We start from the raw sequence: 107,106 nt of genomic DNA, 5'->3' as shown, positions 1-107,106 counted from the left end.
ACACACACACACACACTGAAAATTCATGCCTGCGGGGAATGAGGGACACTTGCTGCCGCAGTACACACAGCATTGCTTTGACACATCTGGCCTACAGACAGTTTTAATCAAGCCAGAGGGTGCCGGGTTCATTCCTGCACCACGCCTCTCATTTCTCCCGCCAAAACCTGAGCACGTCCTGTCTGCACTGCATTTTTAAGCAGTTTTACACACTCTCTTGCAGAAACACTTTTGAGTGTGTCCATATTATGGGAATAGGTGTGTTTTCATAATTGCGAAGCATCTGCAGAAGTGTGTGTTTTGACTGACAGGCTCATTTCCTTATCTGTTCCTCAACTTGCTGAAAGTGATTTAATATACAGTATAAGAGTACATGTGGTGTGTGTGTGTGTGTGTGTGTGTGTGCGCGCGTGTGTGTGTGTGTGCGTGTGTGGTGTCCTACGCAGAACAGACGTAAATGAGTGTATCGAGTGGGGTGCTTATCTCTCTTTGTGGCCGAGGTATGGGCTTTTCTCTGCATATCACAAGGAACTCGTTGACCTGGAAAAGGAGCCGCACCCTGCCCAGACTGCTCTCTCTGGTCCCCTGCTGGTCCTCATGAGAACTGCGGCTCCTGGTGTCATCTCCCCTCCTCCTCCTTGAGGAGCACAGACAGAGGTCCAGTGTGTGTACCGGTCCTCCCTGCTCCCAGAAAAGCAAACAGTGTGCTTTTTCTCCACAGTCTCACTAACACACAAAACAATTCTGATCTGTGAAAGACTCGAATCTATTGCTTGCTTTTTTTTTTCCACCAATAGCCTCTTTCTCGAATGAACACAGCTCAGCCTGTTCTATTCATCCACTGTGCAGAGAATGAAGTCGTTTTGGAACGTAAATGGCCCAGTCGACGTTGGTTAGCATGATGGCATGCATTCCGATCATTCGTAGTGACAATTTGCCTTTAAAATGTGCGATGCTGGCCAGAGAAAGCTCATCATTTCACATTGGCAGCTAATTTGTTACAGTACACAGGGCTGATAGATGTGTCGTCCTCCATAAACGCACATTTTTGCTGGCACAGTTGTTGAGAGGTTATAAGCACTGATCGTGGCTTTTCTATTGCCTTTTTGTTTCTGCATGAGCTATTGTGACATTTATATAAAAGCAGTCACCCCATGGACGTCCTTGGATTAAGAATAAGACAGATGCTCATGAATGAAGCAGTGAGGAGAAGGGAAGAGTACACTACTGCAGTGCATAACTTTACTAAAGTATTACTGCATCATTTTTTGCACTCTAATCCTTTAAAAATGTCTAATTACAGCCTTTGAGGGCAGTTAAATTGAGTGAAGAGACTCAGTGTCATGTCTCTGCTATGTGTCAAATGCCACTACAATGCCTTTGATCCCCAGCCAACCAATGGCCTTTAAGCCTTTTTTTTTATTATGCATTTTGCATTTTTTTTTATGCACCTTATCTGAAATGTACTGTTAGGTTCTATTAAACAAAACTCTTTAAGCAGAGGAAGGCACATGTACTGTAAAGTTGTATATCCTCACAAGCTGTATGTACTGTAATCCACATCTTGGTTAAGGTACAGTAATAGTGGATCTAAAGGCTATCCCTGGAACACTGGCCATGAGATGGGAACAAACCCTGAATAAGATGCAAACCTATCGCATACACGCACTTTTCATACCTAGCGGCATTTTAGCATAGTCAATTCACCTGCATTCATGTTTTGGTTGGTGGAAGGAAGCCAGAGAACACAGTAGAAACCCACACGGATATGGAAATAAAGTGCAAACTACACAAACACTATTCATCCATCACCTATACCGCTTATCCTGTGTAGGGTCATGCAGGGTCTGAAGGAATTCAGGCACAAGGCTGGGTATACCCTGGATAGATGCCAACACATTGCATGGCACAAAGCACGGGGGAAACATGCACACTCCACGCACTGTGCCACCACACAAAGAAAAATGTTATAGGTGGCTTTAAAGAAGGAAAATCCAGAAATGCAGGCACTGTTGTTCTTTTTCTAATATTTATAATTCCATTCTTAATTCTTATTTTCTGTCAATATCGGAATCTTCATATAATCAGCTGCAGATTGCTGGTATATTCCTGGCATGGTTCATTTCTTCCTCTCCCTCAGGCTTCTACTCTTATAACTTCCTGCTATTAATATCACACTTGTAGCAGCTGTCTGCTCATAAAACTCTGGAGATTTCCCACACGAGTGTGATCTTCACTGATCTGCCACAATCAATGTGTACAATATATATGTCTCGCACTACCATGTTATAAGATGAACATAACAAGCTCTAGCACTCCAGATACCAATATACTCATGGGAACATCCTGGAACATCAATTAAAGCGGTTGTTACTCACTTCCGACACATGAAGAAGCAAGGAGTTAGCAAGTTGATTATATATATATATATATATATATATATATATATATATATATATATATATATATATATATATGTATATATAGTGTGTGTGTGTGTGTGCCCAAGTGTGTGGTGTTTAATTGAATGTGTGAGAGTGTGCGTGACCTAAAGATTTATTTTAGCCAACAGCCTCGTATGCTAAGCAGCAGAGCCAATATACACCAGTGATGTTTCATGTGCTCTACTTCAATGAGAATCAAATCGTTTTATAAACCCACTGTGTAACCTTGTTAATGCCAGAGTTTTGGGTCTATGTGAGCTGGCAAGAGTACTGGGATTGGCTTTCACAAAACACACCCTCGCACTATTTCACACACACTATCCAAGAGACAGCATATTCACTGGAATGGGCGTTGCCATGGTTACTGGCTCGCTCCACTGACATGGTGTTCTCACATAATCCCGAACATGGCAGTGTAAAACCGGGAAACACCTGCCTGCGCAACATTTACTCACACATTGCACTGCACAGGATTATGAAAACATCGTCTTTTAAAACATTTTACAATCCATAACCTTTCTCTTTTTTTTTGCTATGCTTATTTTTGTCTTTATTACTCATCAGTAATCTATCCATGTCTGTTGCAAGAGCCTTGATATTATGATGATCCAGGGAAGAGAGTACTAAAGTGAGTGACTCACATTGATAGTAAGATGAGAGCTGTACAGTATTTCTAAGCACCAACCTGCTGAAACTGACAATATAGTCACTATTTACTTGATCAAGCCAATCTAAGAATTAGCACTAACTAAGATAGCCTAATTTTAGAACAATTTGCATAAAGTGTAGGACTTAAATGCAATTATATAACATAGTGTATACATTCTGTTAATTGTTTTATATAAATCCATTATTATGAGGTGAGCAAGTCAGAATGAGACATTTAATAGTCAAGAATAACAGCAAGAAAACATAATTTATTTATACCATATGAACAGGCTGCCTGCTTTATGTCTAAACACTGGCCTCCCAGGAACTCCTTTAATGGACCAAACATGTTGAAATGTCTTGTAGTGAGATCAGGACTCTATTGGGGATGTGGCAATAGCTCCCAGCACTGTAAAGTGCAAGAAAATGTCCATCAATTATTGTGTGTACAGTTCTCACAGAAAGTGGCATCTCTTTTCACAATTCACCAATTCCACAATCCGCTGATTTTCAAAGTCAAGCGTTCTACTTGTTGAAAAGTAACAAGAGCAGTGAGCTCAGAGCTGCCTCGTCCAGGCTCATCATTCACGGACGAGGCAGCCTTATTTAAATAGTTAGCAAAATTCAAATCTTTTACTCATCACCATCCTGCACTTATAGGCTTCTGTTAATGTCAATCAGTTTAATGCCTTCATTCAGGAGGAATTTTATCCTAATTGAGTCCTGATTTAAATTGAACCACTTTAATATAAAATGAAAGTATAATTCATTACAAGTGCCTAAATAAGGCACTGGTGACTCAGTGGTAGGTGTTTCGCGTCCGATTCCCAGCCACTGACCTAAACGCCAGCCACTGGATCCAGTGCCGGCCGGTCCCAAGCCCGAATAAAATGGGAGGGTTGTGTCAGGAAAGGCATCCGGCGTAAAACCTGCCAAGCTTGTATATGTGGACCGGATAGTTCACTGTGGAGACCCCTCGCCGAGAGCAGCTGAAAGACTAACAACAACATTACAAGTGCCTGAATACTGTTGGGTTTTTGCAGGTGAGGCAGAAGAAAGAACCAGGAATAACAACACACAATTAAAACAAAAATAATAAATATAACTATGATTGCATGGCTTTTACACTTAAATAAACTAGGTGTGTGACAAAAGGAAAGTGTTTAGTAACCAAACCATTCTAGCAATTGTGTGACATGTGTACTACAGTGACTGAAAGAAAGAAAGAAAGAAAGAAAGAAAGAAAGAAAGAAAGAAAGAAAGAAAGAAAGAAAAAGAAAGAAAGAATGTATTTTGAACAACAATTATTTAAGGAAACAAAATGTATTTTGAACAACAATTATTTAAGGAAAGAAAATGTATTTTGAACAACAATTATTTAAGGAAAGAAAATGTATTTTATGGCTGTTATACCAGGAGGCCAAACAGCCACATCATTATTAAACAGTATGTCAAAAATATGCTACCTGACAATATTGTCAACGTGGGCTCCACAGCCTTTATTTGATTTGTCCACTCTACGATCCCTTAAATGTTATATGTAAAATAACCAAATGTTGATTCCAAACGGAACAAAAACAATTTCGGAATCAAAACCTGTAATTATACAAAGGACTCTTGAAAATGCTTTTTTTCTCAAGCTTCTACTGCTGACATACTAATTAGTGCAGTAGTATGTGGTTTGGAATGTAGTCACACCACTGTAAATGTGTTTATATAGTCGGCTTGGAATTTAAATGATGAGCAGCAGAGGTTTTAGCCATAAGAACCAAAAAGACATGTCCTTCTTTGACAGTGTGTTGTTTTTTTTAACTCCCTTTTTTTTCTACTACAGTACATCGCTAGAATGAACAGGCAGAGAATTCCTTCTTCTGCTGCATCCAAGAGCAATTCAGTTGCAATGACAGATAATAACAAAGGCCGTTTTGTGGGAGACACCGAGCAAAAACTATTGTACATCCAGTAGAGAACTTCTACCTTTTGATTAAAAAAAAAAGAACATATTAATCCAGAAGAACCCTTAATGTTTTTAACGTAACAAGATGTGTGCAGATTATCAGCACACCAGATGATAAAACTATGACAAATGCCTGAGGTAACAAATTGCTGATGGTAAATCAGGGGGAAACCTTACTGGAAGATGATAAATGTTGTGCAGCCATCAGATGATAAAAGCATTAGAATGGTGACCATTGACATTTTATGGTTTCACCATACCCATAATCTTCCTGTAAGCCTGGCCACTACTCTTCCATCAGACATGTTGTCAGAAGCTTTAGTTCATTTACTGGACTTCCAGGCTTACTTGGGACTTTTGCTGCCAGGTAGTGACTGTGCTTTTAGCTCTAGCGGACCGGTGCTACAAATCTCTTTCCGCTTTCATCTCGGAATCAGCCTCTGATCTCACCGCAAAGTGTGAGTCACTTTCTTTACTCTTTTCCCTGCCTCACCATCACTTACAGACAAGGAGACGGTCACAACAGAGATCTGTGGCGATGAGTCGCTCAGATGGAACAGAGAGAAGAACTTAAGAGATACGAATAACAAAAGCTTTAAGGCACAAAGGGGGAAAAAGAGATTAAGTCTGATATAAAGAGAGATGAGAAGAAAGAAGAGGATGAAAAGGGGGATAAAAACAAAGGAACAGAATGAGACAGTCCAAGAGAGATGGTAAGATTTTGTTGGATCAGAAATGCAGAAAAGATCTAGACAGTGCTGTGCAATAAAGAGGGAGGGGAATCCTAGGAAAGCAGTGGGAGAGGCTTGCTGCTGTGTGTGATACACACCCTCAGTGTGCATGAGAGAATATAAAACATGAAGAGAGATAGAGAGAGAAGGAATATTCAACACACCCAGTATCCCCTGCAGAAATATTCCGTGCATATTAAACAGAAGACACCACCTTTCTGTTCTCTCCCCCCCTCCTTTTGACTATTTTACTTCTGTCTGCTGCAACACAGAAAGATGAAAAGAGCGAGTATGAATAAAAGTGAGGGAATAGAGAAATGCAGTGCATGGTTGGGAAAGGAAGGATGTCTGCAATGCAACAACCTGAATAATTTATGCCCTGTCTAATAGTGCCCTGCTAAATGGGGAGGGTGTTTCGCTCACCTCTTTAGTCACGTTCAGACTTTCTGCAGATTCACACAAGAATCATCAAGCTGTCTAACCCCAAAGATACACCCATTAACATAGAGCTTTAACCTCATGATTTCACCACTCACACAAATTTCTTGCCATGATCCAAATCATCAAAATATCTCTGAAGAAGACCTCAAAAATGCCCCATAAATACAAAGCGTATGTGTTTAAGCATATGCATACTTAAGCTTGCATGTAGATTTTCCTTTTCCCAGAGAAACATGCTCTAAATTTGTCCAGCAGGCATACTGCAAGAACACATTACTAATTCCATTTGTATTAGCACACCAGGGTGACTAGATGAAATATGAAATACCCCAGTAGGTGGGAACGGAATGGTTTAGTAGCTGACTGAAAAGCCTTAGGCAAAGGTTTTCCATCACAGAAAAAGCTACGTCTGACAGGGACTGGGTTTGGATTAGGGTTGTACAATCTACATTATGTGCAATGTAGACATAACAGAAGCCTGCAATATGCAAACCGCAAACCTTAACTGGGTTTTTCTTTCTGATTTTATTTCTAAAACTTGCCTTTGACGCGACCTAAAAATAATGCTTAAACTAATGCAGAATAATATTTAAAGGTCAGGTCAGTGTTGTTTTAAGAACACTATCATAAAACAACATTTATTTTTCTCTAGGGCCTTGTCCCTTTTATCCTGTGGGTTACCAAAAATGTAATTTTTTTTCAAACAAAAAGAAAAATTATTTGCTCCATGAGATCTGGAACAGGTTTTAAACCAGATGCTCTTCCCTAAACCTCTGACCCTCCAATTAGCAACCCAGAGGTGCAACCACCTGAGTCACCTCTGCTCCTCTAACCTGTATTTAACATATGTGCATATACATTTTTTTTCCACATATAACCAGCTGTCAATTGTAGTTTCAGCTGAGAAGTTGAAACCAAAAGTCAACGATGTATCTATAGTTACTGGTCAATCATGTTTTTTCAGGGTATAACTGTTTTTGCCCATGTACCAATTACATCATAAAAATGACTATAAATAGCTCCTATTTGTAAGTAAGAGTGTTTTGGGGTGTGTTGGGTGATTGGTAATGGCCATGTCACTCCTTGCACACAGTAATTATAGATAAGCCCCTCCCATACAACATGCATCATTGGTACTCCTCAGTATTCTGTATGAAAAGAACAGAGGTAGATGTTGTCAGCTGGGAGCAGAGGTAGTAACAGGGGGAGACAGGATCCTTGACAGGGTGTTCATCCTAATGTATCGAAATGTGTGATGTGTGCAAAAACCCATCAGAAGTTTTAAAAAGCAGGAAAGATTAAACAGCTAAACCATAACATCAGACATACCCTGACTAGGAACGGTCCATCAACAAAAGATTAACTAATAGATCAGCTGAGATTGAGATTAATGATCAGTTGTGTTATGTTGGATCTCATTAAAATATTTAAGTATTTCAAAGCACTGAGCTGATTCTAGCATTGAGAGATGCAGTAAAATGTAAAACTAATCTTTTCTCAACAAATTCCAACTTCTATTATGACTGGTTACAAGAATTCAGTTTTGTCTGTGATTGCTTGGAGCATGACAGGCAGTGACATTAGAGCCAATCCCAGAGTGCAAAAGTGGCTTTTAAGGCAGCAGGTTTCCAGCACATGTAAGCACTTCACCAGTGGACATATCAGGGGATTGCAGAGACATTGCCTATGAGCAGAGCATAGCCACACGTTGCCTAGGCCTCTCCAAAAAAAAGTTCCTACCCTGGTGTCAAAGCGACTGTTGGATTTTAGGAGAATAAAGCATAATTACATTTTGGCATGTAAAAAAGAAAAAAGCTGTTTCTGGGGTGTCAAGTGTTACTGTAGAAAATGCTCACAAAACAGGAATGAGGTTCCCTTAGCAGAATTTTACTAAGGGCCCTAAAGGGGCCTAAAGTAGGTCAGGCCTGGCTCTGAAACAGAGCGCTACATTTGGTAAGTCATTTACTGTAAATGTGCAAGACTAGTAAAAGCACTTGCGCACTCAGTTTACCTGCCCTAAATGATTGGAAAGCAATGGGTTGTGCCGGTTTTCTAAAGCACATGTTATACTGTACATCACAATAGTTGCCAACACTGTAGGTCCTGCTCTGGAGTAGAGTGCTACATTTTGTACGTGATGTTATTGTGCAGGACTAGCAAATGCACTATCGCACTCAGATCACCCACCCTAAATGATTGAAAAGCAATGGTTTGTGCAGTTTTTCTGATGCACATGTTATACATCACAAGTGCCAACACTGTTGTAGTTGCCTATTTAACATTACCTCTCATCTAATTTCAGATGCCAGCATGCTCCTTGAAATCATACTTTAAAGTGGGCTAATGTGAACTTCGTGGGATTAGTGTGACTTATAAAATGTGAAAGGAATCTGCACATTAAGAAGGTTTATTTAGCCCATTAATATCATGATTTCTATGTAAATGGGGCTATAGGCTTTGAATTTAAATATATTTGAGATATTTAATTTCATCAGCTTTCTCTCATGATTATATTTCTCTCCTTATTAACAGGGATGTTTTACTAAGATCTTCTCTTATTTCAAGTAGAATTGAATCCAGTTGAGTTACATCACAAGCAAGAAAAAAAAAAATTCCCTTCCCCCGCCTCACTTTCTCTAAGTTTGTACATTCACACATGGATTTACAGGTGGCATTATGCTGTTCCAAATCACCGTTCTACCTCACTATTATTACTATCACCTTTTTGCTTGACCCTCAAAACAACACATAGACTCATCAACAGATTACATTACATACTGCAGCACAATTTGTGAGAAAATAGGTGGTAATAGGGAAAACCCCCTCTACAACACATTCACACTTTAGTAATAGGAGCATCATAATACGATCAACGCATGTGTTACGTTCGTCTCTTTCTCTCTCTGGATTTCTTCCTACTACACCTGTGTGCCTGTATGCGTTTACACAATACAGTGGTATGCAAAAATGCATACACACTTCAACAGTTGTTTTCGTATGTCTGCCTTTTTGTTAAAAACTCAAATTGAATTATGGTAACAATGTGTAGTATTTTGTTTCCTATAAAAATGTTACTAGTCGCACTGTCGTTGATGCCATCATGTGACCATGGTTTTTGTGCATGTACTGTATATTTTTGGGCCACTTCTGTGGATAATTTTATGCATTGTTATGAAAAAATAAACGTATTACTAATGTTGATACAGATCACTTCATAGATCAACATATGCATATACATGTGGTAAGAGCTTTACAAGTTTCTCCTACATTTGTTGTTGGTTTGCCTGGTTGTTGGTTTGTTTCATGTCATTGTTTTGTTTATCACTATGCATTTTTTCCAGGGTCTCATCTTCAAGTCTTATTACTACCTGTACATTCAGTCATTCTGCACCACCACCCTTACCCCATACACACACACACCTGCTAATCAATTCAATTATCCAGGCGGCCAATCAAATTATAGCATAGTAAATGCACAAATCATGTGGATGCAAATCAAGAGCTTCAGTTAATATTCAGATCATGATGATCGACCAAAACCAAATTCACCAAATATTTTCCACTGAAGCTTCAGATTTCTGTTCCTGATGTTGTGTGCTGTTGTTATAATTAATTTACCTTAAGATCTTAAATGTTTTAACATGTGACACTTACAAAAAGTCATTAATTAAGTTTCCAATGCCTTTCTGTCAGTCTAAGCCTACTCAGCTGTATTGGCCGAATCATGCTCCTCTCACATTTAGCGGACATAGAATTGCTGCCTTTCATTCTAATGATCAATTTTTCTGTATATCATCATTCCAGAATAAGAGACCAGCTCAGCTTGTCTTTTGATAACAGAAGCCTAGAAAACATGCAGCTGGAACAAATAAAGAAATACAAATATGGATGATTGCATTGTGCATAAGGCAGGTTGCTATAAGGCTATGGGCAGGTGGTCTGTTAGTAGGAAACATGATAACATATGTGAGACTGACAGCACATAGTATAGCCTTCACATTCCTTTGAAAGCCAACACCAATCTGTCAATCCATTCTAATGTTTATGTCTCACTGTCAGTTTGAGAATCCGTCTGTCATCTTTCTAATTTGCCAGCTGATATTCTTTCCAGGCTGCACGCCTCCTGTATACTTCCATCAATTCAATTGAATCTGGTTACTACCTTCAACCATTTATTTATTATTATCTTTCATTTAGCTATATTTGTATGTTTTTAGCATTTCATAACTGTGTACAATGCAAATGAAAATCCTATTATAATCATGAGAAGACATGTGACTCAATTACACAGTATATAACAACTGACTTTAACCAAAATGTTATAGTTTGCTATAAAGTACAATCAGTGCACGTAAGTGCAAAAAAAACCTTAGAAATCAAAATGTGTATAAATATGCCTTAGTTTTAAAAGTACTTTAAAATCAATAAGTGCTTTAAAACTGTCTCAAATCTAGTAGTGAAATAGCAGCTGATAAAGGGTAGGGTAATATACAGTATATTATATATTGGGTATATTTCTATAAAACAGAGTCTAACTACTGTACAGTATATGTGAACAAAAATGGAAACCCCCACACATCTTAAGGACTGTATTATATGTATGGGGTAAATACATGCTAGACAGAATTTTGTTGATTTTTTTACAAGCCTCACAAAATGGCCATTACTGTTACCTGCTATTTTTAAAAGTCTGCAATTAATGTTTTACAGCACGGAAAGAATCACTGGAAAATTATAAGGTATAAAAATCACAAAACCATCAGGAAAACATTAATCTGTGCTATTTGTCCTGCACCAATTATATACAGTATACCATAACATCAGATCACTCACATTCCTCACATTTTCTTAGGAAAACCTCTATTTTCTTTTTTTTTTTTTTTTATGTGGTCCTGAAAGTTACATTTGTGTGAACCCTACACAAGAGGTTTGAATTATTTATTCAGTCATGCAGCAGAGCACCTCAGCCGTGGACATAAAAGCCACACATTTCAGCTGAACACTCGTTTCCATAGGAGCAAGGGTGTTTGTCTTAAGAAGCACCTTAAATTATCTCAACTGCTGTTCCTAGAGCCACTGCCTTAGATGAAGGGGCCAGCTGATTGCATGCTGCAGTGATATGGGAATAGATGTTTGCACTGCTGTTGTGTGTGGTAATTGTGTCTCAGGAGGCAGAACTCGGGTGATCGTAATAATAAACACTTCAAATCCAGCTGTGAGCTCTGAAGTTTAAAATGATTTAATAAAAATGACTGGCATTGCACTTCACAGTTTGTGGAAGATCTCATGTGACAGGATGATGTGGTTGGGGAACTGATATCAACAAGGCACATCTATATTGCAGAATTTTAGTGCAGGTCAGTTCAGTCTTTATTCGTCACATATACATTACTGCGCAGTGATTCTATTTTATTTTTATTTTTTTTGCATATCCTAGCTTCTTGTTATTAGGCTAGGGTCAGAGCGCAGTGTCAGCCATGACACACTGCGTCTGGAGAAGACAAGGGTAGGACCCTTGTTTAATGACCTAACTACTGCAACCTGTCAGAGTAGGTTCTCGCTGTTGGTCCCTTGAGCAAGGCCCTTAATCCTGCCTGCTCCTGGGGCACCATCTACTACAATATTGCATCTCCAAATGAACTCCTACTGTTCCAGTTCAGCATAAAAGCATTTAACATGATGGTAAAGGCCAAAGTCCAACACAATTATGATGACACCAACACTAATAATAGGATTATAAGATCTGTCTAAACAGCTCAGTAGGTCAAATTCACTGATCTGGTATACTCTAAAGCTTCAGTTCGCTGCTAATTCTACCTACTGAGAGCAGCAACCGAAACAGTGCTGCAGAGAAAGAACAACTCTGAGCCACTGAAAGTGCTGCAGGGAGAGATTTACTTGGCGCACTCAGATCATCCCCAAGAGACGCTTCGCTCTGCAACAAACAAAACCATGCTGGATAGTGGAGAAATGAAATTAACCTCTTGGATATGCTTAATGTTAAACCATAAGAAACAAAAACAAACGATTTGCCGTGACCCTGTACAATCCAAGAAATGTAGTCAAAACAAGAAAATGCTATCTTTTACTTGATTACTTGTCTGACCTGACCTAATGACTGAGAGATGAAACAGCAGCATATGTGTGTCTTTTCACCTCAAATTATCCAATATATATATATATAAAGAGAAAGTAATACGGCAGGAAAAGTAATGTGTCTGGATGGAGGAGAACTAAGCTGACTCCTTGCCTCAGCATGCAGTGTCTGACACCAATCTCTCATCTTTCGTGACCCTTGAAACACGGCTGTTGCCAAGGCAATGCGGCGCAGACATGGTTTATCAATCATGCTCTTTATACACCTCTCTTACCATTTCCTCTCTCCCTCCCTCTCCTTCTGCTTTGCCCTGCCTCAGCACTGAACTCACTGCCCACTTGCTGTCACATTCATTACTTACAGGCCTCTGGGATTGATCACAATATTGATTCTGGCTATGCTGTACCCACCCATCTTCTCCAGAGATGCTAGACTGGCAAGCTCACTGCTTTCTGACGTCCCTGTTTCCCTGTAAAATGGGAAATGTTAGTCTGGTGCAGGAAGTGGTTATTGATCTCATGATGTGATCTGCATCCTGCTTTCAGTGTGTGCCTCTGATGCCAGAACAATGTGTGTTACAATATGTAATAAAGTTAATCTTATCAAGACCTGTTAGCATAATCAATGATGTACTCTTTAATCATTAGAAGAGTATGCACAATTCAGGGAAGATCACAAAGTACTGTTCTAAATTCAGAAAATGTTCAATCTCTAGGCAATATGTATTATAAAATTAAACAAGACATCGTAATATACATAGGTCATCTCAAATTATGAGTTATAAGTGCAACCTAAGTGCAATACATTAGAGGTTAGTTTTACTTTTGTTTCTAGTTAGGCAGTAAACAGCAACCTGTTTATTAAGTATAAATGTTTTTTCCTCTAACTAAGTGTTTTATTTTATTAAGTGCTTTATGTTATTTGTTGTTCTAAACCCTTAAAGGTTTCCTGTAGCTGCATGTATGTTTGGATTGTCATGAAGGAATGAAGGCACGATAAATAAAAATGAAAGTACAAGGAAGTAATAATTAAATTGTTTACTGTACCTTGTTAACAACAGCAGGCTTGCAATACAAATTGTCCAAATTTAATTATACCTCTCGCACAAAGGCCACAATGGTGCTGAAGGGACAGCACCTCTTCAGCACCTTCACTCTTATGGAATTAATATGAAATGCTGTGAATCGAGGAGAAGATGTTTAAAAAGGCCACTGCCACATCATGTGGGAGAGAAATCTCTTAGTCACACCTATTATGCTGCCTTCTTTCTACTCTTAATACAGTGACACAGCTGAGATGCTCCCTCTCTTCAGCTGTGCACCCAGCTACACACCACCACTGGCCATCACCCAGAGCATCTCCACTGAGTACTTCCTCACTGCTCTCTCGTTGTGCACACACATTCACTCTCTCTTCGCCCCTACCATACTCAAGATAAATAAAAAAAGAGCATCCTGTATCTGCGTCCCATTTGTAGTCTACTCTACAATGAAAGGAGTATGTGGCCAAGTGACTAAATCCTAAATCCAGCCGCTCCCTAGACCAGTACCTGTGCCACTTTCAGGAAACAGTCCACAGAGATCCTTCAGGTCCAACACAAAACAGTCGATAACATTTGACTGCTTGAACCATGCCCAATGTCACTCACAAAGTTGTCCACTGATGACAATGTATAGGCATACCTGTAGAACATTAAGCAAACTCAAGGATGAAATCGTAACTCGAAGCAGCCTCTCCACACTAAGATCCACAGATGGGTTATGCTTGCCAATCTCCCCATAACCTGTGTCCACTGGGACATCAAGTGGGTTGTGGCCAACCACATCAACATTGATAATTAGTGTGGTGAATGGTCTCTTAAATGAAGGACCTCCATCGACCCCAGGAACTCTACCCTAAACCCTGGACCTGCCAATGAAGTGGCATGAGATCCTTTAACCAGACAATGTAATTGTTATGAAGCAGATTCAGAGAGCACAAGTGCAGTTAAGATATTTATTGATAAGGGTGTATAAGAGCAAGTCAAACAAACTAGGAAGGATTTTTCAAAATCGAGAGTCGAGAAAACAGGCGAGGGGTAATGTGCGTCAGGCATAAACGGGATCAGGCTAAATTCGGAAACAAAAAACACGTATTCAAGAACGGCTTGACAGGAGCTAATCACAGGGAGCGTATACTTTGCAAAGGTCAATAGTGTGTGAGTCTCTTTTATTAGTTAGGTAATTAGTTTGTCAAGTGTGAAGTGAGGGGTTCATGGCAAACCCAAAAAGGTGCAACCAAATGCACACATTTAAATGGTGCAAACCATTTCAAAAGGCAAAAAGGAAGGTTGTATATGCATGACTGGTGATCCCAGCTGAGGTGACTTGGAACCCACTGCACTCATATTCCCATGAACATTCAGTGATTGGAACTTCTGATCCTTTGGACATTAATGGATAACTTGTCACCCACTTGCGGAAGAAAAGCATCTGTCTGTGGGAACTGAACACACAATCTTCACAAACACCACTTGCACATTACAGGATTTCACATGTTTGTGAAAGGGAGTTCCTGGAAGGGAATGTGTTTCAGACGTAAAGCAGGCAGCCGTCTCTTAACTTTGGTGTGCTGAGAAAACCTTCTAAATTGATGGTTTTTAAGCTTTAATGGAACAAGTGCATTAGTGTAGAAGTGGATTATAGTTTTCACTCTCATAACTGTCCCCTGTTATTTCATACAATCAAAAGTCCTGTGACTTGAAGACCCCTCATATAACAGGGACAGACTTTTCTAATGCTTATCCAATATCATGCATTGACGAAATTCTCAAAATTGGTGCCAGACTTGTTTTTATTCCCCATTTGATCTGACTAAAATATATTGTTATTTTAATAATATGTTCTCTCTTGTTAAAAAAAAAAAAAGTCAAAGTCTTGTGTAATAAAATAATTCTCTTCCCTCTCAGTACATACCGTTCAATACACATCCTAAAATGTATATTTTGTAGTATGACTATCTTTTTAAATTATGTGGCATGTCATATCTTATTGCAAAACTTAGATCCAACTTAGATTGCTTAGAAGATTTTCAGACCTGTAAAAAAACACTTATTATTATACTTAATATTAACAGATTTTTTTAAGTGAAAGAATTGATTCATAAACATGTTTTATAAGGTTTATAAACCGTAAAATGCTGCTGTCAGAGCCACTTAAACCAAAATGATGCATAAACCTCCCTCATATTGGATGGCATGCATTTAGCTCTATTTTAAGGTACAATACAGGATATACAAAAAATTATGCAGTCATATAAAATGCATGTACGATATAGTAATATTTAGTCCACACATCTGGGAACCCCTGTATCTCCAACTAGGGACTATGGAGGCCAATGGTGGCCTTTGTATTTATTCTCACTTTACGACCACTGTAGGACCTCCGGTCAACAGTAATATTTAGTTGAAAGTAGCCAGCGAGCATAAAAATTGAGTATGGAAAAGTGAGCTATGTGAATTGAATGTTTACATTTTGTTCCATATGTAATGACAGGAATGTCAGACAGACAACGTTTACCTTCTAACTTTGGAAAAATCAAAATCAGACATATGCTACATGCCTGCCAAAGCATATCAATATCTTTTGATTTATGTCATTTATTGACATTAATGAATCTCTTGTGAAATATAGTACATCTCTCTCTCTCTCTCTGTGTTTGTGTGTGTGTGTGTGTGTGTGTGTGTGTGTGTGTGTGTGTGTGTGTGTGTGTGTGTGTGTGTGTGTGTGTGTGTTTCTTTCTTTGAATCCCCTGAACTTTCTGTGCTGTGCACACACATGAGAACAGAAGGCCCTCACACTCGCACATAAAGACACACAGTTTACAATGTCATATGGAAAAAAAGCATGTTTCAATTAGCAGCTGAGTGTGTATGAAGCGGCATAAACAGTGGGGCTCTGGTTACAGGCAGGCCAGCCTCACTCAGTGAAAAGGCCCATAGATCGAGCAGGCAGCCCATGGAGACAGGCAGTCTGCCACACTAGGAGCGGCATGTGTTAATAGTGTGTGTCGGTGCTTATGGGTGGGTGCACGAGGGTGGTGTGTAAACACTGCTGTGTGTTTGTGTGAATATACACGCTTGTGTGGGTCTATGAGTAAAAAGTGTGGAGGATCCCCCTTTGCTCCCTGCGTCAGCACCACAGGTTTGGTGGAAAAATAAGTCTAAGAAGAGAAAACTGAAAAAAAAAAAAGAAATCCTGTTTAGAAAAGTCCTTGGTGACCCCGAGATTTCTCTAAACCCCACTCATATTGCCCCCAGACATTACCGAAAATGGAATCAGTGCACAGAAATCTGAGTATTCTGAGAAGTCTGTGTATGTACATTTACATATGAGGAGCTATCCAAGTATGTTGGCTTGTACACGTGCGTGTGTGTGTGAGAGAGAGAGAGAGAGAGAGAGAGAGAGAGAGAGAGAGAGAGAAAATGCAGAAGCTGGGGGAATGACAGTTCACTACCATGTGCTCCTGAGGCTGGCAGATACACATGGAAATATGGATTTAATCAGGCTGATTATCCTAATGATTGACTCTATATGGCACGCAAGCACTGTGGAGTGAGAGAGGGCTGAGACAGAGGAGGAAAGGAAGCACACACACACACACACACACACACACACGCACACAAATACAATGTATAGCGTCTTTAAATTGTCTTTTTTTTTCTTTTGTAAATTATTCATTATATCCAAAACATGAAGTATAAAATACAATGGAATTTTCTGTAATAAGCAAATAATTCACAATCGAATAATGTGATGCCATCCAGAACAGAAAGAAAGAAAAGAGAAAATACTATTAAACCTCTGAATCAATCGGTAGATTTACAGGCAGAATGGTTGTCAGTTGCTGTTGTGAATAATTAATCAACAACCTCTAATTTAAGAATTCAACAGCACTGTCATATAAACCAACATGCATAGTACATGTGGCATTTGAGACCTTTAAATATGTAAATATTATGACAAGTGAAATTCATTATGACTTGGCTAACACGCATTCACTTGTATGTGCATGTGGCGGTTAGAATAATAAATGACAGCATAAAGCACCCACCCCTGTTTTACCCATGCCCTGATTGATATCCTGATATCCCGGTTCCTGCCATCGCCAGGCAGCAAAAAGTTACTGCTTGAGTGTGTTTGGAGAATGAGGGGGTTGGGTTGGAAAAGGGTGCAGTGATCTGCCATCAGAATGACAGGTGATACCCTGCACCTGTCTCTGGTGGGCTAATGGGGGCACGTGGAGTGTGTCGTGTGCTTTTTAGCCCCCCTCATTGTGCTCTAGGGGCAGAATGATGGAAAGGATGATGGAGTGGCCCTCTGTGACTTCCCACTCCCACCTTCCTATCTGCCACTCTAATTGCCCCTGCTCCTTGGGCGCTATCAGAGAGTGGGGGAGGGGTATAGTGCTCCTGCCTGCCATCTGTTCTTCCACCCACCCACAGCTCCAGCCCTCCTTAGGGATTTCTTGCTGCTTTTCCTCCCCCTTGCTAAAGCAGTCTCTGGCCCGGGTATATCGACTGGGCATGACACACACTCACCCTGTCTAGCACTGACACATGCGCATACTTACACATTCACACATGCACAATAGGGCTGGTAACAAGTGTCTGCCTCCATTGTGTACGCTGCCATTGTTCTGCACTCAGAAGTGACAGTCATTAGTGTAGTCAGTAAATGACAGGACAATACAGAAGTTGAGTTTCTCTGAAACATGATGAGTGGCCTAGAGTAACTCTGACTTATGCATAACATAATTTGTCTTTATGTCAAACTGGAAAATTTGTCTTAATGTAATGACAATAGTGTTAACTTGTAGGAAGGAAGTTTGAGTAGTGTTAGTTGTTTTTTATGGAAATCCAATTTCCTCCTCCAGTGAGCACAAGCGTTTATCATATCTGACTCAAGCCTTTTACACTGCAGGGCCGCGGATAGTAACTATTTCAATTATTCTGGCACTGGACCATTCCCCACAGCCATATAGTTTAAAAGGCTGTGCTTAGAGTAGCAGAACTGCTTGGGTGGGATAGCTTAATGACATAGATATTTTACATTTACTCTGTTATGTCCCAGCCCTTATCTTTATACTTCTTTTTTTTTTTTTATAAAAATTGATAATTTAGGACAGAGACAGTGATTAAAACAGCCCAGGGTTACTCAGTGAATAAAATAATAAAAGCACTGTCAGGCCAATTTTTTTGTTTCTAATAAACAAAATAGATTTTGTTGATTATATACAGTAGAAAACTACTTTCTTTTTTTAGAGAAAACTCTTTTTTTTTTACTGGTTCTTTGGATGGTTACCATTTCTATCTTTTTCAAGGGTTTCTTAGAGCTCCTTTTTTAAAGAATTAAGGTTAAAACTGATGAGAACCCCCCCCCCCCCCCCCCCCCAACCCCCAAAGTGACAAAGATTGCTTGGTGGGTGACAAACATGCAGACTGGGCTATTTGGCGTTTCCAAATTACCTGTAGATGGTCCTCTGGAGAAGGAACTGGCCACACACTTCAGCATCCTAGGACAGCATTTAGGAAGGCCTGGCATGCTATGGTCCATGAGGTCATGAAAAGTTGGACATGACTGAAAGACTAAACAAACAAACGAATTTGCAAATAAAGCCTGTATTAAATCTATAATCAATATGATTTCCAAACGGTGTTATATAAACAGCCTAAAAGAAATGATACAGCCAAAAAAAAAAAATTTTCTTACAGCCAAATAATTCTTTTTTTTTTCACATGTACCAGTTAGGGAGCTGGGTCATTACATAGGGTCAGCCAGGATATAGTGTCCCTGGAGCAGATCACAACAGTGGCAGATTTGCAATGCGGAGGCTTGAACCCTCAACCTTTCATTCAGTAACCTAGAGCCTTAACTTTAAGGCACCACTGTATAACTCCAAGGGTTTTCATCCCTGGTCATGCACATTTTTTTTCTTTCTCTAAACACCCACTTCAACTCAGCAACTGTTAATTAGCTGCATAAATGGATCAGGTGTGTTGGGAATAGGTAAATGACTAGTATGAGCACAACAGTGAGTACACATTAGGACTGGGGTTGGGAACATGCTAAACAATGCACAATGTACAATCAGTTAGTCTCAATACAGTTGCAGCACATAAATAAAAAGATATGTACTCATGAAGGACGCACAAAGTGTAATTAAACGAAAACTATATTTTATTGTGTTTATGTGTATTTATTTTATTGGAATATTTTTGAATACATCCAGACACACACATTCATTTTTAAACAAAGCGAGAGCAGGGCTGCCACATTACCTTGCATCACTGTTTATAAAATTATGTAAGCAGCTACTGTACCTAGCACCTTAATATGTGCATATAGCTATCATTTGCATCAGGACAAGAATGATAATGGTAATCTTTTTCCCCACAGTGAAAAGAAGCTATCGATTGCCTTTAATGCTTTGAACATATACAGCTAGTATATTTATGGGCCATGTTTAGTTTGTCAGAATCCTTGTTTTAAAGCAATACAGCTATGTGGAAGCTGAATGCACACAACCATACCACGCACATACACATAACCTCTCTCCACAGCAGGTTACTGTATAAGATTTTCAACAGTGTCCAGTGGAATCCCTAAGGTGAGCAGTGTGCAACCCTGCCCGAAGCCTCTTCAAGGGTGCTCATTAAAAACCAAAGATCAACAAGACAGTCACACAAATTTTCCTATAACAGACAACACAAAAGAGGAAAGGCTTTATAAATGTCTTGATTTACACATGTACAGTATGTGTGGATATACAGTTTACAAATAAACTGAGATCTCCATTTTGGCATTTTTGAGGACAAATTCTTTTCAAAAAAAGCATTACAAGCTGTTAATATTTTGTGCATTTTTGTGTCACCTTGCACCTCCAGGGTCCAGGTTTGATTCCCGCCTCTGTACGCATGGAGTTGTTCCCCTTGTGCTTGGTGGGTTTCCTCTGGGTACTCCAGTTTCTTCCCACAGTTCAAGGACATGCTAAATAGGCTAATTGGCATTCCAAAGTTGCCCAAAGTGTGTGTGTGTGTGTGTGTGTGTGTGTGTGTGTGTGTGTGTGTGTGTGTGTGTGTGTGTGTGTGCGCCCTGCGATAGATTGGCACACTGTCCAGGGCTCAGAATAAAGCTTTATGATGATGAATAAGTGAGTAAGGTGGCTGATTATTTTTGTCATATTTGTCACAAGAGACATAGCAGCAGATTCACACATTCACAGGTATACAAGGTTACGGGCGGCCTGAAGCCTATCCCAGGAAACTTAGGGCATGAGGCGGGGTACACCCTGGACAGGGTGACAATCCTTCACATGGCACACATATACACACACTATGGGCAAACTAGGAATGCCACTTAACCTAGTACACAGGGGAAACCCACCAAGCACAGGAAGAACTCCATGCACTCCCAAGGTAGGAATCGACCATGGACCCTGCAGGGCAACAGTGCTAACCATTAAGCCACCAGGCCTTATCAGGAATTGGAATAGGAAAAAGTGTTTAATGCACACAAAATATTTTTAATTGCAAATATTGTTTAAGATTATAAGAAACCTTGTAAGCCAAAATAAAAACTTAAATTTACAAAGCATCATAAGCTTTCTATTCTACTAGTTTCAGTTTAACTTTGGTTGGTGCTGACTGTGCCTTCTTATACTGGAAGTTCATTCTCATTACAATGTCCTTTTGGGCATCGCCTGCCACCTTATGCATCCATGTTTTAATGAGGTTAAAATAGAGTTCACAAATTCTTAATGGACAGCAATATGTGGTAGAACACATTAAGAAAAACATTAAAGATGAATGCATGTAACTGCAACAGCTTCCTGTTCCATCTCATGTCTCTTAAACAGAAGGTCATCCAATGCTGTAAAACCAGTGGAAGTGAAAGCTTAAAGCTTCTAACAAAAAATTGCATGTAATATTATAGACGAATTTGTGTGTAAAAAAAAATAATGAAACTCCAAGAAAAATTGTTTGCAGAACATAACAGTAAGAAAAAGTACCTTAATTAACAATAACATTAAAAAAACATTAAAAACTATAAATATAAAACAACTGTCTTGTAGACCGCGTGTGCATCTACCTCACATTTTATTAAATCAAAAAAGAAACAAGTCCCTACACTTTAAATGCATCTGAGTGGTACCACTGTAAAATTCCCCACTCTAACATGGCAAGCCCTGTTTGAACCCACTGCCCCCTCAGCACACTGGTAAAGCACAAGCAGGAGATGGACCCTCCCATCTCTCCTTCTCCCCTGCTGCGTCTCCCTCTCTGTGGCCATCTGATGGGCTTGAGGCGCAGGTGAACCTGCTGCGCCATGGAATGCCATTGTGATCAGGAGCTCAGAGGCCTTTGATATCATTCCAAGGGGGCAGGCTTCTATTATAGCCTCGGGTCTTTACTGACTGTGGGAGGCTTGGGTGAAACTAGTCTACTGGCATGCTACTGACGTGAAACCAGTTTCACTGGTTTGTATTTTAGAAATCAGCAGTACCAGGATCTGGTTCTGGCCTTTAGATCAATGTCAGAATCCCACAGAGTAGATTTCTTTTATCTGCATAAAGCTGCTCTCTGTCAGTGAGTGCATGAATGACTGTATATCCCAGTGACCTCATTCAACTCTTTTCTAGTCAATTGTGCTTTTGATGTATTCAGCATCTTGTTGTTTCCATTTTGTCTTTTGTTTGGATTAATTTGACATCTCTACAGCTTTTTGATCATCTGTCATGTAAATGCGTTTTAAAAAAAAGAATTTATTTGACATTTATACATAAAAGACCTTCTTACAGAACCTCACTAAACTCAGATCAACATTTCTTTTTTTTACAGACACCCACTCATCTTTTACAGACTCGTTACAGTGTCCTCTTATCTGTTTTTATAATATAATCACCAATATATCCTAAATATGAATATAAAAATATTTATGTCATTTGAAATGTCTATATAAATGGAACTATCCATTAATGATCTAGCGTCTATCTGCAGCTTTCCCTCAGCCTGTCTCTACACGCGTCCCCGACGCTGGGGTCAGATAGTGCCCTTCAGCAGATGGTTCTCCCCCAGCTGTGGCCCACTGGGAGAAAGTGTGTGTGTGTGTGTCGCCTGTGTTGGTGGTGTGGCTAACATAACAACAAACACAGGCACAAGGTCAGAAGGGGGTCGGTGGGTTCAGAGATCTAGGTGACCACAAACCTAGTCAGTCTGCTGAGCTTAGCAGTTCCAGCCAAAAAGCTATGAGCTGTTGTGAGCTTATTGGTCATAAGGTATAAACATGTGACCTGGTATTTAGAAGCTTATTCCTTTGGGTTTAACAGACAAGCCACTGGATAAACTCTCTTTGATTAATAAAAGCCACCACCACTACCCATCTCACCACATATGTGCACATGCATGCACACACACACGGATAGTGAAGATCCACACACACACACATGGATAGTGAAGATCCAATCTCTGAGAATGCTGTAGGCTTTTATGTGAAAGAGCAACAGAGAGAAAAGGGGGAGTTATAAAAGGGAGACCTCTTATTTCAGGCCAAGAGAATGGCAAGGGAAACACTTGCTTAATTTTCTGTCTGTAAGCAGCCAAGACAACCTCACAGGGAGACTCCAGGACAGCCTATGAGATCATAGATTTTTCCATTTTATTTTGCTCAGCCTAGTTCTTGTTATCTTTTAAATGATTCAAGGGCCTGGTTTGTTGAGCTCAGAGAGTCTGGTTCCTCCATAACCAGCTGCAGAAGGTAATTATGTCTGACTGCAATTTCCCCTCACCTGAGGCCAATATGTGCTACTTTTCTAAGCATCTCCTCTAAGCTTGATTTCTCCCTCCTTGTCTATCTTCCTCTTTTGTCTTTTTTTATCATCTCATCTCATCTCAATCATTCTCATATCTTCTTTGGAATCCTCAACTCCGATGACCCATTCTTTCCTGTTGACATCATCCCTGCATTCTCAGTGGTGAGTTTGTTTAAGGTAAAGCTCTTTCACTGGCGTCATGTCTGTACAGGTGCCAGGCTTGAACAACAGGGTGCTGACATGAGCAAAGTGCAAAAAAACATGGATTAGCCCTTATGCATGTAACATCACTAAACAGGCATTAGACAAGTCTCACACCAGGATTTATATTTATAGTATATGAATACAATGAGGCAGCACAGTGGTGTAGTGGTTAGCACTGTCGCCTTGCACCTTCATGCTTAGCTCCAGGTACTCCGTTTTCCTCCCACAGTCCAAAGACCTGCAGATTAGGCTAATTGGCATTCCCAAATTGCCTGTAGTATGTGTGAGTGTGCCCTGCCATGGATTGGCACCCTGTCCAAGGTGTACCCCGCCTCGTGTCCTAAGTCTCCTGGGATAGGCTCCAGGACCCCCCGCGACCTGAATACAGGATCAAGCGGTAAACTGTAGAAGATGAGTGAGTGTGAATACAAGGGGACCAGGGGAGAACGTACAAACTCCATGCACTTAGACCTCAAGGCAGACCCAGACCCTGGAGGTGCAAGTCGAGAGAGCTAGCCACTATGCCACCCACACATATGTGTATGTGTGTATGTGTGTTTTTCCATGCTTTAAAATTATACTTTTACAAGCACACCTCTTTTCATCAGCATAAATGTACATTGTAGAAAAACTCAGATCCTATCAAACACTGCCCTCATCTGGTTAAACCATCTCAGTGTTAACTATCTGGCAAAATGCTCAATTTCTTCCTGTAAAAAAAGTAGGATGTTTTGAGGTCATAAATGTGAAATTAAAAGCATAAAAGGCATAAAATCACTTTAGAAAATAAGCCAAAATCTTTGACCACCAAAAAGTTAAATTCTAAATTACTATGTTACTGTGTGTGGAGTTGCACTTTCTTCCTGCAACTTTAGTAAATTATTGTTAAAAAAAGAATAAATAAGTATATTACTTTAGAAATAACACCATGTTTAAAAAGGACCTTTTATACGATATTTCCTGTTAAGTCATTTTAGACATTTTGATGGGTCTCCAGTGTGCATGTGCAAAAGAGAGATACTGTAGAGAAAGAGAATTTCTACATATTTTTTTCTTTGCCATTTTTGCCTTGGCTGGAGATCAGTGTTGGGTGTAATAAGTTACAAAGTAACACGTTAGAGTACTTGGATTACTTTTTTGTCCAATGCGTTAGGTCCGCCATTTAAGTACTTTTACATTTAATTTATTTAGTTATATTTTTTTTATGTAATTTATTATTCAAACAATTTATGTAATCTGTGAGCCAGACAGCAGTCATTTCGTTATTGTGTGTGTGTGTGTGTGTGAGTGTGTGTGAAAGTCGTCCTACAAGCCCCACCCATGGTAACCCCCCTCTGTTATTCCTGCTGTTATACCCCTATCTCACCTATGCGAGTGACTTGCAGTGAGAAGTGGTGTTAGGTACTATGAGAACCGACGAGAGTGACTGCCGATGTTCTGGCAGTTTTTATTTTAATTAAACATGTTTATTTTTTTATGCGGAAAGATGGAAACATACTCACAGCGGCAAAACTCGCGGTGAATCACGATGAACCGTACTTATGGCCATCGCACGAAACCATGTAGCTAAGATAGGGGTATTAGTAGTTAATATATTATGGGCCAAACTTCTCTGAGTGATGATGGTAGAATATTTATAAAGGTCTTGACTAAAACAACATGCATGAGGAATCACAAAGAAGTTTTCATTTTCTGGAATGGAACAGTACTCACTAACTAGTTAATTTTATCAGAAAGTCACGCTGTAATGTAACTAATTACTTTTGTAAATGTACTTTTGTACTTATTGTAATGTAATTAGTTACTTTAAAAAGTAATGTGCCCCAACGCTCTTGGAGATTAAACAAGCCAATTTCCTATAATTTTATATAAGAAGCTCTGCTGCTTCATGATAGGGTGTGGCTTGACAGTAGCTCATTTTTACGGGCACTGAAATCATGGAAAAGGGTTGCAGTTTGACGCATGACAAAATGCATCATCTAATAAATATTTTACCCTGAGCAATAGCAGACTCACTTTTTACGTAACAGCTGAGATCTGTGATAAGTTGTAAAACATGAGACATTTAGGTATCTTGGTTCTAAAAATGAATTCCTGAGAACAAGAATAGAGGTACACTGGTACAAATACAGTACTGAAACACTTCCCAACTGAATGTCGCAGTTGCGTCTAACTATTATTATTAGTTTATCACTTGCTGTATACCATGTTACAGTATATCACAGATTTTTTTAGCCGTTATATTCTATAAGATCATTAGGCTTCAGATATATAAAGAATCATCAATGAGTTAATTTTTTATTACTCTTTCATCAGACAATTTGTTCAGAGATACCTTAAACTCTTTAGTCTTCACTAATTTTTGGCTTTTAGTAGTTTACATGCCTGAGGTCTGATAACATATTGGAGCTCACACTGAATAAACAACTCCTTTAGTCAAACAGCATCATTTATATTCTATATAGTAGCAGTTGTTGACTAGTTACAAAATGTTCCATAGGTAAAAATGTCTCAAAGATAAAAATAATAAGTTTATTCTGAACAGCTAGCAATTTTTCCTCATGAAAAGCATTCCAGCTGAATGAATGCTTAGCAGTCTACAACGTGTACCATCATGTTTTGGAAACAGTAGGGCCTACAAAACATTTTAGTAACACGGAAATTACTTTGAACTTGATTTGGTACTGGACTGTGAGAGAAATCAGTTAAGTGTTGCATCAACAACCTCAGGCTTAATACGTCTATTTCATATTACACTTCCTCCACCTGTCTACCTACAGTTTGCTTTCAACCAATAATATTTACTTATGTGCATAGTAACCTTTCTATTTTCTGATACTGGTTAAATCATCAATCATCATTCTCAGGAAGGAGCTGTAACTCATGTGCTGGAAGTCATTTGAAACAGACCACCATACAAAAGGATTTTTAGACATTTAATTGACTACTTTATTTTACATATAAATACACATAAACACACACATTCACTACAACTTGCATATATGCTTCAAGATATATATATCATTGTTCTGAGCCTAAATGTGTCAGTTTACACAAGTGAGTGATAATTTATTCATCCAGTTTGTCTTATGCTTATTTAGTATGTGCCAGTGGGGGTGTTGTCAAGCATCAGTAAGGGATAAAGAGAACCAGGAATTAATACATAATGATTCTCACCTGTGGCTTATTGGCCTATGTTCAACAATTAGTCACCAGATTACAAAGCAAGACATCATGATTAGGTTCCCCTTGTGGCACCAGGGCCATCTGGCCCCTCAGGGCATGTTGCCACAGGACCCCTGGAGTGAGCTGTGGTGTCTGGTACCAGAAGGTTCACCTAAGATACTTCGGGTGCTGTGGGTCACGAGGTGGGCATAAGGATGGATTGGGATCTGGGGAGATAGGACAATTTACTGGTATATTATTGATCAAATGTTTTGGCTGATTGGTGTGTGTAAATGTGTGTATACATATACTGTAGATAATTATAAACCCACACCTCTATACCCTGATTTCCACCCAGAATCAACACTTCCCAATAGGCATAGCTGGAGTATGCCAGCATCAAAAGAGCAATCCAGCATGTCAGCCAGACACCTGGTGAACACCACTGTTTGTTTAGGGTTTATATTTTTAAGATCACAGACTTAAGTTCATAAAGCATTCATTCAGCTGGAATGCATTTTGCGAGGGCTGAATTGCTATCTGTTCAAGATAAACTAATTATTTCTAAGACAGGCCTATGGAACATTTAGTAACTACTCATCAACTGCTATAAAATATAATGATGCTTTTTGTCTAAAGGAGTGGTTAATTCAGTGTGAGCTCCAAAATGTTACCAGACTTAGGCATGTAAACCAATAAAAGCCAAAAGAATGTGTAAAGACTAAGGAGTTGAACGGTATCTCTGAACACATTATGTCTGATGAGAAAAAAAAAAAAAAACCTCATTGACAGTGCTTTATATATCTGAAGTTCTTTGTAAGTTCAGGATCTCCTTACCTTCCACAGATCAGCTGAGAGACTACTGTCTGCATTGGTCAATGGCAGTGAAACATGATGTAGGGAACAGATCATTAAGGAAGAAGGCAAACTTTTCTATTTGTCACTGGCATGCTAGAAAATTCCCTGTCCAAGCCTCAGGTGATTGTTCCTACATAGCAATACTAAGGCATGATGCACATATCGGCTTGTTCACAGGGAGTAGGGTACCTACAGGATAGGGTGTTAGCCTTTGTCAAACAGGTTAGCATTTTCTCAAACAGATTGTGCCAGAAATAACAGAACCCCTGTTGAAAATAATTAATTCTTCACTCAGCATTGGGTATGTTCCAAAATATTTTAAATTGGCAGTTTAAACCGATAATTAAGAAGTCCAACCTCGACCCCTGTCAGCTGTCTAATTACAGGCCAATATCAAACCTTCCCTTTATTTCTATCTTCATAGAAATAGCATACATGAACTGTATCAATCAGGATTTAGGCCTCATCACAGCACAGAGACAGCACTCGTTAAACTAGTAAATTACCTCTTATTGGCCTCTAATCAGGGTTGTGTAACTATGCTTGTATTACTCGACCTCAGTGCAGCTTTTGATACCATTGATTATAGTATTCTTCCTTATAGATTAGAAAATATAGTCAGAATTAAGGGAACAGCCCTCTCCCGGCTTAGATCCTATTTGACTCATCGTTATCAGTATGTTGATTTTAATGGTGATTATTCTGCATGTTTTCTAGTAGAGTTTGGTGTTCCACAGGGTTCAGTTTTAGGCCCACTGCTTTTTTTCCTTTACATGCTTCCTTGGGCAACATAATCCGTAAAAATGGTATTAGTTTTCATTGTTATGCTGATGAGACACAGTTATATGTCTCAGCAAAACCAGAGGAGGAAAACCAGCTTGCTAAAGTTGAGCAATGCGTAAAGGATATAAGAGACTGGATGCTAATTAACTTCCTTCTGCTTATTCCTGATAGGACCGAATTTCTAGTCATGGGATCGCATGCAGCTAGAAGCAAGAGTTTTAGAACACACTGTAAGTGACACTGTATACTGTAAGACCTCAGTGTGATTATAGATTCTAGTCTTTCATTTGAAGCTCTTGTAGAAAATATCACCAGGATAGCATTCTTTCACCTAAGAAATATTGCCAAGTTACGGAATACAGTATATTGTCACTAAACGAAGCAGAAAACTAGTTCATGCTTTTATCACCTCTAGGTTGGACTATTATAAATCTTTACTGTCTGATTGTTCAACTAGGTGCATAAACAAGCTTCAATTAGTCCAGAATGCCACAGCGAGAGTCCTCATTAGAACCAGAAGATACGAGCACATTACACCTATCTTATCTTCACTTCATTGGCTCCTCGTGAAATTTCGTGATTTTAAAATACCATTTTTGACATATAATGCATTAAATGGTATTTCGCCGCAGTATGTGAGTGAACTACTAGTGTATTACGATCCGCCACGTCTACTTCGATCAAAGGATACAGGCTGCTTGTCAGTACCACGTATTATGAAAACTACAGCAGGGGACAGAGCTTTTTTTTTTTTACAAAGCCCCAATGTTATGGAATAGTCTTCCAAATATTGTTCGGGACTCAGACACAGTCTCAGTGTTTAAGTTCAGGCTAAAAACTTATTTATTTAATCAAGCATTTTTGTAAATAGATTTGCCTTAGGTAAAGAAGCAGATCTGGGGGACTCGTGGACATAGAGTATTATGGTGGACTGGTATGTTTAGATGCTGTCTTGATCATTCAGGTTTGTTGAAGGTGAGGTGATTGGTTTCTTTACATCACAGGGAGCCCCCAAGTCTGTGTTTCCTACAGGCCTTTCCTTTTAGTTATGCTGTTATAGTTGCTCCTACCGGAGTCTCTGCTTGCACTCTACACTGAATATACATTCACATTATACAATATGTGAGTGTGACCATACCTAACTGTTATCTCTCCTCTTCTGCTCTTTCCTCTCCTGTACTCTCTCCTCCTCTGTTTCTTCCCCTTCCCCCCTCTCTTTTTCTCTCTCTGTCGAGCTACACATGTCGTTCCTGAGCTGCCATTGATCCAGACTCCCTCTGCCCTCTGGACCTGCCTGACTTATCCTCTGAGGATCTTGATGCCCCGCTTCTGGTTAGAGATCTCGTCCCATGAATGCCCCATGTGTGTCTTTACGATGCGTCCGGTGTCTGGGGATGGTTACATTCTACCATGTAGATGGTTCTGGCCTCTCTGAGGACTTGACTTGGCTGCAGACTTGTCTTGATAGTTCAGCACTATCAAGACAGTCTACTTGATAGTCTACCTGAACCTCAACTACGTGGACTCGATATTAACATTACTTAACATCAACTGTTATATTAAACTGAATGCCACCTAACACACAGTATAAATGTATAAAGGGATACATTTATACACTTACTCACCAGGGACTGTCTGAGCATTTCGATTCATTCACATTCAATACAAACTTAAATAATTCTTTTGATTGTGTAAAGCTGCTTTGCAACAATGACAATTATTAAAAGCGCTATACAAATAAAATTTAATTGAAATGTAATTTAATTTGTGTTTTTTTTTATTTTTTTATTCGGGTTGAGACATATCTTGCACTGGTCACAATTTGGTCCTTGTCAAAGTCACTCAAAAAATCTTTATAGTTGCTCATATTTTTCTGCTTCCAACACATCAACTTCAGGATAAACAATAGGGTCATGGGTCTCTGGTTCACTGAAGCACATGGGGAGTGAGGGTTGGCCTGTGTAGTCTGATCCAATAAAAGAGGTTAATGCTGGTTCCAATAAAGAGGTGCCAGAACACATACTGTAGGTCATTACTATTTTAGTAGAAATATAGCGTCTATGGGAGTCACGTGACAAAAGAACGAACGATTAGGACTAGAAGACCTAAAGGTAACAATACTCAAATTATTCTCTGAGACTACACGTTCTTCTGAGTCACGTTAAAAAGAATGAATCATTCATGAACGACCCATCACTAGGTCAAATGCATAGAAATGAGCCTGAACTCAGCTCACAAAAACGTGAGTTTCAGCTAGCAAAAACGAGTAAGAGAGCACACAGGGCAGAGATTCAGTGTGCAAAAACGCGTTCTAAGGCATACACGCAAAAGATAAATCGACAGAGAGTTGTGCACGAGTACAGTAAAACCTTGGATTGCGAGTAACACGATTCTGGATCAATGGCAGCTCAGGAACGATGTGTAAAAAATTTTTTTGGTGTGTGTCTGTATTCGTGTGTCTACAGCGGGCATATAAAGCAAAATCCCTTTTCTCTCTCTGCTCAAGGCTCAGCCTGCTCTATGTGTCTGTGTGCGTGCACGTCATTGGACACTGTGCCACACACACACACAGACCCCTCCTACTTTTCCCTTTACAGACACACACACTCTTTCTCTTTGCTCTACACAGATGAAGTGCACTGCTCTGTCGTGATTCTTTTAAAAAATAAAGTGCAGGTTAATTTGTTTTATTTTGACTTAATATTTTGTTGTAATTTTATGTATTTAGTTTTTTGGGGCTGTGGAACGAATAATTTGAGTTTCCATTAATTTTTATGGAAATTCTTTGATTTGATTTACAAGTCTTTTGAAATAAGAGCAGGGATGAATTATGCTCGTAATCCAAGATTCCACTGTATATTTAAATTTAACTGAAAATATACTGAGAATACTGTGTGTTTAAATTCTATTTTTTATTCTATTCTATTGTATACTTTTTGTGCATTGTTACAATAATTATTTTAAGCAAATTGTTTAAAAAATATGCCAAAAACAAAGATGCAAACCTGTTGATTACAGTATTTATTGGCCCTAAAGAAACCAATGAGCTGATTACCATAACTTGCTTAAAGCAATAAAATAAACAAATAAGGAAATGACCTACATTATAATTTTAGAGCTAACAGGAAGCATTTCTTTTGGCCAGTCTCATTTATAAACAAAATTACTGTCTCTCTATATCTGCCATGCCAACACCAAGATAAAAAAATAAATAAAAGAATAAAAAACATTTGTCTAGGCTTGAGTTACATGGTAGCAATCAGCATAGCCATAGACACACCCATACCAAATCACCGGGGATAGGATGTCATGACTATGCAATACTTAATGTACTACTGTTGTTTGTACAATGGAATTTCCTTGTGAGTGATGTCAACTGTTACATCAAACTCAAGTGACATACCTGAAAAAATTTTAACTGAGCTGAGTCACACCCATGTGAAAAAAAAAGTATACCAAGTATATTAAATCCTAGCATGCCAAAGCATACTTGCGTGTACCTCCAGCCAGACTAATGACAAGTATACCATGAAGTTTGCTATTTTGAAACAACTAATTTTGTACTAAGTGCATTTAAAGTTGTAATTAAATTGTACTAAGTGTATTAAGTATACCTTTGTGTGCTAAAGTGAAACAACTTTAAGTATTCTTAGTACATTTATAGTATATGGCTGTTTATGTATTAACATACATACCTGACAGTAATTAATGAAATTTAAGTATATCTGTAATGTATTTTAAGTACACAAGTTATATACAATGAATATATTCTTATTGCAAGAGTAGCATGCTGTTACATTTCTGGCCAATTCCAAATACTAAAAAGTAGACTTTGTAGTTAAATATACTTTTATTAGATCATACAGTACACACAATATTCTATAATACTATATTGCAAATGTGTTACCAGTACACTAAAAGAGTTTAGGACCATTTACAAATGCTGAATGCATTTTCTATACTATACCATGTTTTTGAAACACATCAGTAATAACGAGGCAGAGCGGGAGCGGCGACTTAAAGAAGGGCCCTGCGCCTATTGTGGATCGGCGGCGCACCACCAAGCTATTTGCCCACTCTGGCCGGGAAACGCTCAGACCCGGTGAGAACTGAGGCCGACTCACCTGGTCATCTCCAATTTGGCCACAAGCGAGTCAGAAGTATTGTGTTCATCGATTCCGGTGCCGCAGGTAACTTTATTGACTCCTTTTATGACAAAAAACTGGGGGTAAAACTCGAGGTGTTACCGCAGCCTGTTTGGATTACATATGTCGACGGTCGACCCCTTTCCGCCAGTCCCAACACCACCCAAACTCAACCCATCACCCTCCTTATCGACCAACATCAGGAACAGCTTAGATTTTACGTCACCTCCATCTCCTCTCCTTCCATCATTCTTGGGTATCTGTGGCTACTTCAACACGACCTCCTCATCTCCTGGACGCAAAACTGGATTCTACAGTGTGGCACGACCTGCACCGAACTATGCCTGGAGGGCCGAACTATGAACATTATAATTTCCACCTCTCGTACCGCCCGGGGTCAAAAACACCAAAGCAGATGCCCTCTTTCGCCAACATGAGGTATACACCCCCCGGGTGGACCCAGCGCCTGTCCTTCCACCTTCAAAAATCATCGCACCACTACAGTTGGACCTGGAAACTCCGCAGACCACAGAGGCCGGTGGCAGGTGTGCCGCCTGGATGACTCTACCTGCCCAACACCATGAGATCAGTTCTCCAGTGGGGTCACTCCTTCCCCATCTCGGGACATCCGGGCACACGACGCACCCTCCAGTTCCTCCAACGCGACTTCTGGTGGCCATCCATCAGGGAGGACGTCAATGAGTTCGTCCAGGCGTGCCCGGTGTGCGCCAGGACGAAAAACACCAACCAACCAACATCAGGGGAACCTCTTCTGGTTCCTCGTCGGCCCTGGATGCACATTGCTGTTGACTTTGTCACGGGCCTGCCAGCCTCTGAAGGAAAAGCGCCATCATGACCATAGTCGATCGGTTCTCTAAGGCCGTGCACCTGGTGGCCCTCGCCAGACTCCCGTCAGCCAAAAGTACAGCCGAGCTGATATTAGAGCATGTAGTCCATCTGCATGGGTTCCCAAAGGACACCGTCTTGGACAGAGGGCCCCAGTTCACTGCCAGGTTCTGGGAGGCCTTATCCCGTCTATCGACTCCACCTGCAGTCTATCATCTGGATATCACCCCCAGACTAATGGTCAGACGGAGTGGGCCAACCAACAACTGGATCGCTATGTGAGATGTTTCATAGCCGATCGGCAGCACTCCTGGGCTCGCTACCTCATCTGGGTTAACTCCGGTTAGTTCGTTACACTCTCTCAGGGAGAGGGATGGTTTACCGAGCTCACGCAAGGGGAAGAGGTGGACTTCCTTTTCTCCCAAATGAACATTCAGCAAGCAAGCAGTTTGAAAAGATGAGGGTGACTGGAGTTACACGTGTCTTGGTGGAAAAGTCACAAGAAACAAGTCTTAAATAATGAAAAAAATTTAATAATGTAAATGTTAATATTTTTGTTAAATATAAAGCTAAAATGGAAATCTAAAATCTAAAATATATACAGTGTATATATATTTTTTTTTATTAAACATTTTCATTAAAATGCCAACAATCATGCACATCTGTATCCAAGCTTACCTGTTACTACACTCAACAAAAATATAAACGCAACACCTTTGTTTCTGCTCCGATTTTTCATGAGATGGACTTAAAGATCTAAAATTCATTCCAGATACACAATATTACCATTTCTCTCAAACATTGTTCACAAATCAGTCTAAATGTGTCATAGTGAGCACTTCTGCTTTGCTGAGATAATCCTTCCCACCTCACAGGTGTGCCACATCAAGATGCTGATCTGACATCATAAGTAGTGCACAGGTGTACCTTATACTGCCCACAATAAAAGGCCATCCTGGAATGTGCAGTTTTTTGCTTTATTGGGGGTCTGGGGACTCAGAACCGGTCAGTATCTGGTGTGACCACCATTTGCCTCATGCAGTGCAACACATCTTCTTTGCATAGAGTTTATCAGATTGTCAATTGTGGCTTGTGGAATGTTGGTCCACTCCTCTTAAATGGCTGTGCGAAGTTGTTGGATATTAGTGGGGACTGGTACACGCTGTCGTATACGCCAGTCAAGCACATCCCAAACATGCTCAACGGGTGACAAGTCCGGTGAGTATGCTGGCCATGCAAGAACTGGGACATTTTCAGCTTCCAAGAACTGTGTACAGATCCTTGCAACATGGGGCCGTGCATTATCTTGCTGAAACATGAGGTGATGTTCATGAATGTATGGCACAACAATGGGCCTCAGGATCTCATTACGGTATCTCTGTGCATTCAAAATGCCATCAATAAAATGTATCTGTGTTCTTCGTCCATAACAGATGCCTGCCCATACCATAACCCCACCACCACCATGGGCCACTCGATCACAACATTGACATCAGCAAAGCGCTCACCCACACGACGCCACACACGCTGTCTGCCATCTGCCCTGAACAATGTAAACCGAGATTCATCCGTGAAGAGAACACCTCTCCAACATGCCAGACGCCATCGAATGTGAGCATTTGCCCACTTAAGTCTGTTACGGCGACGAGCTGGAGTCAGGTCAAGACACCGATGAGGATGACGAGCATGCAGTTGAGCTTCCCTGAGACGATTTCTGACAGTTTGTGCAGAAATTGTTTGGTTATGCAAACCAATTGTTTCAGCAGCTGTCTGAGTGGCTGGTCTCAGACGATCTTGGAGGTGAACCTGCTGGATGTGGAGGTCCTGGGCTGGTGTGGTTACACGTGGTCTGCGGTTGTGAGGCCTGTGTTGGATGTACTGCCAAATTCTCTGAAACGCCTTTGGAGACGGCTTATGGTGGAGAAATGAACATTCAATGCACGAGCAACAGATCTGGTTGACATTCCTGCTGTCAGCATGCCAATTGCACGCTCCCTTAATGCTTGTGGCATCTGTGGCATTTTGCTGTGAGACAAAACTGCACATTCCAGGGTGGCCTTTTATTGTGGGCAGTATAAGGTACACCTGTGCACTACTCATGATGTCAGATCAGCATCTTGATGTGGCACACCTGTGAGGTGGGATGGATTATCTCAGCAAAGCAGAAGTGCTCACTATGACACATTTAGACTGATTTGTGAACAATGTTTGAGAGAAATGGTAATATTGTGTATCTGGAATGAATTTTAGATCTTTAAGTCCATCTCATGAAAAATCGGAGCAGAAACAAAGGTGTTGTGTTTATATTTTTGTTGAGTGTATATACCTGTCTGACAAACACTCAACTGCCATAGAGTAAAATGCAGTGTATTATTGCTCGACTTATAAAGTCTTTGTCTCTGTTCTAGCTATTCTGGTCTTGACATTATCATATTTCCTGAAGTCACTCCTTCCCTAGTTTAGATTTTTTTTGTTGGTCACCTGAATTTCTGCTTTTTTTATCTAGATCTTACCTCACATATATTTGTGATTTCTGATCTTAATAAACCTCATGTGCAACTGCAACTGTCTCCAGCACCTGTGAGATTACTTCACCCACACATGAATACAGCAAGTCAGCAGCATAAGGGGAATGTTGTCAAGGCACAAGGCCATCTGTTTAAGGACCACAGACAGCATCTGGCCATGTTGGATACCAAACTAAAACAGCTCACCAACATGCTCCCACCCACTTTCTTTTCAAAACAGGCTCCTGCCATTTAAGCTTCTATCCTAATCTCCTGTCCTGAAAAGAATTCAGGCAGCTCAGAGCAAGGGCTTCAGCTTACAGTGCTCCCTCTACTTCGCTCTAATGGCAGAGTACAATTAAGCACTCTGGTATTAGGGAGGGGATGCCATTCTCATTTTACAATCATTTTATAAAGGTATTCTAGCAAGATTTTAATCGTTCTCCAGGAAAAGAAGAAAAATCAGATCAGTTCTTTTCTGTCATTTAGGGACAACGTAGTGCCAAAACCTGTAGTGCTAAAGTTCCGTACCCTTGCTTCAACAATTGAGTAGAATGAGCTGGCTGCCATGATAATTCAGTGTTTATAGTCTCACTGACTGAGCCCTTAATCTCCTGCACAATCGCCAAAGTAAAGTGCAATCCCCCGAGCATGAGGGGGCACAAACGCCATACCAAGGAGCAACTGTGTTATTACTTCCACAGAACCACAACCACCTACTGAATAAGCCTCTACCAAGACTTGCTTCTCAACATTGAGTCCCTCAGCCATTCAGTCAGTGTCCAGAAAGAGCTATCAGGAAATATTTTAATGCTGAAACTCTAGTATCATTCACACAGCTGGTTGAGGGGCAAGATAAGATCTATTTAAAAGGGAGAGCCCCCATCACAGAATGGGGGTCCAACATTTTAAGATGTGTGCGATGTGTGATTACTTATATTGAGTAGATCAGACATACTGTACCAATTGCACTCGAGCAGTGCTAAAGCCATCAACAACAATGACCAGAGGCATTAGCAGAGATAAAGAGAAATCAGCACAGTCAGTGATTTTTATTTTTTTATTGCATTCTAATATCTAAATGCTTCAATGTGCAATTGTTAGAACTAGTCTCATTCTAACATAAATATACTGTATGCAAGTAAGATGGAAAAAATTAACAAAGGTGGGACAGCAGTAATGACCTCATCAGTGGGAACTGCAGTGAATTGCGATCTCCAAGCAGAGTGTTGTATTTGTAAATATTCACAACTAGCAAAAGCTTCTCAGGACTCAGTTTGCTCTCCCTTGTTGTTATTTAAGCAGTGAATAAGTGGTCATCCCAGTGCATGTATTATGTATACACCACACTAAATGTCAAAATTTTATGTCTCCTATTATTGTGGCCAGCTCACACCTCAAAATAAAAAAAAGTCTCCAGTAAGACCAGTGGCCTACCACCTCTTTGTTCCTATGTCTTTGCCATAGTGATCATGACAGGGGCCACATCCTTACAAACACACCTATCCACTCTTTAGGGCTATGGAGAAGCACATCTGTGAGGCAGTTTAAGATCAACGTTAAGATTCAATTATTTGTCATGTACGTAAGATCACAGTAAAAAAAAAAAAAAATTGCATATCACAGTTAGGAAGATGGGGAGTTAAGCCAGAGTCTCACCTGTTTATGGCTGTGAGGGTGATGCTATGGACCATGCTATGGCTGTAGATGTTTGGGTTTTTTTCAAGCAGGTTTATTCAAGGGCCCAGTTCATCATAGCTACCCTCCCCGTTCTGCCCACTGCCTTTAAAACAGCCAACCACATGTGCAAGAATGCTTTATTTCCCATAACGCACTGCAGCCATATGGCTCCCACATGTTAACCTCCCAACACACCTACCCATTGTCCTGTTCACATTCACCAGAGATCTAATCTCACACACCTGTTCCCAATCACATCTATCACCATCTAAAGGATTCACAAACCCTGACACAATAAGAATTACACTCAGTCTATTGTTGCATGACTTATCGCGGCTTTATCTCTGTTCTAGCTTTTCAAGTATTTGTTGATTCTTTTATTTCTAAAAATTCTTGGGGTTTTTTTGTCTAGTTTAATGGTCCTGGTTTATGTTTCCCAGACCTTAGCTAACTGCATCTTAGGCATCCTCTCCCGTCAGTCCCTGACCTCACTAATGATCTCATGGCTGAATGGGTAAATCCCCATAAAACCTAGATGAAACCTTTTCAGAAAAGCAAAGATGGAGTAATTCTGTATTGGCATGCTCAAAATGCAGATATGAGTCTGATGGTCAAGTGTTTAAATTTTTCGTGGGGTGAATTGGAGGTTGTCATTATTAATCAATCATAAATAGTTTCATTATTTGTTTGTTTATTTATTTATTTATAAACTGTAAATTATTATTTTTATAGTGTAAAATTATGTTTCGTTTCTCATTTGTTAAAGACAGGTAATGGACCAATACAAGTTTGTTGACGCACTACTGTGGCGTAAAAGGATTAATTGGGATATAGAAAACAGCCACTTCCCGAAAATCTTGTCATTATATATAATAAATAATAATTGTTCAATAATATGCAGTGGATTCTCCCAAAACTAAATGTGCAAACATTATAAAAAAAATCAAAAAGCAATCTGCCTTTTTATCAATGTTACACCAACACACCCTATTCAGTCCTTTCCCTGGAATGTAGACTCGCAACTCAAACAGAGTAAGAACAGGTTTTTCAGGGAGACTCTTGTAAAAATTATTTTCCTGTGTCCTGTTTAAATTCTGTAACCCAATGACAATTTAGTCCAAAAAAATAGGACTTGATGATTTTCTGCAGTTGTACGATAACTTATTGTGTGAAATTTACACAAATCATCACAATGAAACTCGGGATGTCGTGGATTTAAATTCAGGAAATACTGTGTGATCACATCCTCACCATGTTACATAATGCATAAATAACAAAAATTTTAAAAGTAACTTACAACCAGGTGTCACCATGTTCATAATTACACATCTAAAATAGGCTAAACATAAGTAACTTTGAAATATACAGTACAGTAAAAGTCAAACGTGTGAATGCAAGTTCTCTCTCTCTATTCTAGGACAATACTGAATTTTGGCAATGGTCATATGATATATGGCATTAGGCAATTAAGTAACAACAACAACAGTCAGCTGTTACATGGACAGTATTGTCAAGTGCATTTGCAAAGCCCATCTAGGACCAGGATAAAACTGGTTCTAATGAAGACCGTTTCTGAAAAGGAAGACCAAAATTTACCCCTTCAGCAAAGGAGTTCATTTACTGCAGAGTTACCAGCCTCAAAAATCACCAATTAACAGCTCCTTAGTTTTAAGCCATTATGAAGGCTTCTAATATTGACATCTCAATATTAGATTCTTTTCTCTTCACTTTTTAAAGAGAATTAAATTATTGCATTTTTTGTATGATTCAGCATTTTTTTTTTTTTACAATAAATAAAGAAATAAAAAAATCAGGAAAGACCATGGAATTAGAAGGTGGTGTCCAAATTTTAGGCTGGTACTATATACTGTATACAGTACCACTACCTCTAGTTGCTTATAGCACAAAAGTTAAATGTTAAGATACTTTTTGGCATATATTTTTTGGCATGAGCAGAAATGGTTGCACAGACAAATGCCTTTAAAAAAATTATCAATTAAAGAAACCTGGGTGCATGTAAACTCCACCACAGTAGTCCGGCTCAGACAATGAGACAAACCATACAAACATGGTCCTATAAGCCCAGAGTCATAAACCTGAAAAAGATTCGGGATCAAAAGCTTGAAATCTCTCTCATGTACACAATAGGACAGTAAAACATTCTTTGATTCAATAATCTTTTCCTCATTGGTTATGTAATAACTGAACTTTAAACTAGACCACACCCATGGTCCAAACTCCTCTCTTTAAAGGTTTTGTTTTTCTGCATTGGTTAGTAATACTGGAATTTACTGACAGTTTAAACTCATCTCCTCCCAAACTAGCACTATCTTCTGCATTTATTAGCATAGTTGACAACAACAGTTTTGGGGCCAATAATTTGCTTTGGCTAAATTGATAAAATAAAATATGTATTCCTAAAAGAAAAACTGGTAACTAATTTCCACTGTAGCATATAACAAATTGGGTTAGTTATCCAACATTGTATTCATACATCCAGTGTCAATATTGTTCAGTGTTTAATAAATGCCTATGAACCTGGCTATATTTAGAGCTAATATTTAAACCATATTTCTTTTTTGCTGAGTTTTTAATGCCAAATTGATCACAAATTGGTCATGATTATCAATTTATGTAAGCATATGACCTATGGCAGTTTCCATCAGAATCAAAGTAAGCCATCTATTATCACAGTGATTCATAACGAGTCCACATGAGTTCATGACTCCACATCTTTCCAAACAAGGACAGATATCTGTACTTTACTGTGCTGTATTAGGAATAATAATCACTTGGGTGCTGATAATACTTTACTAAGTATATGTATCTTTTACCAATTTAATGCTTAAGTGAATGCTTTAGGTCTGCATTTTCTATTAATTTATATAGAAGTTAAACAAGTTTAATACTAGATTGTACAACGAGACCTCTTCATGTGGGGATTTATGTAAAAATATTTCTCATTTGAAAAAAAAAAAAGTTTGGAATGCAGGAAGCAGTGCCTCAGGAAAAGATTTTACACCTTTGCTTTTTTTGCACAATTTACTATATTATAAATTTTATTTAAAATAAACAATTTCATCATTTTGACCATTATTCTACACCAGAATAATCCATAATGATAATGCATTTTTTTTTATTTGTGCAGTAAAAAAAATATATATATATTTAATATCATGTTTAGCTAAATATTCACATCCTTGCAGTATTCAAGGTTGTAGCTTGCCTGCTTACATATAAATGTATAAAGAAAAGGCTCCAAGGAGTTATACCCTTGAATTTATGTCTATGGTCTGCTGTACAACGATGGACCATTCATCTTGAGCCGTGGGTGTTGTCAGCGCGTTGAAGTTTGAATTGAGGGTCTATCAGTAATGCCAACAGCTAGGACCATGGTCCGAAATTTGCTGTTAATAACACTGGGAGCATAGTATTTTTTCAAGTAATACAGTGTCATCCATAACTTATTCTGCATTATACATGAACCACACAGGGCAGTGAACTCATATGAACCTTCCCATTCCTACAGTAAGCTTTCTTAAATATAGCACATCATCTGAATGATTATATTTGCACAGTAGCAGTACACACCATCAGGGGTCTTGTGGAGTCCATGCCTTGATGGGTCAGAGCTGGTTTGTGAGCACACAATATTAAGCAGTTAGTATTAAGGTTATGTCTGATCAGTGTACAGTACATTGATTTGAAAACATGCAGTGGACCATGTCCTTGTCACCAATACATGTAAATGCTTTAGAGATATTGTAGTATTCCCAGTTTAAAAATGGGGTTCCTCGTTTCAGTACAGTATCTTAGCCAGATATACAGTAGAATATGCAAACAGCCCATGCTTAAAGATTTGGAAAAGAATGCACTTAACAACTTTAGAACATGGTTTGCATTAAACAACTTAAGAATATGCCACAACTTAAGAACAGACCGCCCAGTTTTTAGGTGAGTAAAATTTGTTCTTTGCTAAAGATTTTTTTTATTTTGGAGGATTTATGTTGGAGTTTGTACAAGTAGTTAAAAGATTAAATCTAAAAATAAGCTGATCAGCTTTAATGTAATTGATGTTTTTATTTCCCACATACATGTCTACCTGCAAAAAAGATGAATGTGACAACATTATATGGTGTTGGGTTCCACTGGAATGGTAGCTAAATATTAGGAAATTGTATAAAATTAACCTAGTCTATGGCAAGATTTTGAATCTACTGTCATTTCATCTTATGAAAATCAATGGGGAAAAGAGGATATAGAAAGGTATATGTTTGACCGCTTGTTTACACTAAGTTGTACTTCGTTTGTTGTCATCCAAACACTTGGAGAGTAATTCACAGATGAGAAATCATAGTAGATTGGATAAAGATTAAGTTTTACCTTAAAATAACTCCTGCATGTTTTTAATTCACTTATACCACTTCAGCGATGGTATTTCAGCGATAAAAATATTAAGTAAAAATATTCTGTTTAGCTTTTCTAATTAATATCTACTGGTGTAGATTATAGTATTAAATCTACCAACTGTCCATAACATCGCTATGAAACATCAACATTTTGATTTTAATTATGCAGGTTAAATCTAGATATCTAAGTAATGCAAAAGTTTCATTAAATTCTGTCAGACAGACAGACAGACAAACGAAAAGTTTTCGGAGACCTCTTAGTGTCCTCTAATGTACAGTATAAAACACATATCATTGAGAGAGTGAGTTCAGACCAATGTACAGAGAAAACCTTTATTTTATTTATATAGATTCTTCCCTACATTGCACAAAAGCTGATGTTCCTCCTTACTTATTATATTACTTATAATAAACAAAATTATTTTGTCTCATTTGCTTTGCATCTATTTAATGTATCCATCTACTGTAGTGTACACAGAACATTTACTATTACAAGAACAGTGCAACAGCCTGGAAATTATTTTCAGAACAAAAAAAATGGATGTTTGTTTTAAAATTTTATCTGCTGACCTAATTGCCATTTGATTTGTTTCGAGTTTTGGGTCACAGCTCTTACAATTATTCTGTCATCAACTGCTGTTGTTTTCCTAGGAAGACCTGTTATAATTACATCATGGGTTTCTAACTTTTTACTGGTATTCCAAATGGTGCTGCTGGCTATGCCCAATGCTTGTGCAGTGGCTAAGATTATCCTTCTTTTCTCATCTTTTCTCCCACAGGCATTTTTCTAGTTTTCATTATATATCAAAAACAATAGCCTCGTTATTCTGTTACTTTCTGATGGGACTATACTGTATATTGGGGAAATATGTTGTTTTGGGAAATATTGCGATATGTTACCTTATTATGGTATAGGCATATTATGGACAACATTTTAAGAAAATTGTTAAATACAGTAAATAATACCCTGTAAACAGTGTGCTCACTAGCTACTAGTGAATTTTTACAGTATTAGGGTCACATGCTCTGGTTCAAAATCACCCCACTGTCAGCCATGTGGTCTTTCACCTGATGCTGGGATCCCTTGGGAGTTTCACTAAATTACACTTCACAAACTTTTGTGTTCTCGGTTGCCATGGTGCACTTATTGTATGTGATTTCCATCCACTGTTGCTACCTTTGAAACCCAACACTGTCAGAGAAATGTGAGTGCACGTGAATGCACGTCACATGTGGTGTTATGATGTCAGACTGAAGCAGATGATTGTTTACCTTTTCCAATTCCAGCGGCAACTCCCACAGTTTTTTATTCTACCGGATTCCAAAAATAGAATTTGAGCCAGCTAAACTTGTCTTCTCATTATCTTTAACAGTCATAATGATTCAACACACCCTGTTGTGACGCATAGTGAGCTCATTGTGTATCTAACTATAGACATTTTTTCTTAAATGCCAGCAATAAATGTGCCACTGTAATCAATCTTCCTCAGGCCTTAAAAAACTAAATATTAACCTTTATATATATATATTTTTTTTTTTTTTTTGCTGGACACAGCATGGTTTTGCACATTGGTTTTGCACAAGTTTCATTAGTCTGTGCCACTAACGAGGTAACTAGTCTCCTTATGAATTGTCTATTGTTCTCACATCTCTCTATCCATGCAGGCAATATAACGCCTCTTTATGTGAATGCTACAAGCAATCACTGCTGAAGTGGGAGTTCAATGAATTAAATTAAATTAAATAAAAATTTTTATAGCGCTTTTAACAATTGGCATTGTCGCGAAGCAGCTTTACACAATCATAATGATTAAGTTTGTATTAAACGTGAATGTGTATGAATCAAAATAATAAGACCCTATGACGGATGAGGCAACAGTGGCATGGAAAAACTTCCTGAGACGGTAATAGGAAGAAACCTTGAGAGGAACCAGACTCATCAGGGAACCCTTCCTCATTTGGGTGAAACGGATAGCAGGGATTGATCTCCATCATACTGTGTGAGACTAGAAGTTCAATATAACAGGAGAAGTGTTTAAGTTAAAATGGAGTCCAGTTCAGTATTGGAGTCTCCAGTAAAGTGTAGGGAATGAATGAGGTCACTAATAACACATCAGGCCAAAGCTATACTCAGCTCCCTTCACTTTGTGTTATTGCTTTGTCACTTACAGCCACTGCATTTGGTCAATAGTCATGTTTCCGCCACTTTAACACTGCAAAAAATATAGTTGTTTTCTCTACTGTCATATCTGCTGTTCACTTCATTCCTCACTGTGGTTACAAAGTGGAAGAGAAAGGTGATGGATGACCAAGCAGTAAGGCAGTGTGATGGAAGGGATGCGCAGGCATTAAATAATTGCAGATGATGACTTTTATTTACAAAAAGATGACATAAAAAAAACAAGAAAAGAATCAAAAACAAAACAACAGGAACAAAAACTACTGGATGATGAACAGAACAGATGCAAAGACAAAGACACTAAACTAGACTGCTTATTGGCACTAATCAAGACAATGCTGAACACCTGTGACCAACTTGTGTCAATATAAACATCCCAAAGATCAAACACAATATCCAAAAATATATAAGTCCTATTGAGTGCAGAGCAATCTCCAGGGGTTATCCCTAACAAGTCCTTAAATCCTGGTGATGGCAGCAGCAGAGTGTCCATTAAGCAAGAGGGAGGTGCCAGCATGACACTCATTAGACTGGTGTGTGCTGCAGATATGAAGTCTTCAAACTCAGACAAGGGAGTGAGTATGCTGTCCTCTTAACCAGGTGGTAGAAGCATTACACCACTCTCGAACCCAACTGGGGTAAAAACAGTATGTCCTCTGTGTGGAGAAAATGCAATTTCAGGATGAGGCAGGTCCAGGCATAGCTCGGGCAGTGCAGGGCGTGACTCTGGCTATCAGGAAACAGATCATGGCTAGCACGATTGCCAGGAAACATCTCTATGATAATAGGGCTGTCAGGAAACATTTCAACGCAAACAGGGTTGTCAGAAAATATTTTATGGCTAATAAGTCCTTCAGAAATCATCTCCTGGTTAACATGGCTTTCAGGAACTATAACTAGACTCTCTGGCACCATAACAGAGCTATGGAGCACAACAGGGCTAGGAAACCTGACATCGGAAAATTGTGATTTAACTCAATTAGAGGACTGGAGGTCTCCTCATCAACCTCCCTCTCAAGATGAGCCAGGCGGGTGGCAAACATTGTCCTTCATCACTGAGCTCTGGCATTCGGTAGATGTCGATCTAAATAGCAAACACTCATGCTTTAAACATCTGTCCCTCCTTTGTGGTTGGTATGGCTGGCCTTTTTACCCTGCCTTTTCACCTCTGGGTTGTGCTCTGAAAGGCTTATGTCTAATGGCAAGCCAGGGGCCTGCCCAGTTCAGCCTTACCACCCTCCTTTTTGGGTACCATGCTCAATCTCACATCTCTTTTTCCATTTTGCTGCCAGCTTGATGCCAGATGGTGGCACAAAATGCTTTGTACACTTGTGTGTGAACGTCACAGTTGTATATATAGATATTTAATCCTGGTAATTTAGCACCAAAAATGGGCAAAGTGGCTGATGTTTGAATAGAACATTGCATTTTTCAATGTAAACACGCACGCCGATGTGAGCAGCTTTATTTCAGTCACAATATACTCAGATCACAATGCGTGGGGACTTTTGCAAAGCAGAAAGTAAAATCAGTACCCCCAAAAAACATAGCACAGTTATTTACTTGCTAAATAAAAGCTGCCTTTTACATAGTGAAAGTGCACATCGATGTGAGCAGCTTTATTTAAGTCATAAATTCACTATCAATCACATTCCAGCTATTGGTGGTCAAATACTTATTCAGTGCTGGACACAACCAGAAGAAAGCAGCATGATTACTATTATTTAGAAAAAAGACTGTTTGTCTGTCTATCTTTTGCTTTTCTTTTCCATCTTTCTTTGTTTCTTGCTTTGTCTTTGGCCCTGATACCTTACCGGTGCTACCTAAATGATCGCACAAAGTGCCGAGTTATCAGGACAAAATCAAATTCTCAGATTAAATCATTCTGCTCAAAAGTCAAAGTCATTTTGGCAGTGAACATGTGAATAACTTTATTGAGAACTTCTGGATACAAAATGGCAGTGTTGAAAAATTTTAACATGACCTATAGCACAACTACTGTATGTCAAGATAACAGTGAAATTTACAAAAAAGATGTAAATAAAAAAGAAGAAAATTCACACATTGCATAAATAAATGTTTTGCACATTGTAACACAAAAGTACAAATATATACAAAAGGCTTTTAACTTTTTACTTTTTTAAGGTGGATAATATTTTATTGCTCTAATTTCTGTTTATTTTATAGGAGATTATTCATATGAACTGTGTAAGTGTTCTGTATCATTGCATAATTTCACTTATTAAATTATATGGCAAAAAAGAAATAAAGTGCAAAATCGTCATTTAGAATAACAGTCTACATTAAAATAAACAAAAAAATAATAACAAGCATACAACTTAACCTCCGTAATAATTTTCTTGAATAACCTTTCTGTTTTTCTCCATTTTTACCCTAATACAGGCTCATGAAATGCAAATCCAAATGAAATCCACACATTCCATCAAAGTTATATTTCTAGGTGATTTGTGAAGTCATTGAGTAGATTGGACCTGTCTGATTCTTGTAACTGAGATCTTTCTAAGCTGTTTCCGTCATCAAGTGCTGCTGTAGATATCAGTTCAGTTTTTGAGTTCATCTCCTTGGGCAATGAAGAGAATAAGGCTGGAATGCAGATAATAGGCTAATTTTAATACAATTTTTTACAAATTTAATCAGCTGTAAATTTTCAGAAAAAATGTCTTAATTGCTTGTAGTAGTTTTTCACCCTGTCTGATTAGTATTAGTCACAGTTCAATACCTCACCTCCCTTTGTGACTGTTCCTCTTTGACAATCCTTATAATACAACCATTGTGTACAGGTGTGCACTAACCAATCATTTATTAGGATCTTCATGTCTAATATATATAATACTGTATATATGTCATATATATCAAAGATATAGTATATGATAATAATAATAATAATAATACAGGCTGCTCTCATATAATATACTTTTTCTTACCTGAATGTGGTCCTGGTAAGCGGACCATGCCCCGAGCCTTTATTGTCCTTTTGATGTGATAACCTGAATTCAATTTAAAATGAGTATAATTATTAATTTATCATTAACAACAGAATATATGTTAAAAATATTTGTTTGGGCCATTTTATGGCCAAAATGTATCAGTGCCAAAACCCGTGCAAAAAGTGCATGTATAGCATATATAAATATGTTAATTATTATATATCTGATTTTGCATGAATTTGGCAGGAGTAGTGACATGATTTTAGTGGAATCTAATGGAAATCGGACAAAAAAGGAAAAAGAAATATTATATATATTGTGAATAGTTCATATACTACTACATGCTAGCTTGCTAACATTTATAGTACAGTCTTTTGAAAATGTTCTTGCCTATAAAAATACTCCTATTTCATTACAGTGATTTTGTTTTGCATTGTTGTATGACACAAATAGACATATCCAACCCACCAATCATCGCAATGGTCATCACAGCACCAGCGACAGCTACAGCAGTAGTTAGTGTCATCGCTGGCACAACGAAGTACATGAGCTGCTGTTGACTGTAACTGTCTGTGGGCTTGGATAACGAATGTGCTGCAGAGTGAAAACAAAAATGCATCTTACAATTCACACAGTCATATCAACAATCTTGAGCATATTTTTATCAAGGAAGTAAATGCAAAAAACCCTCATGTGTTTATTGTGTGAGAATGTGTTGAAGGAGCTGCAACATGTTTGCCTTGGAGTTTCTAGAGGGCCCTTTATTAGACGTTGGACACATGCCAAGGTGATGGCATATGATGTCGAAGGGATGATTGACATGCTAGGTCTTGTTCAGTAATGTCACTCAAAACTTCCAGATAATGGTATCATTGTGCTAGTAGGGCCAAGCCCCCTGGCTTTCCACAAGTAAAAAGACACCTTCATAAGGTGTAATTTTTGCAACAGCATCAGATAATTTACAGTTCACAAATGTCTTAAGAGGCGCCACTATTGCACAAGAGGGTGTGTTGCAGCCTCTCAACTGTAGGGTCTATGTAGAGTTCACATCTCCTAATGGCTGCACGGTTTCTTCCAGGTTTTTCAGTTTCCTCCAACTCCCAAAAGCATGCTGGTAGGTAGACTGGGCATGCTAAACATGTGAATGAGTATGTAAATGTTTTTGCATGATGGCCTTGGACAGACTGTAGTCTTATTCAGGGTGCATTTCTACCCTATGCAGTGTTTTTCTAAAACACTGTAACCCCAACCAGGATTAAGTAATTACTGAACAAGGAACGGGATGAATGAAAGGATATTTTGCACTATTGTTGATTAATGGAATGTATGTGTTTGTAAAATGTGACATTATTCCATTCATTAATTAAATAATTTCTTGTAATTCATGTGAGAAAAGAAAAAGTAAAAAAGAAATCTTAGGCAGAGAACTTACGACAAGAGGGATGGCAGTAGAGACTGGTGATGCCATATTTTACATCAGCACGCTTTGCCTGGAAAAACCGTATATCATTATTATTTTATTATTATTATTATTATTATTAGTGCCAACAGTTAAGATGTTTTGGACACTGAGAAAAGAGACAAAACACTATTAAACTTTCAATTTATTTACCTTGATGCAGAGTCCTGGTTTACAAACATCCATAGCTAGATTTGGCTGTACCTGATCAAATTTATCCTGTAGAAGCAAAAAATTGTTTGGTTGAACATTCCTTATGATTATTTTTTTTTTACATTACAATACAAGAACTGCTCTGGCCCTCTTGGGGTATGACTCTACAAGACCTCACCAGGATTTTAGTGTCGATACTTAGTGATGTTGGTTGTAGGGTGAGGCCTTCCTGTATTGGACCTGCTTGTTCATTGCATCCCATGGATGCTCAATCAGACTGGGATCTGGGGAATTTGGAGGCTACTGTAGATCGACAACCTTGAACTCTCAGTCTGCTAATCCTCATATGCGGCAGTCTGTAGTGCGCTAAGGGTTTTGGTGACTTTCTATCATGACGAGCATTTATGTTTTTTGACGAGTTGTGCTTTTTTGGCTATTTTGTGGGATTGAACCAGATGAGCTGGCCATTGGTCCCCGCAGAGAGCTCTGGGTGCCCATAATCCTTTTACCAGGTAATGTGTTAATGTTTTGTGGTGTTCATTTCATGGCTAATTGGTGTATGTAAATAATAAACCTTATACTTCTACCATTTCATATCTTTGACTAAGGAATTGCACATTCAAGCTTGCTGAATTGCCTTACGTCTTCCTGAACATTGTAGAGGTTACTGCCAAAGTTTAGACATTGTATGGAAAGGTTCAGTATGAGGTCATGTTTTTGACACATACAGTAATAGTTCCCATTTGAAAATTTCACAATGCTGTCATGCACTTCTTGTAGCACTAGTGTTTAGCAGCAACTCACTCTGAAATCTTTTTGCAGTTTTCAAAAAACAACTTTTGCGTATAGGGGCATATGGGGATCCTACAATCATAGATAGATTTAATCCACTTTAATTATACTGGATTATGGTATAACCTCCATGGCCTATTGACCTGCAGTAACACACATTTAATGAGTCCCAGAGGTGGTGCTCTACCTTGGCAACCAATATACAAAATGTCAGTAGTTGACACTGTTGCTGAGGGCTTATTTACAATGAACAGGCCATTATCTTTGACAGAGTTGAACTTACCACATCAACTAAGAGGCTTTGTATGTCCTCACACCCAGAGGCCCCAGTCTTGGAACATACACTGAAAGAGAGGCTTGCTTTGATCCGGGATGTCACAAGCAGCTGTGTTTGGTCCTCTTCGGCAGAAACTTCAAGGCCCCAGGCTAAAAGAGACAGAATAAAAAGGTAAAGTAGTTACACAACATGTGTACAGCCTTTGAAATATAGCAAACCTAAGCAGGCAAAACATTAACGTGACATAGTTTAAAAATAGTTTGGCCAAAAATAGAACCAACAGAATATTTACACACCCAGAATAAGTGAATAAGATACATTAAATTTCTAACTTTTTACATCAAGCGCATTTGCGCACTGTAGATTGCATGTTGGATAGTTGAACAACTAAAAAAAATTATTTTAAACAATATAATCTATGTAGAGTCTATGTAATTATTATTTAACATAACTTTAATATACTGTTCACTGATAAGTTATAGACACTTACTGTACAGCACTAACTGTTATTTATATTGTCAACATATTAGAAGACAAATCAACATACTAGAAGACAAATAGTTTAGAATTGTGCAATCTACTTCTACTTCTCTCTTTTCTTTTAAATCCTAAAAATGAATCTAAGTTTAGATGTAATAGATATTTATCTCATCGAATAGATAATAGACAATGGAAAGATCTAACAGATGAGTACATCATCCCCAGACCCATTTATAAAGAGCATACACTGATCAGCCATAACATTAAAATACAAAATATCAGGGCTCGACTTTACAAAACTTATGAGGTTCTGCTGTATCTGGCACTGGAAAGTTAATCATGCATCCTGTGGGTTCTGTAAGTTTCTAGGTGACACTTCCATGGATCAGACTTGTTAGTCCATCTCATCCCGTGGATGCTCACTCAGACTGAGATCTGTGGAATTTTTTAGGTTGGATTAACAACTCTGAAATCTGAAGTCTCATATGTGGCAGGCTGGGATGCATTAAGTGCTAAGCTTCCCTTCTGTTGTGACCAGCATTGACTTTTTTTGGCAGTTTGTACCACATTGGCTTTTTTGTGAAATCAGAAATGACAGACTGGCCTTTGGTCTCCGAAGCCATGGGTGCACATGATCCTCTCACTTCAAGATATTTAAGAAAGCTGTTGTCTGAAACTTTTCCTCAATTACGTAACATCCATATACTTCCATGTTTCAGTAGAAGATGGAGGCTTAATAATACCGGTGATTGCTTTGCAAAAGTTAATATAGTCATGAATGGAAATGAATTACCTGAGAAATTCCCATCGGAAAACGGGCACTTTATCCATGCTCTGGTCTCTGTGGTGAACTAAAAAGTAAAAAACATCAAAGCACACATTGTCTGAGTGTTGAATAGAGACATCATTTTCACATGCTAAAGGAGTGTCTGAAATAAAACCTGAAGCATGAGGACACACAGAGGCATTAGCATTGTCTGATCAAAGGCACAGAGGTTATGCAATAATATTTACCTTCATGCAGAGCCGGGGATGTGGATCCACTGATGAATATGTCACCTGAGAAAGGTTTTGTGTTTACAAAAATCAGGTATTATTCTTTTGTTTTTGTTGAAGCTTTTATTCATGTACTTCTTTTTATGCTGGAACTTACCATGCCTTTGACATATCTCTGAGAAGAATTGGCAAGGTCTTGGCACATGCCTTGGTCCTGTAGCTCACACAGAGAAATGACAGCATTAACTTGGCATGACGCTTCCCATGACAGAGTCTCTTCCACAGGGTCAAAGTTTATTCCAGACCAGAGTTCTTCAATACCTAACGAGAAACAGCGTTTTTAACATGCTGCTTGTTTTTTTATTGTGCAAATAGTAACTTAATAGTGATGATTATTTAAGACGAGTCCTTACACGTACGTTTTTTAAAAGGACAGACTTGAACTCGAGAAGCATCAGTCATGACAGACCAGCCCTGTAATAAAACAACACAGTGATTTTGTCTCTGCTATTAAAAGAGAAAATGTATAATAAAGAAAATCTACACATCTAATCAGTTGTTACCTCAATGCACAAGCAGGGCAATGGTTTAGAGTACTTCAAAGTGGCATTTTTTACTGGATTCTCCTTTTTTAACTGCAACAGGACACAGGACATAGGACTAATTAAAAAGATATTATGTGTACAAAGTTTTTATCCTAATTTATCTTTCCAGCAAAGACAGTAAATCATAAAAGCTTATTACTTTATTGCCTTAATTACAAAAGAATTAAGTTCACTGTGCCAACACTCAGTGTGACTCCATAAAAATATACTTAGCAAGTCTTATAAATGCTGCCTCCACGTGCAATCAAAATTACAGTACTGTATATATGGTTTGTTGACTAAGAAGTTTCATGTGATTGCCCTTTTAAAAAATATGAATTGATTAAAATTTCCTTTGTATTTATATATGTTTATGTTTTAGGTTTTTAGGTGCCGGGAAACATGAAAACATCTGTTATTGCCATAAGTAAGGAAATGCTCAAAAACAATAGAATTAGAATAATATTTTTCCAGTATATATTACTTTGACAATCATACAGTGGCCCAGATTGGCAAAGCACATCTCTCCTATGTATGAGTACAGTACGTCCCCCTTTGTGTGCAATGCTCTCTCTCTCTCTCTCTCTCTCTCTCCAATCGTAATACCCACACGTTTACAAAATATGTTCTGCATATCTAAACTTCCCCATGTCAGGTAGTGAGTGTATTTAGGTTTTAAACCAAATACACCATATACAGTAAAATTCCTGAGAATGTAATGATTGGATGATTTGGATCAACATTAATTTAAAATGCAACGTCTTAATCATGACAAGCGTACTATTTATCACAATTTATTATAAATAATCAAAAAGATCAAACAACTGGTCTAAGTAATACATATTTTTAAAATAAGTAAGCTGGCATGGTGATTTACCCTATAATATCTGAAATCCTTGTCTTGTTTTGAGACAAGTATTGTGTCTTCATTTATGATTTAACAGTAGGCTTACACCAACATTCTGAATAAATCGAGCTGCGGCTACGACATCAGATAGTATTTCTGTACATAGTATCATGTTGTAGCAGATTGAGTGTTGACAGTTGATCCATTGCCTTATGAATTTGCATTTTTTTTTTGGGTTTTATTGTGTTGTGTTAAAGCCTAATATTTTCTGATTTAGTTTACAAGCTTTTCAAGTGGTCAATGGTAGGTAATTATTATTTAACATACCTTTAATATACTGTTCACTGATAAGTTATAGACACTTACTGTACAGCACTAACTGTTATTTATATTGTTAACATATTTCACTACATTTTTACAATTGGTAGGTCAAGCTAAAAAAAAACTACAATCTCATAAATCTTCATACAACACTACAATATAAAATAACATGCCTAATTTTATGGCCAGTTTACTAGTATATAATTGATAATTAATAATGTTAATGTGTTGTGGTGTTAAAGCTATGGCTGTTTGGTGCATATCTTTGCAAGTTGGACCCTTTAGGACCCCATGAAGGCATCAGAGCTTTGTCGTTAGATGCTTTCAATTGACACAAGTACAAGCCACTTGGCAGTATAAAGAGTGATTCTTATGTCATCAAATTACAAATTTTATATACAGTACAGTACTTTGGATTAAACCAATGAATGTGGTGGTGGCTGTTTCTAATTTGTTTGATTTTACAACTAGAAATGGTGCTGTCACTATCCCCAATACCAAATTCATACTATCATATTAAGTAGTGTGCATATAAATAATGGAAAAGCAAATTTACCAATTTGTGAGCTCCAGTGCCAGTGCAGATGTAATCTTTGTGGCAGAGTCTAACGTTGTAGTCCCTGTCCTCCAGCATGTCTGAGACACTTATATGGATTTCCTTCTTCTCTGCGTCCACCTCATAGTCAATCCTGCCAGCTGCCAAGAATACCAAGATTTTCCATAACACCATATTTACATCTTTACATCATTACTTTTCCTTTTTTTTTATATATTTTTTTTTACCTAGGCTACATTTCTGGAGTTTGTTATGAAATTTTAAATAATAATCTTAACCTTACTTGTGCATTCTGGGATGTTTCCTTGTAGGTCTTTGTTGCTGCAATCTGGTAAAGATATGAAAAAAGAAGTAACCTCTTGTTTTGATAGGTGTCAAGGAAAACATCTAGAGTGTTGCTAAATGTGGCATCATGACATTTTAAAACAAAAAGAAAATACTTTGTCTTTTGTATTACTAATAATGAAATATGAAACTGCACCCCACCCCATACCTGGAACTTGGTATGCTCTGGAATAAGCCACATCACAGAATTTCGGCCAAGTTTGAAGGGTTACGTAAATCTCCTGCCCTATTCCTACCTCCAGAAAATCGTCCTGAATATTCACCTGCCATAGAAAGTTACACAAAACCAATTAGTCATCCATTCCTAGAAGTCTCTAGGAGTGACAAGCATACCTACTAAATCTGGAAGAGATTAACTAACAGACTGGCACAATTATAATTGCACAGAAATTGCACATGAAAAACTGTTGCTATTTTTAAAATGCAGATAATACTACTACTACTACTAATAATAATAATAATAATAATAATAATAATTATAATGATGATGATGATTATACCTGATGGTTCACCACTTTTTCTTTATGCACGCGTGAAAAGGTCACAATCCTGCAGTGTTCCATCATCTCTGCACTGACTGTACACATGTAGATGCCATGAATATGTTCTGGAAGAGAGGAAGTGGCTTACTGTCAATTACTCAAAGCATTTTTTCTTTAAAATAGACACTAATTATGTGGATATAGAAGACAAAGGTAGTACCAGAAAATTTGTAAGGACATCACAGTTATTACAATAAGAGGAATTTGTCCTGATATGAGTCACTTGAGCATAGTAGGATCATGACTAATAATGCAGCCGGAAACATCAGAGCTGTGTCTAACCATCCTGCACTACAATGACTGGTGCTAAATTAACCCTCAGGGTTAATTTAAAACTAACTAATTTAGCTTGCAAATAGATCACAAGGTTATTGATTTAAAGATTAGACCTACTCTTTAGCTGTAGATGAGTGTTGACTCGGAGGTGAAGTGAACACCGCCGAACACCTTCACACCTCATCACTGTGGAGATGCTTGTGTTCCTAAACACGTCTCCAGTCAGGCTGTCTGGACGTTTTTTGCATTGCTCAAATGTTACTGTAATCATATGACACAGATCCAGTCAAGCACATGGCACATATTTCCCAAGCAGCAAGCTTTACAATTTCACACTACAGGATAAAGTGAGGGTTTCAGTAGGCTGAAATGTTGTAGCAACAACATTTCTGTTTTTTTTTTTTTTTTTTTTTTTTTTATAAGATCAAAAGCAATGACTTCAGCGAGTGTTTCACATGCTACTTAAAAGTGACAAGCCAAAACACAACTGAGATGGAAAGTATTAGTCACCCGATGCGATAAGAGATCTTTAAAGTAAGAGGTCTGAGGTTTGTTAAGAGGACCACCTGCATAAGTTTGATTTCTCAGATATTATCTGTCACGGTTTCATGGAAGTGTGTGGGCCAAAAAAAAAGGAAAAAAAAAGATAAAGAAAAGGGGCATTACTTACAATAAGGCTTCGCTTTGCAATGGAGTCCCTGTGAACAAAGAAGCCCAAAATATGGTTCAATGTCAGGCTATCTGATACACAGTATAACCAAATGATACATAGAGCTACAATAAGACTGATTAGATTTGGTCACAATAGTGCTGGCAAGAGGAAGCAGTGAGGTAGTAGGGGTTTGCCCAGAGAGGCCAACATCCTGGTTGTTCACACCTCACATGAAGTTAGAGCTAAATATATGCACCTTCATCAATAAAGTCCTTACTGGACATTTGTAATATTCCTGGAACTAAGCTATATCATTCCTTAAGGAGAATGGCAGTAATTTTTCATACAAAAACTGCTCATAGGCTTTATTTCCATACAGACGTACATGTTATCAGCTTAAGTCATATCTTTTTCTTGTTATAATTGTATAAAGGAAAAAAAAGAATAAATGCTGTTGTTGTGTACATATTTATTGGTGAGAGGCTAAGACTGGAAACGGAAGAGGAAACACTTTCATAATGTGTGTGTGTGTGTGTGTGTGTGTGTGTGTGTGTGTGTGTGTGTGTGTGCACGTGCTGTAGATCTGTCTACCATTACAAGAGAATCTCACCTACACCTGATGACATGACTGACTAAAATCATTCTGGTTTCCTGTAGAGATAATACTTAAGCTGATTTACATCAGTGGTTTATTTAAACCATCATCAAAGAGCTTTTTATTGAAGTTTGGTTACTACGGGGAACCTGTACACACAGCTTACGTTTACATGTACGTCATAATCAAAAGATGACTTGGGGGAAAAAAAGATTGAATACCATATAAGGATGCAAGTAGTTACAGGTGAGTATCATTTACATTAGTAACCATTATAATGCATTCTTATTTTATTGGGAACTTAAATGCTCTTCTTAGTCAATGATCAACGTATTTTAGTTGATCTTCTCTTTTAATTGCATAACCAGGGTTGATTGGACCACTCAAGTGGCAATTATTCAATATAATCCCGATCATTAAAATGAGTCATGTTTTATTTCACTTTCAATGTAAAATATTTTACCACAACAAAAAACATTAAACAATAAAAATATGTGAATTTTTTTTTACAACTATAACTTTTCTAACAACTAGTAAATCACTAGAATTTTGGCATGAAAGACACATCACCCACATCATCATGACTTGTTACGACTTATCCTACACAATCACTAATATATTGCCAGAATATTGTTCAGTTGAATCAAAACACTTCCAGTTACATACCTTTGAGCAATGGGATTCACATTGCTTAATTGTTTCTATTCGTTCTCCCTGCAGTCTTGAAGTGCAGAAAGCCAGCAGTAACAGCAACACACTCTTCATCTTCGGTGAGAAGACTGGAGCTGGATGAGGGGCGAAAAGGCTGGGGGTGCTAATGGTAGAGAACCCAAATGATAGAGTCAGGGCAGATTAAGCCTGCTTGTAAAGAAAGTCTGCTGCTCTGATCTCTGATCTGTGTTTCCTTCTGAGGCTTGACAGCCATTACATTTTAAAGTGAAGGTGATCAGAGCTTATAATATATGGCCATGTGGGCGGGTCTCTCTCTCTCTCTCTCTCTCTCTCTCTCTCTCTCTCTTTCTCTCTCTCTCCTTCCTCTAATTATACATAGTCTACTCTGTTCAAATTTTTTTTCTATCTTTATTTTCTATCTTCTTTCTTTAACACTTCTAAAAATCTATTTTTCTCCATGTCTCTCTCCTTTAACCACTTATAGTATTTCTATCTCTGTCCCTTTTTTTCCTTCTCCCTCCTCTATGCAGACACACTCTCTTTAATCTCCTTGTCACTCTATACTCCTCTTTCCTCTCAAAATATATTTTTTTCACACTTTCACTTGTTGGTTTCACTTTTAAACTTCTACCTTGATTTCAGTTTCTCTACTTCTCATGCTTCGTCTTAATCCCTGTCCTCTACACTATCTCTGTCTATTCCTTTATACTGTAGAGCCAGCTCTAACTAATTAGGTTAGCAACCACTAGGGGGCACCCAAACAAATACTGTCCTATGACCATTTATGGTCTGCCGAGTGTGAAACTACTGAGGAGGAAAATACTATTATTTACTAGGGTGTACCATTACTCACATTAAAAGAGTCATACTACAGTACTAAACCTCAGCACAGTGCTTAGGCATGTACATACTAAAACAAGGCAATGAGGAAAAAATCTGCCCAAACAAGCAGTTTAATGGGAAAAGTTTTTGTTCTATTCATCCTTCAAGCCACAAATAGGGCTATGTTGTGTAAAGGAACATTGGTAAGGGAAAAAGGTAAGCAGATTGGAGGAAGCTCTAACCAGACATAATGTGTTGATCATGATTATCCAATTTTAGTCTGACCCGAGTGGTGTTAAAATAATAATAATAATAATAATAATAATAATAATAATAATAATAATAATAATAATAAACTGAAGGTGAATGTCATAACAGCGTTTGGTTCAAGTGCATAGGGAAGTGGTAACGTTACTGAAACTACATTCGAGTGCTAAAAGAAGAAAAAGGTTTTTTTTTTCCTGTAAATGTTTCAGATTGCCTGAGTTTCATTTTCTACATATTTGTACATACAACGTAAAAATTTACTGTTAAACTGTTAAATTTTCCTTACATGTTACTTTTTTTGTTTTCTTTTGCTCACCCAGATGTCATGAGGGTTGCAAATACTTGCAGTCATTTGTACTGCAGAGGAACTGACGTTTGTAATATGTTAACATTAAAAACAATTTGATGCAACAAAACAATCATCATATTACCGATAGTTCTTTCAGTTCGTCTGCATAAGGTCTAATGCATTGATGCTTGCTGGAAAAAACAAAAAAATTTCCATCTACTACCTAACTGAAGGTGGTTATCAGTTTTGCTGCAAAATGATTCCTAAAAACCGCTTTTATGATTTAACTTAATCGATCATACCTCAAGATAAAAGGGTCAAAACTTTCCCCCAGAATCTGTCCCCCAGATTATATAAAAACAATTATAAGTTCAAATGATAACTGAATCCTTCGTCACGAAGTACTTGCTAAATAATATTTTTTTAAAAAGGGTTATGTCTCTGTCCCAACTTATTGTACTCCTTTCTATCTCTTTATTGTACTCTTTCTATTTTAGCTTTGTTCTACTACAAAGCATTCTTAGGTGCATTTGATAATGGGAAAGATGGCCACTAATTCAAAATAGGTACATGATGTACAGGCTGAATTTGTGTGCAGTGAAAGTTTAAACACATGCCATCAATCAGACTCATCAAAAGGTCACGCAGAACTGTATCCATTTCCCTCCTTTTACAGAGATAGAGTACCATAGAAAAACAAATCAGTTGTTTATTCTGCCAGTTTAACTCTAAGAAAGTGCTAATAGAAACTTATTCATAGGGCAGACATTTGTTTTTGGATCAATGTGGACAGATTTCATATTATTATAATTTTCACATTGTGGATTTTTTTTTTATCTTTAGTGACCTAATTGGCCGAGTTCAAGTTTAAAATAGGAGAGCAGGTGCTATAAGGCAGTGGTTACACTATCCACGGCACCATCATGCCACACTGACTGCGTTTTGTTACATTCTCACCAATAAATTCAGTGTATATTCTAAAAATAAATCACCATTGTTTCTTTGAATTGTTAATATTAAGGTCACGTTTATATACAACTCAGATGACAGTGCACCACAGATACATTACAGAGAATTGAGTCATTCGTGTTGCTGTACAAATTTCTGTTCTGGGCAATATTTCACTAATAAGATAACAATAATTATATAACATACGTTATAGAATTACTAATTGTACATTTGTGTTCACAATGAGAAAATTTGAGTAATTACTACATTATTACTGAAAAAACACAATTTTTATCTACAGTGCTTGAGTAATGCGAGTCTTTGATGATAGACTATTTACACATTTGTATAATTCGATTTAAGACTGGCCTTTTGTTTGATTTTTATCAGATGATAATTATGTAATGCAGTGATGAAAAGAAACTTACTAATCATCTATGGCACAATATATTTATAAAAGCTGAATAATGTTTACTGACAATTCATGTGAATTGCGAAGGTCGCTATTAAATTACGAACATTGGACTGGAAAAAAAAAAAGGAAATGTGTCTCTGTTCCTCAAGTTATGTTTTTGTAGATCCCTTTTTCAAGCCAAAGGTCACAGTGACTCATAATGCAGAACACAATTAAATGATCTGAGTAAATACACATTCAATCACTAAACATTTGTCAAATAAATAGAACAGTTACAAATCACAAATCATGAAAGTTACTATAATAATTTCAGATCTATTTTATGCATTGTACATAGTCAAGACAAGGCTGCTTAAGTGTGTAGCTATTAAAATACTGCATTACAGTACTGTAGAGGACAATAGTTTGGTTTTAAAAGACTATCATGATTTTGAAACTTGAGCATGACATACATGATTAAGCAAAAATATCATTAATTTTATAGTGTTTCAGCAGAAGTGGGTCACTTGGGCCAATTAGAGTTGTTAATGTACACTAGATTATTACCCGTCTTAATGTTCACCTGTCTTATAATGTTCTTTAAAAAAAAAAAGGGGGGGTTAGAACCAGATGACAGATTGCTACACATCTGTGAAAAGCCTGCTGCTTGTAAATTCTCCTAAAAGAAGAAGCACAAAATAAATGCCTTTACTGTAACTAGCTTGTGTAACGATGAGTCAGGTCTAACACTGGTGAAATAAGTGGGAGGATTTATTTTTTCCTGGAGATTTTTTTTATGCTGTGTAGATGAGATGTCCATGAAGCATCCTGAATCCTATTAACTTATTCACTGGGCTGTATTTATTAAAGGACTTCCTTTAAATATTCCAGCAGCTACCAGGAAAAGGGTAGCCAAATTATGTGACTGCTCTATTGTGCTACGTTGAAAATACTGTGAAAGTCATGATGCTGAGTCATGCTGTAGTTTTTTATCATACACTCTGTGCTTTTGTTACCTTTTTTAATTGTTCATTGTCCGTTTCTTGGTGTATTCAGCAGCTTCAGTTATGCCGGTGAAACTTAAATGTTTGCTGATAATTGGTAAAGGACTCCACCTACTGGATGTGATATAAAATATTGCTGAGTTGTTTCAAAATGAGTCAAACAAAAGAAACATAATTTGACTGTATTAGCTTTTTGTTTCTGCTGCTACTGTACTGTACATACTGTATGTAAAGTAAAACTCTTTCTAATATTGCAGTGCATCCCTTCAAACAAGGTGGAGATAATCTTAAATTTCTATTTATTTTATGATCATGATTAATACATGATGTCTAACAGTGTTTTTAAAGTAATTAATTACGTTACAAAGTTACAGTCCTTAAAAAGTAATCAGTTACTTTACTTTCTGATAAAAGTAACAGGTTCTAGAACTTTTCCATTGCAGAAAATGAAAACTCCTTTGTGATTCCTCATATTGTTTTAGTCAAGACCTTTATAATTATTCTACCATCATAACTCAGAGAAGTTTGGCCCATAATCTGTTAACCACTAATACCCCTATCTCACCTACGGGGTTTCGCGCGGTGGCCGCAAGTATGGTATGTGATACACAGCGAGTTTTCAGCTCAGATTAGGTTTCCATCTTTCCACGTGTCGGTCCTTGCATAATCAAACCGCATAGATGAGATAGGGGTAAAACAGCAGGAATAGCAGAGGGGACGGGGGCGGAGCTTGTAGGACGACTTTCACACGCACACACATTAACGGATTGGAAATGACTGCTGTCTGGCTCGCGGATTACATAAATTCTTTGAATAACAGATTACATTTTTTTTTTATAACTAAATAACTAAGTACTTAAATGGCAGACTTAATGTGTTAGATTATTTGTTACATCAAAAAAGTAATCCAAGTACTCTAACGCGTTACTTTGTAACGCATTACACCCTACACTGGTCTTTAAATTATATTTGTGCAAAAAAATTAATAATTTACATCCAAAAGAGAGCATACGCTCCTAAATTAAGTGACTAAAATTGAATAGACTTCAGACATTTAACAAAAAATGCATAAAATTGCTGAGAAGGACACAAAGGTTTAAAACTGCAGATTACAATTTATATGTTATAATTATAGTTTATTAATAATAATTACTTCAAAGGCATTCCTGGAATTGTCCATAGCCAACCGAAGATGCAAATGTGACTGACTAGGTTGTGCTCAAACCATCAACATATTCTTATTTTTTTATTTGTGTGTGTGTGTGTGTGTGTGTGTGTGTGTGTGTAATAAAGAACCTTCAGTAAAATAACTGTTACTGCTTCTGTGTGAGAATTATAATAATTAGGGGGAAAAGTGTTGATTTGTTGACTGCCCCTTACTGAATAACACTTCCTAGGTCTTGTATATTTAATAATTTTTGTTTTGATTCCCGGCCAGGTTCGATTTCCGCCTTTGTCTGCATGGAGTTTGCATGTTCTCCCTGTGCTTGCTGGTTTCCTCCAGATACTCCGGTTTCCTTCCACAGTCTAAAAACATGCATGATTAAGCTATTTGACTTCCCCCAAATTGCCTGTAGTGTGTGTATAAGTGTGTGTGTATATGTGTCCTCATCCAAGGTCTCCTGGGATAGGCTACAGGCCTCTGCGAAACTGTATACAGGATACAGCAGTATAGACGATAAGTGAGTGAGTGAGTGAGTGAGTGAGTGAATAGTCTAGCAATGAGGAAGTTTACATGGTAGAAAAGGTGATCCACCAGTATGACCAGCTTGGCTTGTGTTTGGGCTTTTATCTGATCAGGCCAAACTAGATTGCATTTCAGCAGGCATACTAGGATTCCACAAAGAATTTCTTTCTAAATACATATTGTAGAATAACACTTGACATTGCAACTGTAAAAATACAATAGTCCATTGTTATCTCACCATTATGTAATTTAAAATAATGAAGTCAATGCAAACCAGCTATTAACAAAAAAAAACACATAAAACAATAGTAAAAACAACAATATCCATTTTCATTAGGCATTTTATAACTGTAGCCTATACAGTCAATGTCGATTGCTTATTATATATTATTATGTCTAAAAAAGATGTGCTGTTTCACAAAACACATGATGATGCAATCATGTTCACACCCCATATTTATGTCCTAGGAACAATATTAGTGAAGTCTGGAGAGGCCTTAGAATCATCTCAGGGGTAGCTCAGTGGATAAGGCATTGGACTATGGTTTGGAAGATCTCAGGTTCAAACCCCACAAGTTGCCACTGTTGGGCCCTTGAGCAAGGCCCTTAACCCTCAACTGCTCAGATGTATAATGAGAAAAATGTAAGTCGCTCTGGATAAGAGTGCCTGCTAAATGTAAAATGAACTGAATCACTTCTTTAACAGGTTTGATTCTTCTAGGAGGTCTTTAACATTGGCTGCAGACACTCCCACCGCCACTGCTGCTGTTCCACCTCTGACCCAAGGATCACTTTACACCTCCTCTACACATTCTGCTCAGTTTTCCCCACCCCCAACCACAGCATCCAGTATACATCCAAAACACAGCTCCAGTCTGTCTCTCTCAACCATTCAGGTCAGGAGGGAACTTAGGAGGATCAAAGCCAGGAAGGCTGCAGGTCCAGACGGCATAAGCTCAAGAGTTGTCAGGTCCTGTGCAGATCAACTGTGTGGGGTGATGGAGCTCATTTACTCTAACATCCCATTTGATGAAGACCCTGGACTGGTCCTGGCTCAGCTTCGGCCCCTGGTGAGCTCATCACTGGACCCACTTCAGTTTGCTTACCAGCCTGGCACTGGAGTAGAGGATGCCATCATTCACTTACTGCATCGTTCCCTCTCTCACCTCGAGACTGCTGGGAGCACAAAGGAATCATGACCTTTGATTTCTTCAGTGCTTTCAACACCATCCTTCCAACAATCTTGAGGGACAAGCTGGAGTACACAGGATTGAATCATCACCTCACAATATGGATATTGGACTACCTCACTAACCGACCACAGTACGTGAGATTTCAGGGCTGTGTGTCGGACATGGTGGTCTGCAGTACGGGGGCTCCACAGGGAACGGTTCTGGCCCCATTCCTCTTCACCATATACACTGCAGACTTCACTCACAACTCCACCAACTGCTTCCTGCAGAAGTTCTCCGATGACTCTGCAATAGTCGGCCTCATCACTGAAGGGGATGACAAGGAGTACAGGGAACTTAACAAGGACTTTGTGGACTGGTGCCAAAGGAACTACCTCCAGATCAACACTGGAAAAACCAAAGAGCTGGTGGTAGACTTCCGCAGGCACAAACATCCTCCACTACAACCACTGAACATCCAAGGCATGGTCATTGAGTCTGTGGAGAGTTATAGGTACCTTGGTGTTCATCTGAACAATAAACTGGACTGGACTCACAATTCAAATGCACTCTACAAAAAAGGGCAGAGCAGGCTCTACCTCCTGGCAAGGCTCAGGTCTTTTGGAGCACAGGGCCCACTTCTGAAGTCCTTTTATGACTCTGTGGTGGCATCAGCCATCTTTTACGGTGTGGTCTGCTGGGGCAGCAGCATCTCTGCTGGGGACAGAAAGAGACTGAACAGGCTGACTCGGAGGGCCAGCTCTGTTCTAGGATGCCCTCTGGACCCAGTGAAGGTGGTGAGTGACAGGAGAATGGTGGCTAAGCTGTCATCCCTGTTGGATAACATCTTCCAGTATTTGACAGCACTGAGCAAGCTGCTGCTCCCACGATGTGGAAAGGATAGATTCCGCAAGTCTTTCTTACCAACTGCTGTCAGACTGTACAACTTAGACCCTGACCACATACGCACAAGCAAAAGCACAAACGAACAAACACACACATCAAATACACCATTGTAGTTATGTGCAATATTATGACGGAACATTTTAAACTTTATAGTGATGTGCAATATCTCCAGTCATGTGCAATACTATGGTGGAATGTGCAATTTTTCTTTCTGTCTCGGGGAATCACCATAACTGGGCAAAGTGCAATTTAAAACATTTAGAATATTACTGTAAATGCCTGTCATTCACTCTCTGTATGTATACATATATTCATTGAGTACAACCATATTACTTACTCAACTGTGTTTACTTATAGTCTAAATATATATTGATGCAAATGTTTTTTACTACACAGAATTCCATATTTGTTAGCCAGATTGTATAGTATACATTTATACTGTTAGTATTTGTTATTTTATTTTATTTCCCCTACTTTTATTTTATTTTACCTTATTCTGTTGTTTCTTAATTTTTAACTTTGTACTGTCCACTTGCTGCCGTGGCAAAACAAATTTCCCACTTGTGGGACTAATAAAGGTTTATCTTATCTTATCTTATCTTATCTTATCTTCTTATCTTATCTTATCTTATCTTAAAAGACAATAATCTAGCTCTCAACCCCAAACCAAAGTACTGCGTTGTAGTGCAATAAAGCATACTAAAATGATTAAAATTAGATTAGATTAGATTAGATTAGATTGGATCAGATTGTTATGCAGGTAATATAAACAGGTGTGTAAGTATCTTACTGTATGTACGTGAGGTGCAAAATTGGGGAAAAGATTTAAGGCTCCTAGGCACATGTACTGCCTTAACAAAAACCACTGACTGCAAAGGACAAGAGCCATTATTAAAGATAACTCTCTTCCTCTGCAGTCAGTGTTTTTTGTAAATTTCCTCCATCGTGGGTAGCTGAGCAGAAGTGATCCGTTGGATGGATTTCACCATACTTTGCAGGGTTTATTCTGATCTGTTGTGGTGCAGTTGCCATACCACACCAGGTGCATTCCACAGAGATGTAACCTCCAAGGAACATAAATCTGGCTACAGGCTCAACAACAGCTCCGCTGATATGAATATATCATATAACGTCTTGTTTTGAGTTTCAGCTTGTTGTCCTCACATCATGCTATTACCTAATGGATGCATGGGCATGTGCATTGGTAGAGTACAGTATCTGCAATGATCAAAGAGCAATGTTAAAGAAGCATGTTCAGTGTGCAGTGTTAAGGTGGCATGAAATGTACAATTCAAATCAATTCAATTTTATTTATATAGCGCTTTTAACAATGGTCATTGTCTCATTCAAAAAAAAAATTCAAAAATTCATTAAAAAATAAAAAATAAATAAATAATATATTGTGGCGTGGGCGGGGCGGCGGCTGACGACCAGCATGCCTTGCGGGGATGTCGGTGTGTTCACCATAATGGGGAAAGGTGTTTGGGTTAGTGACTTCGGCCCTGTTGTGTGTGTGTTGAGGTGTGTGACGTGTGAAATCTGCTCCAGATATAGGCTCCTGAGTGAAGGTGCTGCTCATGCCTTACATGCTGTGTGCTTAAATAAAGTACTCCCAGCCATTGCATTGGGCAGCAAATAAGCTCACTCGTCTCTCCAGTATTCTTTCCGGTGTAAAAACGCTACATTGGTGTCAGAAGTGGGATGGAGAGTAACGGGTTCGAGCGCACAACGGAGGACCTTCAGAAAATCCAAGCAGGCCGCCGAGTAGCGAAGCGACTACTCGCGCAGAAGAATCGTTTTCCTGACGGAGCTAGCGCCAGCACACCACGTCAGCCAACGCGGAGCGGGAAGAAGAAAATCCCGGCGCTGGATCTCGGGGCGGAGGCTGGCGCTGCGCAAGCGCCGGAGCAAGATACAGCCCTGTGCGCCGTTAGCCGACAAAGCGACCTGCCGCTGCGCGAGGCCGAGCGCGCTGAGCCCATATCGGCGGTACATCTTACTGCGGGCGCTCGTGGACACCGGCTCCACTGTTTCGCTGCTGCGCTCTGGAGTACTGGGGCAAAGCAAGCGTGTTCGCCGACGGCCTGATCCTGCCTTCAGCATCCGCACCGTTGCTGGGGGCTGCGTCAAGGTACGGGCGTGTCGCACAGCGCGAGTCCAGGTGGGTGGCCGAACTTATACACACGAGTTCTTAGTGGGGAATGTCGAGGAGGACTGCGTTTTGGGGTTGGACATTTTGGAGAGATGGGGTGCGGTGCTGAACTTGTCTGGCGGAACTCTGCGTGGTAACTTCGGGGTAGCCAGGTTGCTCGGACCCAAGCCACAGCCGGACAGGTTAGCAGCACACACTCGGGGGGCGGAACTTCCGGTAGCAGACCGAGCGGGAAACCCTCGGTGCTGCGAGCGAGTGGAGCGCCGTGACGACGTAGAACCCTCGACGCCGAACATTTCCCCCATGCAGTCCTCCAGGCTCTCCAGCGGTGATCAGCCGTCCGAGCCAGCGTGCAGCCGAGTTACTGCGTCACCCGCAGTCGTTTCGCCGGTCTCACAGCTGCACTGTGAACCGCTCATCGCCAGGCAGAAGGGCCCCACCCAGCGCTCGCGGGCACCGCTGCAAGACTTTCGGGTGGGGGCACCTATGGAGCGGATGGGCGTGGACACTCACAGCCAGGGGCGAGATTTTGCTGCTGGCGAGCAGGTGTGGGTGTGTTCCTCCGGAAGGAGAAGGAGGGGGCTCTCGGCCGGGCGTGTGTCTCACTGGGTGGGCCCCTGTGCGGTAATAGCTCGGCTCTCCGATGTCATCTACCGGGTGCGGTTGGCGGGGCGGGTACGAGTTTTGCTCCACCGGGACCGTCTTGCGCCTTACCAGCCGCACGCCGATAAAACATTGAACTCTGTGGAGGCCGGACCGCCTCAGGACTATGTTCGCGTTTATCCCTCACCTGCCAAAGGACGCCGGCGTTCCCACCGCCAGCGCCGACCGCCTCCACGCCTCCGAAACAAAGTTCGTCGTGGTGACCGGGGACGGTCACAGCTCGGGTGGGGGCAGTGTGGCGTGGGCGGGGCGGCGGCTGACGACCAGCATGCCTTGCGGGGATGTCGGTGTGTTCACCATAATGGGGAAAGGTGTTTGGGTTAGTGACTTCGGCCCTGTTGTGTGTGTGTTGAGGTGTGTGACGTGTGAAATGTGCTTCAGTTCAGGCTGACGCTGAATTGGATGTAGGCTCCTGAGTGAAGGTGCTGCTCATGCCATACCTGCTGTGTGCTAATAAAGTACTCCCAGCCATTGCATTGGGCAGCAAAGAAGCTCACTCGTCTCTCCAGCATTCTTTCCGGCGTAAAAACGCAACAATATATATAAAATAAAATAATAATAAATTGTGTATGTGTGAGAAAAATGCGTCTAGATAATAACGAGATGAATGAATAAAATTTCTCTGATGAGCAAGCCAAGGGTGACGGCGACAGTGGCAAAAAATAACTCCCTGAGATGGTAATAGGAAGAAACCTTGAGAGGAACCAGACTCAACAGGGAACCCATCCTTATCTGGGTGATAACAGATAGGGATGATATAACACCATGTGTGTTATGCAGCTGAAAGTAAGTATAATATAACAGAAATTATTTAAATTAACATTAACAGGGCATATGGGGTCTGGGTCACTGGGAGCACAGGAGCAGGATGTGTAGCTCCAACCATAATAAGGCAGAATCCAGCTGGAGCTGGTTCTTCTCTGGATGCCTCGGGATCCTCGCAGGGGTGGCCTTTGTCTTCTGAAGCTGGTACAATCTCCAGATGCCTCGGGATGGGTAGAAAAGTACAGAACAGATGGAGAGAATTAGCGTAGTTGCCATTCAGGATAGGTGTACTGGAGTATGAAGTTATGGGATGAGTTACGTGTTTGCCAGATTAAAGAGATGCGTCTTGAGTCTAGTTTTAAACTGGGAAACTGTGTCTGAGCCCCGAACACTGTCTGGAAGGCTATTCCAAAGCTTTGGAGCTAAATATGAAGAAGCCCTACCCCCTTTTGTAGATTTTGAAATTCTGGGAATTACAAGAAGTCCAGAGTTTTGTGATCTTAAGGAACGTGGTGGATTATAGCGTTTCAGAAGACTGGTTAGGTATGTGGGAGCTAAACCATTTAAAGCTTTGTGTGTAAGTAATACTATTTTGTAATTAATTCTAAACTGAACAGGTAGCCAGTGCAGGGATGGTATTATTGGGGTTATATGATCATATTTTCTGGATCTAGTGAGAACCCTGGCGGCTGCATTTTCTGACTAACTGAAGCTTGTTTATTGAGGATTCAGGACAACCACCTGGAAATGCATTACAATAGTCCAGTCTGGAGGTCATGAATGCATGAACTAGCTTTTCTGCATCAGATACGGATAGGATACTCCTAAGTTTGGCAATATTTCTAAGATGGAAATAGGCTGTTTTTGTGATATTGGAAATATGATTTTCAAAGGACAAGTTACTGTCTAATATTACGCCCAGGTCTTTTACTGTTGAGCTAGTAGTAATAGTACATCCTTCTAAACGCAGGCTGAATTGTGAAAGCTGTTGTGTGCTGTTTTTTGGGCCGATGAGTAATATCTCTGTCTTGTCTGAGTTTAGTAAAAGAAAGTTATTGGTCATCCAATCTTTTATGTCCTGGACACACTCAGTTAATCTAGACAATTTAGGTAGTTCGTCTGGTTTTGTTGAGATATATAATTTGGTATCATCAGCATAACAATGGAAACTAATCCCATGTCTTCTAATGATGTTACCCAAGGGAAGCATGTATATTGAGAACAGCAGATGTCCTAAAACTGACCCTTGTGGGACCCCATATTTCACTGGCATTACACCAGACAGTTCTCCATTTAGATCTACAAAATGGTATCGATCAGACAGGTATGATCTAAACCATTTTAATGCCTGTCCCTGAATACCTATGTGATTTTGTAAGTGATCTATGAAAATATTATGATCTATAGTGTCGAATGCAACACTAAGATCAAGCAAGACTAGAATTGAGGTACACCCTTGGTCCGAAGCTAAAAACAAGTCGTTTGCAATCTTAACTAGTGCAGTTTCTGTACTATGATGAGGCCTGAAACCTGATTGAAATTCTTCAAGGATGTTGTTTTCCTGCAAAAATGTGCATATTTGAGCTGATACTACTTTTTCTAATATTTTTGATATAAAGGGGAGGTTTGCAATCGGTCTATAATTTCATTTGCGTCCAAATGAGATTTTTTAAGAAGCGGCTTAATAAAGCCAGCTTGAAAGGTTTAGGGACGTGACCTAGATATAATTAAGAATTAATAATGTTTAAAAGTGGCTCTCCAACCGTATGCATCACTTCTTTCAAAAATCTGGATGGAATTGGGTCTAACAGGCACGTTGTTGAATTAGCTGAGGTGATAAGTTTATAAAGCTCTTCCTGTTCTACACCTGTAAAGCACTAAAAAACTAAATGTGAAGCTCTAGGCTGAACTAGATCATGAGATGCTATTAGAGGTTGAACTTCCGTTATTTTCTTCCTTATGCTATAGATTTTTTCATTAAAGAAGTCCATAAAATCTTCACTACTAAAATGTTGTGGAGTACTCTCTGCAGGCATCTTAGGTTTTGTTAGACGGGCTACTGTACTAAATAAGAACTTGGGATACTTTTGGTTTCTTGCTATCAGTTGGCTAAGATGCTCGGTCCTAGCAGTTTTTAGAGCCTGTCTATAGCTGCACATACGCAATTCGAAAAACTTCTAATTTACTTTTTCTCCATCTTCGCTCGAGAATGAGAATGCAATGTAATGTGAGCAGTGTGCAAGGTTGAAAAAATGGCATGTGCAATGCATAATGTATAAAGCTGGTATATGAACTGTGCTTTTGGCACAATGTAAAGAAAGTGACATGTGCATTTCCAGGGTCTGGGTTCGATTCCCACCTCAGGATCTGTATGCATGGAGTTTGCATATTCTCCTTGTCTTGTTTTGTTTTCTTTCCGGGTGCTCCCGTTTCCTCAAATGGTCCTAAGCTATGCAGATCAGGCTAATTAGTGTACAAAATTGTATGTAGTGTGTAAATGCGGGTGTGAATGTTGACCGGAGGTCTTTCCACAGGTCTTACAGGTCTGAGTGTGGCATGTCCAAATGTACAATGTAAAGAAGTGTCATGTGCGGTTTATAGTATTAATACGGTGGCATGTATCTATGATAAAATGGCATGTGCAAAGCACAATGTTAAGAAGTGACATTACAGTACAGTCCTAAATATTAAGATCCTGGCATGTTTTTGTTAGAGTGGCATATTTAATGCACAATGTAAAGAAGTGGCATGAGTAAAATTAAGACCTTGGCATGTTTCTGTTAGAGTGGCATGTTCAATGCACAATGTAAAAAAGTGAAATGTCCAATCTGTAATATTAAGACCCTGGGATGTTTCTCTTCAAGTGGCATGTGCAATGCACAATGTAAAGAAGTGATGTGTGAAATTAAGACCTTGGCATGTTTCTCTCAGAGTGGCATGTGCACAATGTAAAGCAGTGGCATCTGGCAAGCAGTGGCTGTTAGAGCGGCATGTGTAATGCACAATGTTAAGAAGTAAAATGTAAAATTAAGACCTTGGCATGTTTCTGTTAGAGCGGCATGTGCACAATGTAATGTGTAAAATTAAGATCTTGGTATGTTTCTGTTAGAGTGGCAGGTGCGATGCACAATGTCATTTTACATTACATTTAGGCATTTGGCAGACGCTCTTATCCAGAGCGACTTACATTTTTATCTCATTACACATCTGAGCAGTTGAGGGTTAAGGGCCTTGCTCAAGGGCCCAACAGTGGCAACTTGGTGGTTGTGGGGTTTGAACCTGGGATCTTCCGAACCGTAGTCCAATGCCTTAACCACTGAGCTACCCCTTCTACAATGTAAAAAAGTGACGTGTAAAATTAAGACCCTGGCATGTTTCGCTCAGAGTGGCATGTGCAATGCACGATGTAAAGAAGTGACATTTGCAGTCTGTTGTATTATTATCATGACATGTGTCCATGTTAGTGTGGCATGTGAAAGTGGACAAAGAAAAGAAATGACGTGTAAAATTAAGACCTTGGCATATTTCTGTTAGAGCGGCATGTGTAATGCACAATGTTAAGAAGTGACACGTGTAAAAATAAGACCTTGACATGTTTCTGGGAGTGTGACATTTGCAATGTGCAGTGTCAGAGTGGAAGGTGCAGTGTGCGATGGTAAGAAAGTGGTGGCTGAACTGTGAAATGTTAGCGTCTTCCGCAATGCTAATAAACTGGCATGTGCCTCGACCAATCAGAGCGAGTGAGAGTATGCCGTGGGCGTGGTTTCGGGCGCACACTGATGCATAGTGGTTGGTGAGCCTTAGTTCAGCTCGCTCTCGGTCACATGACAGATAATCCAAAACGGCAGTTCCGCGTTTATTGTGACAGCCTCAGCGGAGACAGTGACAGCCTGCATGGATACTTGAAGTAGTGTCACTCTGTATGGTTTTGTCTGGTCGTTTCCGCTGTGAACGCCTCGCGGGGTCGTGGTCGCTGTGGGGTGGACCTCGGGAGGAACGCGGAGTGGCGCGGGGAGGTTCAGCAGCATGCTCAGCAGGGTCAGGTCGGCCGTGGCCAGTCTGGTGGGCGGCTTTATGTCCGGCTCAGGCAGCAGCAGCAGCAGCAGCGGAGAGCGAGCGAGCGCCGCGGATTTGCCGCTGAAGTTCCCGTACGTGAGGCCAGAGTTTCTGGGACTGTCACCGGACGAGGTGGAGTGCTCGGCTGATCATGTGGCGCGACCCATCCTCATCATCAAAGAGACGAAGAGGTTACCATGGGCAACGGGATACGCAGAGTAAGTATCCAATGATCAGCTGGAATGAGTCTCCATTAACTTTAAAGGTATTCGTGTTCAGTTTCACTGCAGAAGTTGTGGATGCAGCGGAGTTTCATATGTGCAGTGAGATCACATGAGGAAGACACTGCTGCTAGCATCAGAGCTGGATCAGTCAGATGCCACATGTCCTGTCCCTCTCTTTGTTGTTGCACAGTGCAGCCCAGGTTGTTTTAATATACGTAGTGTATCTGTTTATTATCTGTCACTCAAAACGCCAGGCTGGAAGCATTGTGGCTTAAAGGGTCCGGGTTCGAGTCCCATCCCATGTTTTCACTGTGCTTGGTGGGTTTCCTCCATGTCCTCCATTTTCCTCCAACCCTCTAAAGAAATGTACATTATGCGTTCCCAAATGACTCGTAATGTGTGAATGAGTGTGTGTACAGTATACTGTATGTGTGTGAGCCCTGGGATGGTTCAGCACCCCGTTCAGGGTGGACCCCTCCTCGCGCCCTAAGTCTCCTGTACACATGATAAAGCAGTATCGACAATGAGTGAGTGAGTAAAACGACAGGCATGTTAAATCAATAAAGATGAAACTATAACTCTGTAGCTTGACTGTCTTGTGCTTGCTCAAGTCCCTGCCGAACTGCTTGATTGGAAATCCATGCTACAAATGGATTCAAATTGCAACCCTCAAATCGTTTAATGGGCACTTAAGAATTTGCTGAAGGCATTATGTCATACTAAGATTGTGTGTTCGAGAATTTGTTTTATCTGGCTGTTTATATCATGTTTACTCATCAGCCCCATTAGTATCAGCATGCAGGGGTGTGCACCAGTGTCCAAGTCTCATAACAATCTCGTTTTTGGAACTGCCACTTCTTATGTGCAAACACTTTGAAATGATCCATCCGTCTATTCATCTTCAGCTGCTTATCTGACATCGGGTCAAGGAGGTAGCAGTTCGAGCAGGAAACCCCGTGCTTCCCTTTTCCCAGCCACCTCAGCTTACTCTGATTGGAGGCCCCCGAGGTGTTCCCAGGCCAGTGTGGAGATATAATCTCTCTACCTAGTCCTTGGTCTGCCCTGTGGCCTCCTCCCAGCTGGACATGCCAGGAACACCCCCTTAGGGAGGCGTCCTGGTGACGTCCTTACTATATGCCCTACCCACCTTAACTGGCTCCTTTCCACGCAAAAGGAGTTTTAGTTCCTTTCTATTCTGAGTATCTCATATACTGTATGACTGAACTTCCCAAAAATTTAAAACGCATCTGATATAAATAAGGAATGCACGTTTGGTAGTTTGCATGCATTTTCCACAGTTCTAGTATACCTGTTAAAAACAGTAAAGAATAAAAAGGCCAGCAGCTGGACTGTGTGTTACTTCACCTTATTGACATGAAACTAACACCTCAGTGAGGGGGGAAAAAAAGGGAAAAACCCATTCTGTGATATATTGAAATTATTTTGTGTGGCAATTCATTTATTGCCAGACTGGCAATGTTTTTTTTGTTTTTGTTTTTTTATGCTTGCATTTGATCAAACACTGGTATTCTGTTGCAGTTCCTCTATAGTCCTAAAGTATTCACACTTTGGCAGGCAGCGCCGCATCCTGTGTGGTAGAAGCAAATTATTTGCAGGGTTTGTTTAAAATTGTATTGAAAATGTAAACCATAGAATAAGCATATTTTATAAAATCTGAAACTTATGAAAAACCCACATTACAGGATAAGCTGGTCCCCGGTGATTCCCATCCCTAAGTGACACTAGCGGGAATTTTAGGAGAATTTCAAGTAAAATTTGGAGAAAAGCACAGAAAGTGTGAGTGGTTTCGTACAGAATGTTTGATAGTGATATGGCTACATACCTTGTTTAGCTGTATTTCTGCAGACTCAGAAAGGCTACGAGTTAAAAAAAAAAAAAGGGCATACAAATAGCTACTTTGCATAAAAATCTTCTGACATAATATGTAAATGTCAGGCAGAGATGGACTACAGCGAAATGATAAACTCCTGTTTAATACAAAGTTATCAGAATGAAAACCTTCCACAGTTTATAAGAATAAGAGTGCCTTCTCATAAGGTCATTTGAAGCAGTGACAAAAGTTGGTGTTTCTGGCTGTGGGTTGCACAAGCAATGACACATCATCAGACACTGTAATACACAGGAAATGCACCAGACCTGCAGAGTGAGTACTGTATATGGTATATAATGGTAAATTCATCACTTTACTGTGTGTGTCATAGTGGATTGCCTACGTTAATTGAAATAGATGTGACTAAGGATATGCATGCCTGAGTGTGTGCGTGCTTGTGTGTATGCGCATGGTGCCCTATAAAAATAGACTGGCAACCTATCCATGGTGTATTCCTGTCTCATGCCTGATTTTTCCGGGATAGGGTACAGAGCCGATATTCTAAATAATAAGTTGGTTACCAAAGATGCATACAATGACTGAATAAATAAACAAATAATTGATGTCAGTCACCTAATACATGTCTGGGGAAAGACATTTACTGTGTCATTTGGCTTAATTACACATGTGCCATAATATTATAGGATTATAGATTTTTTTATTTATGTCCATGTAAATCTAGTAGGGATGGGAATCACTGATACGTTACTGATACCTAGATGCCAATTTAATCTGTATTATGATTCTACAAGTATCATGATTTTATAATTATACTAATTCAATATTTATAGTTTTAAACAAACTTAAGATGCAATAAAGGATGCTGTACTGTCTGTCACTGTGTAAATAGTTTAGAGCATACGACCTGTAGGATTATAGAGGAAGGACAACTTTTTACTACCTCAAATGCAAACATACGTATATACGTATTATATATGGATTATAGTTTCCATAACTGTTAAGTAATGTATGCTAAAAAAAAATTGCCATACATATTTACCTACAGTATGTATACAGTATTTATGAATTTTGTGGTAGTCATTCAGATAAAACAAAACCCTCAGTGGTGTGTGCATGTGTATGAGTTTGTGTGTGTGCGTGTGTGTGCATGCACATATGCACATCTACCGGCCCTGTCTAAGACACATCACCCCAAAGGTCAAAGTAAACTGTTTACCAGTGATTACAGTGATGCGGTGCTGCTTTACAGTTTACTGAACTCAGTCGAAAGACACAAATCAGCTTTGTTAGATTAAAAAGCACTTCCTAATTTTTTTCTTCCTGGCCGAGGGAAAGAGAAGCTTTGTGTTAAAAATGTATTCAGGTACACATCGTGATTACTTTGAAGTTTTTTTATATACAGTATACATGTTTGCCTTTGAGGTGGTAAATTGCAATTGCTCTATAATCCATGTTGCATGTTAAGTTTGTTAAGAATTATAACAAATCTAAAAAGGAAAAAAATATATAATTGATATTATGGTATAATAGATATTAAGGAAATCATGATATTTATAGAATCGCAGTATAAATCGAATCAGCATCTAGGTATCGTGATTATACCTTCTTAACATTATTTTAAATAACTAATTATTACAGGTTAATCAAGAAGAACGTAAACTCATTCATAGACACCCACAGACCAATTTCTGAAAATACTGTATATCACTTCAATTTGTAGGTCTGGGAACAAACAAATAACCTCAGGTGACAACAAAAACACAAAAGATATCACAATTTTGTCCTTTTTTTATTTAAAAGAATGCAAGTTTACTGGAAAATATAAATACATCCTTAAGAACTTAAGGACATGTAAAACCAGCTTTAACAGCAATAACCTGAAGTAAATATATCCTGTTTATCAATCATATTTTGGAGAATGTTCTGCCTAGTGTGCATTTCAGCATTGCTTTAGTTCATTGATGTTTAAACCCATTTATTTTTCCACTGAGGTCACATGTTTTCCTGTGTCTGTAACAAGTCAATATGACTCAAAATGACTAAAAATTGGCATCTTTAAGATGAAACCACAGTACCTCAATGGGGTTAAAGTCTGGACTTTGACTTGGTCATAGAAATACCTTGATTTTTTTTCTATCTTTATTGATTTGCTGGTGTTATTGAGATCATTGCCCTTTTGCTTGACCTAGTTTCATCTAGTTTAAGCGGCTAGACAAATACCCAAACACTTAGTCCAAAAAATATTCTTGTCTAAAGTGTACTTTATTATTTCCACAATCACTCCAAGCGTCTGCCTGTGGCTGAAAAACAAGTTAAAATCACCATCCAGGTTTACAGTTGGTCGGAGCTAAACATGGCACTGTGCATGAGGACCAAAATGACCAATAACACCCTCCATCTTGATCTCATCAGTCTCAGTGATATTGTTCCAGAACATTTGTGGTTCATTACAATGCAGTTTTGCAAACCTAAATAATGCTGCTATATTCTTTTTTTAAGAGAAGGGATGTTTCCCTATCCCTTATTCCATAGAAGCCATACTTATTCAGTCTTTTTCTGTTTGAGCTGTTATGAACATGAATATTTAATGTGCTTGGGGAGGTCTGTAGATCACACAAACTAGCTCTTGGGTTTTTCTTTATATCTTAGAGCATTAAATGGTCTAACATTGGACAAAATTTTCTGGGATGCCCACTGTTGCAAAGATTGGTAGCTGTCCGGAAGGCTCTTCATTTGTACACAGTCCTTCTGACTGTAGAATGATAAATTGCTAAACCAGTAAACTTTCAAATCCTCTTTGAAAATCCACTTTGTTGCAGTTTTTGTTTTCCTATGTGATACAGAAGGTTCACGGAGATGCCACCATTGCCAAGAGTTTCAATGTGCACAGATTGATGAAGTTTAAAGAAGGGAAAACCAACATAGAAAACAAATCAACTGCGACAAAGAAGATTCTCAAAGTAGAATCGAGAGTTGGGTTGAACAGTGGTGCTAATTGTATGGCTTGTGATGGAGACTATGTTGAGTACTACCTTTGTATAGAGGAAAAGTTACTTTAACAACAGTTCATAAAAAGGATATGCTTACTTTTGCTTTACATTTAGGACAGTCCTCATACACTATTTTATTCTGTACAATCTGTTCAATACATTGGGCTATACAGACATCAGTCAATCAGTAGCTATTCTGTACTTTTCCAACATTAGTACTCTGGTAAAGTTCTTGTTAATGTTACGAAATTATTTACAGTGGTGTACAAGCCTGAAAGCAGATTTGGGGTAATAGTGACTGAATATTTTTGTCAGAGAGCCACTGTTGGACCACTACTCGGTGATGTGGGAGGGATTTTGCATCTTGTTCTAGTGCCTAGGGTTTTTTAAAACACAGTATTCCGGTACTGCTCTGAGTCACCGTGCCAGACCTTTACTAGCAAGTCACAGTCAGGAGGTTGGGCTTAAATTGGTAGGAGTTTTTAAACCCCATTTCAGATCAGTCCTACTGTACATCATCAGCCTCAAATAAACTACAACCAAAACCTCAGCCCCAAATTTCTGGTGCTGCTTAACACAGTGCTGTAGGTGTCCTTAGAGAGAGAGAGTATACTCTTTACTACTACTGATGTAATGCATTCAATTTGATAAAGAAAAAATGTATGGGTTATAAAGCTTCTCACACTCACCTAGCTTCCTGCATGGCCTTCACAGACAACAGGTTTTATTTGGTAGGTAAAAAAAAAAAAAAAAAAAAAAAACACCTATGTCTCTTGTAATGCATTGATTTCATTCATGTACCAGCCAACATTGTTTTACCAAAGTTATTGAATTTTGAATTGTTAGAAATGTCTCATGCTCATCCAAGAATATGTAGGAAAGTTTTTGTCCTGAAGAGTGCAAATAATTCTGGGATAATAATTCTGTATCCCTCGGATAGATAGCAACGGATAAAGCTGATTTAGTTATATGGAGGGAAATCATTACACCTATTCAGTTTTTATCCAGTGATTAAATATGATGCTCTTTAACCCTCATATTATGTTAAGGGTCAATTTGACCCATTTCAGTTTTTATGTTGACCAAAGTACTGTTTATCCTTCTTTTATCTTCATGAAATTTTGTGACTTTTCCTCATCTGAGGTCATAAAATGGTGTGTAAAATATGGACACGCTGATGTGTCCTGGAATGTCTGTGCAGAGTTTGTATACAAAGATGATGTTGCGGGTCATTTTGACCCGGACACTTTGATGTGGGTAAAAACCTGATCAGATCCAAAATAAACATGTCTCTCTCATGTACTTTGTTTTGAATAGCCTCTAAATAAACATTCAGACCCACAGACCCAGGTGTGTGTATGGGACAAGCTTTCTTCCCTTTGTCCTTGTCACTGTTCTCATGTCATCTCTTTGAGAAGCACACCAAAATGAGCTCCAGAAGGTTTACAGCTGAAGAAGTTTTATCAGGGATTTTTAACTGGGATAGTGATGAAGAAGAACAGATTTCAGAGACAGAGGATTGTTCAGAGCCCGAGGACAATGTTATTGATGATCCTGACTGTCAATTTTTCTACGATGAGGAGGATTCAGAGGAGGAGTCTGCTGCCGTCTCTACATCAGATGAAAAACAAGGACTGCAGCAATCATCATCCACATAGGGCACATGGACATCTAAAGATGATATTATGAAATGGTCAACATCACCACACCTAAGTCGCGGCAGACTGTCATCTTCCAATGTCATCAAAATGACTCCTGGTCCTACAAGATTTGCCATTACATGAGCTGATGATATTCAATTCACGTTTTAGCTCTTCATATCCCCACCAATAGAGAGAATTATATTTGACATGAGTAACTTGGAGGGGAAAATATGGGCAGATTGTGATGCAAAATCTAGCTATCCATGGAATATGCAAGTATACACTGGAATGCTACCTGAAGGAGCATCTGCGAAGAATCAGGGGATCCGTGTGGTGCTGGAGATTAGTGAAGGAAGGCAAGGTCACAACATTACTTGTGACAACTTCTTTACATCCTACCACTAGTGCAAGACAGCCCGTTGGCCCTTGGTTATTTTCTACAACATTGTAGACGTGTCTGCTTACAATGCCTATGTCCTGTGTACTGAAATCCATCATCAATGGAATGCTGGCAAATTCTACCGACGTCGGCTTTTCCTGAAAGAACTGGGCAAAAGACTTGTCACTCCCAAGAACTAAAGGCGAGCCAGCCCAGCTCGATCACCAGCAGCTGCAGCTGTAACAGAAAAAGTCAAGTTCGTGCCATCCATACAATCTGCAATGGATCCAGTGGATACAGGTGTACAGAAACGGAAGAGATGCACGGTCTGTCCCTCCAGGAAGGACAGTAAAACAAGCACATCTTGTGTGAAATGCAAGAATTACATCTGCAGAAAGCACACATTTACATTATGTCCATCATGTGGACAGCATTGAAAAATGTTGAACCCTGAAAATCTAAAACTAAACAAAATAGTTGTTACAAAAATTATTCTGGAATTTCAAATTGTTTTGTATTTCAGTTTTTAAAATGTTTATCCAATAGCAAATAAAGTTGCTGTTGTTTAAACCCAGTTTTTTGACAGTTATGAGTGGATTTACACAGTGCGGGTCAAAATGACCCGTAACATAACCAACGTGATTTTTTTTCAACATAATATAAGGGTTAAAAGCAGCTTGAAACATTACCAAATATGGGTTCCAAACGTTTCATAGTTTTTCTTATTGTGATGAAGCGAGAAAAATAAATAAATACATACAGGTTACTTGTAGTTTACAACCTGGCCTACAATTGTGTAGGACTGTTTTTGAGGACATTTCAGTAAAGTACAATGTATTTTATTTTATGTGTCTGTTAGGGTAATAAATGCTGGGAAAAGTGCTGTGAATGAGGACCAGGCCTGCTGTGAAGTCTTGGTGGTGAAGAAAAGGCTCACTGGATCCTCCACACCCTCCAAAACGTCCAAGAGGAGATCCTCGCTGCCTAATGGAGAGGGCCACAGCCTTGCAGAGAGCTCAGTGAGTGCCGTTTTGCCTTTTATAATTTCTCTATTTGAAGTGTGTGAGTGTTTTCACAGGGTACCATTTCATACTATGTTTGTCTAGTTTTACAGTAACTTCCCATTTTGATCACTTAGCATAACTGTAGCATAACTTTGAGTTTTATGTTTATGCCTGTATAGGTGTAAGTGAATAAGTGAATTGAACATCATTGATTAATTATGGGCTCCATGGAAACCCAAGGCTCATTTATGTCCAGCGGGACCAAATGACAGTGTTTGAGTGAGCGAGTGTGTGTGAGTGTTTGAGTGAGTGAGTGTGTGTATCTTCCTCTGCTGTTGTCAGCAGCTTCATTTTCTTCAGTCAGCTAAATAGAGAGGCGCATGGTGTTTGAGTATTAAGGTTTTAAGAATCAGAAAATGTATTGCACTCCATCAAATATTAAGTATCTGTAAATTAGCATTTGCTGACAGATAGTGTTTTATTAGTGTTTATATATTTCATCATAAATATCATTATATGTGACCTGTACACGAATCCTCCGACATTTGTATACAATTATACCAGTATAGATATTTACACAGAGGGGAATTAAAAACATTATTTATAGGTGCCTTGTAAGTGCTTGCAAGTGCCATAATACTAAAACTAAAACTTTTATCTTAACTAAAATCTTTTAAAGATTTAAAGATGGGTTCCCTGTTGAGTCTTGTTCCTCTTAAGGTTTCTTCTTATTACTATCTCAGAGTTTTTCCTTGCCAATGTCTCTGTCGTCCTCGGCTTGCTCATCAGGGACAGTCTTATCATTTTGTTTTATACACATTTACATTCCATACAAACTTAAATAATTCTTTTGATTGTGTAAAGCTGCTTTGCGACAATGTCAATTGTTAAAAGCGCTATACAAATAAAATTAAATTGAATTGAAGTTTACTGTCACATGGCCATATTTTATAATGCAAACAGTTCAATTAGCAACAAGCATGTGATGTTTATTACGAAGGATCTAATCTTTTCTATTTTAACTTCATGCTGATGTTTGCATATTTTCCCGCCTTACAGATCAACGTAGGCTAGGTAGTTTAACAAGTGTCACTCCAGAAACCATTAAGAGTCAGTCCCCACTGTGGGAAAATGGGTAATGGCCAAATAAACCATCCCAATAGTGAGCTAAACCTGTCTGTTAGAGTTCTGTAAAGAAAGCCGTGACTGCTACTGACAAATATAATGTAATATTAAAAACAATCCCATAACTACAGGTTAAAAGCCGCCCAATCCTGTGGGAAAAAAAGCATTTAGCCTGACAGCTCTTTTTGCTGGAACTGAAATAGCTGATATAGCAAAGTATTTCCACATTTTATATGTGAAACTCAATATCAGCTGCTTGTGTTTCGACATTCTGGTTCTTCGTCGCATACAAAATTTGTACAAATTGCAAAATGATACATGATTCATTTACTGTGAATATGATGTCCAAATGTTTGAATGTTTGAATAGTCATGCCCATCCCAAAAAAACATTACAGGCAAAATAAATTTTGGGCTCTTGGCCATCACTAGTTTATCAAAACAGTCTCTTTAAAATAATTTCTTCCAAATAAGTAACCACATGCACTTCTGAACTGTAAATATACTCTATTTAATATTTATTGTAATCCTTTCTGAATGGGTGGACTAGTAATTGAATACTGACATGCAGTGATTACAGTTAATTTCTGAACTCCTCCACATCGTGGTCTATCATGCATCAGGTCAGTTATCTGTGTCATGGTCCGTCTCAATTACTCTGTACATTATTGTTTTCTTTATTTCATCTACATCTCCAGCCCACACTTGGGCACTTGTTCTTGTCTGTCTGCAGTCCTGCAGTCATATCAAACTGCAGTCACAATTACATTCCTGGACATTTCCAGCTCCCACGCATGTTGTTGGGCCACATGAGTCATGGTGCATTTCTCCTTCATACTTTGATCACATTACTATTACTATTGTAACATTTTCTGGATATGGGAATTTTACACACACATGCACATATACACATACACAATAGGATTTAAATTCTGAAGTTTTACATCCAGTGACTGGAAATGGGTTTTAGTCACTGGCTGTGCCCTCTGTATCCTTAGAATCCTGTCTGAGTGTGACAGGACCAGGATCCAGTATGGTCTTCTGCTGTTGTAGCCCACACACACCTCAAGGTCTGACAGGTTGTTTATTCAAAGATGCTTATCATCGCTGTAATGAGTGATTATTTGAGTTACTATTTTTGTCCTGTCAGTTTAAACCAAATGATTCTACCCTTAGAATTAACTAGCTGAATGTTTTAAGTTTGTTTCCACCAAACCTTAAAGACTGTTGGGCATGACTATCCCAGGAGATCAGAAGTTTCTAAGACATTCTAACCTGCCCCTCTGGCACAGGTAACCATGCCGCAGGCAAATCCACTCATAATCCGTATTTGTGTGGTTTTATGCACTGCATGGCTGTAACATAATGATTACATGGACGAGTAGGATGACTAGGTATACAGGTGTATTATGTGTTCCTAATAAAGTGCCTGGTGAGTGATAAATACAGTAATATCATCCCAGACCTTTTTCCAATTATTTGTGACAATGGAAAACTAAACACTGGATTATTTTTGGACGCAGATAACCACAGGTTTGTTTAAACCAGTTATAACTTAAGAAAGCTCTTTGGACTGGATATAGGATTAATTAGGGTTTGTTAATGGTTCTTTTCGATTGTGGTATTTAAAGATATTGTTTTATATATATATATATATATATATATATATATATATATATATATATATATATATATATAAGGTACAGTTGCTGTCACTGAGTAATGACTGCCTAAATTTTATCATTATCATTAGTGTTCATCATATTAAAAAAAGTGTAAAGTTGGCATGTCTGTTAAATAAAAATATTTGCGAAAAAATAATTTGCGGGGACTTAAGATAAGTAATAGAATACATCAAGATGGCTTTTGGAATTTTTGTCTGTCTGTTTGTCTGTTTGTTTGTGCACACATCACATTAAACCTACCAAACGAATTTTAGTGGGACTTTCATGACTGTACTTGGCCGAGCTTGAGGTACATATAGGCTTTGTTTCATCGCAATTTGCCGATGGAAAGAAAAGATAGGCTATTTTGAAATATTAAAAAATATTATATTTGTCGAAAATTCAACAGATGATGATGTAAAATTTTTAATACCCGCTTATGAGTGTGCAATTTTGTTTAAGAAATGTGATCTCACACCTCTATTCCGCGCATTTCACGGTAACACAAAAATTTTAGTTCGTTCCAAATGTGCAATTAAATTCCATGTGAATAAAATTGTGGGCACATTTAGTAATTATCTAATTATTATAATAATTATAGTTATCACAGCTTTAACCTATGCAAAACAGACAGTGAAATATTATTTATTTATTTATTTTTAACCCCTCTGAGATTGCAGGTTTCTGTGGGTGATCTTAGAAATTGTATCACTGACCTGATTCAAAACTACTGTACAAGAAACAGTTTCATTAATTCAATGTAAATACTTTACTGTGACGTATCACCTGTTCGCAGCTACTATGTTGCACATACTGTACAATCACAGTGTGCTCTTTCTGTCCATGTTTGTCATCGATGTCTGGCATGTTAATAATAAACTCTTTTTAAAGCTTCACTCATCCTTGACTCACATAGCCTTCCGTTTCGCTCACACCTCCCCTGCTGTCTGTGGTTCCCCAGCTGTTGTAAGTGCCTGGTAATGTGTTTAAAGTGGATGAATAAAGCCCATAAAAGCAGCATTATATCTTTACACAGTGCTCAAGTATTGCATCCACCATATGACGCACATTCTGTGGTATGGTAGGATGACACTCTTATTTATAGAAGCACTCATGTGAATGGCTCATTTTCTATTGCTTGTGTGTACAGACTAATTCTCTTATGTCTCGAGTCTAGCTTTAAGTATTGTCACAATCTAAAGAAATGCAGTTTACAACAACAAGATATTTAGACACTTAGGAAGGTCAAGGTACAAGGTGATAAGTTATACAGTACATGCAAAATGTTTAAATGTTTCTGTGTGTGATTTACAAAGATATACGCATGCATACACACCCAAAGAGAAGCTAAACTTTGTTCATTTCTCATAATTGTGCATCAAGGACACAGTAATTCCAAAAGTTACTTGTTTGAGTATTATGGTAAAATATATAATATTATATTTGTTCCATTTATATCATGTAATAATATTCAGAAACGTTGTAATCATTTAGGTTATTATTAAAAGTAACAATCTGGTGATTGCTATTGAGATTTCCTCAACTGATAGAAAGCTCCTACAAATATAAAACCTTAATACAAATATAAAAAAACAACTGGTTGTGCTAATTTGCTAATGCAATCATTATGCCTGAAGGAAGTTAAGAATTTATTAATTTATCATTTTATTTTTTTGGTTTAAGCGTGGGTATAGACACCACCCTGTATTGTGAACTTTTATGTAGACATGCCCCAAGTTTCATATTTATGAAATTGGACCGCATTTTTTTAAAAATAAATAAATTAATTGGTAAAACATAAACTGTACTGTATGGATGTTATCAAGTTTGCATGTAAATGGTGGCCAAAAGTATTGAGACAACAGTATTTTTTTTATATTATTTTAATAAAAAATATGTTATGAAATGAAATTGTTATATAACAGTATTTAGTATGAAGTCCTTCATTCTCCAGAACCTGTTGGATCTGGCTGGGCATAGAGTCAAAAGGATGTCTGCAATACTCTGGTGTCACTTGCTCAATCCGTGCCTGCTTCCTTAAGATCGTGTGCAGAAATTTGCCACAGAAATTCGCAATTCACTTGAAAATTCCCCAGTTTTAGTCACTTTTGTGCAGAGGTGGACACCTCAGTTTCAGAAAGTAAAAGTCCTGGCACATAATTATTCCACTTACTAAACCAACTAATTAACACAACTCTCCATCCAGAAAGGAGAGAACTAAGTGACGTCACCTGTTTTGTGCACAGAGAGAACTACAGTATAATATATGGCATATGTTGTCTCAGTTCTTTTGCCCCCTACTGTATATGTTTTTCACAAGTAAATCAGGTTCTTGGTATAAATTACGCATTAAAAACATTAATTCATTAATACACTTAACAAATTTTGTCAAATGGTATGTTAAAATATATAAATAGTAAAAGAAAATATTTTTTTCTATATGAGTGTGATATTAATTAGCTCTAAAAATTATTTATTACAGCTTTCATAACTACCTCTAACCTATTTTGTTCCTGTTGTCCATTTTGATTTATTCATTTACAATTAATATGATTATTATAATAAGTCATTTAAATGAGATAAACAGGATACAATGTATTCTGTTTGCTTTTTTAACTATCTTGCTGTCTTTGCTGTGTATTTGTGCATTGTCAGATAGATAAAGAGGAGCTGGTCTTCCACTACTGGGCTCTGTTTGATGGCCACGCTGGCTCAGGTGCAGCAGTAATGGCCTCCAGGCTGCTCCATCTGAACATCGCGGAGCAGCTCCAGGACGTTTTGGATGTCTTGCGCAACATGGCATCACCGCCTCCCACTATAATGGGAGATGACCTGGATCATACCAGCACCCCTTGCATGCCTCGAGCCCTAACACGAGCATCCTCGCTCCGCAACTCACCCAACACTACTACACCCCGCTTTTTCACAGAGAAGAAGATCCAGCACGAAAGCCTGGTGATGGGTGCCCTCGAGAATGCCTTCAAATACATGGTGAGTGGTGACAGCAGCGCTAGGGAACTGCACACTCATAAAAACTTTTTAATCTCCATATCTTTAGGTGAAAGGTACAGTTATAGCATTTAAAGAATTTTGCAGTTATTCAAGTCAAACCCACTACAGTATGTCAAGTATTCAGTAGCTCTTATATCTAAAAGTGCTATTATATCTAAAAAAAAAAAAAAAAAAAAGGATCTTTATCCTTTATTTGCTAAAACAGAATTTCATACTATTAGCACATTTTGACAAGATTCTGTTCATTGACTGCTATTGGAATAACCGACTAGCTCTTTTGTAACGGCGCGAGGAGCTGAACCGCACATAAACAGGCAAAGGCGCGGCCATTTATACACGCGGTTGCCAGGCAACGCCGCCGTCAGTCAATCAGCCTGAACAAGCCACACCTGGCGGCGTGTCTATATAAGGGTCTTGAGATCTCCGCACTTCGTGCGATCATTTAGGTAGCACCGGTAAGGTATCAGGGCCAAAAGCCAAGAAAGAAAGGCAGGCAGGCAGGCCTTTAAGCGCGCGGTCCCAGATTAAGTATAATGTGTACGCTAAAAACACACGACCCCTCTCTCTCTCTCTCTCTCTCTCTCTCTCTTCAATAAATCCTCGGTAAGGGCGTAACCCCGAGAGTATATAGTTTTCTATTTTTAGTTTAAAGAGCCCCGTCCGTTCTCGCTGTGACGCGGAGCTCTGTTAATTTTGTGTTTTTCAGTTTTCTTTTGTTTCCTTTTAAAGTTCCTCAATTAATGATCCCACTCTATCTCCAAACGGGTGGGTCTTCCCGTGCCCGTCATAAGCACTCTCACAAACACTGGTTTCATTCCCCCGTCTACAAGCCTGCGTCAGGGCTCTTCAATCATTCCAGCATGTCGTGGTGCGGCTCTACATAACGCACCACATAACACACTTATGTTATAAAACTCAGTTTTTATTTTTTATTTAAAAAATTATACGTATTTTACATATTAATCAATTTATAATTTAAAATTAAAAACATTAATTAATTAATGAAACAAAGTCAGTATTTGGCATGAGTACGCTTTAAGTACACTTCAGTTTTCTAAGGAAGTTATATATCCTATAGAATCCTATAGAATATCCCACAGTTTTTGTTTGTTTGTTTTGTGGTATGTAACTGCTGCACCTACTTCTTCTTTGCATGCAAAACCCAGCTTCCATTTATTTTTTTGGTCTGAAAAGTGGTCGCTTATTTAATGTGCTGCTTTATTTTCAAATATTTTTCTGTAGCATTAAATTTTATTCTAAAGTCCTAAAATTTAAAGATCTAATCTAGTTTAAACTTAAAAACAAAGGATGTTTAAGACTTTTGCACACACACACACACACACACACATGCACGCGCACACAATGTATGTCTGTTTGTCAAACTTTTATATTTGTGTTACTTATAAACTGTGATAAAAGCATCCCACTGCCCAGAGAGGTCTTCTCTGAAATGCTCTAAACTTGGCATGCAGGTTCCTGATGAGGATCTAAAAACTGATTGAATTTCAAGTTGCATTTTGGTGTGTCATTGGTTGGAGTATTCTTTTACGAGATTGCCGTGACATTTAGTTTATTTAACATCAAAATCAGGTTATTTAGTGTTACTGCGGTGTTATAGTAGGATGCTATTACAATTGCAGAATTGGAGTTTGTGTAGTTTAGTAAGCTGCTTACTAGAAGTGGACACCTGAAAAAGGTGACTTTAAAAACACCTGTATGATTGTGTTATTGTGCTCTTCATTCAAATGGAAAAAAAAGATTGATTTTGTTTTTTTAAGTAAACATCACTGTTTGTTGTATTCCCTTTTTAGTTTTGATGTTTTTTTAAATAAAATTAGTGAGTATCTGTTCTGCCCTTGGGTTGAGTGAGGTGCATTTTGAATGCATTTTTGGGGTGTCCTCCGAATGTGTGATTTATTATTTTTTTTTTAGTAGTTAATGTTTTAGAATTTAATCAGAGCTGAAGAACTATTTACGTACGTCCTAGAGCAACATATAATACAGGCATGTGTGCATGTGCACATTTACTTCTGGATTCATAGCACCTATTGATGAATTTTAATTTCTTTGGAATTAATTCACTGGTTGTAAACTCATTGAAGGAATCTGAAAGGTATCGTTTTTTTTGTTTTTTTTTACCTTGCCAGAATTTCCTACCATTAGTAAAATTTTATAGGTACAGTATGCAAGTTTGTGATAGATTTTCAATATATCCAACCTATAGTTTTGAATGGTAGCATCATTAAAAATAATATAATACAGTTTTATTGGAGGTACAGTCAATCTTTGGATTGTGAACATAGTTCGTTCCGGAAGTGTGCTTGTATATTAACACACTTGTAAATCAAAGCAAATTTCCCCCATAAGCAATAATAAATGACTTGTTCCACAACCCAAAAATATTTATATAAAAAGAATTAATACAAAATATAAAGTGAAAATAAAACAAATTAACCTGCACTTTACATTTGAAAAGAATCCCAACAGAGCAGTGTTTCTGTCCGTGTGGTTGTGTATGTTTGTACGTGCACATGTGCGTGTGTGTGTGTGTGTATCGGGGTGTGTAACTTCTTTAAAAAGGAACCACTCTAATGACACTTGCGCAAATACACACTCACGCACACATGTGGTCACAATGTTATAGTAAACAGTACACACGCACTTGGATGTTGACTATACGAGTGATGCGCGCACTGAAACTAAATATGGGAGACATTTCACCCAAAATCCCATGGGTGATTGGCAAACAAATGTGCATGCATACTACTCGTACTGTATATATCAAGACCTTGCTTGTTTAAGTTAAAATGTATTTAAAAAATTTTGCTCGTCTTGCAAAAACGCTCGTTACAGGTTCCACTGTAACTTTGCCTGACAAATTGGTAAACATGTTTTTAACATTATCAGAATATAATCACTATTGCTTTATCAGTAGTAGCACTTTCTGACAAGCGGATTTACCATTGTTCATCAATCTGCTAGTCAACTTTTAAATTAACCATGCAAAGAAAATGTACAATAAAACAAAACAATGAAACACACTCTCAACACTAAACATGAACACAAGCTGCTGAGAGTAGTAGCATGGGCTGCTAAAGCAGTGAAGCATGATGTATTTTTTGGTATGTGCAAGCATGGTACGCTTGGGTAGGAGCGAATAATGAGTAGATGAATTTATAGAACAGTGGTACTCCCCTAATGAATTTGAGACATTATGTTATATTTTTGTAGTAAAAGTAACACTAGTGCATATAAACTAGAGTTCATGCAATACTGAAATCTGGTGTTTCACCACTAGATGGTAGCACGTGTTAGTTATCTGATGTACAATTTGCCATATGACTCTGATTCCATGAGTATAGTGGCAGTTATTATTTAAAAATATATAATATTATTTATAAATTATTGTTATAAATTAAAGATTTCTTAACATTGAATTTAAAAAAGGTAGTTTACGTGAGAAAAATAATAATAATAAGGTTTCTAAGTAATGAGTAACAGGGTTATGATTTTCAACATAGAATTAACAAATATGGAAATATATAAATATGTTGAGGATTCTAAAGACATTTTGTTGTTGTACTTATTTGTTTAATAATAATTTTAATGTGTTTTATTTTGCTTAACAGGTGTGCATGTTTAGAGTGACTTCATAAGCCAATGTACAATTATCATTGATATATTCCATTATCATTGATATTAAACCTTTATAATCAGTGACACAGTATAATCAATGGCATTTTATAATCAGTGACACGAGTAAGGCAAAAACAATATTTTTGAGGTAATGACTATATTTGAAGTTACAATATATTTGTAGTGTGCTGAGCCAGGCTAATATGCGGCACAGGTTTTAATATACTGTAGGTCTGTAAATATATTTTTGTAAATGTAATATAAGTGGGATACAAGTAGCAATCAAAAAGGGCTCCACACATAATGGATGTTTAGCACTCTGTGTTTGAGAGAGAGAGTGATCATTATAGTCTGAATTAGACACTTTAAGATAAAGTAGCTTTTGTTTTAATAACAGGCTACCATGACACACACACACACACACACACACACACGCACACACACACACGCAGACCCAGTATTAATACACTAATCAGATGGTTCATTTGAAAGCTCAAGGGGGAGCTGGACAGAGCTGCACTGCACTTCCTCCCCCCGCCCCGAGACCTTCTGCTCAGTCCACCTCCTCCTCCTCGTGCCGCTTTCTCTTCGATCTGCCTCCTACACATCACTATATACTCTGACTCAGCTCTCTGATCCACCCCTGTGTTGGCCCAGACTGCCCCACTGACCCTCTCTCTTGCTAGGAATGGGTAATAATTTCAGTTAAGTATGCCACCAGTATGAGTGTTTGTGTATCTGTATAAACCTGTATCAGGATGTATTTATTTATGCTTTAAAGCACTTTCGAAGGCTGCTCTGGATAAGAGTGTCTGAAAATTGCTATAGCTGTAAATGGAAATCTACTATTATCATCACAGTGGGCTCTTATTAGAAGAAAGAAAGTAAATCTGATGACAAATAAGCACAATCCTGCAAGCTGAATAAATTGACTATTATATGTTACAGCTACAACAGCCATAGAGTTGTCTATCCATCCATCCCTCCATCTAGGAACCATTGTAGTCCAACCAGAGACTGTGAAGGCCATTGTATTTATTTCTATTTTACGATTGTGGTAGGACCTCCGGTCAACATTCACAAGCATTTCCAAACTACAGGCAATTTGGGAACGCAAATTAGCCTAATCGACATGTCTTTGGACTGTTGGAGAAAAACAGGGTACTCCACCAAGCATGGGGAGCACATGAACACTCCATTCACACTGACCCCAAGGTGGGAAATGAACCCGGAGCCTGGAGGTGCAAGGCGACAGTGCTAACCACAAAGCCACCATGCCGCCCGTGTATAAATACTGTATATATCCCATAATGTCATGATTGTATTTATCTATAGGTTCATTCATGATCCAGTCATTACCACTGCATCTATTTACATTGGCATGAAAAGGTGATCAAACCTACTGGTCGTGCATTATTTTATGTTTTTTTATTTTTTATTTTAGGTATTTTTTTTCTCATGCAGGAAATATGCACCTTTGTGTCTGAAATGATAAGAACTACCATGGAGACTTACATAAAAGCCACTGGTATTCCAAGGATCAGTAATTTAAATAACTATAAAACCATAACAGAAAATATTGGAAAACGTAACAGTAAATAATAAAGTGCATAGTGGATCATAGTGCTCTCTATTCTTAGTAGCTAGCACGAAGAATTAGAAAAAAATGTAAAGAACAATAGTGTGTATGTTGATCATTAAAATACTAGTTACAATTTTTTTTCCGAGAATTGAGACAATCAGGCCTGTTGTCCTGCTGAGACATTTATTAAAGACCGAGTTGCTTCGATAGCAGCCTTCACCTCGGCTGTCTTGTTCGGTTGTGTGTTTGTCATCTTCCTCTCCTCACAGTGCTAGTAGTGTCTCAACGCATACTGGAATTTAAAAAAATAACCACTGACCATGCCAAAAGAGTTCAAAAGAGGAGGTTCAAGTGAGAAACGAAATATTTAATTTTATCTTTTCTGCCACAGGGATACAGTAAGTGTCAGGTTGCTTCCAAAAACCAGGTCAAGCAGCAGCCACTGGGAAAAACAAAGCTACAGACTGGCAGAGGAGGAAAACCAACCTCTACTGACAGAGATAACCATAAACTCATTCCAGTGTCACTTAACAACCATAGGATGGCATCAAGTGACCTTGACGTACAGTGGAAAACTAAAGCAGGGAAGACATGCATGGTGAGGACAGTTTGAAGCAGGCTTCTAGAGGCGGAGCTGAAGTCATGCAAAGCCAAAAAAAGGCCTTCATCAATGAGAAGCAAAGAATAGCCAGTGTGAGGTTTTTCAAAAGACCATGTGAATTGGACCGTAGAGAACTGGGGTACGATCATTTTCTCTAATGAGTCCAAAGGGTGGCAGAAAGTTACCAACAGCAATGTGAAAGACCGTGGAGAGCATGTCAAGCTGCTTGAAGTCAGGGTCCTTCCACCAAATATGGATTTCTGAGCGTTTCTTTGAACATATTGTTTAAAAATTAATAAACGTTGTGTTATTCAAGGCCTGCAAACCGTGCACCTTTGCATCTTTGGTATTTCTTTATATAGTATGTATAAAAACAATATTTTTATTTGGAATTTGGATACACATACAATAATCAATAATTAATGTGTGTACTAGCAATAAACTGTAGTGCATTTGTAATCCGATATGTGTGTGTCTGTATGTGCATCAGGATGCTCAGATCGAGAGGGAAAAAGCTGTGTATAATATCACGGGTGGATGCACTGCACTCGTGGTGGTGTTCATTCTGGGCAGGCTGTTTGTGGCCAATGCAGGGGACAGCAGGTGAGTCACACTGACTGCAGCTCATTATCCCACACACAGTACATCCAGCTCTCTTCTCATTAGTGCTCAGTAAGGCTTGTAGTGCTGGTGCCACTAGTGATCCACTCTCTGTTCTGTTCTAACAGCATGTGTAGTTATCTAATAATTAGAGCTGTAGAGTCACACTGGAGCACTGCTCCTAATATGCATGATGCCGCTTTACATTTAAATATACATGTTTACATTAAATACTAGTAATAGGGGAGAAAATTGGCAGAGAATCGTGCTTTAATTAATAAGGGGAACTCTTTTTTTTTTCTTAAGTACTGTCATAGTGCCGATGTAGAAATGTGGGTGTGGCTTTTGAGCATTTGAGTACCAATAATGAAGGCATGGACTTTAGCTGTAGCTGTCAATCCTATAAAGGGAGGTGTAGCCTCTGTGGCTATCAGTTCCAATAAAGGGGCCATATCCTCTGAGTCTGTCAGCCCCCAATATACTGTATGAAGCGCGTTGTCTGATTGTGTCAGTAGCAGCAAAGGTGTGTGTTCCCTTAGAATCAAAAATCCTCGTGTGTCCTTTTGTCCTTGCAATTCCCATCAAGGGAGGTGTGGAGTGTGAGCGTCTCAGTAACAGTAAAGAACAGGGATGTGCACCAACATTTTGATGGTCTGTTGCTCCAACCTGGAAAAAGGATAACAAGGGCACTGGCTGTTATCTGCAATGTAGAACATGTTATTTATGACATGGAAATGGAAATGGGGCCTCTGACTTTTATTTCTGTCACTCACAATAACAATCCAGGCCCTGGAGTGTTTGGTATTTTTATTTTTAATGAAATTTTTCTACATAATATTGACTCGCATTGTGGCATATCGGAACAACAGTGTTAAATAAATTGACATTAAACATACAGTACACACAAATAATGTAATATTTGGCAAATTCTAACATCAGTGTTAGGTTAGATGATTTGATAACAATGCACCTGATCTATTATTTAGTTTTCACGGTATACACAGGCCCGCGCAGTTCGCCTGCCGGTTTTGTTGGTGTTAAGGAGTAGTTATTTAAAGCAGGTTGTTAGTGTTGTAAAAATAATTCAGTCTTACTGACTTTTTTTTTGGAAGCCCCCTGGAGAGAGGGAGAGCTCCACCAAACAGTCACTATGTTGGCATCAAAGAGTACGTGTCTGCCTATTAATACACATTCTAAACAAGCTATTTTCCCGACGTCTTTAATTTATGCGCCGAGAAACTTGGTTTGGTGTAGCTGTTTCCTTTTTTGTGCAAGCAGTAGGCTGTATTTAGCGGTTCTACCCGGACTGCTGTTAGAATCTTAGGGCTTAATTAACCTACTTTTCAATGTCGATCAGTTTAAAAAGAACTCTGGTTGGTCTTTATCTAATGTGTATTTTCAGAGCCATCATAATCAGGAATGGTGAGATCATCCCCATGTCTGCAGAGTTTACTCCTGAATCCGAGAGACAGAGACTGCAGTTCCTGGTTAGTATTACATCGACAGACGTCTGGTATTAAACAATAAATAATCAATTAAAAGGAATGCACACATTTTATCGATGCAATTATCTGCTGACAAAGTGTTTTAATGACAACTTGATTATTTTCCTATTACAGTGTTTCCTAAAGCGGTTTATTTATTTAACTACTTATAGGGAAGTCATCAGATATCCTACCTAAAAAATATCCTGAGTTTTAGGATATGTCCCGTAGAACCAATGGTATCATTACTTTAAAAACGCATAAATTTTTCCCGCTATCAGAATACGGAAATTACATCGCAAAAATGTCAAACTCACATTTTGCTCATATTATTTTTTTTGGAAGAACTAGAAAAACAAACAGGTAACCATATTTGTATGTGAAAAGAATTTTCAGATTCAATTTTTCGATGTTGTGTTACATAGTACATAGTTGGTTGAATCATCAGACTGCCTAAACTGTACTGATAATCACTCCATATTGCACAATCTTGACCCCTACATATTTATTAAAACAGTTATGCAAAAAAAGGGTAAAAATGTCCTGGGTTGTAAGGTTTATTGGAAAACAATCATTTTAAACCACTTAGACTCATTTATAACTTATTTAACTCTAAAAAACGTACTTTAAGCAGCTTTAAATAGATTAAAAGAGATTTAAAGTTACAGTTTATTTAGTACAAATTGAACTTTTCTCTTAATCTTGTTCTAAATACACCATAACTTTGGAGTTCCCGGGTGACATATACAGTATAACGGTTGGTGTGAAGACCAATTGTAATATAATTATTTGCACCTTAATTTTGATTTAAGACAGAATTGACAACACCTGAAATATCCCTTTAAAAAAAAACAAAATGCAAGCTGTCTTTTTAATGAGAAAGAAGAAATCTCCTGTGTTAAAGATTCTGTTATGCCAGAATGGTTACTGTTACAAAGCACGGACAGTCCAGATTTCTTTTAAACATCTCTGTAATTTACAACATAAATGATTATACAGTATAGACATATTATATAGATACAGTGGGGCAAAAAAGTCTTTAGTCAGCCACCAATTGTGAAAGTTCTCCCACTTAAAAAGATGAGAGAGCCCTGTAATTTTCATCATAGGTATACCTCAACTATGAGAGACAAAATAAGAGGAAAAAAAACCCCAGAAAATCACATTGTAGGATTTTTAATGAATTAATTTGTAAATTCCTCTCTAAAATAAGTAGTTGGTCACCTGCAGTCCTCCACTCGTTATTAAGGGCATCTGTTATCAGTATAAAAGACACCTGTCCACAACCTCAAACACTCACACTCCAAACTCCACTATGACCAAGACCAAAGAGCTGTCAAAGGACACCAGAAACAAAATTGTAGACCTGCACCAGGCTGGGGAGACTGAATCGGCAATAAGTAAGGAGCTTGGTGTGAAGAAATCAACTGTGGGAGCAATTATTAGAAAATGAAAGACATACAAGACCACTGATAATCTCCTTGATCTGGGGCTCCATGCAGGATCTCACCCTGTGGGGTCAAAACAAGAACTGTGAGCAAAAATCCCAGAACCACACGGGGGGACCTAGTGAATGACCTGCAGAGAGCTGGGACCAAAGTAACAAAGGCTACCATCAGTAACACACTGTGCCACCAGGGACTCTAATCCTGCAGTGCCAGACGTGTCCCCCTGCTTAAGGCATTACATGTCCAGGCCAGTCTGAAGTTTGCTAGAGAGCATTTTGATGATCCAGAAGATAATTGGGAGAATATCATATCTTTGGACTATGGGAGAAAACCGGAGTACCTGGAGGAAACCCACAGGGAGAAGATGCAAACTCCACGCGCACAGGACTTGACCCTGGAGGTGCTAGGCGACAGTGCTAACCACTACACCACTGTGCCACCTGAGAAAGATTATTTAAGTGGAAAACATTCAAGACAATTGCCAATCTAACCAGGAGTAGACGTCCCAGCACATTCACCCCAGAGTCAGACAGTGCAATACCCAGAGAAATACAAAAAAAAACCAAGGCCCTATAGGCCTCACAGAGCATGTTAAAGTCCATATTCTTCCTCTTCTTCTTTGTCTTTCGGCTGTTCCCTTTCAGTTGTCGCAACAGCGAATCATCCGCCTCCATCTAACCCTATCCTTTGAAATCCTCTTCTCTCACCCCAACTAACTTCATGTCCTCTCTCACTGCATCCATAAATCTCCTCTTTGGTCTTCCTCTAGACCTCCTGCCTGGCAGTTCCAACCTCAGCATACTTCTACCGATATATTTACCATCTCTCCTCTGAACATGTCCAAACCACCTCAATCTGGTCTCTCTGACTTTATCTCCAAAACATCTAACATGGTTTGTCCCTCTAATGAATGTTAGTCCATAACAGCACAATTAGAAGAAGACTGAAACAGGAAGTGTTGCCAGGAGAAAAATATTCTCTCTAAAAAGAACTCAAAGGCACGACTGAGGTTTACCAAATTGCATCTGAACAACCCACATAAATTCTGAAACAATGTCCTATAGACAGATGAGACATAAGTGGAGTTTTTGGCCTTAACACCCAGCTCCATTTTTAGTGAAAACCAAACAGCCTCATAGTCAGGTCAAGCATGGTGGTGGAAGGATGATGATTTAACCTAGTCAGAGTTCAGACCTTAACCCGATTAAAATGCTGGACCATAACAGAGCTGTGCATAAGCGAATGCCCACGAACCTCGGTGAACTGAAGCAATGTCGTAAAGAAGAATGGGCCAAAATTCCTCCACACTGATCTATGATGATAAAGTCATACAGGAAACGATTATGTCAAGTTACTGCTGCTGAAGGTGGCTCTACAAGCTATTATATCATGAGAGTACTTATTGTGGTGTTGACCATATGATTTTCTATTTTTGGCTTCATGTTTGTGAAAAAAAGTTATATGTTGGTTATCTGAGGTAGTACAGTATTTGCCTAATACTAAGACTTGCTATAAACAGATGATTTTAATTGTTTTTACACAAAAAAATTTAATTACACATGACTGTACATACTTTAATTTTTTATTAAGTTTACATTAAGTAAATCTTTCACCATAGAATTCTCTTAAATGCATTGTTACTATAAAAACAATTAGACATAAGAATGAACAAATGACTATAAACAGCTGAAAATATAACACTGTTATAGAAAATGATTAAGGACCTGTCGGAAAATGACATTCAGTATCAATCTGAATTAAAGTAACCATGCTGTGGTATAATCATGATTAATACTTGATGTAGAGGTTATTATATTTAGTAAAAAATCATTTACTGTATATTATTATAAAATATTACAGTAGTTGTGTGTTTTTTGTGCCCAGGGTTACATGCATCCTCAGCTGTTGGGGGGAGAGTTCACACACCTGGAGTTCCCTAGACGGGTCCAGAGGAAGGAAGTGGGCAAAAAGGTGCTTTACCGTGACTTCACCATGACTGGCTGGTGAGGATACTGAACCTCTTGGATATTTTTGTGTCTGTCCATGTAATTGTATGATGTATACGTGATGTGTTAATATGCCAGATCTTTAAGTGATTGAAAATAATCCGTTCCTTGGTGTGCTGGTGTTACAAAAATGCCATTAGATGACAAAAAAGGCACACAAGCGTCTACGCATACATGCACATTAAGAAATTTAGAATCTGTAAATATGAGAATTGGAAATGTCCCCAAGCTACACACACCCACTCCCATGATCTTCATTTGCACATTTGATAACACATACTTGTCTCAACGCCCAAACTCAGCTGTCTCTGTTATTTAAAAGAATGCTTTAGTCTGTTCTTATCATGAATTCCAATTAAGAATTGAATAACTTTTTTAAATAAAATTCTTTAAATAAAATTAACATTTGAGCTATAATGCCCTGTTCATGTTCAAACAAGCCGTCAACAACATCAGCTTTCAGATTACAGTCGACTGTCTCATATGCTGTGTGCCTCCTTTTTTTTTATTTTACATTTCATCATATGTTGTATGTTATGTCTAGCTGTGTTGTGGTTTTTTTGTGGGTTGTGAATCTTTTTCTCAGACAGATAATACTCTCTACTCACACTTAATCACCGAGCTTTAGACCATTTCTGTACTCGTCTGCTTTGCCCCTGCAGGATGACCTTCATTTCCAACTCTCTTGTGTTTGTCTGTAATTAGAACAGCCTTAGTAGTTGTGAGAAAAACAAATGTTGATTGTTTCGAGAGCATGGTTTTAAAACCCAGTAATTTAAGAGCTGAAACCATTTGAGCTCCATCTGTTCTTTACGTTTATCATATTCTCGTTAATTGCATTAGTTATTAAAGAAATATGTTTATTCTGTTACACAAGACCCTTTAATGCATTTATCGCACTGTAAAAAAAATTAAAAATTAATTAAAATGTATGACTTTTAGAGTTACCTCTAATTATTAGCACCTTTTAAATTAACGAGCAGATATTTGGAAAAAAAAATGTGCACATTTTAAACTCTGCTAATTGGTAGCCAGGTGGTTCTCACTTATGTAACAAAGGAAAAAACAACGGCAGGTCACATGTGCAAATCTAAGAATATAAAGCTAGTTGAATATATTTCTGACCTTTATATATTGTACAGGCAGAGCCTCGGTGCTCTTATTATTATTATTATTCTCTAAATGTCAGGAATGCTTATAATTTAAAAGTATTGTTTAGTAAAAAGGTGTGTGTTCTAGTGCTGTGATGAACAATTAACATAGTTGGCTAAAACGGATGACCGAATTAGTTGCAAACAAATAGTTAGTGACATCATTGTGTGTGTTTTTACTGGTTTCTGAGCTCTGCGAGTGTGTCTCGCTAAGTCTCCATCCTTCTCTTTTGTTTCCTGGCTCACACAAACACTAATTGGCCACGTTTTCCTTTTAGTCCCCACCACTACACAACTAATCTCTAGGTTTCTATATTAATATTTTAACAAAGAAAAATATTTCTCGATTAATATCAAGCTTAATATATCTACTGAGAGATAAATAAATGCCACTGAGAAATCCAAGTAAAGGATTATTAATTTCAGAAATGGGCAACTAGCTAAATAACTGTTAGTTGCAGCCCTAGTGTGTGCACACCTTTAAGAGACACAAAACTACAAGTGTTCAGTAAAACCAGTGTAAAAGAGCACACTATAACACACCCTCCATCTTTTTTTATTTTCAGGGCATACAAAACCATTGAGGACGAGGACCTGAGATTTCCTTTAATATATGGAGAAGGAAAGAAGGTAAGAAGAGAAGTTAATGGAGGGGTCCGTGGGAAAAAAAACGGGGTGAAAAATGAGAGGGTGCATCTGGTTCAGCAGTGTTCTTTAGAATATAATCCATAACAGGAATGTGTGAGGAAAACACAGATAAAGAGAAAGCCATGAAGATGAACAGTGGAAGCTGATGAGTGGGAGAGAGAGAGAAAGAGGGCAAAGGTAAAAGTGTGAGAAAAAGTGAGCTTAAGTGTGCTATTGAGAGCGATGAACAGAGCGCTTTTCCGTGTCTCCCTGAGGCTGTTGGCGCTCTGCTCCAGTGTCACTGGAAAGCTACAGTACTCTCTTCTGCAGACTGACATCAGATACCACTGTCGCTCAAATCACCAGGCTGCTGCTCCAAAACCCAGAGGAGCTGTCTGACTGCCTGTGCACACACACACACACACACACACACACACACACACAGAACCTGTTTTTCAGGCTTCTTCTCTGGAGGGTTGCACTTTGATAGATAGTAACTGAATCTCTGGCATGCTGGTGACAATGGCTTTAGAAATTGATACAAATGAAATAAAAAAAAATAATGAATCACTGGGAATCCTTAGCACTGATGAACAGGATATGTAATTAAAATACCCTGACCTAAGGGCATAATTTTACCAACTTTAATAAATTTGGGCAGACATAAGACACCACCTTATCAGTTTTGGTATCTGTATTATTATTAGTTTTGTTATCATTATGCAATTATATTATAGTATATTATATTATAGTATATTATAGTATAGTATAGTATAGTATAGTATACTGTAGTTTAGTAAGTACATTACATGTCCATGGATCTAGACTTTTTTGTCGCTGTGTATATATAGAAGGCATTTGCCCAAATGACAGCATTTTTGGGCAGCATTCCATGACCAAAAGCATTTTCATAAAAAAAATTCGCATTTGAATTTTTACACATTTTTTTAACTTTTAGAGAATATGATGCTATATTCAAATTTGTTTAAAGTCAGGAACTTTAAAAAGTTAGCTGTGTTTATGCTGGTATGCAAGCGGGGCACAAGCTTCAGTAGACAAATGAGGCATCCAGAGAAGGACCAGCTCCAGCTGGATTCTGCTTTATAATGGTTGGAGCTACACATCCTGCTCCTGTGCTTCCAGTGATCCAGACCCCCTCATCTGCCCTCTGTACCTACTGACTCTTCCCTGTGCTGAACTGGACTTCATGTTAATTTAAAGAATTTCTGTTATATTAAACTTTCACCTGCACAACACACATGATGTTATTTCTATCTGATATCACCCAAATGAGGATGGGTTCCCTGTTGAGTCTGGTTCCTCGCAAGGTTTCTTCCTATTGCCATCTCAGGGAGTTTTTCCTTGCCACTGTCGCCGTCACCCTTGGCTTGCTCATCAGAGACATTTCATTTATAATTTATTTATTCATCTCATTAATATCTAGACACATTTTTCTCACACATACACACTTCCAAAAATGTTTTTTTTTTTTTTTTTTTGTGAAGCTGCTTTGAGACAATGACCATTGTTAAAAGCGCTATATAAATAAAATTGAATTGAATTGAACATTGCCTTAGAAGTGTAAATACTGCCGTACACATAACTTGAACTCAACATAGGTAGAAGCGTACAGTATGTACTGTATTTTGGACGGCATTAAATGAGGGAGGACTCGAGTGTAAGTGACGTGATAGAGGTTTACACCTACAGTATATCACAATATGCAAATAGCTCAAATATCGTGATTATATTGCCAGATATTGGCTTATTTCATTTGACAACAAAGTCTTGATTCACAGTGTATTATGATAACATTTTCAGAGATTTAATTTGTTTCAGTGTCCCCAAATTAGTATTTGGGATTATTCACAAATTATTATTACTCACGGGGGGTCGCCTTGAACCTCCAGGGTCCGGGTTCGATTCCTGGCCAAGTTCGAATTCTGCCTCTGTGTGCATCCATGTTCTCCCCATGCTTGGTGGATTTCCTCCGGGTACTCTGGTTTCCTCCCACAGTCCAAAGACCTGCAGATTGGGCTAAGTGGTGTTGTCAAATTGTGTGTGCCATAGTGTGTGAATGAGTGTGTATTTGTGTATGTGTCTGTACCTGTCCAAGATGTACCCCACCTTGTCCCCGAAGCCTCCTGCGGAATGAAGTGGCATAGATGGGAGGGATGGGAGATGGGATTTGAACTCTATGTGGTGTTCCATATAACTTATATTATATATATATATATATTATTTTTTTCATCTTCAGGCTCGAGTGATGGCAACAATTGGTGTGACTCGAGGGCTCGGAGATCATGACCTCAAAGTGCATGACTCCAATATCTACATTAAACCATTCTTATCCTGCTGTCCTGAGGTAAACTGCTTGACACATCTGGATTTTCGCTTTATCTCACTTTGTCCAGCAAGAATCATCAGAAACATTTCTTAAAACTAGAACCTTTTTCCTATTTTGTAGCATCACCAGGAGCTAAAACATATTATGGATTATGTGTCACACAAAAACGAGCAATTTTTTTTTCATGAAGAGTAGACAAGAGGGCGATTGTGATCCAGATGTGCAAAATCGACACATCTAAGAAGATCTAACAGTACCAGACAATTTCTTGCTTTTTAAAAAAAAATTAGGAACGCTTGTTAATGTCCAAAAAATAAACATTTGATGATAGTGAATACTCTATCATGCTATAATGCATCTGACATCATTTTAAAGAAAGCAGTATCCCGTGAATGTTGGTAAAGTTAAGGAGTCAACAGACAAAGGCTAGTATCAAGCTCTTCTACTTCTAGTTGAGTTTTTTTTTTTTTTTTCTTTCACTGAAGTGAGAGTCAGTCCTCAAGGACAGCTGTTCACATTTATTGTTCATACAAGTAGCCCCACTGTAATAAAGCTACCTTTGTTGTGTATCGTATAGTATTGCAGACACTTTTTTTATCATTTTTAACCCAGCTGTTCCTGCAGTGTTAGGCTTGGTGTTATAGTTGCCTTTAAGAAAGTTCAGGTTTACCTTTTTTTTTTTCATCAGATCCCATCTCGTGCTAATCTCGATCTGATTGTAATGTGCCCTAAAACTGCTTTGGATGTCTGTCTCATTTCCTCTCATCAAAATTAAAAGCAGTGTTTTGTGTCTTTCCCTGCCTGTTCGGATCTTCTGCAGTGCTTTCAAAGCCTCCCTTTCTCTCGTTCACCGCAGACTCTCTGATCTTTCTTTCTGCTTCTTCCAGGCAAACTCCTTTGATTTTTAATTCATCACACTTGGAGTTCAGTTAGAGTTCAGTTCGCAAGCTGCTATCTGTGCCTTAGCAATCCTTGCCCTGATTTTGTCATTTCGTCATGTTTTTTTTTTTTTTTTTTCGCCAGCCTTTTTTCTGAAACAGCCTTCGGTTCTTGACTCCTGTCTGCTAATGAGCTTAAAGCTCCAGACTTGTGCTTTTACAATCCGTAACCATACTTTAGTTGCAAATGCAACATAAGGAGCTGCTAGGACATACTGCACATGCTTACATTGGCTTTTGCTGTTCAGATTTTTCTATACGGGTGAATATAAGTTATATAAGCCACTGCAGTAATGTAAAATAAACACTCTGCTTGTTTGTACAGGTGAGAGTATATAATCTGCTGCAGTACGAGCACGACGCTGATGATGTGCTGGTTATGGCCACTGATGGCCTCTGGGACGTTCTCTCTAACGAGGAAGTGGCCGAGTACGTCACTTCTTTTCTCGCCAACTGTGACCCAGACGACCTGCACAGGTACACAAGATTTGCGTTTGCGCACATTATTGCGAGAACGAACTAATATAATCATTACTCATTCAAGTCTGTTTAGATGGTTCATTTTCTTGCAAAGTTTATATTAATGTAGCAACATAACCTAGTGGTGGCTGTCAGTGTATTGGTATTTCACCTACATACAGAACTGTAGCTACCTTGCTAAAAGACCTGCAAGCTTTAACTAAGCTACATTTTACTCATTTCCATCATGTTTAAAAGGGTGTACATTTAAAAGGAAAAATACAATAAGCCCTGTTAAAAAAGATACCCATGTAATGTAAAGTAATGCTGGATGAAACTCTTGCACTAATGCAAATGACTTTACAAAAATGTTTCTCACGCTTTTGGTTTTTAACAGACAGCAAGCTGTCTTTCGAATTCATAAAATTTCTATTATCTCAAGAATCCTTCAAATCTACAAGCAGCTCCTTAAACAGCTGTCGAGACATTTATATAGACAATGATCATCCCCCTTTGCAATATTCACAAATTTATTGCTTTTCCACTTGAAATAAAGACAGTTTTTGTTTGATCCAGCTTTTTATTTAAGCAGTGCAACTTTTAGCATTCACATGAATCACTGTTTTGGAAAAGAATCACCCCCACCTAAAAATGACTTGTACACTCAATCAGGTTAGGCTAATCAGCTTCTCATTGGCATACCAAGCTTTGCACTTCTGCTGTAGACTTTGCAATATTTGCCCATTCTTCTTTGCAGAACTGCTCAAGTTAAGTTAAATTTGATTGAGACTGTTTGTGGACTACAGTCTTCAGGTCATTCCACAGATTTTCAATGAGGTTTACATCTGGGCCATGTAAAGACATTCACATTCTCTCCTTTAACCACTATGTGGTCCGTTTTGCTTTGGGTCATTGTCATGTTGTTCCATTCACCCTCTATCCTGACACATGCTCCAGTCCCTGCTGCAGAGAAACACCCCTATAACAGGATATTACCACCTGCCTGCTTGATTGTTTGCCTTCAGTTGCACTACCAGGGATTGAAATGGTCCAGCTTTACTTGATGAGCTAATCGAAATGATCACAGACGAACACAGATGAAAGTCAAATAGCTTTGTGTGCTATTAGAGGGTGATTAACTTCACCTGAATGGGTTTACAAGTCATTTTTAGGAGGGAGTGATCTTTTGTTATTTGCATAGGGTTTACGATGGGTGCCCTTTCAGCTGCAACCCACCTATTTCTCCAGGCTTAGGACTGGCACTGATGATGCCCTGCATCTCAGTTGCTTGATATTATCTACACCAATCATTCATAACATTACAACACACATTACATCCATTATTATGTATTAAATTCCCCTTGTGTTGTGAACCCTCGACCATCCCATCAGCAACCCAGAGTCTCAAACACCTGAACCAGTGCCTCACCAGGATATCAGTAATTATGTTAAATAATCTCATAAATCTTTAAGATCTGTCAAGGATGTGTATCTTTAGATTTGCATTATATATATATACTTATTTTTTTAGACCAATCTGGCTAAGAAGAATCTGGAGATTTGTCACTAGTCCACTAGTTATAAAAAAAAAAAAAATGTTTTCTATGAACTCTCCTTGCTATATTACCTAGAAAAGTTATATAGCGACGGTATTCTTTGTCCGTGACCCAGTAAACCAGTGTCATAATATATTTATTCATAGAGACTTCAAAGCACTCCTGTGAGTCGCTCTGAATAAGGACATCTGCCTAATGACATAAATGTAAATGCAGGGCAGCGTGCACATAAATTTATACCTCGCAGCAGGTTAGTATAGCCAATCCACTAACTTTCATGTTTTGTGGACAACCTATAGAAACCCCATATGGTTTGGGTATCAAATCAACCAAATTTAGAGCGCCATTTGGATCCGAGTCCAACTTAACAAGGCAGATATGTTTTGATTTCTCTGATGTAATGAGGGTAAAGGAAAATGGTTCAAATTATATTTTTGGCCAAATTGTTTTTAAGGTACTGAAGGAATTCTGAAAGTTGTCAGATGTACAGTAGTAGTTGTATTGTCTCTGCAGGTACACTATGGCAGCACAAGATGTGGTGATGCGTGCTCGGGGCGTGCTCAAGGACCGTGGATGGCGCATAACAGATGACCGCCTCGGCTCCGGAGATGACATTTCCGTTTACATCATCCCACTTATGTATGGTAACCGACAGCCGTAGAGCAATGGCTTCCCTACTGAACACTTCTCTCATGAACACATACACAATTTAGCAACATTTCACACCCTGTGATAAACAGTATACAGTGCTCCCCTTTAGACTGGGGGGAAAAAAACATTTCTACGTTTCTCATGACCCATCACTTAGCACAACTTCTGGTTATGTGGCTTTGCGACTAATCCACAGATACAGCTTGGTAATGAGTTTTCTGTTATAGCTATGACTGAAGGCTGGTTTTTATTAATGTAGGTCTTATTTTGTTGGAAATGTGTGATAAAGTGCAAAGATTTCCAAATTAGTCATTCATTAATGTTTGTTATTTCATTAACATTTCAAAGTGCTGACTACATTTGGTGAATTTACAAATTAAGCAATATGCTAGGTATATTTTAACAATTTTTTGTTAAACGAGATATTCGGAGCAGGTCGAAACCTTGAAGACTATGTTTATTTTCAGCGTCAGAGCCGTCCTTCTTATGCACATGCACTTATTTTATGATATTCTTTGAGTTTATTTTGCATCGTGCCTGGATCATTAAATCATTAGGAAGGTCAGTTTATCTTTGAGAGATTCATTATTTACTTCTTCAACCATGACCAAAATGCATTAAATCTCAGGATGACATTGGTGCATACACTCTTGTACATATATTGTCTAGGTGTATTCAATACCATCCACGAACAATGCTTTTTGTGCGTATTGTAGCTCTCAAGACACACTTTTAGTTATTCCAATATGAGTCATTTTACAATTATAAGTACACTAACTTGCCACTTTTCAAAGATAAACCTAGGTTGCATGTCCACATGGTGGCCATTTTATCAGGTTAACCTCCCATGAGTAAGTGTAGGTGTATCGTTACTGACTATAGTCCATCTGTTGCTGTGGCCAGTTTGCCAGGTCCTGTTTACTCCACCCATTAGTGCAAAGGGACCACCAGAGGAACACTGCAACATGACACTCACAAAATCAACTGTACAATACAGTAAATACACTTAATAATATAGCCATTAAGTGTAGCTATACAATATGTCTTGATAAACAACTACTCTACTCTAGTATGTTTAAATTTTAAATGTATTACTCGTGTTTAAAAAAAATAATAAAAAAAAGCAGAGCATTGCCACATATTTCTAGTCAGTTACATTAGAGATTAAATTTAAAGTGAATGCTAACTAGCTTTATCAGAGGAGCTAGTTTAGCTAAATCAACTAATATTTGTGTGTGTGTGTGTGTGTGTGTGTGTGTGTGTGAGGGAACTTAAACCTTAACCTGTGCCCGTAATACATTCCACTTTAAATAAGGCCCTTGCATGGAATATTATTTTGCAGTATTGTAAATAGTTTAACATGAAGAATATGCTTTAATATATGTGTCAGCAGTTTCAGTTGCAATTTTAATTTACTGAAAAAACATATTTAAAAAATTGCTATTTTATGTAAAGTGCTATGAGTGTTACATTTGCTCACCATGGGCTGAATTAACTTGCATGTATGAATAAAAATTGAAGGATGTTAATCGTTTAGAAAACTATGCCACACCATGCCAACCCTCCAAATAGAAGAAAACTCAGGGGTTTAATGGGGTTAATGGTATGGAACGTATGAATGCAAAAACACTTAGTTAATGCTGCTTTTAAATTAGGAGCATTAAAATGTTCTACCCTGTGTAAGTGGTTCCTTGTCTACAGCACAATCTTTTTCCAAGAAAAATTTCCAGAAAAGGCAGATGTCTCCGATACAATGTGTATGCAATTGAAATGTGGGTATTTATACGACACAAAATGTTCCAAAGAATTGGTTTGAGTGATGTGCCAAATTGAACCATAACAGTTTAAGTTTCTGAGTGAGTTTAAGAGCCCGCTATGTATGAAGTAACTTTTTTTTTTTTTTTTTTGGAAAAGATTCTCAAGTGAGGTCTGTCCGTGTATATTCGCCTCTTCCAGACTTCTTGCTTCCTGATTTATCACTTGTTTTTTTTTTTCTTTAACCTCAAAGCTATAAAATACAGTTTTGTAGACTATGTGGGGTGGGTATTTATTTCTATGTACTGTATCAGATCAGTATAGATATAATGAGTGTGATCTTTGGTAATTGTTGCACTTGATTCTCCCATGTGAATGTGAAATGTGCATTTTGTAATGTTCATAAGGTGTAAAAGATATTTTTAATGTTAATATGTATTTTATGTGAAGTAAACATTTTCACCTTCATGTTTGTTTCATTTAACAAAGAAATAAAAATAATAAATATGTTATGATTATGAAGACATGCCTTCACTATTTGCATTGAACTACAGCTTAGATTTTGTAACTCTATAACCACCTTTATCTTTACCTGGACTTTTGTACTGTTTTGAAAAAGAATTAACCTGGAGGATGTTTCTGATTGGTTGCACTGAAGGTACTCATTCTGAACTTTAGATTAATATCACAACACAAGAAATAATGTGTGGTGCTTTATGTTTTTCATAGTCTTCCCTACGTCGTCACATTCTGTGCTGTTGATTCTTTGACACCTTGCCCACTGCCCGTGGAGGGAACAGTTTGAGTGTGC

General features: G+C 38.5%; 2 protein-coding genes across 2 annotated transcripts; one reads left to right on the top strand and one right to left on the bottom strand.

The window, feature by feature from the left end:
* Window positions 1–45,844: 45,844 nt before the first annotated feature.
* Window positions 45,845–56,713, bottom strand: il17rel (interleukin 17 receptor E-like). Its single transcript, XM_053508734.1, has 18 exons — window positions 56,432–56,713; window positions 55,189–55,216; window positions 54,636–54,779; window positions 54,201–54,307; window positions 53,849–53,963; window positions 53,639–53,683; window positions 53,356–53,495; window positions 51,611–51,682; window positions 51,467–51,521; window positions 51,205–51,368; window positions 51,066–51,110; window positions 50,845–50,902; window positions 49,578–49,720; window positions 48,503–48,568; window positions 48,323–48,380; window positions 47,359–47,484; window positions 46,888–46,950; window positions 45,845–46,546 (listed from the first exon to the last, which is right to left on the bottom strand). The coding sequence occupies exons 1-18, from the start codon at window positions 56,528–56,530 to the stop codon at window positions 46,392–46,394; spliced, it is 1,683 nt and encodes a 560-aa protein (XP_053364709.1). The 5' UTR covers window positions 56,531–56,713; the 3' UTR covers window positions 45,845–46,391.
* A 14,628-nt stretch (window positions 56,714–71,341) lies between these two features.
* Window positions 71,342–106,811, top strand: LOC128534262 (protein phosphatase 1H-like). Its single transcript, XM_053508614.1, has 10 exons — window positions 71,342–71,780; window positions 79,510–79,669; window positions 85,098–85,433; window positions 91,764–91,876; window positions 93,276–93,360; window positions 96,690–96,808; window positions 98,529–98,592; window positions 100,847–100,954; window positions 102,200–102,351; window positions 104,403–106,811. Exons 1-10 carry the CDS (start codon window positions 71,533–71,535, stop codon window positions 104,548–104,550), a joined length of 1,533 nt encoding a protein of 510 aa, XP_053364589.1. The 5' UTR covers window positions 71,342–71,532; the 3' UTR covers window positions 104,551–106,811.
* Window positions 106,812–107,106: the final 295 nt, after the last annotated feature.

Source organism: Clarias gariepinus, chromosome 12, assembly GCF_024256425.1.
Source record: "Clarias gariepinus isolate MV-2021 ecotype Netherlands chromosome 12, CGAR_prim_01v2, whole genome shotgun sequence".
Lineage (NCBI taxonomy): Eukaryota > Metazoa > Chordata > Actinopteri > Siluriformes > Clariidae > Clarias > Clarias gariepinus.
Note: the sequence above shows the minus strand (reverse complement) of the source record. Positions and strands in the feature narration are given on the sequence as shown.

Excerpts from the sequence above, each read along its gene's own strand:
- il17rel (XM_053508734.1), bottom strand. The coding sequence starts at position 56,530 with ATGAAGAGTGTGTTGCTGTTACTGCTGGCTTTCTGCACTTCAAGACTG. Across the intron at positions 51,683-53,355 it reads GCACTGGAGCTCACAAATTG|TTAAAAAAGGAGAATCCAGT; the intron begins GTAAATTTGCTT and ends GTCCTGTTGCAG. Across the intron at positions 51,111-51,204 it reads AGAGATATGTCAAAGGCATG|GTGACATATTCATCAGTGGA; the intron begins GTAAGTTCCAGC and ends AACCTTTCTCAG.
- LOC128534262 (XM_053508614.1), top strand. The coding sequence starts at position 71,533 with ATGCTCAGCAGGGTCAGGTCGGCCGTGGCCAGTCTGGTGGGCGGCTTT. Across the intron at positions 85,434-91,763 it reads AGAATGCCTTCAAATACATG|GATGCTCAGATCGAGAGGGA; the intron begins GTGAGTGGTGAC and ends TATGTGCATCAG. Across the intron at positions 93,361-96,689 it reads GACAGAGACTGCAGTTCCTG|GGTTACATGCATCCTCAGCT; the intron begins GTTAGTATTACA and ends TTTTGTGCCCAG.